The 144,179-nt window shown below is 33.6% G+C and overlaps 1 long non-coding RNA gene and 2 pseudogenes across 1 annotated transcript; 1 reads left to right on the top strand and 2 right to left on the bottom strand.

Moving 5' to 3' along the window:
* Positions 1-23,062: 23,062 nt before the first annotated feature.
* Positions 23,063-126,832, bottom strand: LOC141506657 (uncharacterized). The gene is made up of 3 exons (XR_012473957.1): positions 124,897-126,832; positions 107,324-107,459; positions 23,063-24,216 (listed from the first exon to the last, which is right to left on the bottom strand). It is a non-coding gene; the product is annotated as an uncharacterized LOC141506657 (long non-coding RNA).
* Positions 73,358-76,915, bottom strand: LOC141519585 (sorting nexin-7 pseudogene; annotated as a pseudogene).
* On the top strand, positions 94,591-95,750 carry LOC141507153 (actin-related protein 2/3 complex subunit 1A pseudogene; annotated as a pseudogene).
* Positions 126,833-144,179: the final 17,347 nt, after the last annotated feature.

Below are 144,179 nucleotides of genomic sequence, written 5' to 3'. Positions count from 1 at the left end.
GATGTGTTGGGCTTGCAGTTCTTTACAAATATAAAAAAAAATGTTTGAGGGAGCTAGTATAAGTTGAAATGTGAAGGATATCTTTTACAATCGTCTTAGGATGAAAGTAGAGTTTAACTCATTCTTTTTGAAACATCTTCATTAAAAATCGAGTTAAAATTCTAGTACCATAATACTTCTTCTCCTGTTTAGACTTACTGGTTATTAAGTTGAAGCATTTTAAATCTCATTATCTCTCTCTCTCTCTCTCTCTCTCTCTCTCTCTCTCTCTCTCTCTCTCTCATTTGCTCACATAGCCCAATACATACCATTCCTCATTTTGGAAAGAAAGAACAGTACTATGTACATATTGGTCTGCTTTTAATCTGTATTCATACTTTAGTCTTAGATTGCCATGGCTCTCTTACTATGCACATTCCTAGGGACTATGTTAATTCATTTAGGGAAAAAACTGACCTGTTCTTTTGTTTTCAAGAACAAAGTAGAGTTAGAATGGAAATTAAGTGCTTCAGTTCAGTATATTTTGTATGTCTTAAAGCAATACCTCATTACTCAATGGAATCTAAAGTGGATAGGGAGATTTTAAATTTGACCATATAAGCCACATAAACCTCTTATCTAGTCAAATGGAAGTTAAAATATTTGGGGATATCTTGGGTATAGGAGTGGGAGGCAACCGAGTCACTGAATTTCATTGTACAAGTATCTAGTCAGACTCTTAGAATGACTGGTTTAGTTGATTAAAATGTACAATTTTAATATGTAGCTATGATGAAAAATTTAGTAATCACAAAATAGTGACTTACTAACACATTGTAACAAGTATACAATTGGAGGATGAATGAGTTCAGTGATGGGGAGAGGGGGTGTTTATCCTTCTAAAGAAAGATCCCCCCATAAAAGAATTCCATGGTTGTGTTTTCTGTTTTGTTTTTTCCAAATAAGAAAGTTTTACTGAGGAATGATTTCTCCTTTCTTTGAGTCATGAAGACATTGAAGTGAAGTTACAAGAACCTTTTGCCAGACTTTTCTTAGCTAAGTGTTACCCATTCATGCAAAATATTTTCCACTGTTTGAAAAATGTTTGAACAAGTAAATGCAATGGGAAATAAATGTTGTTTGTTGAGCATCAGATCCTGTATATACAAGTTTCTTGGTATGTGATTAGGGTGTTTCTGTCTCCATGTGTACAGTCTGCATTTTGTTAAATGAATAATGCTTTTTTTCCCCTCTCAATGAAAGTGGTTTGTATGTTTGTTTCTTTGAAATATTCTAAAAAGCCAGAAAAGAGAATTATCACAAACTGAAATGCCTATGAAGTATAAAGTCTCCTTTTTTTAATTGTATGTAATTTGTTCTTTTGACTTGGATAAAAAGTTTATAATTAAAAAAATCATTTGGAAAAATTAGAAAAAGAAACTCAAGAGAAAGTTAACACCTTGGAAGAGAAAATTAACACCCCACAACAAGAAAACAAATCCTTGGGAAATGCAATTGGACAAATAAAAAAAATAATTCTCTCAAATCTTCAATTGGGAAAATGCAAAAAAAAAAAAAAAAAAGAAAATAGTTCTCTAAAAACTACACTTGGAAAATGAAAAACTTCAAAAGTAGGATTGATCAATTGGAAAAGGAGTTCCAAAAGGTAAATGAAGAAAATTCTTCTCTAAAAAAATAATGGAATCTGTGGAAACTAATGACTTCATGAGACAGTAAGAATATGTTAAACAAACCCCCAAAAATCTAAAAATACTTCACTGGGAAAAAAACTGACCTTGTTCATAGAATGAGGAGAGGCAACCCAAGAATCACTGGGCTTCCTGAAAACATTGAAGAGAAAAAAAAAGCCTGGACTTAATATTACAGGATTTAGTGATGGAAAACTGCCCTGATATCATGGAACCAGAGGGCAAAATGGTTATTGAAAGATTCCTCTGGAAAGGGATTCCAGAATGAAAATACCAAGGAATATTGTGGACAATTCCAGAACTATCAGATAAAAGAGAAAATCCTGCAAGCAGCCAGAAAGAAACAATTTAGATACCAAGGAGCCACAGTAAGGATTACACAGGACCTGGCTGCTTCAACATTAAGGGACTGAAGTGACTGGAATGAGATATTCTGAAGAGCAAGGGAGCTTGGAATGCAGTCAAGAATCCACTATCTGGCAAAGCTGAGCCTTCTCTACCAGGGGAAAAGATGGACATTTAATGGAATAGAAGACTTCCATTTCTTCCTGATGAAAAGATCAGAACTAAATAGAAAATTTGGACACCAAACAGAAGACTCAAGAGACACATGAAAAGGTAAAAAGAAAAGGGTAAAGAACAAAAACTGCTATCCAATAAGATGAAACTGGCTATATCTTCACTTGGGAGAAAGATTCTCAAAACTCTCAAGAACTGTAACTCTATTAGAGAGAATATATAGTCAGAAGTGATGGACACTCATGACTTATCTATGACTCTAATAGAATGACTTAAAAACAATATCTCCTTAAAAAGGGGTGACAGTAAAGAGATGAGAGGATGGAGGGATTGAATGGGCTGAATCACATTACATAAACAGGTACAAAGGACCTATTGCATAGAGGGGAAGAAAGAAGGAGGTAAGAACTGCCTGAATCTTACTCACTTCAGATTAGGCCTAAAGTTAACATACAATCACTCAGTTAAGTTGAGAAACTTATCTTACCTTTCAAGTATGAAAAGGGGAAAGGAGGGGGAGGAAAAGAGGAACTAACAGAAGTTAGAAGGGGCAAAGGGAAAGGGGAAAGAAAGGACAGAGGGGTTACATAAAAGGGGGCAAATATGCTGAAGGTGATGGTATTCAGAAACCAAAATACTGGGGAATATGGATAAAGTTAAAAAGGAGAAAAATGTAAATGGAGGGAAGATAGCATGGAGGGCAATAAAGAGCTAGTAATTATAACTTTGAATGTGAATGGGATGAACTCACCCATAAAATATAAGTGAATAGCAGATTGGATTAAAAAACAGAATTCTACAATATGTTAACCTACCAGAAAATCATTTGAAACAGAGAGAGATATACATACAGAGTAAAGGTAAAATATTAGAGCAAAATATATTTTGTTTCAGCTGAAGTAAAAAAGCAGGGGTAGCAATCCTTATCTCAGACAAATCAACTATAAAAATAGATCTCATTAAAAGACATAAGGAAGGAGACTATATCCTCCTAAAAGTTACCATAGATAATGAAGAAATTTTAATACTGAATTTGTATGCACCAAATTTTTAGAGAAGTTGAATGAGTTACAGGATGACATATAAAGCAAAACTCTACTGGTGGGAGACCTCAACCTCCTGCTCTCAGATTTAGATAAATCTAATCATAAACAAGAAGGAAGCTAAGGAGGTAAATAGAATGTTAGAAAACCTTGACATGAGCGACCTTTGGAGAAAGTTGAGAGGGGATAGAAAGGAATATCCTTTTTTTCTGCAGTACATGGCACTTACACAAAAACTGACCATGTACTAGGTCATAAAAACCAAATAATCAAATGCAGAAAGGCAGAAATAGTGACTACATCCTTCTCATATCATAATGCAATAAAAATCACATGCCATAGTGGACCAGGGAGAGATAGACCTAAAACTAATTGGAACCTAAATAACCCTATTTTTGAAGAATGAGTGGATCAAACAACAAGTTAGAGAAAGAATCAATGATTTCATCTTAGATAATGATAATAATGAAACAGCATACCAAAACTTATGGGATAGAGCCAAGGCAGTTGTCAGGAGGATATGTTATATCTTTAAATGCTTACATGAATAAATTGGAGAAAGAGAAAGTCAATGAACTAAACATGCAACTAAAAAAATTAGAGGAAGAACAATTTAACCCCCCCCATTAAGTACCAAATTAAAAATTCTAAGAATCAAAGGAGAAATTAACAAAATTGAAAGCAAGAAAACTATAGAATTAATAAATAAAACCAAGATTTTGTTTTATTAAAAATCCAACAAAAATGATAGACCTCTGGTTACTTGGATTAAGAAAATGAAAGTAGAAAACCAAATTAACAGCATCATAAATGAAAAGGCTGAACTCAAAACCAAAGAGGAAGAAATTAAAATAATAATGTGGAATTATTTGCCCAAATGTATGCTAATAAATTTGATAATCTAAGTGAAATAGATGAATATTTACAAAAATAAGAATTACCTGGCTTAAACAAAGAAGAAAATAAATATTTAAATAACCCTTTCACAGAAAAAGAAGTTCAACAAGCCAATATTGAATTCCATACGAAAAATCTCCAGATGGATTCACAAGTGAATTCTAGCAAACATTTAAGGAACAATGGGTTCCAATTCAACATAAACTTTTTAGCAAAATAGGTGAGGATGGAACTCTGCCTAACTCTTTCCATGACACCAATATGGTGCTGATACCTAAACCAGGAAGACTCAAAACACAGAAAGAGAATTATAGACCTATCTCTCTAATGAATATAGACACAAAAATCTTAAATAAAATCTTAGCAACGTGATTACAGCAAGTTATGACTAGGATAATACACTATGACCAAGCAAGATTTATCCCAGGAATGCAGGGTTGGTTCAATATTAGGAAAACTGTTAGTTTAATTGACTGTATCAATAACAAACCTATCAGAAATCATATGATTATATCAATAGATGCTGAAAAATGCCTTTGACAATATACAACACCCATTCCTACTAAAAACACTAGAGAGAATAGGAATAAATGGATTGTTACTTAGAATGATAAGTAGTATCTATCTGAAATCACCAACAAGCATTATATGCAATGGGAATAAACTAGAGGCATTCCCAATAAGAGCAGGGGTGAAACAAGGATGCCTGTTATCACCACTACTATTCAATATTGTGTTAGAAATGTTAGCTTCAGCAATATGAGAAGAAAAAGAACTTGAAGGAATTAGAATTGGGAAGGAAGAAACAAAACTTTCACTCTTTGCAGATGACATGATGGTCTACCTAGAGAATCCTAAAAAAAAATCATCTAAAAAAATACTAGAAACAATTATCAAAATTAGCAAAGTCACAAGATATAAAATAAACCCTCATAAATGCTCAGCATTTCTATATATTAATAGCCAGATATGACAGCAAGAGCTGGAAAGAGAAATCCCATTCAAAATAACTTCAGAAAATATAAAATATGTGGGAGTCTACCTGCCAAGCCAGACTCAGAAATTCTATGGACACAACTACAAAACACTTCTCTCACAAATAAAATCAGATTTAAAAAACTGGGCAAATATCAACTGCTTAGGTATAGGCCAAGTTAATATAATAAAAATGACAATTCTACCTAAATTAAACTACTTATTTAATGCTCTACCATTCAAAATCCCCAAAAACTGATTTAATGAGTTAGAAAAAAATTGTAAGTAATTTCATTTGGAAAAATAAAAAATCAAGAATTTCCAGGGATTTAATGAAAAAAAGTTCAAAAGAAGGTGGCCCAGCCCTACCAGATCTAGAATTATATTATAAAGCATCAGTCATCACAACTATCTGTTATTGGCTAAGAAATTCAGTGGTGGGTCAGTGGAATAGACTAGGTGCAATAGCAGGAAATAATTATAGTAATCTGCTGTTTGATAAACCCAAAGAGTCCAGCTTTTGGGATAAACTCTCTCTCTTTGATAAAAACTGTTGGGAAAATTGGAAGTTAGTATGGCAGAAACTTGGATTAGACAAACACCTGACACCTTATACCAAGATAAGATCAAAATTGATACAGGATTTAGACATAAACAAATATTATAAGCAAACTAAGAGATCAAGGACTACTTTACCAGTCAGATCTATGGAAAGGGAAGCAGTTTATGACCAAGGAAGTGATGGAGAGCATCATTAAAAACAAATTAGATAATTTTGATTACATTAAATTAAAAAACTTTTGCACAGACAAAACCAATGAAAACAAGATCAAAACAAATATAGTTATTTAGGAAACATTTTTTACAACTAATATTTCTGACAAAGGACTCATTTCTAAAATATACAGAGAACTTAGTCAATTTTTTAAAAAGGCAAGCTATTCCACGACTGACAAATGGTAAAAAGATATGCGGAGGCAATTTACAGATGAGGAAATAAAAGCTATCCATAGTCATATGAAACATTGTTCTAAATCATTACTTATTAGAGAAATACAAATTAAAGTATGTCTTAGGTACCACCTCATACCTCTCAGAATGGCCAATATGACCAGAAAGGACAATGAGTAATGTTGGAAGGATTAATGTTGGTGGATATGTGAGCTTATCCAACATTTCTGGAGAGCAATCTGGAATTACACCCAAAGGGCAATAAAAATGTGCATATCCTTTGATCAAACAATACCACTACTGGCTGTATACCCAGAAGAGGTCATGAAAAAGGGTAAAAATATCATTTGTACCAAAATATTCATAGCAGCTCTATTTGTGGTAGCAAAGAATTGGAAATTGAGTGAATGTCCATAAATTGGGGAATGGTGGAACAAATTATGGTATATGTATGTACAGAACACTATTGTTCTATTAGAAACTGGGAGGGATGGGAATTCAGAGAAGCCTGAAAGGATTTGCATGAGCTGATGTTGAGTGAGATGAGCAGAACCAGAAGAACATTGTACACCATAACAGCAATATGGGGTTGATGATCAAACTTAATGGACTTGCTCATTTCATAGGTACACCAATCAGGGACACTTTTGGAGTATCTGTGATGGAGAATACCATCTGTATCCAGAGACAGAGTAGAATTTGAACAAAACCCAAAGACTATTACCTTTAATTTTAAAAAAAGTTATCTTATGTAATTTTGCTATCCTTTATATTTTATTTTTTTCTTAAAGATATGTTTTCTCTCTCAACACATTCAATTTAGATCAATGTATAGCATGGAAACAAAAGACTAATGGACTGCCTCTGGGGAGGGGAGGGAAGTGAGATTTGGAGAAAATTGTAAAATTCAAAAATAAATAAATAAATTTATTTTAAGCATTAAAAAAAAGAATAGATCATTCCAGATTAAGATTTTTATTTTTTTTTGATGTGATAACTAAATTGATTAGACAGGGGACTGCTCTAAATATAGTTTACCTGGATTTCAGCAAACCTTATGATTAAGAATCACATATTGCCATAGGAAACATGAAACGTTCTGGGCTACACTATAGACTGATTAGATTCAGATTTTCTTCAATGGCTTAGCTCAAAAAGAAGATACTCATGGTTCAACATCATCTTGAAAAGAAGGTTCCAGAAATTGTCTGTCCCAAAGATCTGTGATTGTTCTCATAATTTGATATTTTAAATCAAATACTTGAATAAAGGTATAGATAAATTGCTTGTTAAATTTGTAGGTGATGGCAAATTGTATGTAGGTGAGAGATAGCCAATACACTAAGTCAGGATCTGAAAAGATCTCGACAGGCTAGAATACTGGACTTTAAATCTTAGGGGGATAAATGAAAGGTCTTATATTTTGGGGCAAGAAATCAACTTCATGAGTACAGGAGGAGCTATAGTAGACAATCTACATTGTTGTACATTGCTGAAATAGGTTGTGATAAAATTTTGGGTAGATGAAACTTCTAGCTGTCCACTGTATCTGGAATACTTGAGGGTCTAAAAGGTAATAGCATAGAAGAAGACTGAAAATACAGAATACACTCAGACTTTGAAAGTTTTGAAATCAGCTGTAATGAGGAATTCTCCAACTCAAGGCAAATTCAATTGAAGGGTTAATATAGTCAGTCAGGTATGGTAAGGGATGACTGCTCCAGGAGAGGAGTGTGATAGCAATGGGACTCTGAAGTTGGCACCTGGGCTAGACCAAGGAAGATAAGTGGCTATGCTCAGCAATGTCAGGCTAGCATATGCCTACAAGGCAGGCCAAGGTTTTTGATCATGAAGCTGAAATTGTTATACCTGATCATGAAAAGAATATTGGGGTAGTTTTTTAAAAATGTAGAAAGAGAGGGGAGAGAATGAATTGGAATGTAATCATTTGTAAATCTACTATATATTGCATTTTACAACAGCTTTTACTTGATTGAAGGAGGCTATGTATAAAAAAAGAACTCTTCAAAAAAAGACTGGGTGCTTAGTCTTAGTAATTGGTCTAACATAGGGGACCAGATGAGAATGTTGGGTTAGACTAGGTTGAATAATTACTCTGGTAGGAGATGGACTAACTTGCTACTGGGAGCAGGGCTTCTATGTCTCAGGAGTCCTGCAGACTGAAGGTAACATAATTCTATACAGAGGGTTATGAGTCTCCTGGCCTCAGAGGAGAGTAGGGAAACACCTTTGTCAAGGAACAACATGAGGGTGTGGGATGAGGCAAGGGGAAGGAATTGAATATCTATCAACTACCTAGTATGTGTCAGACACTCTATTACATATGTTTAAAAGATTAAACATTATGACATCTGATAATGGACTGTGTGTGTGTGTGTGTGTGTGTGTGTGTGTGTGTGGTGTCTGTGTGTATGTATGTATATGTGTGTGTGTGTGTGTGTGTGTGTGTGTGTGTGAATGGGGTGATGAGGTCAGAAGTAAGTTTTTAGATTTGTTTTCTGGAAATGCTCCCAATTATAGTACCTGGAAATAAATAAGAAGGCATAGATTAGTGGCATAGCAATCTCTCAATAGGATCAATAATTCAGTTGTGTGTATATATCCCTGTTAACCAAAGAATGATTGGAAAGTAGGACTCTTGTCCTCCTCCTTCCTGCACTCAACTCATCTCTAATACTATCCTTATAACTGTAGGTTTTTTGTAATATCTGATCTCTGTGTTTATACAGAAACCAGTTAAGGCAACACATACCATGTTAGCTTAATGGAACAGAAGACTGGTTCAGTCATTCAAAGTATAATGATGCTATTACTCTAGCAAACTGTTTCCTGAAGTTCTCATACAGCTACTCTTGAGCAAAATTTCTGTTCAGCTTTAGCTTAGAATGAAATTACGTGCACATTTTCAGAATCTTTACATTAACACTGAGAAAGTACCAATTTTCAGACTAAAAATATTAGACTTCTATTCCACGCAAACTTCAACTTAATGTCAATGAAGTGGGAATAGTTTACAGCTTTACAGTTTTCAAAAACCTAGAGTGGACTCTAGGGATAAGCTGGCCCACATAGGAGAATAGCTGTTCCAAAGTAATAAAAATGTAACATATTTAGATGGAGCTTTTTTCTCAATGACCACTAATACCTCTACTCAACTCCATTTTTCAGTACTTGAAGCTCTTCAGTTTCCTAGTTTAAAGCAAAATCTTTTCCCCCCACTTTCTTGGATTTAAAGCAACAGAATACATTTTTATAATACAAAATTAGATAATATTGATAATTTTTCATAATGGAAAATTTTTAAATAATGTTGACACTAGCTTGAAAAATAGTCAATAAATAAAAATGAGTCAGAAAAACAAAATTCTTCACCTATATTGGGTTATCACAATCAGGAAGGCAAAGCAATTAATCTGTGGGTTAAGAAACTAACAATTACTGTTATTTACTCTAAACAAAGTATTAGTTTCTCTCGCATTTTGAGGTTGTTTATGGACTGCACACACACACACACACACACAAACACACACAAAGAGAATCTAAGCAGTGTTATGTTGATTTCTTATAGAAATGCTAAGTGTTCTGGAAAGTTAGAAATAAGAAATCTCAATTAGGTTTCTTTGTGGCAGAGTTGAGCTGAGTAGGGGATTGTCTTTCCCTAGGTCTTTTTCTCTGTTTATTCCTGTTAATGCATCTAGGGACCTGAGTAAAGTACTATAATTGAACAATCGAGGTTCTTTAGGATCTTAGGTAGAAGTTGGACTATGGTGATAGCACCCAAGTTTAGCAATTCTCTGTTCTTAACATTTTCTAAGTTCTTCTTTAGTCATTCCAATATGTTTTCATTACCAGCCAAAGGATTCTGGCAATTAATAGTAGTGGGGCACTAAAGCACTACCAACCACTTGAGGATAACAACTAATTTAGATATATCTTAATGTAATTATTTTTTACCCTTATAGAATGGTAACAGAGAAGCTGCTTATTGTGTGTATTGAATTAAATTGAAAATACTTTATAGACAATTAAGAATGTGCAAAAAGAAAGCATTCACCTGAGTTTTCCCAGCACTGTTCTCCAAACAACTTTAAAATAATGCCTCAAATTGAATTTTGAAGTGTCAGAGTAAACAATAAATTAGAGTGAGACCTTCTTTCATTTAAAGAGAACTTAGGAGGTCAGAAAGAGAGATCTGGGGTGCAGAGGTGAAGGCTGATCCCAAACCCACATGGATGAAACACCAGTGGTGGGACCAGGTATTGGCAGCAGAAGCAGCAGTAACTTTGTTAGCTCTCAAGTCAGAGAGGAAAAAGGGGATTTGGCAATTGGTTTCAAAGAGATTATAAGGGACTCCAGTGCTAGCACTGAACTGAGGATAAAGAGACTTTTTGACAACTCCATTGCTTTTACCCACTTCTGGATCATAGTTAAAGGGAGGAAAAATTCAAGTATTGATCAAGAATGAGCAGTTGCTCTGAGGATCAGCATTGCTTTTGAACACAACAGATCAGGAACCCTGAGGGCTTCTATCCTTTTCAGTTTTAAGAAATCAGGGGTTCTAATGGGATGGAACTGGCTTTAACCCCATTTGGGAGAAAGACTCTAATAACTCTCAGGAATTTTGACTCTATTCGATAGAATATACAGAAATAGAAGGGTCAGACACTCAGAATTTTCTATGACTTAGAATGATCTAAAAAAAAACCCCACTACAAACACTACCGCCCTAAAAAGGGGGACAGGAAAGGGACGGGAGGAGGGAGGGGATTGAATGGGGTAAATCTCATTACACTAAGAGGTACAAAAAACCTATGGTAATAGTGGGGAAGAAGGGAGCAGAGGAGAAACACCTGAATCATCTTCTCATCAGACTTGGCTTAAAGTCAACCTACACATACTCAGTTAATTTATAAAACATCTAACCTTTCAAGTATTAAAAGGGGGAAAAGGGAGGGGGGGATGGAGAAAGGGAAAGGGAGTGGAGGAAATAAGGGGAAATAATAAAAAGAAGGGAAGGGAAAAGGGAAAAAGGGAAAGGGGAGGGTATGATATAGGAGAGCAAACACACTGAAGGGGTGGTTTTCAGAAACAAAAGATTGGGGAATATGGTTAAAAGGGGGGGAAAGGGGGAAAATACAAACAGAGGGAAGATAGCACGGAGGGCAATAACGAATTAGTAATCATAACCTTAAATGTGAATGGGATAAACTCTCCCTTAAAGTGTAAGCAAATAGCAGAGTAGATTAAACACCAGAATCCTACAATATGCTGCTTACAAGAAACTCATTTGAAGCAGAGAGATACATATAGAGTAAAGGTAAAAGGTTGGAGCAAAATATATTTTGCTTCAGCTGAAGTAAAAAAAGCAGGGGTAGCAATCCTTATCTCAGACAAAGCAGCAGCAAAAATAGATAGCATTAAAAGAGATAAGGAAGGAAACTCTATCCTCCTAAAAGGAACCATAGACAATAAAGTCATTTCAATATTGAATATATATGCACTCAGTGGGACAGCATCCAAATTCTTAGAGGAGAAGCTGAAAGAATTACAGGAAGATATGGATAGCAACACTCTACTAGTGGGAGACCTCAATCTCCTGCTAACAGATCTATTTAAATCAAATCATAAAACAAACAAGAAAGAAATTAGGGAGGTAAATATATTGTTAGAAAAATTAGATATGGTAGATTTATGGAGGAAACTGAATGGGGATAGAAAGGAATATACCTTTTTCTCTGCAGTACATGGAACTTATACAAAAACTGACCATGTCCTAGGACATAAAAACCTAATGATCAACTGCAGAAAGGCAGAAATAGTGAATACATCTTTCTCAGATCACAATGCAATAAAATTCATATGCAATACTGGGCCAAGGAGATATAGACCCAGAAAAAACTGGAAACTGAATAACCTCATTTTAAAAAATGAGTGGACCAAAAAACAAATTATAGAAAGAATAAACCATTTTATCTTAGATAATTATGATAATGAAACAACATACCAAAACCTATGGGATTCATTCAAAGCAACTCTCAGGGGATATATTATAGCTCTAAATGCTTATATGAATAAATTGGAGAAAGAGGAAATCAATGAACTAAACATGCAACTAAAAAAATTAGAGAAAGAATAAATCAAAAATCCCCAATTAAGTACTAAATTAGAAATTCTAAAAAGTAAAGGAGAAATTAATAAAATTGAAAGCAAAAAAACTATTGAATTAATAAATAAAACCAAAAGTTGGTATTATGAAAAAACCAATAAAATTGATAACCTCTGCTCAATTTAATTAAAAAAAAGAAGAAGAAAACCAAATAGCCAGTATCATAAATGAAAAAGATGAACTCACCACCACTGAGGAGGAAATTAAAGTAATAATTAGAAATTATTTTGCCCAACTCTATGCCAATAAATATGATAATCTAAGGGAAATGTATGAATATTTACAAAAATATAAGTTGCCCATGTTAAATGAAGAAGAGATTAAATACCTAAACAACCCTATCTCAGAAAAAGAAATTCAACAAGCCATTACTGAACTCCCTAAAAAAAAAATCTCCAGGGCCTGATGGATTCACAAGTGAATTCTACCAAACATTTAAGGAACAATTGGTTCCAATCCTATATAAACTCTTTGGAAAAATAGGGAAAGAGGGAACTCTGCCTAACTCTTTCTATGAAACCAATATGGTACTGTTACCTAAATCAGGAAAATTTAAAACAGAGAAAGAAAATTATAGACCTATCTCACTGATGAATATAGATGCAAAAATCCTAAATAAAATCTTAGCAAAACGATTACAACAAGTCATCACTAGGATAATACATTATGATCAAGTAGGATTTATTCCAGGAATGCAGGGTTGGTTCAATATTAGGAAAACTGTTAGTATACTCAATTATATCAACAACAAACCTATCAGAAATCATATGATCACATCAATAGATGCTGAAAAAGATTTTGACAAAATACAGCATTCATTCCTATTAAAAACACTAGAGAGTGTAAGAATAAATGGACTATTCCTTAAAATAATTAGCAGTATCTATCTGAAACCAACAACTAGCATTATACTCAATGGGGAGAGTCTAGAGGCATTTCCAGTAAGATCAGGGGTGAAACAAGGGTGCCCATTATCACCACTACTATTCAATATAGTATTAGAAAAGTTAGCATCAGCAATTAGAGAAGAAAAAGAAATTAAAGGAATTAGAATTGGGTAGGAAGAGACAAAACTCTCACTCTTTGCAGATGACATGATGATCTACCTAGAGAATCGCAAGAAATCATCTAAATAACTACTGGAAACAATTAGCAATTTTAGCAAAGTTGCAGGTTATAAAATATACCCTCATAAATCCTGAACTTTTCTATATATGTCTAGCAAGGAACAGCAGGAAGAGCTAGAAAGAGAAATCCCATTCAAAGTATCCTCAGACAATATAAAATATTTGGGAGTCTATTTGCCAAGACAGACTCAGAATCTTTTTGAAAACAATTATAAAACACTTCTCACACAAATTAAATTAGATTTAAATAACTGGGCAAATATCAACTGCTCATGGATAGGTAGAGCTGATATAATAAAAATGACAATTCTACCAAAACTAAACTATCTGTTTAGTGCCCTACCAATCAAAATTCCAAAAAATTACTTTAACGAGTAAGAAAAAATTGTAAGTAAATTCATATAGAGAAATAAAAAGTCAAGAATTGCTAGGAGCTTAATGAAAAAAAGTGCAAAAGAAGGTGGCTTAGACCTACCCGATCTAAAATTATATTATAAAGCATCAGTCATGAAAACTGGTATTGGCTAAGAAATAGAGTGGTGGACCAGTGGAATAGACTAGGTGTAAAAGCAGATGATTATAGTAATCTGCTGTTTGATAAACCCAAAGAGTCTGGCCATTGGGATAAAAACTCCCTCTTTGATAAAAATTGCTGGGAAAATTGGAAGTTAGTATGGAAGAAACTTAGATTAGACCAATACCTCATACCCTTTACCAAGATAAGATACAAAAGGTTACAGGACATAGACATAAAAAAAAATACTATAAGCAAATTTGAAGATCAAGGACTAGTCTACCTGTCAGATCTATGGAAAGGGGAACAGTTTATGACTAAGGAAGAGTTGGAGAATATTACCAAAAAACAATTAGATGATTTTGATTACATTAAATTAAAAAGCTTTTGCACAGATAAAACCAATGTAACCAAGATCAAAAGAAATGGTAAATTGGGAAACAATCTTTACAACTAAAGATTCTGACAAAGGACTCATTTCTAAAATATAAAGACAACTGAGTCATATTTTTAAAACAAAAAGCCATTCCCCAATTGACAAATGGTCAAAGGATATGCAAAGGCAATTTACAGATGAGGAGATCAAAGTAATCCATAGCTATATGAAAAAAAATGCTCTAAATCATTAATTATTAGAGAAACGCAAATTAAAGCTTCTCTGAGGTACCACCTCACACCTCTCAGATTGGCCAGTATGACCAGGAAGGATAATGATCATTGTTGGAAGGGATGTGGGAAATCTGGGACACTAATATACTGTTGGTGGAACTGTGAACTCATCCAACCCTTCTGGAGAGCTATTTGGAACTATGCCCAAAGGACAACAAAAATGTGCATACCCTTTGACCCAGCAATACCGCTATTGGGTCTATACCCTGAAGAGATGAGGAAAAAGGGTAAAAACATTACTTGTACAAAAATATTTATAGCAGCCCTGTTTGTGGTGGCAAAGAATTGGAAATCCAGTAAATGTCCTTCAATTGGGGAATGGCTTAGCAAACTGTGGTATATGTATGTCATGGAACACTATTGTTCTATTAGAAACCAGGAGGGACTGGATTTCAGGGAAACCTGGAGGGATTTGCATGAACTGATGCTGAGTGAGATGAGAACCAGAAAAACTCTATACACCCTAACAGCAACATGGGAGTGATGTTCAACCTTGAAGGACTTGCTCATTCCATCAGTGCAACAATTGGGAACAATTTTGGGCTGTCTGCAAAGGAGAGTACCATCTGTATCCAGATAAGGAGCTGTGGAGTTTGAACAAAGTGCAAGGACTATTCCCTTTAATTTAGAAAAAAACAGATAGCTTATTGTCTGATCTTTTTACCTCTTAGACTTCTCTTCTCTTTAATGATATGATTTCTCTCTCATCACACCCAATTTGGAACAAGCTACAACATGGAAACAAAGTAAAGACTGACAGAGTGCTTTCTGTGGGGGAGTGGGTGGAGGGAAGCAAGATTGGGGAAAAAATGTAAAATTCAGATAATATCTTTAATAAAAATAAATTAAAAAAAAGAAATTAGGGGTTGTGAGGAGCAATATTATTGCAACTTCCAGGGATTAGAGCCCTTCCTGGGTAAGGATCAGAGTACAGATAAGGAAAGCAATGAGCACGCTCTCCCCAGAGCACATCACCTTTGAAACACCAAAAACTTCAAAACACTCAAAATTATCTTTGAAAACAATAGTGCAAATTAACCTGAAACTTGAGAGAGTATCCCTTCTGCCTCCCAAGCCAGGAATAGAGGCCAACTTTAATATGAAGGTCAAAATTAAGAAATAGCATGTGAAAAAGGAGAAAGACAACAAAAAGAACAAAAACATGACCATAAAAACTCAAAAGAAGAGAATAAAATCCAAAGAAATATAGTCTAAATAAATATAAATTGCATACAAACCCAAAAAGAATTACTGAAAGAGCTTAAAAATGAAAGGGAAATGAGTTTAAAAATGTAGGTAAGAAAGAAAATTATGAAAAGACATTTAACAGTTTGGGAAAAGAGATGCCCCCCAAAATAATACTGGAGAACATAATACTTTAGAAAACAGATTCACCAAATGAATTAAAAAAAGACAGAGGTATAATTGACCAAATAAAAAAAAAAGAGGTTCAAAAGTCCCCTGAAGAAAACAATTCCTTAAAAATTAGAACTGTCTTAATGAAAGCTAATAATGCCTTGAGAAATCAAGGCACACTAACAAAATTCAAAAGAATGAACAAATAGATGAAAATGTGAAATATGTTATCAGAAAAAAAAGTGACTTGGGAAATAGCTTGAGGTAAGACAATTTAAGAAATCAGAATTAAAGAAAGAGCCTAGACACAACATTTTAAGAAATTGTCAAGGAAAATTGTTCTGTTATCTAAGATTCAGAGGGTAAAAAGAAATTGAATGAATCTACCAATTACCACTTGAAAGAGGTCCCAAAATGAAAACTCCCAGGTCAAAAATAGTCAGGATTAAATAAGATTTTTATAGCTTCCATATTAATGGAGCTAAGGACTTAGAATACAAAATTCTGAAAGACAGAAGATTTGGGATCACAAGCAAAAATCACTTACCTAGAAAAACTGAATGGAACTCATTAAGGCAAACAAAGGCCATTCAGTGAAATTAAATACTTTCAAGAATTCCTGGAGAAATTAGTAAAGATCAATAGAAAATTTGACTTTGAAATACAGGACTCGAGAGAAACATAAAATAATAAATAGAAAAAAGAAATAATAAGGGACTCAAGAAAGTATCACTTTTACCTTTCCATATGGGAAACTTAAAAGAACTATTATTAGGACAGTTTGGAGGATTCTACATAGAAAAAAGGGTATGAAAATGAGTTGATTATATCAGGAAGATATTAAAAAATGGAGAGATAAAAAAAGAAAGGGAGGCCCTAGGAGAAAGAGGAAGGATTTGAAGGAATGGGGGAAAATATCTCATATAAAAAAAGAAACTCAAGGAAGAGCTTTTACAGTGAAGGAATAAATGAGAGGTAACATTTGAACTTCAGTCACATATAAATTGGTTCAAAGAGGGGAAAATATATATTCCCACTCAATTAATAATAGAAAATTATCTTACCCAGTAGGGAAGTAGGAATGTAAGAGGATAATGAAAACAGAATAAGCAAAGGGAGGAAAGATAAAAGAAGGTAGTATTTAGAAGGAAAAAATGGATTCTAGAGGACAGTTTAAAAAGAGAGAGCATAGAAAAACAGAAGAAAATGAGACAGAGAAAAGTGCACAGTTAGCTATCATAACTATAAATGAGAATGGGATGAATTCAGTTATAAAATGGAAAAGCATAGCAGAATGGATGGATTAGAAACCAGAATATAAGTTGTTATTCACAAGAAACAGACTTGAAATAGAATTAAAATAAAGGGCTAGAGAGCAGAACCAGAAAAACATTGTACACCCTAACAGCAATATGGGGGTGATGGTCAACCTTGATGGACTTGTTCATTCCATCAATGCAACAATCCGGGACAATTTGGGCTCTCTGTGATGGAGAATGCTATTTGTATGCAGAGAAAGAGCTGTGGAGTTTGAACAAAGACCAAGTACTTTAATTTAGAAAGAAACCTGATATCTTATTAAGTAATCTTGCTATCTCTTATACTTTATTTTTCTTCCTTAAGGATATGATTTCTCTTGGAAATTAAAGCTTCTCTGAGGTATCACCTTACACCTCTCAGATTGGCCAGTATGACCAGGAAGGATAATGATCATTGTTGGAAGGGATGTGGGAAATCTGGGACACTATAACACTGTTGGTGGTGCTGTAAACTCATCCAACCCTTCTGGAGAGCTATTTGGAACTATGCCCAAAGGACAACAAAAATGTGCATACCCTTTGACCCAGCAATACCACTACTGGGTCTATACCCTGAAGAGATGAGGAAAAAGGGTAAAAACATCACTTGTACAAAAATATTTATAGCAGCCCTGTTTGTGGTGGCAAAGAATTGGAAATCCAGTAAATGTCCTTCAATTGGGGAGTGGCTTAGCAAACTGTGGTATATGTATGTCATGGAACACTATTGTTCTATTAGAAACCAGGAGGGACTGGATTTCAGAGAAACCTGGAGAGATTTGCATGAACTGATGCTGAGTGAAATGAGCAGAACCAGAAAAACACTGTACACCCTAACAGCAACATGGGAGTGATGTTCAACCTTGAAGGACTTGCTCATTCCATCAGTGCAACAATTGGGAACAATTTTGGGCTGTCTGCAAAGGAGAGTACCATCTGCATCCAGATAAGGAGCTGTGGAGTTTGAACAAAGTGCAAGGACTATTCCCTTTAATTTAGGGAAAAAAACCAGATAGCTTATTGTCTGATCTTGTTACCTCTTAGACTTCTCTTCTCTTTAATGATATGATTTCTCTCTCATCACACCCAATTTGGATCAAGGTACAACATGGAAACAAAGTAAAGACTGACAGAGTGCTTTCTGTGGGGGAGTGGGTGGAGGGAAGCAAGATTGGGGAAAAATGTAAAACTCAGATAATATCTTTAATAAAAATTTAAAAAAGGATATGATTTCTCTCTCATCACATTCAATTTGGATCAATGTATACCATGGAAACAATATAAAGACTGGCAAATTGCCTTGTGTGGGGAGTGGGGGGAGGGAAGCAAGATTGTGGGGGGGGATTACAAAACTCAAAATAAATAAAATCTTTAAAAGGAAAAAAAAAAGATTAAAAAAATAAAGAACCAGAGCAGAATCTATTATGCCTCAGATAAAGTGAAAAAGATGATCTTGGAGAGTGATCATGATCTCAGAAAAGCAAAACTAAAAACAAAGCTGATTAAAAGGAATAAACAGAGAAATGAAATCTTGCTAAAAGAAAACATAGACAATTAAATATTATTGAGTATAAAATGACCTAGGATCCAGATTCTTAAAGAAAATGAAAAGTTACAGAAGGAAATAGACAATCAGAATACATTAATGAGGGACCTCAACTTTCCCTTTCAGAGGTAGGTATATCTAAACACAAAATAAATAAGAAAAAAGTCAAGAAGTAGATATAAAATCTTAGAAAAGTTAGATATAATAGTCCTCTGGTGAAAACTAAATAGAAATAGAAGGAAGTATACCCTTTTTTCCTCAGTTGTAAATAACATCTTCACAAATGTTGACTAAATTTACCAAAAGCAAAAATATTAAATACATCATTTTCACACAATAATACATTTAAATCACATTTAATAAAGGACTTTGGAAGAATAGATTAAATTTGAAAGTAAATAATTCAATCATAAAGAATTAATGGTCAAAGAACTAATCATAGAAAAAAAATAATTTCATTAAATAGAATGACAACAATGAGGCAACATTCCAAAATCTGTGGTTTGAAGCCAAAGTAGTACTTAGAGGAAAATTTATATCTCCAAATGTGCATATGTCAATGAAGGAATGAAAGAGCACATCAATGACTTGGCTATGCAATTGTAAAAATTAGAATAAAAGTAACTAACAATTCCCAATTAAATATTGAAATAGAAATCCTGAAAAATCAAAGAAATTAATAAAAATGAGTTAAAATCAAAATAATGAGTTAATGAATACAACCAAGGAGTTGCTTTTACTCTAAAAACAAACAAACAATAAACTAGATAAACTATTAGTGATTTTAATTAGATAAAAAGAAAAAAGAAAATCAAATTGCTCATATCAAAAATAAAAAGGGTATATACAGCACTAATTAAAATTGTGAAATCAAAGTAAAAATTAGGAGTTAATTTGCCCAATTTATATGCTAGTAAAATTAATAATCTAGGTGAAATGAATAGATATTTTTATAAAAATATTGACTGCTTAGATTAACAATAAAACAAATACAATGCTCAAATAACTCACATCTGAGACAAAGATATTGGAAAAGTTGTCAATGATCTCTCTAAGAAAACTATCCCCAGGACCAGATGGATTAAATCTATGAAATATTTGAGGAATGATTAATCTCAAACTGTATGAACTATATGAAAAAATAGTTAAAGGAATCCAACCAAAGTTCTTTTACAACACATGTATAGTCTTGATATCTAAAATGGGTTCAGCAAAAAAAGTGAAAAAAACTATAGGCTAATTTCCTCAATGATATCAATGCAAAAATATTAAATAAAACAATAGGATTGTAGCACTATATCACAAAGATCAAACACCAAAAGTAGCCCTCATTGCAGATAATATAATATACTTAGAAAGCCCTAAAGAATCAATAAAATATTAGCTAGAACAACGAGCAACTTCAGTAAATTTGCAGAATATAAAATAAACTCACATAAATTGTCAGTATTTCTATATACTACTACAAAGCATAGCAGCAAGAGATTTAAAGAAATCCCACTTAAAGGAACTGTGGAAATCTTTCAATTCAAACCTAGAGATTTTATGTACACAATTGTAAAGCATGTTTCATATGAATACAATCAGATCTAAACAAAAGAAAAAATATTAATTATTCATAGGTAGGCCAAACCAATATAATAAAAATGATAATTTTATACAAGTTAATTTGTTTATTCAGTACCACAATCAAATTACCAAAAAATATTTTATAGGAGCAGCTAGGTGGCGTAATGGATAAAGCACCAGCCCTGCAGTCAGGGGTACCTGGGTTCAAACCCGGTCTCAGACATTTAATAATTACCTAGCTGTGTGGCCTTGGGCAAGCCACTTAACCCCATTGCCTTGCAAAAACCTAAAAAAAAAAAAAAAGATGATCAATTGTGATAGTCTTAACTAATCTGATTAAGACAATGATACAAGAATTCCAAAGGACCCATGATTATAAATGTTATACACTTCCAGAGAGAGAATTGAATACTGAATTTGGTTTTAGCATATTATTTTTTACTTTTTAAATTTTTTCCTTTTTTTTACAACATGACTAATATAGAAACTACATGACTTTATATAGAAAGCTGAAATCAAATTGCTTGCCTTTTTCAAAATGAATGATACAAGAAGAAGGGAGAAAATTTGGAACTCAAAATTTACAAAAAAATAATTGTTAAAAATATTTACATGTAATTGGTGAACATTTCACAAAATAAAAATAGAAATATAAAAAGGCTTATATTTTTTGCAATTGCAATTTCTTCTATTTGACACCAGACCTGGAGCTATGAAGACTAAGTTCAAATTGAACCTCAGATACTTACTAGCTCTATGTCCCTGAATAATTCATGTCACTTCCATTTCTTTAAGTTTCCTTATTTATAAAATGGGATAATTATAGCTACCTCCCAGATTTGCTGAGAGGATCAAATCAGATAATAATTGCAAAGAGCCTAGTATAGTAAATGTTATATGTGTTCAATCTTATTATTGTTAAAGATGTCTCATGTTTCTTTGTATTTTAATCTAAGTTGTCTGATAGTTTTGTCTTTGTCTTCTTCCTTTCTTCCCTCCTAATCTGTGTTTTGCATCATCCTTTCTGTTTCTGAGATCAGTTTTTTTTATTTACAGGTACCTCCCCCTTTGTAGTGATGAAATATACTTTTAAAGATAACATGCTACGTATCAACAGTATACATAAGTGACAAAAAATGAAATCACAGCCTCCTCTCATATAGTGGCAATTAAGCCACTAGGCACATGCAAATATTATGGTCTTGCAATGGTTAAGGAAACTCCTTGTGTAATAATTATGCTTTTTAAAAATAAAATGATGTTTATGCAAAATAAATTAAGGTAAATTGAAATAGGTTTAATGCCATGTCTGTCCAAAGCATAGGTATGCTTCTGAAGGGACAATGTGATGTATATTTGTATTATAATCTTCAACTTTCTTTTATGATTGATAATGTGGACTATGAATTTTTCCATGTGTTTTTCTAAATACCAAGGTACAAAAATAATGAGAACAAAAAAATGAAAGGAAACATTTGTTAAAACATTCAATAGAAAATAATGAGCTGTCTTCCACGAACTTTATTTCATATCCTTAGTCTCTGATGGATTGTATTTCAATGGATTACATGGTAATGCATGTTTGCCTAACAATATACTGCGTTGTTATGGGTGCTTTTAAGCATTTGTTTAAAAAAAAAAGGCAAGAAAATGAATTTTATTTATGCATTAAGGGTTTTGAAATGGTTATTTTCTCATTCGATGCTATTAAAAACATTCTTTGGTGCATGCTAGAGTTAAAAAATGAACTTCACATAATATTCAAATAATTTATCACCTGAGGAAGATGCTATTCACTATAAACAGTTGCCTCTCCCTTTTTCTGAATCTGTTAATAGTTTTTTAGCTTCTTTTAAACCCATTACCCCTGACCTACTGGGTTTCATATGGTGCTAGGTATACACATGATTTCTCACTAAATTCCTATTGGATAAGTACAATATATTATTTAATGCAAGTGGAATTTATGTTAAAGATAAGGTTAATATATGATTATATATAATATATAATAATAGAAAATCAAGTAATTTTATATAATACACCAAATGAGAAATTATAATCACCCAAATTTATGACTTATACACATATATATATGAAATAATTATTTGCTTTATAGTTGTAATTAACCCCTGTCCATGAGTTGTGTTTATCATCTTGATCAAATTATCCACCTTATTCTCCAGGTGTGGTCCTAAACAACTTCAGCTATCACTTCTTATTCTGAGGATATAGATTTGCTACAATTGAGAATTTGAAAAGTATGTATTGGAAATTTTGAAAACAATTCTATAAGAAGAATTTCAAAAAATTTTGGGAGAAATTATAATATCTCTAGGATGAGTGGGGAACTTTACTTTTACTTTAAAAGAAGTAACACTCCTACGGGTATTTTCATTCTTCTAAGTTTATTTACAAAATTCAGTCACATTATTTTATAGATATACCCCTATAAAATGTAAACTTTTGTTAAGTGTTCAGGGCATGGGGTTTTTGGAAGTGGTGAACACCTCACTATATTCTTAGTATGCCACAGTATACTGCACATAACTCAAAGCATTTCAAATTCTTATATGATGACAAAATATCTGTTACTAAAATCCTACTTAATTCCATTTTATTTGGCTAAGTAGAAGACAATATCATCTTGCAGTATTCCAGGGTATTTTTATGATAATCAATTCTCTTTTAATTTTTAAGAATAAATCTTTTAGAGACTTCTAGTTCAAACAAATTCAGAAACCTACAATATGTTGCTAGAAAGTAATGCTGTTCATCTAGTTATGTTTTATCTTGTTTCTCTTTTGTTAGCTAAATTTCATATTTCACTTTCAAAAATGAACTAATTGCAAAATTAAATAGTGGTTTCAACACATACTTGGGGATCATTTTATCCTTTGTATTTGTCCCCAGTACATGCATGCACTAGATAGTGTAATAGCAATAACTAATTTTTATGGTATTTGCTATATGCTCTGAACTATGCTATGTACTTTAGAATTATCCTATTTGATCCTCTCAATCACCCAGGAAAGTAGATGGTATTATTATTACCCTCATCTTAAAGATGAAGAAAAGTGATGTAAGCAGAGGTTTACATGACTTGTCCAGGCTCATACAGTTACTAAGTGTCTGAGACTGAATTTAAACCTAGGTCTTTCTAACTCTAGATTCACCACTGTATCCCCTACATCACCTAGTTGACCCAGTATCTGATAACTACTTCTTGTTTGATTCATTTGGTTTATTTATGGAATTTTTTTCATGAGTATTGATTTTTTTAAATGAGAAAATACATTTGAGAACATTTGAGAATTTTATATGAGAATACATATGGATTGAAATGATGTCAGAACTCCCAAATTCATCAAATTAGAAAAAAAATATACAAGCATGATGCAATAATGTAATATAAACAACTATGAAGATGTGGCACTTGGTGGAGATATCAATGGAAACATGTACAATGTTATTATTGAAAAATTTCCCTTTATATTTCTACACATCATTTTACTTGGGTTTCTTTACTCTAAAGGGAAAAAACCAATTCATGCTATGTTACAAACAATAGACTTAGAAAGAGCATGCTATAGGCTAGAGTGGTTTAAACCCAAGCTATGATGGAAAACAGCATATTATGTCATAATCAATAAAAAAAAGTTTATTAGTGTAAATGAGTTCAGAAGTGCAGTCAGAAATAATGGAGAAATTCAAAACTAGAATTTTCTTAGCATGGATAGGTTGGGCAAAAACTATGGAATGAGCAGTACAAGATACTGATAAATGAAAATTTATCTCACCTAAAAGTAAGACACCCACCAAACTAGTCATGCTTCCTTTTTGCTCATTTGTTGGCTTGGGCATTCAGATATTTTAGATACTGTAGGAAAAAGATAAAAGATTAAGATAAAAGATCATTCTCTTTTGCATTGCTTCTTTTTAAACTTTTAAATAATCAAGTCACGCCACTTTCATTACAATTTTATCTTGCAAATTAGAAGAGATAATTTGTAGGGTTCTTCTTACCAGAAGACAGCCTATTTAAATGGTCACTATAATTCCTTGAGTGGAGTTCCATGCACTGACTATTTTAGAGAGATATCGTCAGACATGACCCATGCACTATAGTTCTCAGGTAACATGTTAGACTAATGATCATGTAAGCCCCGAAACATTGAGAGAGAGAGAGAGAGAGAGAGAGAGAGAGAGAGAGAGAGTTATTTAGTGAAGTGACATAATTAATTTTATCTTGCAAATTAGAAGAGATAATTTGTAGGGTTCTTCTTACCAGAAGACAGCCTATTTAAATGGTCACTATAATTCCTTGAGTGGAGTTCCATGCACTGACTATTTTAGAGAGATATCGTCAGACATAACCCATGCACTATAGTTCTCAGGTAACATGTTAGACTAATGATCATGTAAGCCCCGAAACATTGAGAGAGAGAGAGAGAGAGAGAGAGAGAGAGAGAGAGAGAGAGAGAGAGAGTTATTTAGTGAAGTGACATAATTCACCGGAGCTATGTAGTTATTCAATACGATTATATTTAGAGACAGCTGTTCTCAGAAACCATCAGGCAGGATAAATTGGAAAGAATGTGTGGTCATGGGCTAGAAATAATGTATGATTGTGAGGCAAACAATTGATGATAGGGTCAAAGATGCCAAGAACACATGCTTTAAGGCAGAGGAGACAAGGGTTTTTGTCATTACAGAAAGGAGAGATAAGAAACCTGAAAGGATAGGTTTCATTCTGGGCAAGAAAACATTCTTGTAACCATTCTTGAGAGCAATCAAAATTGTTATGAGAAATGACTGTCGACCTAAACTGTCTCAAGGGTGTGATAACAATTTTGACTGCTAATAAGAAGTAGAATTCTGAGTAGAAAATTCTTTAGAATTATTTAGCACCAACAATGGATATTTGATATAACTTTCATTCTCCCTTTCATCAAAACCTCCTCTTTCCCCTTAGTTTAAATTTGTTCACCTTTTTTTCCCCCCATTTCCCTGTCTACCTATTGAGAATTTTTGTTGTCACCTTCATCACAGTGTCATAAAGGGTCAACTTTACCTGTTGAATGAAAGTCTAATTCTGTGATTGTGTTTTAAGGGAAAAAGGCTCCTCTGAGTAAAAACATTTTTTAACTATTCTGTGAGAAATTCTGAACCTAAGGATCATTAAAGTCAGAATATTCTGCTTTCTTGAAAGATTTGTGATTAACCAGAGTTATTTCTTACCTTGCAATATCTCAGCATAAAATTATGAGTTATTATATGCTGATTTTGATGAGGCACTTTTAGTTAGGTGGTATAATACATGTGGGGTTCTGTAAATCATGAAATACCTGGAGTCAGGAAGACATGAATTTAAATCCTCTGTTGGATTTTTAAAGGTTTTTCCTATATTTATAATATTTTTATAATAATCCCTTTTAGCATTTCGTGATCCTGGCTTCCACATGCTTCCTCAAACAAGAAATTCAATCTTTCCATTTCAAACATTTTCCTTGGTTATACCTGGAACACTCTTCTTTCTTATCTTCTTCATCTGATTTTCTTGATTTTCTTTAAGTCTCAGGTAAGTTGTTTTTTTTTTTTTAGGTTTTTGCAAGGCCAACGGGGTTAAGTGGCTTGCCCAAGGCCACGCAACTAGGTAATTATTAAGTGTCTGAGACCAGATTTGAACCCAGGTACTCCTGACTCCAGGGCCAGTGCTTTATCCATTACACCACCTAGCCGCCCCTCAGGTAAAGTTTTAATCTTCTGTAAGAAGTCTCTCACAGTCTACCTTAATTTCATGGACTTCCCTCCTTGAATATTTCTAGTTTATTCTATATCTATCTTGTTTGTATAGGGGCAGCTGCTTTATAGTGTAGTTGTCCCCAAAACTACCTGGTACTGGTTAAGAAATAAAGTAATGGATCAGTGGATTATGATAGGTTCAAAATAAACTGAAGTAAAAGACTACAGCAATTTACAATTTGACAAACCCAAAGACATCAGCTTCTGGGATAAGAACTCACAACTAGACAAAAATTGTTGGGAAAACTGGAAAATAGTATGGCAAAAACTAGGCATAGATCCACATCTCTTACTCTTTACCAAAATAAAAATCAAAATGGGTACAGAATTTAGACATAAAGAGCAATACCATAGATAAACTAATAGATCAAAAAAAATACTCTATCTGATCTTTGGAAAAGGAATGTATTTGTGACCAAACAAGAATTAGAGCATGCTATAAACTGCAAAATGAATGACTTTGACTATATTAAATTAAAAAGGTTTTACAATAATAAAATCATTGCTGTCAAAATTAGAAGGAAAGTAGAAAATTGGAAAACCATCTTCACAACCAAGAGTTCTGATAAAGGTCTCATTTCTGAAATATAAAGAGAATTTCATCAAATTTATAAGATGACAAGTCATTCCCCAATTGATAAATGGTCAAAGGATATGAACAGAGATTTCAAATGAAGAAATTAAATCTATATATAATCATATGAAAAAAATGTTCCAAATCACTATTGATTAGAGAAATGCAAATTAAAACAAAAATGAGGTATCATCTCACACCTATTAGATTAGCTCAGATAAGAAAAAAAGGGAAGATGATCAATGTTGAAGAGGTTATAGGAAGATTGGGACATTGATGCATTGCTGGTGGAGTTGTGAATGAATCCATCCTTATTTTGGAGAGCAATATGGAGCTATGCCCAAAGAGCAATAAAACTGTTCATTCCCTTTGACCCAGCAATTCAAATTCTAGATCTATATCCAAAAAAATTATAAAAAATGGGAAAAGTCCTACATGTTCCAAAATATTCACAGCAACTCTGTTTGTAGTGGTAAAGAATTGGAAATTGAGGGGATGCCCATCAATTGGGGAATGAATGGCTAAATGAGTTATGATACATGAACACTATGGAATACCATTGTTTTATAAGAAACCATAAATGATCAGACTCTAGAGAAGCATGGAATGGACTCTGATGCTGAGCAAAGGGAATAGAACCAAAAGAAGAATGTACACATCAATAACAACATTATGAGATGGCCAACCTTGAAGGAAGCAGCTCCTCTCAATAGTCCAGAGAGCTAGGACAACTGTATTTGACTGGGTATGGATTATGTTATCCCCAAGCAGAGGAAGAAAAACAAAACAAAACAAGAAGAAAAAAACCCAACCCTTCCAAATCTGATGAACACTCTATAAAAATTATGTCTTATGTATCTCTTTTCCTTAATCCTAATTCCTCATGCCCAAAATTACTAATTTATAAGCATGTTTAACAAAATATGTATGTAAAATGCTAACCTGACTATTCCTTGATGGGGGGGAGGTGGAGGGAAATTTTGTACTTTGAAAATACGCATGTGCTTATGGATGAAAATAAATAAATAAAATTTTAAAAATAACATGGAGAAAAAGATCTTTTGACTATTGTCTAGTTGCTAGAGAACATGGAACTGATTCCAGGTCCTTTTGAACCATATGCTCATATGCCAGAAGTCAAGATGATAGATGAATTACCTCAGGAGCCCTAGAATTGAATAAAAAGATTTAAGAGGGGGGCAGCTAGGTGGTGCAGTGGATAGAGCACCGACCCTGGAGTCAGGAGTACCTGAGTTCAAATCCAACCTCAGACGCTTAAGAATTACCTAGCTGTGTGGCTTTGGGCAAGCCACTTAACCCCACTGCCTTGCAAAAACCTAAAACAAAAAAGATTTAAGAAGACCATTTATAATACTTCCATGGGGGAATGTGGAAAACTTCAGGCTTGGTTGTGAGAGGGCAGGGAAAAAGGAAAAAAAGTTCCAGTATTCTTGGATTCCTCAAACTTGTTTCTTCCTGCCCCAAAGTACCACTGGCCAACATGTTCAGTTGCCCAATATTCAGTCTTTTCATATATGCCCTTTCACTTGCTACTTATTTCCAAATAAAGAACCAGCATACTAGAAATGTTTACTATTTACATTCCCAGAACTGTGAGGTCCTTGACAATAAGGTTTATATTTTTTAACTTTCTTTTGATCTCAGTGCTTAGTATAATACCTATAGTAGATGCTAGTAAATACTTGTTACATGATTGAAAGTTACTCATCCTTACTGTAGGGGAATCATTTAACCGCTTCAAGACTGAATTTTCTCATCTATTAAATAACCTAGGCACAGAATCATCATAAGAGAAAATGAAAAAAATATAGATAATGTTTTTTTTAAAACTTAAAAAGTTCTATGAATGGGAGTCATCATTTTTGGAATTATTATTGTTATTATGAACAACAAAAAATAATATTAATTTATTGCTATTCACTATCCTATATGGGAGAATAGGACCCTGAGGAAGTTGGATACAGAATGACTGTTTTGAAAGAGGTAGGAAACTGAGAAATTGAACATTCTGTTTCAGTGGTGAGGCAATCCAGTGATGGAGGGTACTAAGAAGTCTAGGAAAACCATGGGTATACACTGATGGGAAGTTTGAAGGGCATAAAAAGGCAATGTTTTACTTTACAATTTTGTCCAACATTATTGTTGATGCTATTTATATTTTCTGTGCTCCACAATGCTAGTAAATATGAAAGTATCACATACAAATAACATACACATATGTGTATGATACATCCACTTGTAAGAAAGAAGACTACCAAAATAATAAAGTAGTACTAAGATGTTTAATGAAGGTAAGGGAATTGTAATTTGGGGACAGCAAATAGTACCAGGATACTGGTGTACCAAAAAGGGGCAAAGGGGGTCAGGGTTAAATACATTTCAACCATTTCAACTAGGAAGGAGTCTTAGGGGAGGTATAGCTTCAAAAGTTGTTTGTAAATTATTTTGCATAACAACTGAAAATCTACAGAGAAGATCCTGGGAACTGAAGGTGGACGACATACAGAGAGACCACTGACACCTGGTTAGAACAGCAGACTCCAGTTCCAGGAGTAACAATAGGGAAACTGGTTTGGACATGGTCCAATCATGGGATCAGCTAGGATCAAAGTCAGGTAGCCCTTCTGATTTTTGTTTTCAATAATCTTATTTTAAAAACTTCTTTCAATAGTATTCAGGCAATTGATAGCTCTGGGATCAAGCAAGGTCAGCTGCATTCAACAGTATAAAGTGTAGAGAAATATATATAAAAATGTCATATATTATGTTTATATTTTAATATATATAAAATATATGTGTATATATATACATAAACACATATATAGACACATACATATACATACACACATGGACAAATACTCATATCTCTTTTTTTTTTTAGGTTTTTGCAAGTCAAATGGGGTTGCCTAAGGCCACACACTAGGGAATTATTAAGTGTCTGAGACCACATTTGAACTCAGGTACTCCTGACTCCAGGGCTGGTGCTCTATCCACTGACCCACCTAGCTGCCCCAAAATACTCATATCTTGCCCCTTCTATAGGACCTACTGGAAAAGGTTGCCAGGATACTCTTTAGACTAAATAAATTGCTGTTCATCTCTGGGCAGTCCAAAATAAACAATTCATTATTGGTATTTTGTTTTAGCTATGGATGGCTGGATTTTATACTACAAGTAAGAAGAAATTAATACAATTACATTTGTCTCTTATAATATGGCTTAGGAGAATTGTGGAGGTTTAAATTTCTTCAATAATAAAAGATACTATCTATTCTGGAGAATTATGATAACAAGAATCATGGGCTAGTGGAGAGAGTGTTAGATCCGGAGTAAAAAGTTCTGAAGTCATGACTTGCTACATATCATTTGTCCTTGGTATACTCATTTCACTCCTGTGGACCTGTTTCCTCATTTGTAAAATGTTAGACTATGTAAGCTTCAAAGTCATCCCTAGGTCTAAATTCTATGCTCCCTTGCTATTTATCTTCCTGAAGCAGAGGACTGAATTTTGAATGAGGCTACTCTGGGGTTATTTCTAGGAATTTTAACATGAGTAAAATTGATTAGTTATTTTCCCTACTTCCTACATTTGGTGCCAAAACCCCTTCCAAATGCATGATTATGGTGTAATTCAGAATCTATAAGAAGGAGGAGAAAAAGAAAAAGCTACCTCTAAGACATATATATATAAATGGCTGGAGACAGGACTGAGTCTTGTGATTTTCCAAATATATATCTGGATAAGGTGGAGCTATTTGTTCCAAGATGGTTTATTATATTTCTGCCTTTTTATAGTCAATGCTCTATCTCTTAAATGTATTATGGATGCCTCCCTTTTGTAGTGGGGAAGAGGCTCCATGGTGGTAAATGATGGTAAAGGAATATGGCATTTGTTCCATAACTTCCAGATATCCATCGAGTGATCTTTTAGAATCACAGTTTAAAGTACAAAGAAGTGGGGAGGGGAATAGGAACTGGTAAGAGTCTGAAAATGGCTGATTTTAGACTTGTTCTCATGTATAAGGGAGTGACTTTTTTAGGTTTTTGATGAGACTTTGGAGACCCTCTCCCCATTACAGATGGTTGTAATTTCACATATAAAAAAGCTCAAACAAATAAACAAAAAACAAATGTGTCAAAGTTTCTTCTCTTACTTTATCTAAGCCTTTTTCCTTTCATTAAATTACAGGTTCTTTGCCTATGGTTCCATGAATAAAATAAATTTTTCTTACGACTTGTTTGATAGGAAAAGAAAGACTTCTCATTATTTCCTGACTTTCACTTGGAGGACAGGTGATGTGGCTCTGTTTCTGTGTCAAAATCCCTTAAATATCATAGCATTGAAATTGATCAAAATGAATCTCATCCTGAAGGGATCAAATTATATTTGACATCATCATTATCATCATCATCATTATTATCACTTTGTGGAAGCATGTATTTGTTTATTGTATACACACACACACACACACACACACACACAGACACCTAGATTAGGCCCCAGAGTAGTAGTTCTTAACCTGGGATCCAAATATAAATTTGAGAGTCTGTGACTTTGAAAGAAAAAAAATTAAATTTGTATTTTCACTAATTTCTAAGTAAAATTTAGCAAGTAGTTACAATGTATGTAGCCAACAAAACTTATTCAGAATGGGGGTCCTCAGGTTTCATTATACTGCCAATGAAGTGTATGAAACAAAAAAGATTAAGCATTCCTACTCTAAAAGATTACAATAAGTACAATAACTAGGTTAACATGCATTGAAGGTCTTTAGTTCAGTATTGAACTGAGGTGTCATTCATCTATGAGATGGATCAGGAAGTAATTGCTCCAGACTAGAAAAGGCCATTAATAAAAGGAATAGAATAAATAATCCTTCAAGATCCCTTCTGTTTTAATTATTCTGTAAATGTCCACCTTGTCCTTTTCCATTTTCCATCCTTATTACTACACTCCCTGCTCATATTTCATTACTTTTGCATGTTTGGCCCCAAGCTTCACTGAGGAATTCAGCTGACTATCTCTATATATTGCTAGTTCATTAGTTGTGGAGATATATTTTAAAATAAGAAATAAATGAAAAGAATACACAAAGAGGAAAAGAAATAAAAAGGTAGTGATATTTTCTTTCAAATTATGCTAAAAGTATGACTTTGTATTCCTTGAAGGAGAAAAAATCAAACATGTGGGAGATATTTTGATAGACTATTTTAAACTATTCTTTTTCCTTTTCTAGTTAAATCATTTTTCAAAGATCTGTTATCCATTTTTTCCTTTTCTTTAAAGGGTTGAAATAGGAACATCCATTTGAATGTATTGTTTTTATTTTCCTTCTATTTTCATTATTTATGTGAACAATGCCCAAGGAGTTTTGATGGGTGAGTGCTTCATACATAAAAATGATTATTTCTCTTATTAAAGTAAAGCATAAACTTTTAAATTGCTCCAGTCTTAAGGCACATGAATTAAACTGGAAACAAAGGGAAGCTGATGTCAAATTTGGGAAGAAACGAAAATGTACTTCTCTATCAGAGTCTGCAGGGCTTAATTTAAATGAATGGTTGAAAGTCCATGCCTGGTTTTATTTTATTTCTTCTGCCTTCTCTAAGGCAAGTAATTAGTAACCATAGCCATATGCCTTTTATATACATGAAGAAATGGGATAATAAGGTTGTAGATCTATGCTTCTTAGGGGATTCATGCTATAATCACCTCAAAAGGCCCAGAGAAATAAATCAGAACATTACCTTGAATAATCTGTACCAAAAACCAGAGTGATTAAGATGATGATGTTTCCTTAAGGGATTTTCAGGTTCCCATGGGATTCACTGGATAAATTAATTTGCATTCCCCTTTCAGTCTCATATTCTGCCACCAAGAATGGGGTTGAACATAAAGTTTGGGGGCAATTAATCTGAAATGCTTAAGAATAGATGACTCTTGAACGTTAAAATTTGATGGAGAGTAAGTACATAGGAAACAAGTTTAGGCAAACATCTGGAAGTTATTTTTCCTTTGAAATTTATTTTCCTCCTTAATGAGGTTATAATAGGATAATGTGGGAAGAAGTAGAAGATGAGCAAAATTTATAATATTTAGATACACAAAAAGTGAAACTTTAGATCCCAGGTAATATTAAAATGTCTTATTTTTATCTTTATTTTTAAATGTAGACTTGTGGTTTCATTAGTGTGAGGTAACTCAAGGTGTGGAAACTTCCTTCACTCAGGTAGTTAACAGCTCATCTGGAATTTACAATCTTTGTGAAATTCCTAGGGGTACTGAAAAGTTAAATAACTTCTCTATGGTTACAAAACCAGTATGGATAAGAATTAAGATTTGAAGTGCTCCAGGTTGATTCTAAAGCAAATGCCCTAACAAAGTTTTTAAATATTCAATTAGTCAACATGATTTTCTTGTCCTTTTTTGGGGGGGGAGTGTTAAATTCCTGTTAGACTAGCTGCTCAGGAAGTGTTCGGTTCCTTCTGGCTAGCTTATCCTTACCCAGGTGAATGTTGTAGGGGCAGGAGACAAGCTGACAAATTCTCCAAGATCTTCAAGATCTCCTAGATCTCCATTTATTAAACCAAATACAAGTGCTTAAATAACCTCCCCAGTCCCTGGTCCATTCCCACTCCCATGGCACTCTACAAACAACTGGTAAATAATGCTTTGGGGCTAGAGGACACCAAGTGATGAAGTTTTACAGTACTCTCACATACAACAGTCCATTGGGGGGGGCGGGGGGGGGGTTATAAAGACTATTCTTTCAAGGATTATGACAAAGGTTCTAAATTCTCTGATAAAAAAACTGGCTATTTTTATTGTATTGTCTAAAAGAAGAAAAATCATGTTATGGTTACGTGTATAAGAAATGTAATAACTGTTATCATGGCTATGGGGAACTAATAATGATTGGCCTCAAAGAATCACCAGCTTGAGTGATGTCTTTGATATGCTCATATTTTAAGGGCCTTGCTCCTGGTTTCTGGGATACACTGGATAGCTGCAATTAGTTGGAATAATGACTACCAACAAATGTGAACCTGTGTTCTAAGATGACTCATCCAGGAAAAATGACTTTTCCCTTTCATATAAAGTTACAAACAGAACCTGGGATTCCTACTGATCAGTTACACTGATCATTAGAAAATTGTTATAATGATTAGCCCTCGCTGGTCATTTCAGAACAAGCACTACTTCAGTGCTTCTCTGCCTCAGAAAATAGATAGTTTATCAGGGCAGTCATTCAACACAGAGTTAAAGCCAAGAAATGCCCTATTATGAGTAGAATTTCTGTGTGAAATTAAGCTAGTTTTAGCCCAACTCATCAGTTTTGGTGTTACTGGACCAAAAGGCTGGTGTATCTCATTCTGTGGACTTCACCATCGTGCCTTGGCTTTCTTTTCCCTTGATCTTTATGGACTCCTTCACTCATTGATGAATTTTTGTCTGAAATTATATCTTGAAGAAACACTCAGACTAACCTTCTTTCCCCTCATTCCCAAATTTTGTCACCATGCCCCTGACTCTGTCTTCTGACTTTATGAGATCTTTCCTCCAAGGGTGAGTTCTATTTTAAGGAATGACTCAAACCAGTCATCATTAATTTTATAGACTTTTCCATCAAGCCTCAGTCCCCTTGCTTCTCTTCCTCTGTGTGTTTCCTTTCATTAATGACTTTTTACTAGAACTTCCCCCAGACCAACCATTATTTATTCTTCAGACTTTGCTATCTTGTGCATATATTTCTCCTCATTCTCCCTTCTCCCAGATTTTCAGTTTTAATTTTATAGATTATTTTCTCAGATTAAAATGTAAACTCTTGCAATCAAGGACAATGTTTATTGTTGCTTTTATTTGTAACCAGAGTGCTTAGCCTGGTTCCTCAAAAATACTAAGTGTTAAATAAATGTTTATTGGTTGACTGACTGATTGATTAGATTGACTGATTGATTATCCGAAATCCTTACCTTTCTAATTTTCCTATACTACTGAGGGTACCAGTAGCCTTCCAATCACTCAGGTTCAAAAGAGGAATCATCTTTGATTTCTCTCTTTCTGTCTCTATGTCTCTGTCTCCTTGTACCATCTCTTGTATTTGTCCTCTTCTTTCCTCTAACACTGTTACCATCCTGGTGCAGCCCTTCATCACCTCATACCTGACCTATGACAAGAGCCTCTGGTTGATCTCGTTAGCCCCAAGTCACTACCAATCTTAGCCTATCCTCATCTCAGCTGTTAAACTGATCTCTCTAAATGTATGTCTGACCATATAACTCCCATTTTTTATAAATACCTCTCTATCACCTTTAGTATTAAATACAAAACTCTCTGGTATTTAAAGCTCTTATAATCTGTCTCCTTATCTGTTCAGTCTTCTTATACCTAACTCTCCTTCATGGAGTCCTTGACCCAGGAAAACTGACCTGTTGTAACTTGAATAAAACACTCTTTTCCTAACTAAGGATTTTCACTGTTTGTCCCTGATGTCTTTAATATATTCCCTTCTTATTTCTACCTCTTGGTTTCTTGACTCCCTTCAGGTCCCAGCTAAGCTCCCACCATCAGCTAGAAGTATTTTCATTCCTTCTTGGTGAAAGTACCCCTTCTGTTGATAACTCAATGAATCACATTATATTATTGATAATATCATATATCATAACATATCATATCATATCTGTGTATTAAACTATTTTCTATTTATCTATGTAGTTTGAACATACTTGATTACATGTTATTTCCCTCATTAGACTGTCAGTTTTTTGAGAATAAGGAATATTTTTTGCCTCTCTTTTCACCTCTACCACTTAGCCCAAAGCTTAGCCCAAGTAGGCACTGTTATTGATTGACTAACTGAGCATGTTTATTAATATATGGAAGAATATGTAGGATAGGAGGAATAAAGTCTTCACTTTATAATTTACACTCATAGTGCTTGTTCACATTTATATTAATTGACTTTACCATAATATAGAAGCAAGAATTAGTTTTATGACTTCAATTTATTTTTAGTTGTCTTGATATTACTTTATTGAAACTTTCTAAAGCAATACTATTTACTTATTTTACTTAGATGAAACCAAATATTATGAAGAGGGTTAACTTTCTTAATAGGATCTCAACCCCTAGTTCTTGTATCTCAATTTCAAAGAAAATAATTCTAATTCTAACTCATTATCTGGTGTAATTCAATTCAATAGAAATTAATTGAAGGATGACAGCACACTGACTAGTGAACAAGCTGTTGAGAAACAAAACGACAAAAAAATGAAACATTTCCTGCTCTTACGAAGCTTGGACTTTGCTGGAGAGTAGTTCAACTTTCTGGTCCTAAAAAAAAAAGACCAGTTAAGAGTAGGATTTAAAATGAAAGTGCATAGAATAAACACTTAATATTTGCTCCTGCCATTGTGGTTCACTGATGTCCTTCTCTGAAAGTTGGATATCTGTTGTTTTGCAGAGGCTTAACTAAGGTATGAGAGGCTCATCATGAAATTGGCAATGTGCTGGTGAATGTTTTGGTTAAATCTCTTTTATAGAGGTTGTGCTCTCCAAATTAAAAGGAAATCTAAACCTGATGAAAACACAAATTCTCAAAGTGATTTATGAGAATGAATTATTAATGATGATGGTAATTTAGGTGTCACCGCTAAGCCACTTGAATTTTTGAGTGGAAATCTCATTATTCCAAAAGTATGTAACCATATAATAAAACATCTCAAAATATTTATGTTATTTTGGAATTCTATTCTTTGGAAGATCTATATAATGATCTAGCATTCTGAGGTAGGAAGTACTTCAACACCTTTCCTATTAATTATTTGATAATGACTTTTATTAAATTTTGAGATCTCAAGGACAAGGTATATATATCTTTAAGTACCTCATTCTTATCACTCTTGATTTCCTCTTTGGTTTTACCTAACCTTATTTGAAATGGGAACTGTAAGAGGCAAGTTTCCATTAATGTACAACACAATATAACTTTAATTAATGCTACATTATTCCCAGAACTACTCATATGATCATTTTTTGGAATAAAGCTATTTTGACACTTCAAAGATTATTAATAGTATTAAGTACATCTGTTGCATGTTTTGAGTTGTAGTGAGTTATTAAGGTGAAATTAAATTCCTGACCACTGAGATAGATTAAAAGAGAAATCTGATAAGAGAAGATGAAGCTAAAGCAGGGTATAGGAAAGCAATTATTTATGTTAAGAGCAGGTCTCGAATGATATTTACACAATCATTTTTTGTCTTCCCCTTACCACAATGTCTCTCAAGCATTGTTATAAGGATGGTTCTAAATATGGTCTAGTTATTTCTTTGACTTTAATAAACATTGACAATGGAATTAGAAATAAACACAGTGAAAATGAACTCAGACTGTATAATCTTGAGCAGATAAAAGCTTTCCCCACAAAACATCTAGAAGTGAACATTATAAAGCTCTACTACTATTTTTATCCAGGCTTTAGATTTCATAATTGACTTTTATTTAATTCTCTGTGTGTGATAATAAAGTCTATTGCCAACAATTGGATTACAGCATTATGTTGCCAAAAACCAAAGTTAAAATTAAAATAAAAAGAAAGGAAAGTAAAAAGGCATATAATGTGCTAGAACTATGTTTAATGTGCTACTTCCTCTCTAGCTGTTTAACTAGGGACCACAGCCTTGAGTTACTTTACTTCTTAAGATCTCAGAATCTGCATAAAGAACAGATTTTGCTTCTTTGAAATGGAAAAATAAATTACCTGATATCCTGACATCCTTATCCTAAACCCTGGGAATTAAGTTGATAGGTTGTTTAAAATGTTGATGCATTTATGCTCTATATTTGGATAAACTGGGAGTAAGAGCCAATTTTTACAGTTTTTAATCACAGAAAATGTAGAAATCGACTGTATTTCTTGGTGGTTCTCCCCTCACTTGTTTAAAATGAAGGCTTCACCTTAATTATTCTGCTTTCCACTCAGTGTTCTGTGCCCTTTCATCTTAGTGAATCCCAGGATCCCCACTAGACTGTCTCTGATGCTTCACACTTTTCCTTACAGTTTTGAACCAGAAATAGTGTACAGTATTCTAGATTTTTTTCTAGGTAAAAATCAAGGGTTTAATTAAATTACCATCTTAATGTATTTCTCTTTCCAGGAATGAAAGCCTTCATTCATTAATCTATGATCTCCTTAATAGTGGTATTTCAGTAAATGATGAGGATTTATATTGTTTGATTCTAATCCATACTACAGGAAATACACCCAATGGAATGAATATTGATTAATATATTCAAATTTTGTCAATACCAGTGGTGCACACTGACTACTACTACTACTACTACTACTCATATATTACCCTCATGATGTCTTTAAAAAACACTTCTCCAGTAGAGTTCCTTATTTACAATTCATTATAGATTTCTCAGATCTATATTGATCCTGTGAAAATTCATTTATCTAGAATTTAGCTAAAAGCATTTAATTATGTCAGCATAGCCATGATCTCATTAATGTGCATACTTCCTCTAAAGTACAAATAACAATTCTTTCATGATTTTTTTTATCCTGTATATCCTCTTCTGACTTATAAATCTTTCCCAAGTATTTTTGCCAATGTATTGGATATGTAGCCATCAAGTTGTCTGTCAGTCTTGCTTTTTTTTCTGATTTAATTATTGTTCCTACCATTTTTTTTTCTAATCACAAAGTGGAAAGAGTGACATATTTGGAGTTGTTTGACTTGTGTTCTTTTTTCTATAAAGATTTTATTAATTTTTGAGCTTTTTAAGTGTTACAATTTTTCCCTTATTCTTGCACCCCTCCCCAACCCCCATAGAAGGTAGTCTGTTAGTCTTTACATTGTTTCCATGGTATACATTGATCTAAGGTGAATGTGATGAGAGAGAAATCATATCCTTAAAGAAGAAATTAAGTATAAGAAATAGCAAAATTATATAATGAGATAAAGATTTTTTCCCAAAATTTGAAGGTAATAGTCTTTTTTCTTTGTTCAAATTCCACATTTCTTTCTCTGGATACAGATGGAATTCTCCATCGCAGATAGACCAAAATTATCCCTGATTGTTGCACTGATGGAATAAGCAAGTCCATCAAAGTTGATCATCATCCCCATATTGCTGTTAAGGTGTACAATGCTTTTCTGGTTCTGCTCATCTTGCTCAGCATCAGTTCATACAAATCCTTCCAGGCTTCTCTGAATTCCCATCCCTCTTGGTTTCTCATTGAACAATAATGTTCCATCACATACATATACCACAGTTTGTTAAGCCATTCCCCAATTGAAGGACATTCAAATGATTTCCAATTCTTTGCCACCACAAACAGGGCTGCTATGAATATTTTTGTAGAAGTGATGTTTTTACCCTTTTTCATAATCTCTTGAGGGTATAGACCCAGTAATGGTATTACTGGATCAAAGGGTATGCACATTTTTGTTGCCCTTTGGGCATAATTCCAAATTGCTCATCAGAAGGGTTGGATGAGTTCACAGCTCCACCAACAGTGTAATAGTGTCTCAGATTTCCCACATCCCTTCCAACATTGGTCATTGTCTTTTCTGGTCATATTGGCCACTCTGAGAGGTGTGAGGTGGTACCTCAGAGATACTTTAATTTGCATTTCTCTAATAAGTAGTGATTTAGAGCAATTTTTCATATGACTATGGATCGCTTTGATTTCCTCATCTATAAATTGCCTTTGCATATCCTTTGACCATTTATTGATTGGGGGAATGGCTTGTGTTTTTGAAAATTTGACTCAGTTTTCTGTATATTTTAGAAGTGAGTCCCTTGTCAGAAATACTAGTTGTAAAACTTGTTTCCCAATTTACTACATTTATTTTGATCTTGTACAGTGGTTTTGTCTGTGCAAAAGCTTTTTAATTTAATGTAAACAAAATTATTTAGTTTGTTTTTAATATATGTTCTCTATCTCTTCCTTGGTCATAAACTGCTTCCCTTTTCATAGATCTGAAAGGTATACTACTCCTTGATCATCTAGGTTGCTTATACTATTGTTTTTATGTCTAAATCCTGTATCCATTTGGATCTTGTCTTGGTATAGGGTGTGAGGTGTTGGTCTAATCCAAGTTTTTGCCATCCTGTCTTCCAATTTTCCCAACAGATTTTATCAAAGAGAGAATTTTTATCCCAATAGCTGGACTCTTTGGGTTCATCAAACAGCAGATTAAATATAATCATTTCCTGCTATTGTACCTAGTCTATTCCACTGATCCAATATCAGATAGTTTAGATGACTGATGCTTTATAATATAATTTTAGATCTGGTAATGCTAAACCATCTGTTTTTGCACTTTTTTTCATTGAATCCCTGGAAATTCTTGACTTTTTATTTCTCCATCTGAATTTACTTATGATTTTTCAAACTTTTTAAAGTAATTTTTTGGAATTTTGATTGGTAAGGCACTAAACAAGTAGTTTAGTTTTGGTAGAATTGTCATGTTTATTATAATAGCTCGACCTATCCATGAACAGTTGATCTTTGCTCAAGTATTTAAATCTGATTTAATTTGTGTGAGAAGAGTTTTGTGATTGTTTTCAAAAAGTTTTTGAGTCTGCCTTGGCATGTAGATTCCCAGGTATTTTATACTATTGGAGGTTACTTTGAATGGGATTTCTCTTTCTAGATCTTTCTGCTGTATCTTGATAATCATATATTGAAATGTTGAGGATTTATGAGGGTTTATTTTATATCCTGTGACTTTGCTACAGTTATTAATTGTTTATCGTAGCTTTTTAGATGATTTTTTTGGATTCTCTAGGTATACCATCATGTCATCTGCAAAGAGTGAGAGTTTTAGGGACAGCTAGGTGGCGCAGTGGATAAAGCACCGACCCTGGAGTCAGGAATACCTGAGTTCAAATCTGGTCTCAGTGGCCTTGGGCAAGCCACTTAACCCCATTTGCCTTGCAAAAAACCTAAAAAAAAAAGAGTGAGAGTTTTTGTCTCTTCCTTCCCAATTCTAATTCCTTCAATTTCTTTTTCTACTCTTATTGCTGAAGCTAACGTTTCTAATACAATATTGAATAGTAGTGGTGATAATGGGCATCCTTGTATCACCCCTGATCTTATTGGGAATGCTTCTAGCATATCCCTGGTGCATATAATGCTTGTTGATGGTTTCAGATAGAAACTGTTTATTACTGTAAGGAACAATCCATTTATTCCTACACACTCTAGTGTTTTTAGTAGGAATGGGTGCTGTATTTTGCCAAATGTTTTTTCAGCATCTATTGATATAATCACATGATTTCTGATATGTTTTTATTGATATAATTAATTATACTAACAGTTTTCCTAATATTGAACCAACCCCACATTCCCAGATTACTTGGTCTTAATGTATTGTGCTAGTGACAACTTGTTGTAATAGTTTTGCTAAGATTTTATTTAAGATTTTTGCATCTATATTCATCAGGGAAATAGGTCCATAATTTTCTTTTTCTGTTTTAACTCTTCCTAGTTTAGCAATCAGCACCATATTGGTGTCATAGAAAGAATTAGGTACCTAACCATCTTCACCTATTTTTCAAAAGACTTTATATAGAATTGGAAACAATTGTTTCTTAAATGTTTGATAGAATTCACTTGTGAATCCATCTGGTCCTTGAGATGTTTTCTTAGGGAGTTCAATAATGGCTTGTTGAATTTAATTTTCTGAGTTATTTAGCTGATTAATTTCCTCTTCTTTCAATCTGGTCAAATTATATTTTTGTAAATATTTGTCCATTTCACTTAAATGATCAAATTTAGTGGCATAAAGCTGGACAAAATAATTCCAAATTATTATTTTAATTTCCTCCTTATTGGTGGTGATTTCACCTTTTTCATTTATGACACTAGCAATTTGGTTTTCTTTTTTTTTAATCAAATTGACCAGAAGTTTATCAATTTTATTGGTTTTTTTCATGAAACCAACTATTGTTCTCATATATAAATTGAATAGTTTTCTTGCTTTCTATTTTATTAATTTCTCCTTTAATTTCTAGAATTTTTTAATTTGGTATTTAATTGGAAGTTTTTAATTTCTTCTTTCTCTATTTTTAGTTGCATATTTAGTTCATTGATTTCCTCTTTCTCTAATTTATTCCTGTAAATATATAAAGATATAATATATCCCTGGAGAGCTGCCTTGAGTGTATCCCATAGGTTTTGGTATGCTGTTTCATTATTGTCATTATCTAGGATGAAATAATTAATTCTTTCTATAATTTGGTGCTTGATCCACTCATTCTTTAAAATGAGGTTATTTAGTTTCCAATTAGTTCTGGGTCTATGTCTCCATGGTCCAATATTGCGTACAATTTTTATTTCATTATGATCTGAGAAAGATGTATTCACTATTTCTGTCTTTCTGCAATTAATCAATAGGTTTTTATGCCATAGTACATGGTCAATTTTTGTGTAAGTGCCAACTACTGTAGGAAAAAAAAGTATATTCCTTTCTATCCTCATTCAATTTCCTCCATAAGTTTATGATATCTAAGTTTTCTAACAAATCTTTACCTCCTTAACTTCCTTCTTGCTTATTTTAGGATTAGATTTATCTAAATCTGAGAGTGGGAGGTTGGGGTCTCCTGCTATTAGATTTTTGTTGTCTATGTCTTCCTTTCAACTTCTCCTCTGTGAATTTGTATACTATACCATTGGGTGCATACATATTTAGTATTGAAATTAATTTATGGTCTATGGTACCTTTTAGGAGGTTATAGTTTCCTTCCTTATCTCTTTTAATGCTATCTATTTTTGCAGCTGATTTGTCTGAGATAAGGATTGCAACCCCTGCTTTTTTCACTTCTACTGAAGGAAAATATATTTTGCTCCAAACTTTTACTTTTACTCTATATGTATTTCTCTGCTTCAAATGAGTTTCTTGTAAGCAGCATATTGTAGGATTCTGGTTTTTAATCCACTCTGCTATTCACTTATATTATAAGGGAGAATACATCCCATTCACATTTGAAGTTATAATTATGCATTCTTTATTGCCCTCCATGCTATCTTCTCTCTGTATTTCCCCCTTTTGCCCCTTATCCATATTCACCAGTATTTTGATTCTGAATACTGCCACCTTCAATGTGTTTGCCCTCCTATATCCATCCCTTCCCCTTTGTTTCCCCTTTTCCCTTTTGCCCTTCCTCCTTCACTTCCTTCTGTTAGTTCCTCTTTTTCTCCCCTTTATGATCCTCCCTTCCCCTTTCACCCTTTTAATACTTGAAAGGTAAGATAAGTTCCTTAATTTAACTGAGGATGTCTAAGTTAACCATAAGTCATGTCTGATGAGAAGAAGATTCAGGTGGTTCTAACCTCCTCCATTCTTTCCCTCTATTGCAATAAGGCTTTTGTATCTCTTAATGTAATGTGATTTACCCCATTTAATCTCCTTCATCCTCCCATCTCATTACTGTCCCCCTTTTTAAGGAGATATTGTTTTTAAATCATTCTATCTGAGTCACAGAAAAGTTATGAGTGTCCACCACTTCTGGCTAAGTATATTATCACTAATAGAGTTACACTTCTTGACAGTTATTAGAATCTTTCTCCCAGGTAAGAATATAGCCAGTTTCATCTTATTGGACAAGTCACGAGTGTCCATCACTTCTGGCTAAGCATATTCTCTCTAATAGAGTTACAATTCTCAAGAGTTATGAGAATCTTTCTCCCAAGTGGGGATATAGTCAATTTCATCTTATTGGATAGCAGTATTTTTTTAACCCCCCTCCCTTTTTTTTTTACTTTTTCATATGTCTCTTGAGCCTCCTCTTTGATGCCCAAATTTTCTATTTAGCTCTGGTCTTTTCATCAGGAAATGTTGGAAGTCTCTCAGTTCATTAAATGTCCATCTTTTCCCCAGGAAAAGAAGGCTCAGCTTTGCCAGATAGTGGATTTTTGGCTGCATTCCAAGCTCCCTTGCTCTTCAGAATATCTCATTGCACGACCTTTGATCCCTTAATATTGATGCGTAATCCTTACTGTGGCTCCTTGATATTTAAATTGTTTGTTTCTGGCTGCTTGCAGGATTTTCTCTTTTATCTGATAGCTCTGGAATTTGGCCAAGACATTTCTTGGTGTTTTCATTTTAGGATCTCTTTCTGGAGGGATTGATGTATTCTTTTGCCCCCAAGACATCAGGCCAGTTTACTATCACTAAATCCTGCAATATTCAGTCCAGGCTTTTTTTCTCTTCAGTGTTTTCAGGAAGTCTTATAATTCTCAGTTTGTTCCTTCTTGATTGCTTCTCGAGGTCAGTGATTTTGCTGATGAGGTATTTTACACTTTCTTCTATTTTTTTCAATCTTTTGGTTTTATTTAACAGAATCTTGTTGTCTCATGAAGTCATTAGTTTCCACAGGTTCCAATTTTTTTTAGAGAAGAATTTTCTTCATTTACCTTTTGAAACTCCTTTTCCAAGTGGTCACTTCAATTTTTGAAGGAATTTTCTATTTGCCCAAGTGTAGCTTTGAGAGAATTTCTTTTTTTATTTGCCCAATTGAGAATTTGAGAGATTTATTTTCTTTTTGCATTTGCCCAATTGAGGATCTGAAGGAATTATTCTCATTTTGTATTTGTCCAATTGTATTTTCCAATGTTTTGTTTTCTTGTTGCAAGATGTTAATTTTCTCTTGAGTTTTTTTAATCAGCTTTTCCAATTGACTTTTAAATTCCTTCCTGATTTCTTCAAGGAAGCCTTTCTGGGCTGGAGACCAATTCATATTTTCCTCAGAAGTGCTAGATCTCTCTGCATTAGAATCTGGTTCTTCTAAGTATTTCTTCATGGGCCCCCCTTTTTGCTTTTTTTTCCCTTCATTTTTCTAGGATCTTGTGTTGGAGGAGGGGCTACCTCTTGGAGTTTTGCTTTTGAAGCTCCTAGAGGCTTTGTTCACTTGGCTTAGTAATTCCAAAAGCTAGCCAGTAGGGGGTGCTGGTAGATTTCTCTGGAGTGATTGAAACCCTTTCCTCATCCTGGTGGGAGTGAGGAGGAGGTGAGGAGGGGCAGCAGGGTCTGAGTTGACCTTGAACAATGGGCTGGAAGCCAATCTCCCTTTCAGCTGAGTGAGCTCAGTAGTCCACACCTGTGCCTGAGGGGTGGGGGGAGGGGCTACATTTGTTCCTGGAAGAATGCTCCAAAAGTATGGAGCTCAGTCGCCCTACTGAGCTGGCAGATCTCCAGGTGTGCAGACCTCCCCAACCCTGGCCAAAGATTCTGCTACTAAGGTTGGCTTTTGACCCACCTCTCACAAAATCTCTGTGGCTAACACCTCTCACCAGTCTCTACAGCTAACACTAGTCCTCTGGCTCCCCCCCACTCCATCCCTGTACCTCTGGTCTCTGCTCCCAGTTCACCCACAATCCCCTGAGACAGACCTTGTTGGTAGGTGTTCTCCCAGCTTTTTCTGAGTGTTGTGGATGGAGTTTCTGTTAAGAGGTTTCATTGATGTTGTTTTTGAGGGGTCATAGGGAGCACTTAATGCAGTGCCTGTCTTCTCTCCACCATCCTGGTCAGAAGTCCTAGACTTGTATTCTAATACTTGACTCTTCCTGTTACTACCTGTATGCCCCATAAAGTATTTGGGATTCAGTTTCCCCATCTATAAAATAAGGTTAAATCCATGATCACCTGGTGGATATCTTTAAAGGTTTAAAGAGTCTTCTTATATGTAAATTATAATTGGTAATATGTTGTAATATATTTAGACTCACCATCCTTTGTGAGTCACCTATATCTTGGTTCTCTGGTGATTTGTATCCATACAGCATTAAAAATAGTCCCTCACTCCTAACCCAACATCAGAGAGCAGTTTTGGATCATTGAAAACTCTATACAATTTCCCAAAAGAAATTCTACCTAATTTCTTTTTATTTATTTTTGAGGTTAATTCTATTTTTTAAACTTCATACATTGTCTAAGATAGATATATTGGTGGTCCAAGTAAATAAGTTATCTATTTAACCAATTTAATGGACTACTTATCAAATCATTTTAATGGCCTATCACAAACTTCCTTTATCTATTTAACTTTTCTTGTATAGATTAAGCCATCATTTCTAAACATTTGTGGATCATTTTAAGGAATGCAATCTACATGATGTCACTGCAAACAGAAACATTTAACTGTATCTTGCTGTAGGGAGTTCTTTTTAAATTTGGACTCATTATATATGTTCAATGACAGTGACGAATATATGTCTCCTTGTTTTTTTTATTAATACAGATAGAATATAAAAGTAAGGTAATCTTCACTGCTATATCTTTCAATGAATCTTTTGTAATCTTAACATATACATGTAAGATACCTTGCTAGAGGATATTCCTCCAAAAGTAGCACTTTACTTTAACAACTCATATTCTTTTAAAAATGATCAAATAATAAATATTGGGAGATCTTGTATTCTCATCATCTTTCAGGGAAATGTATGACTTAAAATGTGTTCTGATGTAGAATGTTGTTTGTGAATGTTTGAGTGTTCTTTTCAGAGTTTCATAAATGATACCCCTCAAAACAAATATTGTCATGAAAATTTAAATACAAAAAATAAGAAAATTAGGTGGTAGTTATTATATCTTTTGAATATTTTCTTTTTAGTAGTAACTTTATCTTCCATATCCCGCAAACATTGTGTCCTCTCTTTTTACATGTTCAAATTTTGACATAGATCTTATGTGCTTGTGGGGATCTGTCACATGTCCAGACTCTAAGAAATGAAAACTTTTCATGCTGAGGAAGGTTTGGGAATTGATGCTGGGAGAATTATACTGACATGTAAAGGAGACAGATTGTGGAGCACATGTAGAATTCTATACCTGGTTCTAGTTGGTTAGCCATGTATTGAAGTAAAGGCTCTTTGGGTGGTTGTAGTGAAATTCAAAAAGACCTGTCAGCTTTTAGTTATAGTCTTTTTTGCCTCATTTGCTTCTGCAAGATCTTGCGAACTCCTCTGATCAAAGCCTCCAGTGAAGAAAGTGTGATATCCAGTCTTGGAAATTTTAAGTTTGGAAGAGCAAATCAGAGGAAATTAGGATTCTCATACAATGTAGTATTGATATCCCAGGGAACAAGAAATGATCTTTAGTAAAGAGCCTTCAGTGCTTCCACTCAGTAGGAAAATTCACTGGCAGCTGTGCCACATCTGGACACAGATGACCCTGGTGAAACAAATGTTATGTAGAATTGAACTTAATTTTGGGCTTAATTCTCTTCTTAAACTCCTGATTTCGTATTTCTGCTTTTGGACAATAGAACTCAAGTTACTATGTATTCCTATAATTGAATAAAAAGATATTTAAAGAAAGTTCTTGGAAGTTTTTGCCTTGGGGGACCAAATCTTGAAAACTCTTGATACATGGAATATACTGAAATGGCTTTGGAATTTTTCTCAAAATTGTACATATGCTTTGTTTGTCAATGGAGAGTAAGCTCTACTTCTAATCTATTCAGAATTATAGTAGAATTCTAAAAAATTAAATTGGGTAATAAATATGTATATGTTTTCATTGTCCATGCAGTGTGATCAGAGGAACACTTAAAATGGCAATCGTGAAGAGCTCTGGTGCCTCATATTTAAAATGAATTTAGAGAATTGATTTTGGAAATTTCATGACCTGAGGAGTGGATGAAGTAGCTGAGACTCCACAAGGAGAGAGAGGCCATCTTAGGGATCTGGACATGCTCCAGATTTACATTTCATGTGTATTGATGCAAATTTTCACCTTTTTCTTTGTTAGGTCCATTTTCAAATCTTTATTGGGGAAATTGGTAACTAAGATGTTACAATCCTGATATGGTGGATACATTCCCATTGATTTTTTTTTTAGGTTTTTGCAAGGCAAATGGGGTTAAGTGGCTTGCCCAAGGCCACACAGCTAGGGAATTATTAAGTGTCTGAGACCGGATTTGAATCCAGGTACTCCTGACTCCAAGGCCAGTGCTCTATCCATTGCCCCACCTATTCACCCCTACACTCTGATTGAAAAAAAAAATGTGTTAGTTAAATGCTAACTAGTTGGACCTGTTGTTGAAATCCAAGTCTTCATTTTAATCTTTCTAATTTGGTGCTCATTTCTTTCTTTGTTCTAACTAGTTGAAAAACAGACTGCCTAAGAGACTACTGATTTGGAAATTACTAGTACATCAGTAAATACTAATTTCTTGTCTCTTATTAACTTGTCTTTCTTAATCAGTTGCATAATTTGTGATGCTATATAGATCTTTCCACATTTAAATCTTTCTGATTTTCTTCTTTAGGGGAAAAAATATTCATAATATTTAAGCATAGTGCTTCTGTGTGGTCTAAATATCTTTGGCCTCTTTTCCCTCCCTAAACCTAACATTATTCCTATGTTTATTTTGGAATTGAAATATGCAAATATCAGTGTTGATGACTTACTTTAGTTTATCTTATCAAGTTCTGAAGTGAGTTTCTTAACTTCCTTATCATAAACAGAAAACTTTATGAGAATAGAGTTGAGTAGCCTCTCAGATTTTGTATTAAATATTCTACCTCTTTTTTGTCATGAATTGATGCATAAGTTGAAATTTTCTTCACATATCTTTTTTATACTTATTATGAAGACAGCAGGTGAGATCACTATGGGTCTCATGATGTTATTCTTAATGCTACCTTGGTCATCAGATGAAACTAACTCTGTCAACTTCTTTGTCTTATCAAGGAGAAACAATGAGCCATTATTCGTTTTTTTTTTTTTTTGCAATTTCATTACATTTTCTAATTTCATTTAAAGGGAAAGTACCAATCTTGATATGGTAGAAGGGCTAAGGATAGGTATTTGAACTATGATTTCAGCAGAACAGGGAATTTTCTATATGTACGTAGGTCAGTCTCATCTCTACACTGATTAGTTTTAGGAAATTTACTAGAATACTTAGAGGTTATGACTTGTCCAGTAGCACATGTTCAGGATGTGCTAGAGGCAGTGTCAGATCCCAGGTCTTCTTGGCTTAAAGATCAATTCTCTATCACTACCTCCAGTGTTTTCTCTAGTGGTATTCATCATTTGAACAAGGACCTTTTATTTTGAGCACCAAGAATTGAATTAATATTTGTAAATGTTTAAAAGCTTTGTCCTGGGGGCAGCTAGGCAGTGGATAGAGACCTGAAGTCAGGAGTACCTGAGTTCAAATGCTGCCTCAGATACTTAATAATTACCTAGCTGTGTGTCCTTGATCAAGACACTTAACTCCATTTGCCTTGCAAAAAGAAAAAAAAAACCTAAAAACTTTGCCCTTGATTTAAAGCCGAAAACTAGGAATTTCAAGTATGATGGAAGGCAAATATTTTACATGTGACAAATATTTTGGTGATTTGAGTACTTCAAATTCTTTAAATATTTCTTTTGTACCATGATGAACTTGCTCATTCCATCAGTGAAATAATTACAGACAATTTTAGGGGATTTGTGATGTAGAATACCATCTGTATTCAGAGAAGGAACTGTGGAGTTTAAATTAAGACCAAAGCTTATTAGTTTCAATTTTTAAAAGTTGTCTTATGTATTATGCAATTTTGCTATCTCTAATGTTTTCTTCCTTTTGGATCTGATTCATCTCTCACATCAAGTTCAATTTCAAGCTATGCTTATCATGGATGCAAATGTAAAGCCTACATCAGATTGCCTTCTGTTAGGAGAGGAGAGGGAAAGGAGGGAGCAAGAAAAATTGTAAAACTCAAAAACTTGCAAAAAAAAAAAAGATTGGTAGAAACTTCCACTGTTTGTAATTGGGGAACAAATAAAGTATTTATATAGTTAAAAAAGAGAAGTATTTCAAAGAAATGTTCCTCTTTTAAGTATTCCAAATATTTTTAAATCAATAAAATAAGTTAAAATTTAAAAAAAATAGAATTCTTTTGCAGGCAATTATGTCGATGCAAGGGACTAACTATTTTTAATACTGTTAAGTTTTTATGAAGTACTTAATTAGGTCAATAGATTCATCATATAAATCCTTAAAGTTCTTCTCATTTATTGCAATTTTCTCCCCTGCCCTTCCTGCCCTTTTTCAGTGTTCTTGCTGAAGTCACTTTTCTCTACTAAGTGATGTCCATGGTTTGTGTTTTTTTTAAAACCACAACATTGAACTACCTGATCTTCTCATTACAGAACAATTTTGCTTCATGTGAGTCCATCTCTGATTGGAATTACCTTTTTTAGCTGCATATTTTCACAAACTCTAAAATAAGAATACCACAATTATCTTTTTAGCAGTCACTTCACAGGCATCTGACAAAAGTCTAACTTTAATTGTGCAATGATAAGGCTGATCAGAAGAACTCTTGTTTTGTGACCAGACTTTTGTAGTTTGTTCAACTTGATTTTCAGTGCTGCTGTAAATTGATTTAAAGATCAAATGATTTGCAGGAAATTTTCATTAATTGTAATAATTTTGTGAAAATAGACTCCATCAATGTTAACATTTATTTCTAGATAACCACACATATTTCCCAGTTTGTGGTTGTGGGGATCTGTTACATGTCCAGACTCTAAGAAATGGAAACTTTTCATGCTGAGGATGGTTTGGGAATTGATTCTGGGAGAATTATACTGACATGTAAAGGAGACAGAGCATTGGATATGAAATCAAAGGACTTGGTCTCAAATGCTAGCAATAAACTGGACTAGTTACATGGCCTTGAAAAAACTACTTAACCTCTTTGGGGGCCAGTTTCTTTATCTTTTCTTTATTTGTAAAATGATAGGGTTGATCTAGTAAACATTTAAGGGTTTTTCTAGCTCTAAATCCTGAACATCTACATCATATTATTGATAGACCAATTACCATTTATTAAATTCTTACTATGTGTCAGAAATATGACCAAAGATAAAATGGGTTACTGATTATTTGAAATGGAAAAACTTCTGCACAGAAAACATTGGCACAACTAGGATAATAAGGGTAGTTGTTGATTGTGGGGAATATCTTTATATCAGATTTTTCTGACAAAAGTTTTGTATGCAAGATATATATACTACATAACTATAAAATACATATATATGAATTATACAACATGTGTCATATGATATATATCATGCTATATTAAATATGCATGTTATTACTATATTGTAGTATATAATAGCAAATATAATGTGATAACACATGATACTTATATATACTATACTATAAAACATATAATATATTAGTATCATTTAATGTCTTATGTGCTATGTATTTTATATTCAATGTGTTATATAATTTTACATTTATATTTAATGTGTTATATAATGAAAGTTTGCAATATTTATCAGAGTGTAAGTATATGCATAATATATCATAGTATGCTATTAATATTATATTATAGATGTATTATATACATATAGTATATATATGTACATATATAGGCATATAGTTTATATAGCTTGGATTAAGGTCATGTATGCGTAAATGTGTGTGCATATGTATGTATTGGGTTATATGTAAGAACTAATAACTATTTCTCAGTAGATAAATGGTCAAAAGATATGAAGAATTCTCAAAATAGAAATGCAAAGTATTCACAACAACATAAAATCCTCCAAAATATCAATAATGAAGTATTAATGAAGTGCTTTATTTCCTTCCTCTTTATTTATTGCTATTACCAGTATTTCCAGAATTATAGCAATCAATAGTGGGGGAAAATGGTTATCACGACTTCTTTCTTGCTATATAATCTCAACTAGACCCTCTTTGCAGTGAGGTAACCCTTTCATACTTCTTTAATTATGAGAAACACAAATAAAAACAATCTTGAGATTTCACCTCACAACCTGCAATTGGGGTAAAATGACAGAAAGTTGCAATAATCACTGTTGAAGTGATTTTTGGAAGATTGGCACATTAATGCTTTGCTAGTAGAGCTGTGAAATGGTAACAACCATCTTGGAAAGCAATTTGGAATTATGCAAATAAAGTGTCTAAAATGTCCATATCCTTTGAACCAGAGACTCCATTACTGATCAACGAGTCATCAATAAGCAAAACTTTCTCATATACCAAAATATTTATAGCAGCACTTTTGGTGATGCCTAAGAATTTGAAATAAAGTAGATACTCATCCTTTGAGGAATGGCTAAAAAAAAACTGTAATGAATAAAATGGCATCCTACTGCATTTTAAAAAAATGATAATTATGATGATGCATGTAAATCATGGAAAGATCTATCTATATGAACTGATATAGAGTGAAGGAATGAAGAGATATAAGAAGACACCTCTAGTCTACCCCTTTGCAAAGGTGGGAAGTCCACAGAGGTTACACAGTGCATATATTTTCAGACTTTGTCAATGTGATAATTGTGTTGAATTTTTCTCCTCTCCAAAAACAAATCTATGTATTATATTGAATGATTCTCAGGGAGGGTAAAGAGAGAGAAACATGTAATAATGTGCTGATGTAAAAACAGAAGAGATCAATAACAGTTATTTAAAAAAAATAAACCCTGATTTTCACAAGAGGATCTGAGTAAGATTTTGTACTTGCAGCAATGTCAGTATGTTTTTGACCTTAGCAAAGCAACTGAGAAACCACATTTTTCCAGTCGTGGATCAGAAATCTTATTTCCTGATAGGAGAGATGACAAAAAAGTTGCCCAGGAAAATTAAAATATAAACAAAGGAATACCACATGAAAAGCTTTCTGTTGTTATGAGAAATGAAATGCTGATTCTTAATGTTAGACTTTTCATTTGAATACTGAAAAGTGAAGTTCTCAATTTATGTAAATATTTTTATACCCATTCTCTCCTTAAATCCTTTCCACTTAATTGCTCAACCTATATTTTAATCTGACATAGAAGAAGTCTCTAAAAGAAATTGCTCAATTTTCAAAGCAACATGCATTACTATATAATTGAAACAGTTTCAAGTCCACTTTCAAACATTATGAAGAATGCATTTTCATTCTATTTATATTTCTTGCAGGGGCTGACATTCTCTTTAAGTGCTCCTTCCTCCCTTGACATATGGGGAGCACGTCTACATAAAATTTCATTGCACAATTCTTATAGATTAGCTAGAAGGAGTGGGAACAGCTTTTACACAAAATTAGTCCTCATCTGCTTTTGGCTATTCTAATGAAGCTTACATTCCAATGGCTGAAAAGAAAACTGACCCAGGGAAATATGGGGGCAGAATTCTCTCCTTAAAAGCAAAATCAAGGAGAGAAACAGAAGGAAGTCTTTTTTCTTCTCAGTATGCTTGCTATAGTGCTGCCACAAACTGATGAGATAGGAGGCTGACCCGAGTAGAAGATAAATCATTGTCATATTTATTCTTGCTATAATTAAAGGATTATTTTTCTGCCCTCAATGATCTTCTTTCTGAGGTGATTTAATTTTTCTACTCTTGGAATCATTTTAGAAGCATAAAGGCTCAAATACTGCCAGTTTCCACTCTGAAACCCAGGAGAAATAAAGTTCTAGTTTCTCAGTAACAAAATATAATTTTCTATTTACCTAATTAATTTTTAAAAATCACTCAGACAAATCATCAAAAAAATAACATTGCATCTTGTGATTTTCTGGTTTTATTTCCATGTTCAACAATTCTCTTCAGATTTGTAGTCCTCAGAACATTTTTTTTGATGGTAAGTACTTTTGAATTCCCTGAGAATTGTGATATAATAGCAAGAGAACTTGATCTACTGAGCTTGCCCAGTCCTAGCAATTGTATCTTATTCTTTGTAAGGGATTTTCTTGTTAAAAATACTGAAGTGGTTTGCCATTTCTTTTTCCAGCTCATTTTACAAATGAAAGATTGAGGTAAATAGTGTTAAGTGACTTGCCCAGGGTCATACAGTTAGTAAGTATCTGAGGTCAGATATATATATATATATATATATATACTCTTTTCCTGACTCCAGGACTGACATTCTATCCATCCACTCTACTACCTAACTACCCAAATTTAGAATAATTAGGTTTAAATCCTGGCTTAAATAATTATTCTGCTGTCTGTGTGACAGGGTAAACTCAGGGTAAGTGATTTAATCTCCTTAGGCTTCAGTTTCCTCATGTCTAAAATAAGGTATCTAGAATTGTTGGATTTTAGGGTTTTTTTTTTAATAGCTCTTATCCATGACTTTATTAAATCACTTCTGACATGGCTATTTCCAACCATTTGACTCTCAACTATTTGACATTTAAAGTCTTTCACTTCTAATTTGTTTCACATTAAAGCTTCATTTTGAGTTTCTAGACTGAGCAAGTTGGATATTTTCACTATAGGTCCATCTTTAAGTCTAGAGCTATGGGTTTCCTTTTGTTCTTCCCTGATTGCTAGAGTAACAAACATCTCATGAAACTCATCTGGAGACAAAATCCATTAGAAAATCACACATAGAAAGTTAAAGTTTAGAGAGAGTAGAAAATTATTGAGGGTAAGCAGGATCTATTTGCCAGACAAATGGCAGTTTGATCATGTAGGGGATGAGGATGAAGAGAAGAAGATATAAATTCTTCAGGTCTAGTAGAATCAGCAGTCAAGAAAACTTCATAATTCTGTCCAGGAAGCTAATTCATTTTTTTCACCTTTAGGATGCCCATGTTTAATATGTTTCCCTATTAGTCATATTGTGAAAGAGGAATTAGAACTAAGGGGGAAAAAAGAACTACGAGAAAGAAAGAAAAAACCATAAAAGAACTTTTTAAAAAATGAACATAGTTTGTATGCTTTGCTCTGCATTCAGAATCCAGTTTTTTCCTCTGGATTTAGGAGGTATTTTCCAAAACAGGTCTCTCAGGGTTGTCCTTGATCACTGAACTGCTGAGAGGAGCTACATCCATCATGGTTAATCATCTCGTAATATTGTTGTTAATGTGTACAATATTTTTTTGGTTCTGTTCACTTCATTCAGCCTCAGTTCATTCAAATCTTTCTAGGCTTTTCTGAAGTCTGACTGCTCATGAATTTTAACGACAGAACAATATTACTCTATAGTATTCATTTGTCATAAGTTGTCAGGAAGCTAATTCTTTTTTATTTTTTATTTTTAGGCTTTTGCAAGGCAAATGGGGTTAAGTGGATTGCTCAAGGCCACACAGCTAGGTAATTATTAAGTGTCTGAAACTGGATTTCAACCCAGGTACTTCTGACTCCAGGGCCGGTGTTTTATCCACTATGACACCTAGCTGCTCCTAAAGGAATGGCATTCTGGACTTTTTTTATTTTTTGCAAGGTAATGGGGTTAAGTGGCTTGCCCAAGGCCACACAGCTAGGTCTGAGGCCAGTTTTGAACTCAAGTACTCCTGACTCCAGGGCCAGTGCTCTATCCCCTGCACCACCTAGCTGCCCCTAGGAAGCTAATTCTTTAAATGAGTCAGGGAAGCAGACAAAATTATATTCAGTTTGGGGTAGAAGTGCTTTCTCCTGTAGTTACAGGAAGCCACTAGCAAGCCACTGATGCTTGTTCAGTGGCCACCCTCTAAGACTCAATTAGCTAGAAGGAGTGAGAACAGCTTTTACACAAAACTAGTCCTCATCTGCTTTTGGCTATTCAGGGATCAAAAGTTCCGGGGAGGGGGGGTACAGGTAGGTGGCGTAGTGGATAAAGCACCGACCTTGGAGTCAGGAGTCAGTAGTACCTGGGTTCAAATCCAGTTTCAGACACTTAATAATTACCTAGCTGTGTGGCCTTGGGCAATCCACTTAACCCCATTTGCCTTGCAAAAAATCCTAAAAAAAAAATTTCTGGTAAGGAGTTTAAATATTTTTTTAAACAAAACATACATTCCAACTAAGCTGTTCCATTTGTCCATTCCAGATATATTTCATCTCCCATTTTTAAACCCTCTCACCAACACCCATACTAGCAATTTTCTTTCTTTCCTTATCTCTCTTTATTGGAATTCCTAGCTCCCTCCAATCCTCAGCTTAAAGATAATGCCTATGGGTCTTTTCAGAATCCATAGTTGTTAGTACTCTCCCTTCCCAATTACTTTATATAGGTTTTCTTATTTGATCTATATTATTTCCCCTCAGTAGAGCATGCAAATTTCTTGAGGTCTATGATTGCCTCAGTTTTGATTATTTTATCCCCAGTGTTCCAGACATATTAGGTATTTAATGAAATATGTTTTTGAATGAAAGAATACATAGTCAATTAATTTAGTAAGTACTTTGCAGCTCCTTTAAAAGAATTATGTTCATTGATCTGAAGCAAGAGAGTTTACTAGCCACTTTTAAACCTTCTTCAAAATCTTTCTCTCCCCACCCTCCCCCTATCATTTAAGCTTCTATTCTTCATGAAATATCTCACTCTTTATTTCCTATCTTCTTTTCTATTATCCTGTAAATTCAACCTCTCCTTTTGCTTTTAGTTTGCTAACTCCTTAAACTCTTACAGTTGCCTACACTTTGACAGCTTTTCTGGGAAATGTTAATAATTAATCCTCCTGTTCTCTTATCTGGGCTTTCATAGTCATACCTAATTCTTTTTCTTGCTTTCCCACTTGCATCCTTGATCTCATCATCAGCAGTATCCTCTGTTCCTATTTTTATCCTTCTCATGATCTTATCTGTTCAAAATTTTCCATAATTAAGTTTTATTTCTCTGTTCACTACCTTGCTACTTAAGTAATTAACCCATTTTTACCATTCTTTCATGTACCCTGACTCACAAAAGTTGTTGGCTCAAATAGTTCCCTTGATCAGACTTTTGAAGACTCATCTAGCTAGTTCTTAATTATTGCTTTCCTGGTGTCTAACACAGATAGAAATCTGGATAAAAGCAATCTAACTGCAACTCAATAGGCAAGAGCAAGTGGGAGTTAATAAGACTGGATTTTGTAATTATTCATGGAAGAGGTCTCTGTCTTATCTATGGAGGGTGTTTCCTTTGATCTCCCTGAAGGCTGCCTTTCTTGGACTATGCTGTATTTTGCCTTACTATTTTTTATCTAGACTCAAATCTTCACAGAGATTACCTATAGGATTCTAGTGTGATTAATGGAATTATCTATTTAAAATACTCATTTGAGACTATTTATCAGGCAGACCATCCATTACTAAATACCTCTACTGAATAATTCTGACCAAAGAATTGTGAACAAATCCCATGGTGTAGCAGCAACAGGTCTGTTTTTGGATCTGATAAAACTAGGGTTCATATTCTATCTGACAAAATAGTTTTGTGACTTTACCAAAGTCACTAAACAACTTTGAAGTCTCAGTTTTCTCATGTATAAAGTGCAATAAAACTTTTGTTGCTTTCCTCACAGGGTCTGTTGTGAAAGACAACACTTGATAATGCATACTTTAGTTTTGAATAATAAAACATCTTAGTGAGGGGCTGGGTGGGGAAGGAGGAAGGGAGAGAATTTAGAACTCAAAAGTTTTAAGAACAAATGTTAAAAATAGTTTGACATGTAATTGAGGAAAACAAAATACTAAGTAAATGGATAAAGATAATCCATAACATGTTACATCACTTACAAATAGAAGCATTTTTTCAATATGAATTGTGTCCATGATCTAGGAGAAATGCATTATGAACTCCCTGGGATGGGGCTGAGGATTAGGGGGAGAATAAAACACTGAAAATAGCTGTATAAATCATCAGATGGAGCTTCAAGACCTGGGCTATTAGGTTTTTTTTTTTGTTGTTGTTGTTGTTCAGTCACTTACTTGGGTCTAACTCTTGGTGTCCCCCATTCAGGGTTTTCTTGGCAAAGATAATGGAATAGTTTGCCATTTCCTTCTTCAATTCATTTTACAGATGAGGAAACTAAGACAAACAGGATTAAGTGACTTGCCCAGGGTCATACAACTAGTAAGGATCTGAGGCAGAATTTGAACTTATATCTTCCTGACACCAGACCCAGAATGATATCCAATGAGTTACCAAGCTGTCCTACCAGTTTATGAAGTTGTGGTTTTTGTTTGTTTGCTTGTTTTAATTTTTGCAAGGCAATGGGGTTAAGTGGCTTGCCCAAGGCCACACGGCTAGGTGATTATTAAGTGTCTGAGGTCGGATTTGAACTCAGGTACTCCTGACTCTAGGGCCTGTGCTCTATCCACTGGGCTACCTAGCTGCCCCTGAAGTTTTTTTTTTAGACACCGAAGTAATATCCATTCCAATTTGAACTCTACTCGCTGTAAACCTTTCCCCCTTTTCCCCCTTTCCCTGGTCTCTAATCTAAGGATATGAATATTTCCAATAATTCACCAGTTATTAAATGACTTTAGCCTCAGGGCAACTAGAGCAGGCTCTGGAGTCAGGAGGAACTGAGTTCAAATCCGACCTCAGACACTTAATAATTACCTAGCTTTGTGACCTTAGGCAAGCCACTTAACCCCATTGCCTTGCAAAATCCCTCCCCCCCCATGACTTTAGCCTCTATTCCCTTTAGATTTTCAACTCTTTTCCATATGGTCCCGAGGAACATTCAATCACACACACACACACACACACACACACACACACATGTATATAACATGTATTCTTTACTTAAAAAAATAAAAATCTTAGGAAAAGGAGAAATCATCTCCTCCTTGCATAGCCAGCAAGCCAAGCAAACTCTCTCTGCTTCTTCAATAGCTGGATTGACCTTAGATGTTTAAAGCAGATGATTGGGGGAGTAGGACCACTAATTTTTCCCTTGAAATTTTAGTCAATAAGTATGAAAATTTGATGGATGCCTCCTACTTGATATCTTCATGGACAAATTTGCTTCCTTCTATTTATCTTCTCCCAGCATCAAAGCTCATCAAGCTGAAAAAATAACCCATTTGTTGGATACACTTCCACTTTGATTTTTTGGAAAACCTTCACATAGACTCCTCTGTGAAAGTGAGAAAAAGAATATATTTCCATTGGTAGAAAGAGAAAAACATTTAAAGCACTCTCTTTACATTAAAAAATGCCTTTCTTTCATATATTTTGAGACCACTCTCACTCCATTTACTATAAATCTCTGCCTCTATTCAGGTCCACACTTTCATTTCTTTGGCATTTTCAAATGAAAACAATCAAGGGAAAATGTAATATTGGCACAGCAAGGAATTATTTTAATAAGTGATATAACAGGGAAGTGATACAAAATGCACCTCAGACCTTGAATACTGCAAAAAGCCTACTGATGGGTTTGCCTGCCTCAAGTCTCTCTCCACTCCAATTCATTCTCCATTTAGCTACTAAAATGGTTTTCTTCAAATGCAAGTCTATTCATGTCACACACTTCTCATGCTTCCTACTAAAAAACTCCAGTGGCTTCTCATTGCCTCAGGAGCAAATACAAAATGCTCTATTTGTCATTCAGAACCCTATACAACTTAATAGCATCCTACCATTTTTAGCCTTCTCAAAACCTTACTGTTCCACATACATTTTTTGATAAAGCAATACTGGCTTGCATGTTCCATGAACAAGATACTCTGCCTCTCAACTCCTCTCATTTTCTCAGGGTATCTCCCAGGTCTGGAACACTCTTCCTCATTCTCACTGCTACTCACCTCCCTGACTTTTTTAAATTCCAAATTAAAAATCTATGTTCTACTGAAAACCTTCCTCAGCCCTTCTAAATTCTAGTCTTTCCCTCTGTTAATTATCTTTTTTTATCTTGTATATAAATTGAGATCTATGCATCTAACCATCCATCTATTTATCTAGATATATATCTCTACCTATATATATATATATATATATATATATATATATATATATATCAGAGAGAGAGTTTATATGAGATGCTGAGACATCTTCCTGGTTTTCAGACCACGCTAAGATACACACACACACACACACACACACACACACACACACAGCTCTCTCTCTCTCTCTCTCTCTCTCTCTCTATATATATATATATATATTTATTTATATGAATTATGTGTGCGTGCATTTATTTATTTACTATTTATTTACTATTTAAAGAATTGTAAGTGGACACAATCATTGGACATCGTGAACATTGGTCACACTGGATTCCTGAACACAAATCCAGGAGCTCATAATCTAAAAGAGAAATTTCTTTTTTGTTTGTTTTTTTTTTAGGTTTTTGCAAGGCAAATGGGGTTAAGTGGCTTGCCCAAGGCAACACAGCTAGTAATTATTAAATGTCTGAGACCAGATGTGAACCCAGGTACTCCTGATTCTAGGGCTGGTGCTTTATCCACTGCACCACCTAGCTGCCCCACTAAAAGAGAAATTTCTTAATGAAAGACTTTCATTTTTAAAATGTGTTCTTTAATTATAAAAAGACATCCTTATTTAATATATTGCTTACAGAAAAATATACAGATTACAGAATTCCAGAAAAAATAATGAAATAGGTAACTATTTAAAATGTGTTTTAAGTCATATTACAATGAAATTCAGAAGAATCATCTGAAGTTCATCAAGAGAGATAGTGCATTCTTAGCCACCTTCTCTAGTTGTGAAATTCAGCTTTCTTTTTTATTTCTTCTCTTTTCTAATATCTTATGAGATAAACTTGCTCCAAACAGCTACTATGGACTGTTCTATTGATTCCTTCTCTTAACACCCTCATCTTTGATGTTAACCTCTATTGCACAGTCATTTTTCCTTCTCAAGGAATTAGTACTCGTCTCACAATTTTTCTTTCCTCCTTCTTTTTCATGTGCTTGAGAACTTGAATATACATCCTGATGTCTTCTTAAAACACCTTGGCTTCCAAAATTTTTGATTTCTTCACCTCTTAAGACCAGAACCTTCACTTGACTTTAGTCACACAAGGATATAGCTAACCTATAATTCAGAAAGTTGAATTATCTATCAGACCATTATTTTCTATTTTTCCCCTCTTCCCACTCTTCATCATCACCACATTCTCCAGTTGTTTCCACTTCCCCATCTTTCTCAAACTATCCCTTCTGTACTGACTTTATACTGTTTCCTTAGAAATCTCTAAATATAGTTGAATAATTTACTTACTTTACTCTTCTTTGCAGCTGATTGGGTCTATAACAAATTTATTATGGATTCTCGACTAGGTTCTCTGTTGCATAACAATCTCTTTTTCTTTTTCCTAATCCTATTTCATATTCCTCACAAAGACTATTCCACACCTCCTTTTCTCTCTCCAAGCTATGTACAATAGACCATCCTCCACCCCTTTCAGCAAAGAACTTATTCAAATAATTCTTCATCAGGAAAACTAATGTCAACATTTATGAACTATAATTTCTCCCTAGTTTTATGCCTCAGATACCTTCATTATCATTTTGGAGGAAGTAGTGGTCCTTTTTTATAAGATTTCTTCTGTTTGTATGTATCTGATTGCAGTCCCTTCTATCTCCTCTGGTAACTTGCTCTTTGACTCAATTAATCTTCAATCTCTCTTTATCCTCTGGCTCCCACCTCATTGCCTTCAAAATGTCCAAATCTCCATGTTAAAAAAATCTTTACTTCACCATCATGTCATTCCCTTAAACTCTTGTCTGAAATCTTTTCTACCTTTCATTGTCAATCTCATAGATAAAGTTGTTATGGTTATTACCTCTTCTTCTTAACCATTTACTCTCATTTTAGCTCCTACTCATCTAGTTGGTGATTTCACTACTCCACTAAAACTTTTTTATCCAAGAATGCTAGTGACCACTTAGCTGATAATCTTTTTTTTTTCCAACTGAAGTCCTTTCTCATTTTTCTGCATCATCAGGTATTTTTGACTGTTTTCCTCTTCCTGGTTACTCTTTTTTCATTGTGTTTTCAAATCATATTTCTCTTCTAGATTTCCTATATAAAATATGGTTATACCAGAATTTTGTCCTAGACTAGCATCTCTTCTATTATTGTATTCTTTCTCTTAGTTTTTCCTCAGCTCCCTTATTTTCAATGATAATTCCTATGCAGATAATTCCTAAATCTTGATATATAGTTCTCATGTTTCTCCTGAGTTATAGTCTTACTTCACTAATTGCCACTTAGATATCTCCTCCTGAATATCTCATAGTCAATTGACATCTGTTGGGTCAAGGGAATCACAATCCTTTTAGTCACATGGGTTTACAACCTTGAAATGAGTCTCACCTTCACTTTCATTCATTTATTTTTTGTTACTCTACACAAATTCACTAGTGCCCTTTTGCCTTTAGGATAAAATAAAAATTTTTCTATTTACCTCTTAGCCCCCTTCTCAATATGGCTCTATCTAATATTTCTAGAATGGGATAGTTAGGTGAATAGTATATAGCATATAGCCATGTATCAGGAAGTTCTGAGTTCAAATTTGGTCTTGGGCAAGTCACTTAACCCTCTTTGCTTCAGTTTCTTCATCTGTAAAATGAGCTGGAGAAAGCAATGGCAAACCATTCCAGCATCTTTGCCAAGAAAACCCAGAGTAACAAAAAATTGGAACACAACTGAAATGACTAAACAAAAATAATATATTTCTAGAATAATTTAACATTACTATTCTGCATGCATCCTACTTTCCAGCCATGTAGGCCCACTTGTTCTTGCCCCAAATTGGAATTCTACTACTGAATATTAGCAGAGGTTGTCCCACCATCCTGGAAAGACCCTATCATGAATCACTCAGAGTCCAAGTACACAAATAGTCATTTTTCCTAAGAACCCATTCTAAGACTGTCAGTTTGAAGCAGATCCCAAGGTGATCAAAAAGAGTTCAGGAAAATAAAGTAAACAAAAGCTGCTGACAAAGACATAAAAAGCAGTCGGCAAGGACATTCTTTGGGGTCTCAGTAGCCCTCTGTGACATCCTAAAAACTGGTTTTATTCTCATTTATCTAAAGATCCTTCAACTAATCCTAGATTAAAATTCTTGGGGCAGAAATGTAGCACAAATTCTCTCACATATTTACCATGACTTCTGTTATTGCTATAGTTCTGAATGGCATTTGTGGTTGGTTGTGTGGGTGCATGTGTGTGGGTGTATGTGTGTGTGTGTGTGTGTGTGTGTGTGTGTGTGTGTGTGACATGGGGTAACTTGTGTCTAATCAATTCTACTAGTGTCCTGGATCACAATAGTATTTGAGTTTGTATCTTATGACAGACCAACTGTTACCTGTGAATCCTTATAGTACAGGCTGGATATATTCATTCTCAGAGAAGGTAATTTACCAGATAATATTGATTCTCTCCCCACTACAAACATGATTATCATTGTTCATTTAACAATGGATCATGTGACCGCATCATTAGAAAGCATACCCATTTCAAAAGAGTTACTACTATTTTGAGATACTCAAAGATTATATAGGAAAAAATGTCACAAGAGATCTATTTCAACAACTCTTTTCCTTGTTGGTGCCTTTATATTTGGCTCATTCTTTCTAAACATCTTCATATCATTCTTAAAACTGTAGCACAAATTTACAGTACTATGCAATTGCACCCATCAATGCAAATATGTTGTCTCTTGAAGAAAGAAAACTACAGATTCTGCCACTATCAATTCCCTAAAAAAAGTACAAGAAATGACTTAATTGTATTCATAATAAAAAATCAGGAAAGATATTTCATATAAGTTTCCCCAAAACTAAATTTAGGATAATACAGATTTAGATTGGGGGGGGGGGGAGTGAACTGTGAGGCATGGTTTGGTCAGCAGAGCAGAAATACTATTATCAAGACTGGACTTGGATGTCAGAAGTAACACTTGTTTTCATCAACCCTTTTGGCAATCTAGTGAAGCCTGTAGATCTCTTCTCAGAATATTGCTATTCATAAAACAAAAGTTTATAGGCTAGCAAAGGAATGCAATTACACTGAAATACAGTTATTAAAATACTAAAAAATAAATTCACAAACTTCATATTAAGAACCACTTGCAGGAAGGAAACAAGTATTTATCAAGTACTCAGTGCTAATGTCTGTTTGCCTCAGTTTCCTCATCTAAAAATGAAGTGGAGAAAGAAATGGTAAACCTCTCTAATATCTTTGCCAAAAAACCCCAGAGTTAAGAAGCATCAGATATAACTGAAAAAACTAGGAAACAACAATAATTGTTGTGCTAAATACTTTTCAAATGACACTGATTACTTTTGACAAATTTAGAAGGAAGATGCTATCATTATTATGTCCATTTTATAGTTGAGGAAACTAAATCAGACTGAGGTTGAGTGACTTAACCAGGTTCACATGGCCACTAAGTGTCTGAAGCTATATTTGAATTCAATTCTTCCTGACTCCAGGCACCTAGTTATTTCATTGGATTAGATGATCCCCAAAAGTCTCTTCCAGTTTTATGATTTTATGACTTAAAGCAAGTGACAGAAGATAGAAAGACAAGATGTACAAATTACAGGGAAGAATTTTTCATTTTAGCATTATGGTGACTAAGAGAGAATATTCAAAAATAAGAAAGTACGAGTGAAGGTTAAGCTAGAAGATTCAATCGTCTAGTAAGGGAGTGTTTTAAATCATTCTTTTTATTTTTCTAATGTGAAGTATTGAAGAAATAAATAATATGCTTTTGTAGAGGTATCCATGTTAAACAGGCTAATCAACATCAACACACACAGATGCACACACACACACACATATACACACACACACTTAAATGTTGATTGACTACAGGGGGTAACTTCATTATATGTTAAAGCTAATAATTGAAAATTTTACAATAACTGATAACCAATTCATGAAATTTGATGCCTAAGTTATATATTATTGTTAAGTATGAGTTCTGCATACTAGGCTGCATTCTAGACTCTTCCTCAAATAGAAAGGACAGAAGTGTGGATAAAGATCATGATGATCTATTTAAATGTAATGAATCTCAGAAAGGAACTAATAATGAAACTATTATCCAAATAATGCTCACATATATGAATTCTAGTTCCCTTTTCAATTTGGTTCTAAAATTCTTCAAATTTTTAAAGTACTTAACATGTTCAAACCATAGAAAACAAAGTGGAATAAATCTAGGGTTCTTTTGGAGACTTGAGAACTCATCTATTTCAACCACTTTATTTATTAGATTCAGAAATTGAGGCCCAGAGATGTTAGATAATTTGGCCAATATCAAAGAGGTAAGTTGAAGAAGTGGGGCTGGAAATCAGGGCTTATCACTCCAAATATACAAATGTGATACCATAAATTCTGTTTTCTTTTCATTACTGCCTGTGTGTGTGTATGCATGTAATTTAGTATGAAATTTTTTCAAAAAAACATATAATACAAATTAGATTATAATAGTTTGTGGACTGGAAGAATTTCAGCAGATGGAAAAAATATCTTGGGGTGCCCCTTAAATAATAGCATTCAGGTGGGGTAAAGCAAGACAAATTTGTCAGGCGGGAGGAAAGGGAGAACAAAGAAAGGGGAATGGTGGCTTCATAAGGTTACAAACTTAGGTGGAAGATGATTAGAGAGTTTTGAGTGACAAGCTGAGGAGCTTTGAAATTTAGTTCCTAAGTGGTGGGAAGTCTTCTCAGGGAATCAATTTTTATTTCATTATATCCTTAGGTGATTTTTTTCCCCACTATAATTGCAATTAATATGTTGAATAAATGAAGTTTACATCAATATGTCTAAAGATGATTCTATCATTGTTTTGCCATCTTAACCAATAGCAGCTCCTCCATACCTTAACACTTTTGTAAATTTGCATACCTTTCCAAATGCACTGTGTCAGATACCACCTTTTTCTGACTCTTTGAACTTAATCAGGTTGGTGCTCAGAAAATAGGCACATTCTGTTTTGGACATGTACTTCAATTTTTTTCAGTTGGTTATAATAACAGTTGCCATTAATATGACACTTCAAGGGTTGTGAAGAGCCTCATATACAATGTCTCATTTAGTCCTCACAATAATTCTGTTGGCATTAATTATTCTCATTTTACTGATGGAAAAACTGGAAGAGAGGTTGCCATGGTCACACAGCTTAGAAGTACCTCAAGTGGGATATGAAATAAAGTCTTCCTGACTCCAAGTTCAGTATGACATGCATTCTATTATATTAGGTATGGAAATCTGTGTCTTGATGGTGTAACTTTTGACTACCACTACTACTACTACTACTACTACTACTACTATGGTATTACCATTATAGTAGAACATTAAGGATAGAGCTAAGTATTTGTGATAAAAAGTTTACAGCATCTGATTTTGCTGGTGGTTGTTATCCTTTGTTATCAGAGAGAACTAAAATGACATCACTATGTCAAGTTAAATGTGTTTGACTGTGGTTGATCAGACCAAGATGAGCTCAGAATGCTTTACCACTGGTTGGCCAGAAATAGGGCATGTGAATATTTGGGATGGATTCTTTAAATCTGCCCATCTTGCATTCCTTTTGAGTTACATCAATTCTACTTAATCAACTCTTAAGAAAGAGAATATCCTTGTATTGTTCTTTCTGACCACTCTGTGGGTGCTTGCTTTGTGTAAGTTCTCCATAAAATGGTCTCCATAAAATGCATTTGGCATATGAACAACCTGGATTGGTAACTTAGTATTTGAGTGACCATAAGTAAGTAACTTGTCTTCTCTGATTATTATTTTACAAATTGGTATATTGAAGGAGTAGGCTTAAATGACTTCTAAGATTCCTTCCAAAGTAATACTATGGCAGTGTTTCTGGAGAGGTCCATAAAAGGAAATGGGAGAAAGTGTAGTTTTTTTGTGTTTGTTTTAATTTTCTCACAACACTTTCAAGGTTGTAGAAATTGGGCATGAGGAGACAGAGGCAAGTAACATTCTTCAAAATGTACCTGTTATTAAATCATTAGCAAAGTCAAGAAGATGAAAATATTGCTTATAACTCTGCAAACAGGTCATATTGCAGCAATTTACTAAATAATAATCCTGACACCTCACAGCATGAATGCCCAGGGATAAGCAGAAGCACTATAAGTTGTATTTTCTTAGGAAACTTGGAAAAAAAATCTCAGAGCAACTAAGAGCTGTATACAGTGGGAGATTTCTTTCACTCTTTTCACTCCTTTCACTTCTTTCACTGGGATAAATAGGATCGATCTGAATAATGTCTAAATTTTTGCCAGTTGCTTTTCTTTCTTCATACTTCATTAATTAATTAAAGTAAGATGATGAAGTCCTAGTTTTACATTCAAACAATGTTGTGAGGATTAAATACAAATTTATAAATACTATCTTCCAAGAGAGAATATTATATGGGGATCATCCTATCAAAAAATAGTAAACTATATCCGGATTTGTGTGCTATTGATTTTTAGATACCACAGAAAATTTCCTTCCCTTGTCTTGGTTTCTCTTATCTTGCTTTTCCTCCTTTGCCTTTCCTTTTCTCCCTTGCTCTATTTTCTCAATTCTTTTTTACTTATTCCTCCCTTTCTTCTTCTTCTCTCCCTCCCTCCCTCCCTCCCTCCCTTCCTTCCTTCCAACATTCCTTCCTTCCTTCCTTCCTTCCTTCCTTCCTTCCTTCCTTCCTTCCTTCCTTCCTTCCTTCCTTCCTTCCTTCCTTCCTTCCTTCCTTCCTTCCCCCCCTCTTTCCTTTCTTCTTGTAAGATAAAACCATCATTAGAAAATATATTAGTTTTTACATAGGGTAAAAAAAGGAATCATTTGTTTTTCCTTTTACTGATTATGTTAGCCTAATCAACACTTAATAATTAGTATTCATTTTTTTTTAGATAAGAGGATCAGTTATTTAATTTTGCCTTTAAGGGGTCTGGTCTTGTTTTGGCATAAACCTCTGGTTCACAACTATCTTTATTTTCTGAGAGTAGAGAGAGAGAGAGAATTTATATTAGTTTCTCTAGTACTTATTCTAGAGGCTGTCAAAATGAATATTTTAAATTGTTTGCTTCTATAGCATTTATGTCATTAACCTCTGTACAAATGTATGAAATCAGCCACAGATAGGTCAATCTCATTAGGCCATGAGACAATTATAGCACAAAGTACATCCCAGTAATTATCACATTACCTCCTATTATTATATTTTAATCGTCATAACCTTTTAAATACGGATGTTAAGCTGTTAATACTGCTTTCCCATCTTGAGCAGATTGATGCTTATCCAGTGTAAATTTATTTACTTTTTGGGGAGAGGGTCATTACTTGAGAACTGCCTATGCATATTCCTAGACCATTTACCAATTAGGGAGGGCAACTAAATGGGATAGAGGAATAGAGTACTGGCTTTGGAGTCAGGACAAGAATTTGAATCTGACCTCAGAAACTTGACATCTATTAGCTATGTGATTTTAGTCAAATTATTTAACTCTGATTGCCTAGCATCCAGGGTCTTCTCCAGTCATTCTGATTCATATCTGGTCACTGGATCCAGAGGACTCTGGAAGAGAAAGTGAGGTTGGTGACTTAGCACAGCATCCCCTCACTCAAATACAGTTTATGTACTTGTCATGACATCAGTTCCCTGATGTTGTGGCCTTCTTTGAGAACAGAAGACAAAAAAATGGAATTTCTCTTTTGCTGATGGGCTTTGTTGGCTATATATATATGTATATATATATATATATATATATATATATATATATATATATATGAAAGTGCTGATGATTCATGTGAGTTTACTTTATATCCTGAAACTTTGCTAAAGACACTAATAGTTTCAAGAAGTTTTTTAGTTGAATTTCTAAGATTCTTTAAGAATGCCATCCTATCATCTGCAAAGAGTGGGAGTTTTGTTTCTTCATTGTCTAATCTTATTCCTTCAATTTCTTTTTCTCACTGGTAGAATTAACATTTCTAATACAATATTGAATAATAGTAGTGATAATGGGTATATTTCACCTCTGATCACAATAGGAATGCTTCTAGTTTATTTTCATTGCATATAATGCTTGTTGATGGCTTATGTTAAAGAAAACTCCATTTATTCCTTTGCTTTCTAGTGTTTTTTAATAGGAATAGGTGCTATGTTTCATCAATAATTTTTTTCACACTATTGAAATAATCATATGAAAGCTGTTAGTTTTGCTATTGATATGTTCAATTATGTTGTTTTTCCTAATATTGAACCATCCCTGCATTTCAGGTACAAATCCTACTTGATCATAGTGTGTTATACAAGTGATAACTTACTGTAATCACTTTGCTAATATTTTATTTAAAAATTTTGCATCAAAATTTATTAGGGAAATTGGTCTATAATTTTGTTCTCTGTTTTGACTCTTCCTGGTTTGGGTATCAGCTCCATACTGGTATCATAGAAAGAATTTGGCAGAACTCCTTCTTCACCTATTTTTCCAAATAGTTTACGTAGAATTAGAATTAATTACTTTTTAAATGTTTGGTAAAATTCACTTGTGAATCCATCTGACCCTGGAAATATTTTCTTAGGCTTCTTCAATTTCTTTTTTCTGAAATGGGGTAATTCAAGTATTTAATTTACTCTTCTATTAATCTGGGAAATTGATATATTTGTAAATAGTCATGCATTTCACATAGATGATCAAATTGACTTATAGCTGGCCAAAATAGCTCTGAATTAATACATTAATTTTTTTTCTCATTTGTGGTGAATTTACCTTTTTTAAAAAATTTTTGTTACTGATAATTTGGTTTGATTTTTTAAATCAAATTAAGCAAAGATTTATCTTTTTAATTTTTTTCATAAAACCAAACTGTTTTGTTTATTAGTTCAATAGTTTTCCAACTTTCAATTTTATTAATTTCTCCTTTGATTTCCAGAATTTCTAATTTGATATTTAATTGGGCATTTTTAATTTGTCCTTTTTATAGTTTTTTTTTTAGTTTCCCAATTCATTAATCTCCTCTTTATCTATTTTATTCATGTAAGCATTTAGAGATATAAAAATTTCCCTAATAACTGCTTAGGTCATATTCCAAAAGTTTTGGTATGTAGTCTTCTTATTGATATTGTTTTGGATGAAATTATTATTTCGATGATTTGTTGTTTGGTCCATTCATTCTTTATAATTTGAATATTTAGTTTCCAGTAAATTTTTAGTCTGTCTTTCCATTCAACTTGACTTCTTTAGAGACCCAAAGTTTAACACAAAATTTTCCCCTTAAACTTTACTGACCTCTTTTTCAAATAGGCACAATCATTTGTTTTGTAGCCAAGTTGAAATTATCAAAGATTTACTAATCAAATAATACTCCATCATGGAAGTGATAAATTTTGACTCATAGATAAATTGTAATTAATAAAATAAAAGCAGAATTTGGAAAACCTCAGGAAAATAAAGAGGGCTTTAAATCCTGAGATTTTTAAGTTAGGGTTTGAAAATTTGTTTTAAAAAAATTGTTCCATATAATTGATTTCCTTTGTCATTTTATGTGCTTTACTTTATGTTTATAAAATTTATTATGTGAAGAGATGAGCTTTACCAGATTGTCAAAAGGGTCTATGTCACTTTCTCTCTCTCTCTCTCTCTCTCTCTCTCTCTCTCTCTCTCTCACACACACACACACACACACACACACACAAATCTTTTCAATTCTTTGCTTGTACAGAATTTATGCCACTAACCTCTTGTACAAATATATGAAATCAGCCACAGATAGGCCAGTCTCATTTTTAAGCCATAGGACAATTATAGTACAAAGTACAACCCAATAATTATCACATTAGCTCCTATTATTATATTTCAATCATCATAACCTTTTAAATACCAGTGTTAAGCTGTTAATACTGCTTTTCTCATCTTGAGCAAATTGATGCTTATTCATTGTAAATTTGACTATAAGTTTGTAATGAGTTACAAACTAAAAAGTCAGTATATGAGTGGATTCTATATGCATCTTTAAGAACTGCTTTCCCTCTGATTTGAATGCATTTGTTTTTGAAACATTTCATTAACAGTTGTCATGATTATTTTGTGCTCCTAAAATTTGGCTTTAATTCATTAATGTGGGTGCTCTAGACATTTTTCCACTCTGAATTCTCCAATCACTGAAAGCCTCATGCAGAGCAATCTTTATGAGACATTCATTCCATGGCAGAGGTTCTTATCTTGTGTGTTTGTGTTTGTGTTTGTGTTTCTGTGTGTGTGTGTGTGTGTGTGTGTGTGTGTGTAAAAGAAATAGATGCAAGGCATCTATTAGGTAGTAGGACTGAAGAACTAACCAGTAAAAAAGAAGTTAGCTTAGTGCTTGAGAGTCTATGAAGTAAAGTGTGGGAGTCAAATGGTATTGAGATACCTATTTGAAGTAAATTAAAAACTCCAAATGAATTTTGGAAAGAGCTAGAGTTTCCAAGAAATGAGATAATTTATTTCCATCATGGAGCACAGTCTAAGCAAAGAGTTGGATACAAATCTAAAAAATGTTTGATGAATCGAACAGAAGGTTATATTGTGATTTGAGTGCAAACATATTATTGCCTTAAGAGTGAGGAATGGCTTCCAAGATCATGCCTCAAGATCATTTATAATGAATTTTTCCCCCTAAAATGACATTCCATAACTTTGGGCTTCTACCAATGGGAAATTACTTGAATTTGGAAACCTTTTTATTTATGAAACATTTTAGGATTATAGGAGTAATTTGAAGGGAGACTGATAATATTTTTAACAAATAAAGATTGCTATGAAACTTTCAAAAATAAATAAGAAGGGCAATGTTTAATTAAAAAAATACAGACTGTATAATGGCTAATCCACAATTTAATATCCAGTCCCCTTTATGTCATTATATGTATTTGTCAATTTTCATATTCATTGGTGATATTAAGTTCATAATAATTTATAAGAAAAGAAAAAATAATCTTGGAGGCCTTGATACTTAAAGTGCAAAATATAAATGATTTCTATATTTTCTACATAATAGTATCTTGTACTTCCTTAGTACTTCATGGATTACAGAGTGTTTTTTAAAAATTTCTTATCTCATAAGAGTCACACAAGTCAACTAGTCATGTCAACTAGTATTTATTAAGTCTCTATGATATGTTAGGGACTGTGTGCAATGATGTAGATATGAATTTTAAAATAAAATTTACCTTCCTTTCAAATCTTTCAATCGAATGGAGGAGACAACAGTAAACAAATATATATATAATATGTATATATATATATATATGTATATATATATATATACATATATATATATATATATATATATATATATATATATATATATATATATAGTGCAGGATAAAATGGAGAGAATCTCAGAAGGAAGAAATGAACAGCAAGGCAGTACATAGAAAAGTTTCTTGGAGAAGGTGGAGTTTTAGCCAAGACTATCAGAAAGCTAAGGAAGGTAGAAGATAGATATGAGGAAGGAAGGCATTCCAGGCACTGGAGATAGTTTATGCAAAAGCATAGATTTGGGATGAAATATTTTGGGCAAAGAAAGAAAATCAATGTCACTAAATTTTAGAGTCCCTAGAAGAGAGAAAACTGTTAGAATTCTCAAAGGGTAAAAGGGGATCATGTTAAAATTAAAAAACCAGAATATTTTGTAGGGAAGAAAATTATTATTACAATTTTAGATAATGAAACTGAACTGGGGTCATGTGTCTAAGAAATTAGGACTAATGTGTACATTGAGCCTCTCTAGACTAATTCACGGATGACAGATTCACAACTAAGAGGAATTAGGAAATTTTTTGGAAGATGAACAGCTAACTTTTTAAAATTTACAGTCACTGGGGAAAATGTTATCCTTGGTGGCACTCCAAGTGAAGTACTGGGATGGATGGATCCATGAGTTTAGTACAGAAAATTTGTTATTTTGCCAAAGTCAAGAAGCATTTATTAACTGCTTATTATATATCAGGTGCTGTGATAAGCTCTGGGAACACAAATGAAAACAAAAAGACAGTCCCTACCTTCTAGGAGGTTACCTTCTAATATGGTAATGGAGGAAGCTATCAAAAGGAAGCTCAAAAGTTTTGGGAGAAGTTGATGTGATAGATTATAGAGAAAGAAGTCTTGCTAAATAACTCTAACTTTTGGTTTTCTTTCTTTTACTGATTTTCTCTTATAATGATTATGCATGAGTCAGCTGTCCAAGGTTCAATAAACTTGAGAGTTAAGGGTAAATTACATAAACTTTCATGAATGACAGAAAGCATTGAACTTGCTGGTCAAAATGTCAGTTAACTAAATAAAACATGACAATCAAAATACATATATAGAAAGAGGGGGTAAAAGGTCAAACTCATAGAATTGTAACATAATTTTCTTAATAAAATTGTATATGATTAAGGATGAACTTTTATGGTGTGTAACTTCATTTTTTTTTACTGAGAGGTAGTACGTCACTGAAAGTTTATGAAAATAAAGAACTTGAGACTTCAAAAAAGTAATAATAACCATAATGGAACCTTTATTTTCCAAATTATTAATAATTTGACTGTTGATTCTTCTTGATTAAGTTAAATAGCATATACTTGTACTTGTCTTTGAAGATCAGGTGGCAAACTATCTTTTTTTTTTTTAGGTTTCTTTGCAAGACAAATGGAGTTAAGTGGCTTTCCCAAGGCCACACAGCTAGGTAATTATTAAGTGTCTGAGGGCAGATTTGAACTCAGGTACTCCTGACTCCAGGGCTGGTGCTCTATTCACTTCACTACCTAGCTGCCCAGAAACTATCTTTTTATTTTTATTTTTTTGCAAGGCAAATGGGGTTAAGTGGCTTGCCCAAGGCCACACAGCTAGGTAATTATTAAGCTGAGACTGGATATTAACCCAGGTACTCCTGACTCCAGGGCCAGTGCCTTATCCTATCTTTTTATTGTTGAACTAAATTTTTTTTTAATTATTCAACTAAATGTAAAGGTTTTTTTCAACATTCATTTTTTTTTAGATTTTTTTGCAAGGTAAATGGGGTTAAGTGGTTTGCCCAAGGCAACACGGCTAGGTAATTATTAAGTGTCTCAGGCGGCATTTGAACTCAGGTATTCCTGACTCCAGGGCTGGTGCTCTATCCACTGGGCCACCTAGTCACCCCAACATTCATTTTTGGTTAGATTTTGAATTCCACATCTTTTTCCTTCCCTACCCTCCCTCTTCCTCCTTGTCAGTGAGTAATCTGACATGGGTTATATATGCATAACTATGTTAAACATATCTCCATATTAGTAATTTTGTGAAGAAGAATTAGAACAAAAAGGAAAAAGAACCCATGAAAAGGGAAAAAAAGTAAAGCATAAAACAAATTTTAAAATTTGAAATTAGTATATTTTGGTCTGCATTCTGAATCCATATTTTTTTTACTCTGGATATGGATGGTATTTTCCATCACATGTCCCTTAGAATTGTCTTTGATCATTGTATTGATGAGAAGACCTAAGTCTATCATAGTTAATCATTATATAATGTTGCTGTTAATGTGTACAATGGTCTTCTGGTTATGTTCACTTCACTCAGTATAAATCCAGGTCATAAAAGTCTTTCCAGGCTTTTCTGAAATTACGTCCTTCATGATTTCTTACAGAACAATAGTATACCATCACATTTATATACCACAAGTTGTTCAGTCATTCCCCTATTAATAGGTACTTCCTCAATTTCCAATCCTTTGCCACCACAAAAAGAGCTGCAATGAATATACTTGTACATGAGGGTCTTTTCTCCTTTTTCATGATCTCTTTGGAATCTACACCTAGTAGTAGTATTGCTGGATCAAAGGGTATGCACAATTTTATTGTTCTTTGGATGTAGTTCCAAATCGTTCTCCAGAATGATCAGATCAATTTACAACTCCTCCAATAGTCCAATAGTGTCTAAGTTTTCCTACATCCCCTATAACACTGATAATTTTTCTTTTTTGTCTTATTGACCAATCTAATAGATGAGAGGTGGTACCTCAGAGTGGATTTAATTTGCATTTCTCTAATCAATAATAATTTAGAGCATTTTTATATAACTTTGACCATTTATCAAATGGGAAATGGCTTGTATTAATATAAATTTGACTAAGTTCTCTATGTATTTTAGAAAGAGTCCTTAAGCAGAAATGCTAACTATAAAAATTATTTTCCAACTTTCTGCATTTCTTTTAATCTTGGTTGCATTGGTTTTATTTGTGCAAAACCTTTTAAATTTAATTTAAACAAAATTATTCATTTTGCATTTCATAATGTTCGCTATCTCTTGTTTGATCATAAACTTCTCCTCTTTCCATAGATTTGACAGATAAACTATTCCTTGTTCTCCTAATTGGCTTATGATATCACCTTTTATGTATAAATCCTGTACTCATTTTGACCTTATCTTGATATAGGGTGCAAGATGTTAGTTTATTCTAGTTTCTGCCATACTATCTTTCATTTTTCTTGGCAGTTTTTGTCAGTGAGTTCTTATCCAGACGCTTGAGTCTTTTGCTTTATCAAACAGTAGATTTCAAATCATTTGCTACTGTTTCTTTTGTACTCTATTGCACTGATCTACCACTCTATTTCTTAACCAATACCAAACAGTTTTGATTGATACTTAATAACAGGCTGTCCAACCTTACTTTTAAATGTTGTATTGAAACAATAGACAATATAGTGAGAGCTCTGCGATATCTCACCTTCCTTTATCAAAGCATTTAGTAAACCCATAGGTGGGCTGCATAGAACTGCAATGTGGACCACACGTGACTGGCAGGCTGCATTTTGGACAATCCTGTTTTATACTATAATTTTAGATCTGTTATGGCTAAGCTCTCTTCCAAGGCATTTTTTCATTAATTCCTTTAATTGAATAACAGTTTCTAAATGCACAAAATATATGATGTTATAAAGGAAATCAATTGCATTGAAAGCTAGATGTCAAAATTTAACAGAAATAAAGTAATAGTCACAGACTCTTGATAAGAATTCCTAGTAGAGAGACATTATTCTTCCATAATTATTTTTTGTTTCTGTATTATTTTTAGTACTAAAATAAAAGGCAAACTCAGGCAAACTTGCTATTAATATTACACTGTAAAAACATATTTATGTACAACTTTAAGCAATGTCTTGGAAAGATAAATATTGGTCTTTCAGCAGCCTTGCAACACTTGTCAGTGCAACTGACCACAGCTTTCCGGGAGTCAACCAGATCATCCTCTTCAGATGCTGACCACAGGAGCAGATTGATCTATATTCCTTCATTTCCTCAAAATACTTTTTTTTCTTCTTCCTTATAAATTACATGAGATATTTTGTCTATTAAGTTTATATCTCCTGGTTAAATGTTCCCAAATAATCATTCATGTCATTGGACTCATCTGGGCCATTGTTAACTCCTCTCTCTGAGGACTCCACAGCTCTGACCCTCTGCCTCATCCTACTAAGCATCCCAGGATCTTATTTCTTGCATGAAAAAGTTTCAGTAACTAAGAAAAACTTTGAAGTCTTCATTAAAAGTTAAAGTTAGGTGATCAGCAATTCTATTGAAGAATTTATTCAGTGACTTTCTTTCAGTCTCAATGAAGTCATCATTAAACTATTTCACCATGCCTTTCATTTGAATTTTTCTGACAAATGAGGAATAATGAGGGTGGGATGTGTTTCTTCAAGTTTTCCCTTTAATCAAAGGGAAACTTGATAACATCTTTGAACTTCAAATTCACTAAAGTCAAATTTACTCCTGAGATGTCTTAGTTGTAACTCTGTAAGTGATAAAAGTTTCAATTGTTGTTATGTGGCTTTCAGGATCATCAACTGTAATGAAAAAGTCTGTCAAGTCCATCTTCAAACATGCATTTGTTTATCATGGATAAAGGGGATGCTGGCATCAAAGAACTAAAAAGAGTTCATGTTCATTAGGGAGGCATCCTTGCTGATGACTTCCAGGTCAATCTCTTTATCCTCATCTAGGTCCTGCATGTGGAACTGCAGTAGGATTGCAATCCCATGGTCACTGCTGCCTCGGTTTGCCCTGATGCTCCTACTCTCTCACTCCAGATGTCCTAGGGAAAAGGCTGCCATAAGCAACTCTTGATGACCATCCCAACCTTCAGCAAATTATCTTAATAAACTGCCTAAGAATTTGTGATGCTACCCTTATAGATTTTCTGGGGATTTTTGACCCAGAAAATAATTATAGTAAACAATGACTCCAGAAGAATTAAGTGGCAAACCTTCATTCTTGTCTATATTGGTCTGAATTCCTTTAATATGAATAAGTTAATAGAATTTATACTCAGGGAACCTGAGAGATCATAGGATGACAAAAATCTAGAGTTGGAAGGAACTTTAGAGGTCATAAAATCATAAATTCCAATGCTTTCATTTAATAGATAAGGAAACTGATAGTGATACTTGGAGTATTAAACAGAGTCAAGATTGGAAGACAGGTGAAATAAAGTTCAGTGCCTAAATTAACTTTGAGTGAACTAATAATAATAATAGAATACTTAAACCAGAAAACCAATAATTGATATTCTAGCAAAGTTAACCATATGAACTCTTGTAGAATTTTCCATTATCCAGTCCCAATAACCAACATGAATAGTATTAGTTCTGCATGGAGCTAAGAATGCTATGAAAGGGGCAGCTAGGTGGCGCAGTGGATAGAGCACCAGCCTTGGAGTCAGGAGTACCTGGGTTCAAATCTGGTCTCAGACACTTAATAATTACTTAGCTGTGTGGCCTTGGGCAAGCCACTTAACCCCATTTGCCTTGCAAAAACTAAAAAAAAAAAGAATGCTATGAAAGGAGACATTAGTCTCTGAAAAAATAAAGAAAACCAAGGTTATATAAGTGAGGAAACACCTTACCAGCCTAGAACATTCAAAAAAGTACAAAATAAAGCTGTTTGATTTCTAATCTACATTTCACCTAGATTAGACACACTATTTCCAGTTACCTATAAACTATATTATCACAGAATCTCTGATGAATTGTAAAGCAAAAGAAGAAATGAATCAGCAATCAATCAAGTTTTTTGAAAGAAAATTACCATTATTGTGGACATTTTTTCACAGTTATCATCCTCGAGGAGAATTCTCAAGTCACAAAAGTCCTTTAAAAGAACAGTTTTTATCAGTAGTGTAGGGTTGGCAGAATCTGGAGTTTGTGGGAGGAATGTTTGATCATGAATCAAAGAGAGTAATTAATTTGTGGGAAATTATTTAGGATATTTATGCAGTAACAGAAATGATTCTTGTTTGAAAAGCAATCAGGACAGACAAAGCAGTAGGATTGTAGTTTGATAAATATTCTAGTGAGCATGTTCAAAATAAAATGTAATTTGCCGAAGGATATACTAAATTCAATTCATTTTTTTAAGTCACCATCATATTTTGTATACTATGGCATTGGAGATATGAAGATAAAATAATCTGGACTTAACCCTCAATAGGTTTATAATCTAGTAAGAAAATAATAATATATAAATAATAATGCAATAATTTAGGATATAAGATCACAAATTGAAGGAACCTTGAAAGTCATCTAATTTAACCAATCTCATTTTATAGAAAAGAAATGGAGATCCATGGAAATTAAGAGATTACGTAAACTAGGAGAGAACTTTGTAAAATTTTGCCTGCAAAAGAATTCATATGGGAAAGTTTTTCCCCCATTGGAATTTTTAGTAGGTGATTAGCCAAACAAATAGCTTGATGGCTTGGAAATGTTGATGCCTTCTATAGAGCACAAATGAAAAAAGCACATGTAGACATGTCCCAATCACCAAAGACCAACTTTAGTTTTGATTTGTTCAGTTTTGTGTTGATTATCCCTTTTCAGATCATTATCAATCCTATTTTCATTTATAGCTTGAGTAGAGACATATTACAATCTTGATCGCATAAAAATGATGAGAAGTAATCTCTGGAAGAAAAACAAAATCTACATTCTAAAAAACCTGAAAATTGGTATTATTGCTATGCATATTATCAACAATAACAGCACAAAGAGAAAATAGAAGAGTAGCAAAAAAGGTATTAAGTAATAAATTTTAATTATTGAATTTTACTTCATAGACTTATAAATGATTAAGAATACAGTAGATTCAGGGTAGGGGGAAATTAGATAAAAAGACAAGAAGAAAGATTGAACTTATTTTTCTAGGTCCAGATGACAGAATTAGAAGCAATGAGAGGAATTTACAGCTAATTCTAAAGAATCTCAATATGAGGAGCTACTTCATAATAAGTAGAGCCATCTAGGAATGGCAATGGTGAATAGTAAGACAAAAAATTAGTTCCTGTCCCTGGACATCTTAAAAGCTTGAAGTGAAGCCTTGACTTTCCTGAACCTTGGAGATGGGTTATAATTTGGGTACATATTGACCTTAAAAATCTCAAAGTTCTCTTGTTCCTGTAAGTACTCCTGCCTTCAGGTATTAATCCTCTGTTTGGAGATTGAACCCACTACATTTAACAACTCAGTCACACAAATTCAGAACAATATGTTAAATATTAATCACTGTGCTAAGTGAACACAAGCACTAGGGAATATTCTATGTACTTGTTTATGGATACATATTTATTTATGGTTAAGTCATTTACTTGACTAAAGTCTTAAATGATGTGTTATGATGAAATTTCAAAGACTACAACAGGAGAGTGCAAAGTCTACCAAATTTTATGATGGTAGAAAGGCTTTAGATGGGATTTGGTGACTGCTATGAGGTTATCAGTGCCAAGGTTTGGTGGTTTGTAACTTCAAGGATCTCTTTCAGATCTCTGATATAGTGAAACTCACACAACTGGGGAGAGGCTCAAAAGGCACTATGATACACAAATATCATTCTCCAAACCTTTTTGGGTTTTTTTTGTTCAAGACCTCAGACAAGCTGCAGCACAAGCTTCTATAGGAGCACTTAACACAATGACTTTACAGGAGAATAATCATCTGGGATTACAACAGACCTATAACCATGTCCCTCTCTTAAGAAAAACTCTTACTTGGTTTTCTTGCTCTCTTTCTTTCTAATACACAATGGTCTACCATTATAATATTAAAAAGCCTACATGGTTGTCCATGGTTTTTCTCTATGCTGCCTATGAGGTTCCTCATAGAGGTATTTTTCCTTCTTAAAATCACTGGTAATGTCTTATTTTGGCAATGTCTCCCATAGTCAATAATAATTTGTATCATCAATCCACCAAGACATGTCTTAGCTCATTACTTTCCTTGATAATAGCAGTTAGTAATTTCCATCTTGTCATTGAATCTTTCATTGCTCCTAATAGTTGATGGGGTGATGGCAAACTGACACAAATTGAATAGGAATGAGAGTGATAGAATAACACACTTCTTCCTGCCTAGCTTTACAATATATAAAGGTTCCCCTATGGGTCATGGTATTGAAGAGGTAATTTTGCCAAGCACTATAAAACCTTCTTGAATTTACATGGATTATACAGAGGGAGATAGTTCTTTGCTCACTTAAAGGGGTATAGCCACTCCCCTCATTCCAAATTTATGCCTTTCAGGTGGTTTCTAATGACCATTACAATATGGTAGCCTTGGAGATTGGAACTGAAGAGATCCATGAATAAGAGCAAATGACTTAGTTTGACCAGAAATGGTTGGCAGGTGTTCAGGAGTGTTTTCTTGGGCATTGTTTCTCTTCTCTCTTATCCTTGCTGACAGAAAATAGGAAAACAGTCCCTGAGTTCTAGCAAATACTTAGGAGATGAATGAATATTCAAGTTGGTCAGTTGTGAGATACTTATAGAAGATCAGCTTTCAAAAATAGCAAAGAAAATAGATAGTAGAGAGGAAGGAAGAAAGGAGATTTGAAATGATCCATATTTTAAATAATGACAGCATGAGCTAATATAATTTAACAAATTTAATGAAGTTAATAATTTAAGCATAAACTATATGCAAGACACTGTGCTAAGCACTAGGGATGTGAAAACCAAAATAAAACAATTCCTGTCCTGAGCTGATACTATTCTACAACATTAATGATAATAATAACAACATCATAACTAAAGTCTAAAGTTTGCAAACACTTCATCTTCATTAACTCATTGAGCCTTAAAACAACATTATGCATTATATGTTACAGGTATTATTAGTCTAACTTAACAAATGAAGAGACTTTGACCCAGAGAGATTAAATGACTATTTTGAGGTCACACAGTTAGTGAGTATAAGTGACAGGATTTGATTCAAAGTTCTATACTATAAATACTATTCCATAGATGAATGTGGAATTTATGAAGAAGGAATCTGAATTACTGATTAATAATGTATGTATTTGATGCTGGAAGATGAGCAAGAGAGTTCAAAAATAATTTCAGAAAAATGAACCAATATCACTGTCAAAGCTTGTATATACAAACTTTAAAGAGAAATACATTTTAAAAATCTTAAAAGAAAGACAGGTCATTATCAAAGAGTTATAACTAAATTCTGTAGCCTATTGAATAGTTGAATTGATTGAATAATTATTGCTGACACAACTATTTGCAATGCAAACAATTTAATAGGATTACCTAAAATACCCAATTTACTCTAAGAGAGTAATTCTCTCAAAGGTAAGAATGCCTACATCTGAACAATCTTTTAAGATATTGCTACATAGGCTGTTCTCAGATGACCTGCACTTTCATTTTTTCCCCATTCTGCCAGCTTCAAAGAATAAGGATGTAGGATACATATGTAAAGCTCATTTTTTCCTCTTTTAATCATATACTTTAAAAAATTCAGTTTAGAGCTCATAAAATTCTTAAATAAGGTTTAAAAAAGTATTTTTTTTCTCCTTGACATTTTTTCCCTCTCCTAGAGAGAGAATGCAAATATTTTTTGGCTAAAACACGATGCTCATGCCCTTCTTAACTGGTTCTCAGTTTCAAATGGAAGGCATGGAAGTCACTCAGAATTGGTGGACAGCAGCAAACACCTTTGACCAAATGTTCCTTCTGCTCTGAATGTAAACCCACTTATCTTCAAAAGGAACATGCAAAGGAAGCTAAGGAATATCATTACTATTTGGCATTCATGGAACACAGAAATGTCAATGCTTTCTTAGTTATTTATTCTCTACCACATGTCTGCAAAGGAGGATAGCTGTGATCATCCCCAGTTTGAAGATGAAGATATAGACAGAGGGGCAGCATGACTTTCTCAAAGTCAAATAATGTCAAAGGCAACAGCAGACACAGAATTTAGAATTCTGTAATCCAAGACTGTGTCTTGAATTTTTAAGGTATGTTATATCTGCTGACATATATATATATATATATATATATATATATATATATATGTATACATATATTCCAAATTTAGCAAACCCTTATCCAGTATCTAGTGTAGTGCCTTGAAATCTAGCATGCTGCCTTATACACTCTGGATGCTTATTGAATTGAATGTAATTGAAGTGATATCAAAGATATTTGGTCCTAAAGACTGTAAATTTTCAATAAGAAAAGATCATAAATTTCTATGTCATTTAATTCACTCTGTATCTGAATAGATATCCTTTCAGCAATATCCCTCCCAATAGTCCTTCAGGCTCTACTTGAAGTAACCCTTTAATAGGGGAATTAGTTCAGTTCATTCTACTTTGGTATAACCTTAATTGTTTTTAAAACTTTTCTTACATCAAGCTAAAAGCCTCTTATCAGCAATGACTACTTTTTTTAAATTTTGTCCTTTACAATCAAGGAAATTTAGTTTAATGCCTCTTCCATATGATAATACCTCAAATACCTGAAGTGATGTTCTTTCTTCAAATTGTCTCTTTTCCAGATTAAACAAAGCAAAAATCTTTAAGCGATCCTTTTATTTAATGTTTTTTATGACCTTTCTACCCCAGATGGACCCTATTTGAAGCATAGTACAAATAGAATTTTCACTTCTTTCATTCTAGGCAAAATGCCTGTTAATGGAGCTTAAGATTTCATTTTTGTTTTATTTGTCCAATGGATTGCTTACAGAATATCTGGAGGGCATGAGGTGGTTGTGGTTATAAACCTTTACAAAGTACTTGATTTAAAAAAAAAAAACAACACAAAATTCTAGGGATTCCTCTTGTTTATCAAAATGGTCACTTTCCAAGGTGAAAAGTTGATAATACCAACAAGAATACAATTAATGTTCAAGTTGAGCCCACAAAACATTTTATTAAGCATTTACTATGTATGTGCCAGACACTAAGCTAAAAACTAGGAATACAAATATAAGTAGAAAAAAGGTAGTTTTTGCCCTTAAGCTAACATTCAAAAGAGAAAGACAACACATTAAAAGAAGCTGGAAAGGGTGCAATTTTCCATTGAAACATGATAAAGTTTGGAGAGTCAGGAATGAGCCTAGATAGGAATGAAGCTATATTTTTCTATTGATGATTTTGTACTCTGAATATTCCCCTGCCATTACCAGAACCATTTTTTTGGGTTTCAGAAAATTGTCCATTTCATCATGAAATTGAGTGATATCAGAGAAAAAAAAAAGTAGCGAGATCATTTCACTTAAGGTATGTATTTTGCTCAGGATTCCTTTTTAACAACAAAGTTTTATTGGTAATAGAATCATAGTTGTGTAAAGCATTTTTTATGCACAATGACACACTCACTTAAGATACAGATAATAATGACATATCTTAAAAAGTGAAAGAGCTATGATTTCATTAGTATAGCCTCCAGATTAAAAAAAATACTCTTTGACCTTTCATAACTTATTTTTTCCAACTCCCACTCCTTTCTTATCTTCTAACTTAAATCTCCCCAGTGAAGGCACTCATTTAAAGTTTAAATCAATCCTGTAACCTATTGCCTACAAACTACTATTATAAATACTAATTTTTAAGGTTTTATTTCAGTTTTTTTTTTGCAAGGCAGTGGAGTTAAGTCACTTGTTCAAGGTCTCACAGACAGATAATTATTAAGTGCTTGAGGTCAAATTTGAACTGAAGTCTTCCTGACTCCAGGGTCAGTTCTCTATCCACTGTACCACCTAGCTACCCTATTTCGAGACTATTTGATATTGATTAAAACTCAATAATAGTAACAGCATTTAAAAAAATTATTTAAAAAAATGTTGATAGAAGTTTGTTTAGCCTTGGGTGGGAACTCCTCAAAAAAAATCAAAGTTTCAAAAATGAATTTTCCCCCCAAATGCAAGTTCTTTAAAATTTTTATGAGATATTTAATATCTTTTCCCTGAAAGTGTTTTAGAAAGGCACAACCTTTTTACTATTAAATCACACATTATTTTCCCTGTGTATTGTAAAATAAATAAAATGTGGACATTTAAAGTTACTAAATAAGAATTTTCTGATACTAAGCCCTTGATTATTGTTCTTTGGACTTTATTTTTTTGACTGGTCACTTTTTTAGTATGCCAGTTAAGTACTAGTATGGATTGTATTATGAAAGTGGAACACTTGTACTTTTGGCTTACAAATTTGGTTTTATTTAATAAAGATTCCCAGGAAGAATCAAGGCAATAGGATTTAGGAAAGAAAATTTGACATTAAAGTGAGGTCATTTTCCTTATTGCCTGTTGACCAAAATCAGAAAAAAATGCATTTATAGGAGAATATTGATCACAGACACGTGGAACTTATAAAAGAGTAAAGCAGATTAAAAGTTACATATAAATCCTAAGCAATGTCTGATGTGGCCTAGAGAAGATTTATAGCACAATATAGAAGAATCAAAATCAGTAATGGTTATAGCATAAAACTTAGAAAGATTTCTGAAAACAACAAATAAGATTTTTGTTTGCTTGGATTTTTCTGAATATAAATCTTATTTTCTGAATCCAAACCAGAAATGAGGAAATAAAATGATACATTATATAGGAATCTATCATACCCTATAGTAAATTAGGAGGGGAAGGAGATAAGAAAAAGGGGACTTGATAGAAGGGAGGACACACTGGGGGAGGCAGAAATCAGAAGCAAAACACTTTTGAGGAGGAACAAAGTGAAAGGAGAAAGAATAGAATATACAGGATGGAGGGGAATAGGATGGAGGAAATACAATTAGCAATTAGAACTGTGAGAAGAATTTTGAAATAAGTTTCTCTAATACAGGCCTCATTTCTCTAATGTGTAGAGAAATGATCAAAATTATAAAAATAGGAGCCATTCACCAACTGATAAATTATCAAGAGATATGAACACTTTTTATTTGATGCACTCAAAACTATCTAAAGTTATATGAGAAGATTCTCTAAATAGCTATTGATTAGAGGAATGCAGATTGAAACAATTATTAGGTACTACCTCATATCTATAAAATTGGTTAATAGGACAGAAAAGGAGAAAGACAAACATTTGAGAGGGTAAGGGGAGAAAACTCCATTGTTGATGGAGTTGTGAACTGCTTCAACCTTTCTTTAGAGCAATTTGAAACTATACCCAAAGGACTATGAAACTATGTATATTTTTGTTAAAGCAGTAACATTACTAGATATGTACTCAAGAAGAGAGAACAAACAAAAAAGGAAAAGGATCTATATGTATGGAAATATTTATGGCAACTCTGTTCTGGTGATAGGGAGTTGGAAATGAGTATACCCATCAATTTAGAATGACTGACCATATTTTGTTATATCATTGTGGTGGAATACAATTGTGCTACAAGAAATGATGAGCAGGATGCTCTCAAAAACGACATAGAAAGTTTTACATGAGCTGATGAAAAAAGTGAAATGTACTGTGAAGAAAATAACAGCCACATTGTAAAAATATCCAACTGTGAATGATTTAGCTAATTTCAGTATTATAATGATATAAGACAACTCTGAAGGTCTTGCCATTAAATATACTAGCCATTCTTAGACAAAGTTGATGGTATCTTAATACAGATTGAAGTAGTTTTTTAAACTTTATTTTTCTTGACTTTTTTTGTTTTTGATCTGTTTTCTTTCAAAACATGATTAATATGGAAATATGTTTTGCATAACTACAAATGTATAATGAATTGAATGAATTGAATTGCTAGCCTTTCCAATGTGGGGTTGGGGAGAGAAGAAGGGAGAGAATTTGGAACTCAAATTTTTAAAAACTGTTTTTACTTGCAATAAGGAAAAATAAAATACTAAAAAAAAAATGTTATCTAAGTCATCAGGTGATGTCATTCAGGGAGCTTTTAGCTTAGAAAAGTTTAGATATTTGAGCTCTGAATAGATAAAGAGGTCTATGTGATCTGACTCAGGGGAATCCAAAAATCAAAAAGGAAGCTGTGCTTTGACTGTCAATGTTAATATCATGATCACATAGATCAGACAATAGGAACGGATAAATCCAAGGGCAATCAATTAGCAGCAGCATAAAGATTGAAAATAGTTCATTTGTCTTTTTTGTTCAATTCAGTTTGGGAATCTTTCCCTCTTTAATATTTATTCATGGAGATAGGGACAATAACTATAATTTTATTGGTATAAAGAGTTTATACAGGAAGAATCTCCCTCTGTCAACATAGATGAAGATTTTCTGCACACTTTATAATCTTAGTTGCCTTGAGAGTACTAACAGGTAAAGAAATTTTTATTGAGTCATACAGAGTATTTGTGAGAAATTCATGAGAACACAGATTTTTCTGATACCTAGGTTAGTCTTTGGTCTAATATACCATGCATGATGCCTCTCTCTCCTCTCTCTCTCTCTCTCTCTCACACACACACACACACACACACACACAAAGACACATAGATTCATTTAGTCTCATTTATATTTATAAAGCCTACAATTTCAAGCCAGTAGCTTTAATAGGAGGAATAACAGTTTCATAGGATTACTCTCTTGATCATGCCAGCAGTTCTCATCATGACTTCTGTCCTTGTTCGGAAAATTAGATTACTGTTCACTGTTTTCATCCTATGCTAGGTTGTCCTTGGCCTTATGATTGTGACATACAGGTTATAAGAGTACTCTTTATGGAAAACAATTGTATATGGCATTCTAAAATGCTTTAAGGTTTCCAAAACACTTCTTACACATTATTAATTATTTTCTTGACAGCAGTCTTATGAAGTAGATAATTGGATATATCGATATCTCAATATTACAGAAGAGGTAACTGAAACAGACATATTGCATAACTTTTTGAAGGTTACATAATTAGCAACTATCAGAGAGACTGGTGGTTATTCCTGGTCTTTTTGATCCAAATCTAGAACTCTATCTAATATGTGTGTGTGTGTGTGTGTGTGTGTGTGTGTGTGTATATAGATATATATAGATATATAGATATATAGATATATAGGTATATAGATATACTGACACTAAAGGAAAAGTGATAAAGTAGAATCATTGATTAAAAAAAAATAACAAGGTAAGATTTATCCCCATTATTGAATTGGCAAGCATTCTAGTATCTTCTATGAGTCAGATGCTATAGACAATATAAAGAAGTATATTACATGAATTTTACTTTCAAGAAGCTTATAATCAGCTTTGGAAGATGAGACATATAGTCTTTTGGCTAATACAGAAGCCCAAATAATATATCATTAAGTACCGAATTCTGTGGTAGCATCTATAAATATTATGAGCATTTAAGCAGAGAGCAAGGTAAACTGGAATAACCATGGAAATTTTCCAAGAGAAGGGGTAAAGCTAATGTTTAGAATTGAAAATAATGTATGAGAGAAAGGGACAACTTTGGTTTGCGCCTGGGCAAGTTGAAGGTCAGTGACCAGACTTTTTCCTTGGCTATCCATCATTCAATAAAATCTCGTTAATCCAAAACTCTTTAGGAGGGAATATGCTTCAGTGGAGAAAGTGATGGATTTGGAGTTTAAAAATTTATATATTTTTAAACCCCAGATCTTTGATTTACTATTTGTACATCTTTGGACAAATCCCTTGACCTCTCTAAACCTCATTTTCTTCTAGTGTAATATTAGAGAGAGGGTTGGTTAGGTGACTTTCGAAGGTCTTATCCACATCTAAATCCTATGAGTCTTTTCAAAGGAAATAGAAGTTAAGGTGGATCCTAAAGGATTAATCTTCAATTACTGAGGAAAAGAAAAGAAAACCTCTGGTCAATTTCATTACTATCTAAACTCTTTAATAATATTAAGAATTTTTTTATAGGGTGAAAAACATATCTCATATTATTTGCAAGAGAAATCTTAAAGCCAATTTGCTTTATAGCCACTGTAGAACTTCATATATCATTGTTTTTAATAGAAAAAGAAATCATTATTGACATCAATATCCCTTGAACTGTACTATCATCAGAAGACTATGAAATAGAGTTATTTATAGAGGCATCAGTACTGTTCACATTTTTCCAAATATGGTCTTGTGGTCTGAAGCAGGCAATGTTTTATCAGCTGAGATTTTTTTTTGTTTGTTCTGTTGTTTTTTAGTTGTTCCCAACTCTATGTAGCCCCATTTGGAGTTTTCTTGGCAAAGGTGGTATCCCATTTCCTTCTACAGCTCATTTTATTAATGAAGAACTGAGGCAAACAGTTGCCTGGGGTTATACAGCTAGTAAATGTCTGGTACAAGATTTGAACTCAGGAAGATGAGTTTTTCTGACTCCATGTCCAGCATTCTTTTCACTATACTGGTCCTAATTTTCTTTTCCTTTTTTTTTATTATGAACTCAAACTTCTCAATCTTCCCAAAGGTATTATATAACTGTTAATTTTTAAAATATAACTCATCATAATAATCATCATTAAAGAAAATTCATAGTCACAAAACAGCCATTATCATTGTCTCCCTCTCAATCTACATTTTCACTGAAAACATGGGAGTCTATCATCTAAAGGAAAGAAAACAGTGAAGCAAATAAACAGTTAAAGGTAAATTTAATCTAAAAAGAATAATTTCTTAAATAAACTAGATTCACTTTTCTGTTTCCTTCAATTTTTCCCCTTTGCCATAGGCAAACTTTTGCTTTCATCAAATGCATTTCAAACATTTAAGTCCATCCCCAATACCCAGTTCCTCTCTTCTTTATTTTTATTTTTATTTTTATTCTTTTGCAAAGCAATGGGTTGAGTGGCTTACCCAAGGCCACACAGCTAGATAATTATTAAGTGTCTGAGGCCGGATTTGAACTCAGTTACTCCTGACTCCAGGACTGGTGCTCTAGCCACTGCACCACCTAGCTGCCCCTGTTGCTCTTTTCTTTGAAGAGCTTCAAACTTCTTGGGGCTCCAGCTGCATGTAGCTCCCAATTTTGTCTTCCAATCCCTCCTGCTATTTGGGGCAAAACAAACTTCCATCAATCCCTTTCCATTAAAGCGTTACACAATTATCAGTAGTAACTTTAGGACCAAATTATGGGCAGAGTCTGTTGTATTACTCATCTTTGTACTTTCTGGAAGCTTCCTGCTAAGTTTTCTTGCTACATCTTCATGTGAGACCATAGATTAAAGAGTGGGACCTGGAGTTCATTTAGTTCAACTTTAATATTTTACAGATGGTAAAATTTTATGCTATTAATTGTTATAAATTAAAGAAAGAAAAACCTGCTAGAGTGAGAGAAAATTGTAGATTTTATTCACAAATCCTGTAGGATATGGGTACCTCACCTAGCGTGAAGCATGAGGTAACATTTGAACATCAGATAATTTATAGTCTTCAGAAACTTTCCCCTCCCTCTTGGCTTTCCATAGGCTCTCAGAGTCTGAGCTACAATCTAAGAGGTCTGTGCATCCCATGACATGCCACTAATATGATCCTGCCCCCCAATCATAAGATACATGATATGCTGATGAACCCCAATCATCACAGGGGGTGTGTGGAATAATATTCAATTACATAATTGCACAAACTCTGTTGCATTAGGTCAATCTATGTCACTCTTGACTGGTTGAGAACTGGGTTCTTCTAATCTTGGGTTTGTCATCTCTGGAATGGGATTAGGAAAACTCTCCCAGTTTTGTGATTGGCTGGGGCCATTCCCCATTTGTAATGGATTTCCTAGGGACCCCCTCCATCCTGTGAAGACCAACAACACCCTACAATCGTCATATTAATTACATATTGCACATATGGTATATTCCCATATGGGTCACACAAACACTGAAGTTAAAGACTTTATGTGTTCTCCTGTTTCAGGACTATTATACCTATGGTCATATACAATTAAAAGTATTACATAATTATAGGATTAAGATCTGGAAGGGACCTTAGAAATCATTTATAACAATGCCCTCCTTAGTGAAGTCCAGAAGGCTTGTGACTCACCTAAAATCGTAGCAGAGCAAAGTTTTGAGCCCATGCTCTCGGTTTCTAAATCTTGTACTTTACAGAATTTATTTCTTGGGATTCCATTTTTTAATGGAAATTATGAAATTGAAATTGTATTTGTATCCTGAAGATGAAAGTTTAGATTGCATTTTAAAAAATAAACTAAGTAGGTTAAGCTTTCTAAGTCTCTGCAATTTCCAAATACAGCATAAAGATTGGTGCTATTGTATTCCGAACCTTTGTGTTCCTTCATGTAACTAAGCAGAAATGTTAATAAATGCAATTTAAGCATTTATAATTTCCATTACAAAGCACTATTTTATTTAAGTAATTGAATTTATTTTTAAAGGTACCAACAGGAAAGGGGTAAAGGCAGCTAAGTTATAACTTTGAACGGCAATTCTTAATATGGAGCAAAAAATGAAATAAACATGACAAATACTAAAAATTGAAAATACTTAAAGTGTTTAGGTACACTTAGAAAAGTTTTGTCTTTGGAATTACTTTTTGAATTTAATTTCTTCCTCTTTCCCAGCATCTGCCTTTTAAAAAGAATGCAGATGAAATTTGGTTAAAGCTTTTATTAAGAATAACATTGAGGTGAAGAGAAATTCTAACCAGACAGCTGTAAGTCTGACTTAACTGTGAGAAAGAAGATATGAGAAATGCCACCAATCTTGTCTTGATAATAAGGCATACACTGGATGATTGTATGCAGGTATATGAATTTATGTCTTTAAAAGTAAACCTTTTTACAGCATCACCCAATTGAGCTACTCAATTCTTGTTATTCTCTTGGATTCAGCTACCAGTAAAAGTGGAAGCACAGGGCTTTAGGAAAACATTACAGGGATGACTCTAGTTAAAATCAATCCCAATACAGAGAAAAATCTGTACTGGAGTTATCCAAAAAATAATTAGTCACTTCATAAATGCTAAAGTAATTATGATCTGGTGATAGTAGGTATTGGATTTGTGATCATGAGACTTGAGTTTAAGTCCTTGTTGAGCCAAATAATTGCTGTGTGACTTCTGCCCAGTCATTTAACCTCTTTGAACCTCAGTCCCACACCTGCAAAATACAGAAAATACAAACTACCTCTCAGTGTTGTTCTAATGAAAGCACTCTACAAACCTTGAGTTCTATGTAATATGAGTTGTTATTATACATAAAATTCTCTTCCCATAAAAGATTATCAAATACTGGATTTCTTGAAATACTGCAGAAGCAGTTTATATATCCCTAGTGTATAATTATAATGGGTTAAAATTGTTAGTATATGATTTCAGATTTATATTTTGTGTCTTTAGAGTACTAGTCACATTCTACATAAACATCAACATAAAATTGGTGACCATATTGCATGTGTGATCTCATCATGTTTGCCAAAGGGTTGTGGATGATTATTCAAAAAACAAACATTTTACACCATTCTCAAAATAGTGTGAGAGATGCTATGGAAGATATAAAGATAAAATATGGTGCCTGACATCAAGGCATTTATGATTCCTTTAGGAAGTAAGTGGCTTCAAGGAGAAATATTTTGGTCAGCTCTTCAGGGAATCATCTAAGATCCTAGAACTTTAGCGTTGAAAAGTTAACATAATATAAAAAGTTAACGTAAATATAAAAGTTAAAAAAATAACTTCTAAACCCTCAAGGCATCAAAATTACAGTACTACAGAACTGTTGTGATGGAAAAATATCTCAGCAGTATCACTGTGGCTCCCAAGGCACTCCTATATTAACATATCCCAAGAGTGGTCATTGAGCTTTTTCTTCATGGAATTCTCCCTCCAGGGAGAGGGAATTCATTATGCATGAAAATTACATATTCCACTATGAGGCAGCTCCAATTTCTATGCATTTTAAAAATGACAATAAGTCTAAATTGACTCCTTTTAAATTGTCACCAGTTGCTCCTAATGCTGCCTTCAGTAGTAAAACAAATGAAGTTTAATTATGCTACCACAATTTTCATTCTTTTCTTTTGGTTTTTCTGTCATGTCTGACTCTGTGACATCATTTGTGATTTTCTTACCAGAGATAATAGAATAGTTTGACATTTCCTTCTCTAGCTTATTTTTTTTTTAATAAGATAACCCTCAAATAGTTGAAGATAATAATAATGCTCCACTGGCATCTAGGTGGCACATTGGATAGAATTTTAGGTCAGGAGTTAGGAAGACTCATCTTTCTCAGTTCAAATATGCCCTCTGACATTTACTAGGTCTGTGAACTTGGGAAAGTTTTTTAACCCTGTTTGCTCCAGTTTCCCTAATAAAATGAACTGGAGAAAGAAATGGCAGACCACGTTTGTATTTTTTTTTTAGGTTTTTTTTTTTTTGCAAGGCAAATGGGGTTGAGTGGCTTGCCCAAAGCCACACAGCTAGGTAATTATTAAGTGTCTGAGACCGGATTTGAACCCAGGTACTCCTGATTCCAGGGCAGGTGCTTTATCCACTGTACCACCTAGCTGCCCCTCACATTTGTATTTTGCCAAGAAATCCAAAAATGGCATCACATGGAGTCAGATATGATTGAAAATGAGTAAATAACAAAGCATAAACCATTTTCCTCTTATAGTTTCTCAAGCTTAAATCTATCTTCAGTTCCTTCAACTGATTTGTGTCTGATATAAAATCAGGAGCCTTTAAAATACTTTTTTGCTCCTCTTTAGCTTATCTCCAGAATAATATCTTTTTAAAATTTTGGCATTGAGAAGAGCACAAAGTTTTCCTTATATGTTTTGACCTATGCAAAGTATAGAGGGAATATCCATTCTTTATCTCTGGAAGTTATACCAAGTTATGCAAAACAAAGTTACATTAATTTTTTTTGACAGCTACATTATGCTGATGACAGATTATTTTTTGGTTCACTGAAACTCCCACATCATTTTCAAGTAAACCACTATCTATTTAGATATTTAGAGATATGTTTATAACTCTCCATCTTCTCACTTGAATGTTGATTTTTTTGAACCCTAATATAAAGACTTTACATTTATTCCTATTAAAGTTTATCTAGGGCAGCTAAGACTTGATTTCAAATGTGATTTCAGACACTAATTACCTAACTATGTGACCTTGGGCAATTCACTTATCCCCATTGCCCTTGCAAAAACAAAACCAAAACCCAAATTATCTTAATGAATTCAAACTTAAGTTTTTGGATCTTAACAGTCATCTGACATGTTAGCTATTCATACCAGTCAAGTAAACATTTGATGAGTGTTCCATATATTTAGCAACCTCTCAATTATTGAAACAGATATCAAGCAACATAAGAACAAGTACAAATGCTTGAAACTTTTCCCCCACTATGTGTCCCAAAGTTGACCTAAATAATTAATGGCTACTCTTTGAGCCCAAACTTTCAAGCAGTTTCATATTTGTGCCATAATATTTTTTTAGCTCACATATCTTCCTTATTTATATGATAATAAGGCTCTTGATCAAATAATTTACTAAAATCTAAGGAAATCATATATTACAATACTCTTCTTATCTTTTTGCTAGTTATAGAATCCTATCCAAAACAAACAAAACAGAAGACCCTTTTCTTGGTGATGTGCTGGCTCCTAATATGTCTACTTCCCCCCCTCTATGTATTCACTAAATATCTCTTTAATAATTCAACTCACTTTAGAATTTTCCTAGGAATCAAAGAAATGACTACTGTCCTATTTGTAGACTGTTTTATTTTCTTTTTTAAAAATTTATGACATCTGCCCTCTGGTCCTGTGGTAACACTTACATTTTGTAGTTTTTCTCATGTATGAGCTAGAGTGGTTCAGCAATCACAATGAACAATACTTTTATTACTTAAAAATGTACTCATATAGACCATGTGACTTGAGTGCATCCAAGACTGTTAGACATTTTTAGATATGGGACATTGGAATTTAATTTGTGATTTCATAGAGGACGTCTTGTTGGGGAAAATGCCTCTTTTAATGCAGTTTGATACTCTCTCTACGATTAAGTGTTGCCTAGAGAACAGAGAAGTTACATGACTTGCCCAGGGTCATATAGCTATTATATGTCAAAGGAAGGATGATATACCTTCTTATCTTCTGTATCTACTCCTTGTTAAACAGTTTTGATCAGTCAGTACTACTAAAGGGATCAGAAATATCTGTGGTTGTTTCTGGAGAGCAATTTGGAACTATGCCCAAAGGGCAACAAAAATGTGCATACACTTTGATTCAGCAATACCACTACTGGGTCTATACCCTGAAGAGATGATGGAAAAGAGTAAAAGCATCACTTGTACAAAAATATTCATAGCAGCCCTGTTTGTGGTGGCAAAGAATTGGAAATCAAGTTAATGTCCTTCAATTGGGGAATGGCTTAGCAAACTGTGGTGTATGTATGTCATGGAATGCTATTGTTCTATTAGAAACTGGGAGGGAGGGGTATTCAGGGAAGCCTGAGTGAGATGAGCAGAACCAGAAAAACACTGTATACCATAACAGCAACAAAAACTATGAAAGTACAGGAATGAGGAAATAGATGATTTCAAAAAAAATGGACTTATATGAACTGATACAAAGGAAAGTAATTACAAGCAGAATTTTTTCTATAATATCTTTGTGAATATCAAAAAGTGAACATTTGAAGGACTTTTACAACCTGATAAAGAATGAAATGAGCAGAACCAAGAGAACAACTTATATAGTAACAACAATGTAAAAGCAAACAATTTTGAAATTTCTAAGAACTTTGTTCAATACACTGACTATACACTGACTATTCATGATTCCAGAAGACTGACAATGAAGCATACTATCTATTAAAGAGCTGTTACAGAATTAGGGTGCAGAATGAGACATATATGCTTTTACATACAGGCATTGAGGCAATTGTTTTACCTGACTAAACATACTTGTTAGAAGTAATTTGTTGCCTGGAGTTTCTTCATGTCATCTGACCAGAGTCCATCCACTCCAGGACCCAACTCAGATTATTGTTTTTTTTTTAAAACACTAAAAATAATATCATTACATCAGTTTTTACTAGAGCTCTCCACTATGCTTGGAACACAGACCATTCTCTAATGATTACCTTTAGCCCTAATAATCATGAATTCCATATATTCAAGAAGAATGGGAGCCGATGATTGAAAGCCCATGAACCAAAGGAACACAATGGATTCTTTGTAGGTATTAACTGAATTCCCAAGAAAGATCAAATTATAATTTGTGATGAAGACCATAATTCCCTTGTCTATAATGAGTGATGACCTCTGGAAACCAAATCGGTTGATCCTGAGATTAATCATGTAGTCACCTTTGTGAAATGATCTCCTAGAGAATAAGTTTGCTGTGGATAGATGAGCTCAACTGATTTCCATATGCTACTTTGTGTATGAAAATGACTGGTGAGCAACCACATAAAAAAGCACATAAAAATTTTGTTCTTAGCAAGGACTTGTATCTCAAAAATGTTTTGCTAGCTGCTAGACCTTTTGACATCAAATGAGGAGTTTTGTTGTGCCTATTAAAGAAGTTGATGAAAAGTCAACGAGTACCCCATGGGGTACCAAGATAGCTTTTGGTCAACTATTGTCAGAATTTGGTGGTACCAGAAGTGGGTATCATGGGGTTAATTTTTCTATCAGTGAGAACCACCTCACTAGGGTAAGCCTTGATAAGTACTATATCAGTTTCTGAAGGCTCCAAAAACATGATTTCATAATTGAAAACAGTGCCTTTCACTCTTCAATTTGTCTCTGAGAAAAACATAGTGACTTCTGGTCATGGCTGCTGTCCAACTATGTTTAATTTTAATGATCATGGTTCTTTGACCTTCATTTCCAAATCAACCATTTATTCTCCAAATCAGCCAGCACAATATCTCTGCCATGAAATGCTTCAGAAACATGGACAAGAGAGCCACGACTGAGGATTGCAGCACTGCTCCAGACATGCTAAATCAAAACAGTATCATCCAAGTGTTTATTTATGAAGTGGACTAGCAAGACTTCCCCAAATTCTAGACTACTGGACTTGATGGAGCAATGACAATTTGGGATTTCAAGACTTTAGAGCCATCAATTCAGGGGTTATATATCATGTGAAACTTTATTTCTGTTGTCTATCATGACTGACACTTATCAGAAAATATCTCTTACAGATATTCCTTCTTTTTTATTTTAACATAATTGGTGCAAGAATTAGTTTTTAATAAAAAATCAGTAGTGATGTCTTTTTGACTAGTTATTCCATCTTGTCCAAAGCTGCTTTCTTATAATTTATCATGGGCTGTAGCCATGCTAAATTAAAGGGAGACTTTATATAAATGACCTACTAGAAAAATTGTAAAAAATTCAGGAATTTTTTTTTTTATAATAGAGTAGAAGTTGGAAAGAGAAAATAGATTTTTGTTACTATGAAAAGTCAGGAGTACCTGCAGATGTGAAATGTTGCATGTACTTTTAGTTGAAGTCATTGTGCTGTAGGAGAATTTATTAGTTTCCTGTGAAGAACTCATGATTCTGAACTTGGAGTTCTGTTATAAAAGAAAACAAATTTATTAAAAAGTTACCACAGCACAAAAGATAGAAAGGGAGAGATAAATAAGATTTCCTCAAAGGTCATATGATTTGGGGCACAGCAGTTTTACCAGGCAGGCCAGAGGCTGGTTTAACTTGTGCATTAGGAGGTTAGAGAATATAAAATTAAGAGAGTTAAAATTCTTTAAACATGATTTTGGTGCAGCAGCTTTACCAGGAAGGCTAGTGGCTGATTAACTAGAGCATTAGAAATCAGAGAGTGGGATACTTTCTAGTTCCTCCTTAAGTACCCTTGCCTTGGGATCCATGGGAGGGATGGTATTTGGGGAGTCTTGTAGTGGAGAGATTACAATAGGAGGTGTGGCTGTAGGATAAGCCCCTACTTGGTTTAACATGGCATATTATCCAGTGTGTAATCTAGCATCTAACTTGACCTTTTGGTAAACTCATGGCGAGGATCAAAGTAAAAGTCAAGTGCAGAAAAAGATTGAAAAATTTCTTTGCAATTGCAGTATTCCTTTATGCTCATAATTCCCTGCATCAATTGTTTTATTACTTTTTCATTGTTTCAAGTTGTTATAAGAAACATTCCACAAGGTGTGAATAATCTATAAATTTAAAAATAATTTAATTTAATAAGTAATTTTAAAATAAAACATATTAACAAAACAATTATTTTTCAAATATATGACATGAACATAAATTCAATATTAATTTAGTGCTTGCCATTTGGAAATTCTTGAACTATGTGCAGAAGAAAATGAAAGGTTTAGATAACACTTCATCAATTACTTTTAAATAATGATGTTACTACATATGGATCAATTAGAAAACAATACAAGCCACAGTGTATCATAGAGACACCAAATACTAGGGAAGGCCAAGAAAATGAATGTAAAAGAGAAGTATGGGGTCAGTTTTAGAAGGGAATATATTCAAGTTAGGGAGAAAGAAGAAGAAAAGGCTATATTAGAATTTTTCCAGAAATCAATCAAGTTCATCAGTCATTTTTTAAAAATCAGAATAACATTCATACTTCTTCAGTTTCTGAGTCTCTCATTTGCCATTAACTTTCTTTTTATAACAACAGCAACAGGCACAAAAACGATCAAGATTAAACACCATCATCAAAAATAAATTTTTATATAACATTTTAAAGTTTTTAGAAGGCTTTTCAATATTATTTCATTTGATCTCAAAGCAAAGTAGGAGGCAAGTGCTATTTATTTACTCAATTTATAGTGGAAAAATTGAGATTAGGAGAGGCTGTATGCAGTTTTCTGGACACAGACTGTATGTACCTGAGGCTGTATTTGAATTCTGGTTTTCCTACACAAATTTTAGTGAATCTTTTTTGCTGTCATGTCACATCTATTGTCTAATTATACTCTTCCCTCTTCACTTCCTAGTGAGTCATTTCATTTAACAATTAAAAAATAAAGAAAAAAGTAATTTTAGCAATACCAGATAACACACTGAACCTATCTATCAATAGAAATGCACTATTTTATCTTCCCTTTTGTAACAGTCCTTATGATTTTTGAAAGCCACCTATTCAATAATTTGCTAATTATTTCATGACCCTGGGTTTTAGTTTATCTTGTCCAATAAAATTGCATTCATTAATGACAGCTATTCTTTTATCATCTTGTCATTTTTTAAGTTTTGGGTAATAAATAATAGAATAATAAAAGGTGTTAGATTGACAGATGTCAAGTTGTTATTCTTTTATTCCCCATTAAAATAAGAATTAGGTTATTGAGATATTCTATAAAAAATAACTTTGAAGCTCCCCCCCAAAATTTGTTTCTATAAAACCTGATATCAATTAGAAAAACAGGAATTAAGAACATCTGAAAAAATATTTGTTCTCTCTATTCTAGGCAAAAGATCATTGTATTTAGAAGAGAAAACTAAAACATTGACATGTTGGAATGTGTTTAGAAAATGCAAATAGAATAGAGACATAATTGAAGACCATGACATATGAGGGTCTGGATGTAGTACATGAATTTTTTTTATTAATCCACGATGAAACTCTTTGAGGACTTGAATAGTTTCCATGAAAAAGAAAAGTTTAATTCTGTTTGGCTCAAGAAGGAAGAACTAGGAATGATAGAAGAAGATAATATTTATGTATAGGTTAGAGTGAATGATCTTTGTGGTTCTTTCCTCAAAGATTGTGTTATTTTATGGAAAAAAATGTGCAAGACTTATCTGGCAGGGTCAATGAGTCATTGAATTTTAGATTAAATAATCATACCTCCAATTATTCATGTATGAGATATCAGTCTGATTTAGTGTCATAGTAGTAGTAGTAATGATAAGAATGCAAATGTAAGAGATCTTTCTAGTAAAATTCATAAGTTTAATTGACACATTTGCTAGATGAGATTAAGGAATAGAAAAAATAAATATGATGGGCAATCAGATTTAGAGACAAAAACAATAGATTGAATCAAAATTCATTCCTCTTATTTATTAGCCAGCTGACATTCTGAAAATTCTATAAAAACTTTGAGTTATTACTCTTCCCTTCAAGGATTTTGCCTGCTTCAACTATAAATTCTATTTGAGTAACTTCAAAGTTTATTATTCTGGACTTCCAATCTAATATTTGTAATGACTTCACAGTAGTGATCCTGTTTAGGAAATAGGTAATTGCTTTCTAGTAGTAGATGGTGCATACAGTTTTGTACATGGTGAGTTTGAGTTGTAAGACATCCTAGGATAGCTACTGTGAAGTCATCACAAATTTTAGACTGGAAATGCAGAATTATAAATTTTGAAATTACCCAAGTTGAAATGATAGTTGAAGGCAACAAACTCCATGAAGGAAAGTTTTTGGAGAAAAAGACAGAAAGGCAAAGTCTGGTTCTAGGGATATGTTTGATAAGTAATAGGTAGTTGATAGAGAGAAAAGAAGAGAAGGAGGTAGTTGGAAGACACTCTGTTATTGTACAGTAGATTCAGAGTTGGAAGACTTAGAAGGTGATCTAGTCATTTTACAAATGAAAAAAATAACTAAAACTGAGGGAAGTGAAGGGATTTATTAGCCTAAGTCACTTAGAGGGCATAGATAGTAAGCATCGGAGGTACGATTTAGACTAAGATCCTATGATTTCAAATATAGATCTTTTTCTACTATACTTGGTGCCACAGAAAACAAAGTGATGGGAAGAATTTCAATAAAGAATGATTATTCAACAACGTTAGCTGTTAAAGAAGAGAAAAGAATTAGAATTGAGAAAAGATTCATGAATTTGGAAAGATCATTCATAAATTCAAAGAATGGGTCCAGTAGTGTGGAACTATGTAGCAAGATTGCTTCTGGCACTAACTACCTCTGTGACCTTGAGCAAACTATTCAATCTTTGTGGGCTTTAGTTTACTCATCTGTAAAATGAGGTTTATGGGCCAGTTCTAGATCTATGATACTATGATGGAGACCTCTTTCTTCATAATATCCAACTCATGACAAGTCAATCCATATGTAATATTCATGCAATAAATATTTGTACAAATTCTTGAACTATGTGCTAGGGAATTACATAATTATCATTAAAGACAATATTTACTTCTAACTTCAATTTTGTAACCTTGAACAAGTCACTTCCTCTGACTAGACATCTATTTACTTTTCTATAAAATGAAGTAGACTAAAAGTTATTAAAGTGGTCTTACTTACAAAATGCTAATTTTCTGTGGCATATCAGTATCAACCTTTCTAGTCTAGCCTATTCTCTCTTCCATATTCCTATATTAAAAATTAAAACTAAAAATTACAAAATGGACATAGAAAATAAACAGAATAAATGTGGTTAAAAGTTTTTTTTTTAACTGAATTCATTTTGAGCTAGTTTTTTAAGCCCAAATAATTCCATTGAATACTTCTTAGGATGGGTAACTGGAAACTTCATCCAATTACTATCTTTTCTTCCCTCCTTTCCTCTCTTTACAATCAAAACAAACAAATAAAAAATGAGCAGAAAGAAATGAGGAAACACCTAAACAAAGCTGCAACATGAAGGTGTTCAAAGCCTATGGAGAAATAAAATTACTACACTAAATTTTGGCAGCAGTTCATTTTCTTTGACAAAGAGGAAATGTAATTGAGAAGCTATTGTTCAAGGCACTAGTTATATATTTAAGAGTCTTTAAAGAATATGAATAAAGCAAAATGAAAATTCCATTATGTCTTTATTTAAAAATTATGTTCAGAATCTATTTAAATACCTTCTTTAATACCTGAACCTTTTGTTGTGAAATTAGCCAATATAAGGCACCATTTGTTTTGAACTTAAGCAGGAAAAGATCATGAATTTGTAAATTAAGTCTTTTTTAAATGAACTTATTGAGACTTTGGTAACAGAATTCCTACCCTCATTGATTCATACTGATGAGGTATTATGAATATTTGTCAAAAGAGAAAAATGTTTTGAGTGTACAAATTTCACATGAGGTATGATGAACTTGCCAAATGTGTCTCTATTAAGAAACATGGTGATGTTTTTCTCCCTTAAGGTTTCTTTCTTTACCCTGACATTAAAATCCTGTAGTCCTTAATGTTGGTATGGGCTGTGTTCCAGCCATTGACTTTTAATTTAAGTAAGTTGTTTGGAGCTTTGAAAACATTTTCCATCGAAATTAATGCTTCACGTGGTGGTTAGTTTTCCAAGTCTACTTAATCATAATGTAACTGAAATATGATATAAATAGTTTTATAAAGTCTACTCACTAGGGAGAACAACATTTCTAAGATAAAGGGGGATAGTCCAACAACATTACCTTTGGTGTGCAAGGGTAGTATGATGGAGGCAGAGATATCTGTCAGTTATTACTTTCTTTCTATTCTCTTACCTGCCAGAAATTGGGAAGCTGAACTTTCTCCTTGCCAAGACAGTAGGAATGATTCCCTCTTAATCTAGTAGATGATAATAATCAGAAAGAGCAGTGGTGTCAAACTCAAATAGAGACAGAATTTACTAAATTTTATATAAGGAAAAGTATAAGAGCTCCATATTGATTTAGAAAATCACATTAGCATTATGTAGTATTTTTATTTTTTAAAATAAATGTTTGGTCTGTACTCAACAGTGTTGTTGAATTATGCAAATGAAACCAGCTGACTGAATGTTTGACACCTTTGTGGGAGAGCTTAAAGAGAAGACTTGGATCAGAAAGACAGGCAAAATCCTATCTTTTACATATTGGCTATGGTCTTCTCAATGATGCAAAAAAAATCTCCAAGACTGTAAATACAACTCCTCAGTTGGGGCTTTTTACACCAGGAGAAATCATAAATCTAGCTTTTGAAAAAAAAAGTCATCAAAGTACTAAGAATCAGCAAATTTTCTATGTTGATTCTTTTCTCTCCTTTAAAGTAAAATACTTTAGCTAGAATTTTAAACTCACAAGGGATCTTAAAGAGAGACTAATTTTATTTGATTGAGGACACTGCATATAAATGAACAAGAATTTATTGAGTGCCTACTATATACCAGACTATACTAGGGATTAAGGAAAGGAATACAAAAAAATGATAAAAAGATCTATCAATAATCTCAAGGGGTTTACATGTTTTATGCATATCTTTAACTCTTATCTTATTCACTCATCTTTTTTTCTCATAAAGGGTTGCTTGAAATAAAAAAAGGACAATGAAAGATAGGAATGAATAGTTTATGAGACAATTTGAAAACCATCATAAAAACGCAAAGTATATCATTTAAGTTTTAGCAAAGTACTGGGAATAGAACCTGAAAAGACACATCTCTTATCATAGTACAATGGGAAAATAAAAGCTTCACCTTGATTGTGGGAACTATGATAAGAGATGTGTCAGAAACCTTCTTCTTTTATTGGAGGACATTATAAACTTGCATCAAAATAAGACAGTAATGTATACAACAGAGACTCTCAAAATGTGATCCAGGGATCTCTGGGCATCTTAAAGAGCATTTTAGGAGATCAATGGGGTAAAAAATGTTAATATTTTTTATTAATTAATTAATAATTTCTTATGTAGAAATATATATATTTATATAGAAACAAAAGATTTTTTTGAGTCTTCAGTGATATTAAAGAATATTAAGGCATTCAAGGATGAATGGAGGCAGCTAGGTATACAGTAAATTGAATGTCAGGCCTGAAGTCAAGAAGAGATCTTCCTGAGTTCAAATATGGTCTCAGGTACCTACTGACTGTGTGACCCTAGGCAAGTCATTTAAGTCTATTTACTCAGTTTCCTCATCTGTAAAGAGAGCTAGAGAAGCAACAGTAAACCATATAGTATCTTTGCTGAAAAAAACCCTAAACGAAGTCACAAAAGTTGAACAATCATGTTCAATTTTTCATTTTTCATTTTCATTTTCATTTTTCAATCATGAAAAATAACAAACAACAAATTGAAAAAGTCTGTAAATTACTGGCATAGAGAAATAGAAAGAAGTAAAGTTGATTTAAAGAACTTTCACAATTTTCAATGGCTAGATGTCTAGTGAGATAGAAAGTATTTTCTCAGGAGTTGGAACTGTAGACAATCACACACAAAAAAATAGAACCCAATGTGTTACATGGGAACTAATCCGAGGTATGTGGAAGAGGCTCAAAGTCAGAAACTTGCATTGAAGAAGGAGAATAGCAATCATAATACCTAAATACAAACACAGAGTAAAGCAGAACTAGGAGATGATACGTTAAATAAAATTGCATTCTAAGCTGGTATAATTAATCAAAAAACAGGAATCAAGCTTCTTCTCCTACTGAATCCCATATTGTCTTTGAACCAATGCATTCAGACCAGGTTCTTTTCTGGAGAGCACTAATATTCAAAGAGAGGGATTAAGTTCCTCTTTTCAAACTTCCTGTTTCTTTTTACCTCACCCTAAAACAGGAGGAAGAATATCTCCAAACTTAGATTTGAGTCAAATAGAAAGCAAAATGTAGGTCAGATATAAGACTGTTATTTATTTCCTTTACACAGCATAAATGCTAGCTCAAAAAAATTTTTCTAAGCTGATTAATAAAATTTAAGCAAACTAATTTATAATAACTATAAAACTTTCCAGTAGTTTGATACTTAACCCAAAAAGTATGAAATATTCTCTAGGATTGTCAGGCACCTCAACTTGTACTGCCTTCTTCAAGATCCATGTGTTCTGGCAAACTAAGCCAGGGATAGTACCTTTTTGGTGGTTATCTTTTCTTTGTAGGAATTATCTCTCATAGTGAAGCCAGCACTGATGGAAGAATTACACAACTCTTAAACTCTCAGCTCCACAAGTTTGCCTCCAAAGTTGCAAACATCTATCTTGGGATCACAATTTGATCCAGTATATTAGTGAAAAAAATCTCAAAGTAAAGAAGCAAGGCAGGGTATTGATTCAGGCAGAAGAGGGGTCCACTAGCAAGGAATACCTCACCATTTCTCCTAGGGTGAGGGAGACTATTGCCCTCCAATTCCTTCATGGGGTAGGTCAGATGGTCTTATAGGCTATATATTTTAGAAGAAAGGAGAGAGAGAGAGAGTGTTCTCACTGCCTTGTAGGCGGGTCTGAAAACCAAGTTTTCCTGCCTGACAATGTCTTCCCCTTTGTTATACATATGTCATGAACTGTCAAACATTTTATACTAAGAAGACAAAAGCAATCATCTACCAAAAGTGTGTGACTTGAGTTAACCTTAATAAAACTATTTTCTTAACTTATTTTCCATCATACTTAAAATTCCTAACATTAGCAGCACCACAATAGTCATGGCTTATTATGTTACCTTGGAGGGAATTACTGTACTCATGATTTTTTTTTACCAGAAATTCATTTGCCTAATTAACTTATTGTTCTTTTGCTTTCCCCAATATTAAAACAAAAGAGCCTGTGGTATGGAAGAGAAAAAAGAAATATGTGTCAGAAGAATGACATTCTGATGAGGAAGAAGGGTGCATCCTACATTCAGATTTCAGACATGAGGATTTAAATCTTGGTTCTGCCACTGATTACCAATTTGACAATTTACTTAACGATAAAATAAAAGATAAAGAGGAGAGTCCAGGAAAAAAAAAACCCAACTTCTTAGGGGCAGTGAGACAGTCTTGGGGACAAAGTGCTAGAAGTTTGGAAGACTTGAATGTCTAAGGTCCTATTTCAGTTATAGATCTATTTCCAAGACTGATAAGGAACTTTAATAATGGGACCTGAGAAAAGAGGAAATTGAAATAAACTTTTTTTTAATATAGGTTTCTTCCTGTCTTTTTTTTTTTTTTTTTTAGGTTTTTTGTAAGGCAGATGGGGTTAAGTGGCTTGCCTAAGGCCACACAGCTAGGTAATTATTAAGTGTCTGAGACCGGATTTGAACCCAAGTACTCCTGACTCCAGGGCTGGCTTTATCCACTATGCCACCTAGCTGCCTCTTCTTCCGTTCTAAAGGACATTTCCCCTAAGGTGGAAGGCACAGTTAACTACAACAAGACAGGAAACAAGGAATTAGAGAAGATTTTTACAATTTTCGGAAGGATCATTAGTTCATAGATCTAGAGTTGAAAGATCCTTAGAGGGTAAGGAAATAGAGATTGAGAGAGATTGACTTGTCACAAAGAATATGACAAATAAAACACATATCTGAGGTAGCATTTCAAATCAGACTTTCCTGATATCAACACCAGTGATCATTAATAACAACAACAATGATAGTAACTCCTAGCATTTATAGAGTACTTTAAGATTTGTGACAAAGTTTACAAATATCTGACTTGATCTTAATAATGATGATGATGGGGCAGCTAGGTAGTACAGTTCATAGAGCACCAGCCCTGGAGTCAGGGCTACCTGGGTTCAAATGAGACCTCAGACACTTAATGGTTACCTAGTTGTTTGGCCTTGGGAAAGCTATTTAACCCCACTGCCTTGCAAAAATTAAATAAAGGATTAAATAAAGGAAATAATGAAAATAAGGGAGGGGATGAAATTTTGCAGGGCTTCCAACCATTTCCCAATTTTTCCAGGTCATAAAAATAATGATGATGATGTTTGTCCTTCATTCTCAAAGAAGACTAACAGGAAGGTGATGCCATGACAAGCAAGTGAATTGGATTTGAGTGACGGGTGTTCTGTACCAAGTCACCAGTCTCACTGTCTCTTCAAAAGCCAATGGCCAGATATGAGTCAGGATGATTGGAGATGCTCCTGGATGTGAATCAGTCAGTACTTGCTCAAGGTCACACATAGCTTATAAGTGTAAAATGTTGGAGGTTGAATTTGAACTCTGTCCATTGTACTCTCTAGATACCCTTCTTAATGATATATCTGAGAAGTAAAGCCTTATATTTTCCTCATTTTAATAGATAAGAAAACTGAGACAAACAGAAGTTAAATGATTTTCCCAGGGTCATACAATTAGTGAGTTTCTGAGGAAGAATTTGAATTCAAGTCTTCCAAACTTCTAGCACTTTGTCCCCAAGACTGTCTCACTGCTCCAAGAAGTTGTTGTTTTTTTTTCCTGGGCTCTCCTCTTTATTTGGAAACCAGAAAACAAGGAAGAAATCTTAATCCAATACAATCTAATAAACATTTCTGAAAGACCTACTATTTGCCAAACACTAATATTTTCATTGGGATACAATTAATAAAATGAAAGATAACCCCTGCCCTCAAGGAATTCACAGAGGACAACAAACAGAAGGAGTTTGGAAAGGTGGATTAGTAAAGGAAGGAAACCCAGGATAATAATTGTGGGTGTGATCTGGCATCTTGCTAAAAGGAGGTGAAACTTGAGACAATAGTAGGTATAGGGTGGGGCAATAAAAATTCAGTTTCTGCTCTCCATAAAGTAAGGCATTGGGAGGAATTTAGTACTTAATCCTTCAGCCCTCCACTCAAGAGGGGAGGTCAATCTAGGTTTGAATTAGCAGCATGGTGATGAAGTTAGAGATGATTAATTTTGGAAAGAGCATATTTTCCTTGGATTTGAAATCTGGTAGATTTCAAAAAAGAACAAAAGTAAAAAAGACTAAGAAAAAGGCTTTCAGATTTACATAATTATAGAAAGTTGTAAATACTAATTGTATAGGTAGATGTAGTGGCAGGAAATATACAATGAGGAAATCCATCTTGGAGATTGGTGCAGAAATCATTGCAGGGTTGTCTTACAAAAATGTAACAGAGATGGTGAAGGTAATCAAAATAATGGGGGGGGGGGATCACAGATAATGGTAATATTCCCAAAAGGCAATAGAAAGGACTTCTCTATGCCTTCTTTTTCTTCTTTACAAAATATTTATGAAAATGTTCTGCATACATATTGTGGATGTGAAAAAATAAGGAAACTAGCAACTTTGCAAAAATAATTTCCTACAGCAGACTATATTTCTGAAATGTACAGAGAATGTAGGATCCCACTGCATTCACTATTTTTAAAATATTTTCTATCCTAGTCCACCTCCAAAGATAAACAAACAAAAGTAAAGCTCAGTAGAATCAATTGACCTTAAAGACAGTGGTCCAACAAGCAGTCTCTCATACCTGAGTTAAGACCATGAAAACTTCCATAGTTAAATATAGCCACAAAATTAACTCTTCTGAATTACTCTCTAATTGTAATTTCCAGGTGTAAAACAAGAAGTATCTTCATTACATATGTTTGCAACTGTGATGAAAGATGTCTAATATCACCCCAGAGAAAAGATGATTTTTTTTCCTGTAGGTGGGTGGGTGAGATCCTCTAGATATCCTTATTTGTGAATAAATTTTTTGTTTGACTTGAACCTCAGCACATTTAAGGGTTTCCTTAATAAGACCCACAATTGCTGGGTTTGGTGGTGTATGCTTGCAATTTCTATTTTTGGGAGAAGTTGATGATTGTTTAGGATCAGGAGTTCTGAGTTGCAATGGGCTAAGTTAGTCAGGAGTCCATATCACATCTGATACTGATATTCTGAGTTCCCAGGAGTAAGGGGGTCACAAGCTTTCATAAAGAGAGACAAAATGGCCCTGGTGAAAAATGATGCTGTCAAAGCTTCCATGCTGCTATGGTGGTCAGGACTGAGCCTTTGAGGGGCCACTGCACTTTTAGCCATGATGAAATAGGAAGACCTACTCTGAAAAAAAAATTCAAAAGATCCATAACTAAAGAAAAGGACTCACCTTAACTTTTCGTGTAGTAGAAAAATGGATGGAAACATGGTTATTTTCCAGATTATAACATGCTGTTTGATGAACAGCAATGGAGTTCATGTAGCAGTGCAATTTATTTGCAACAGGCCATACAAGTGCATTGGACCTATGATTAAATAAAGGAAAGAATGAAAATAAGGGAGGGATGAAATTTTACAGTGCTTCCAACCATTTCCCAATTTTTCCAGGTCATAAACCATATATTTAACAGAAATTGTTACTAATAATACTATGTGTCTGAGAACCTTGAAATGTCAAAGACTCTGAAGGAACATTTCAGGTAACTCAAAGAACAATGGAAATATGTATGATGGGTGCAAGAAAGCTATAACATTCTCAGTGATGAGTTATGTGCAAGAATTGTCCTAGAGTCATGCATAGTAGTGCATATCTGTAATTTCAGTTACTTTAAATGCTGATTATGGTGAATCTTTTGAGTTTCAAAACTATGAACTATAATGGGCTAAGTCAATTAAGTTCAGCCTTGTTTTGGTGAGCCCCCAAGAACAGAGGACCCAATGAGGGCTGAAGTAGCCCAGAGTTGAAGTAGAACAGATCAAAATACTCATATTGGTTATCAATGAGACAGGACAACCAGACTATTAAATACACAAATGAATAAATGAATGAATGAAAAAATAAATAAAAAGCAAATTAATAGATAGATTATAAATAGATAAATGAATAAATAAAGTTGTCATCCAGGGAATGGGTTATCAGAGAAACTGAAGGAATGCTCATCTATTGAGAATGAGCTTTAATAGATTGATGGCTTTTGTGATAAAATAATTTCCATATTATAATGGAGAGAGGAATGAACAAGGTCACAAAACCTAAGACTGACTCTAGATCTGTCTTTGGCCAACTGCTTAACTTTGCTGAACCTTAAAGGGACAAAGAATTGATAATTTATTATCTAAATAACTGAATAGGGAATCCAAGTGATTGAATTCATAGATAACTTCAAATGTAAATTCTTTCATTATGCCATGAATTGTGTTGCTTGCAGTGCAAGTTTCCTTTCATCATATTTGACCCCAGCTGTGCTTCACATTTTTGCTTTTTTAAGTGTTTTTATTTATATCTTTTTTTCATATATACCACATTAGGGACAAATGAGAGTACAAATATGGTGACTCTATAGTCATAAATGAACAAAAGAATTTGTCATTGGATTACTGTCTCATGTTTGAGCTTTCAATAATTAAGCTAACATTTCTAGGGTATTTAAAAACTCTTTGGTTCTTTGTCCCTTTTGCCCTAGTGTCTATCACTTGGAAATTGTTATTTTTATAAGTGGGAGGGAATCCTATAGAATGAATGCCAATCTATATGTAAAAAAAATTCATTGTCATGACCATAGAATTGATCAACTACTAGAGACAAGTTTCTCAGTAGATAGCTAAACTAGTCCTTGAGATAGCCAGAGTTTTAGTTACATCTTTTCCGGACTGCCACATCCAGCCAGAATTTTCACTTTGCTGCTCTAACTTTCAAAATAATAGTTACCACTATGAGACACTGAGACATGAGAATAAAACTTTGTGGAGCATTAAAGGGTTAAGAAATTTTAAATAATTATTCAAATTTATTCATAGCAGCCCTGTTTGTGGTGGCAAAGAATTGGAAATCAAGTAAATGTCCTTCAACTGGGGAATGGCTTAGCAAGCTGTCATATATGTATGTCATGGAACACTATTGTTCCATTAGAAACCAGGTGGGATGGGAATTCAGGGAAGCCTGGAGGGATTTGCATGAATTGATGCTGAGTGAGATGAGCAGAACCAGAAAAACACTATACAGCTAACAGCAACATGGGGTTGATGGTCAACCTTGATGGACTTGCTCATTCCATCAGTGCAATAATCAGGGACAATTTGGGGCTCTCTGCAATGGAGAATACCATCTGTATCCAGAGAAAGAATTGTGGAGTCTGAACAAAGACCAAGGACTATTACCTTTAATTTAGGGAAAAAAACCTGATATCTTATTGTCTGGTCTTGCTATCTCTTATACTTTATGTTTCTTCTTTAAGGATATGATTTCTCTCTCATCACATTCAATTTGGATCAATGTATATCATGGAAACAATGTAAAGACTGATAAATTGCCTTCTGTGGGGGGTGAGGGGAGGGAAAAAAGATCAGGGGAAAAACTGTAAAACTCAAAATAAATAAAATCTTTATATAAAAAATAATTATTCAAATTTGAATCACAACAACTGTTGCCCAAAGTTCCCAAGTCCAAGAGATAAAAAATCTGAATAGTTTAAAAATATGTAGGAGTTTATTTTTCCAGGCATAACACTTGCTTAAAGGCCAAATACATTGTTTGGCATGGTTTGAACTCTCTCAAAGGAAATGTCCAGTATCTTAGTGATCAGGCTTGGGAGAAAAGTGATAAATTGACATTAATTTTTATTTGTTCAGGTCAAGTCATTTTTTTGGTGGATCAGAATCAGCCAAACTTTGTGACACTTTAAAAGTTTATCAGCCTTTTAAATAATACATGTATGCCCATGATGATGCATATGCTCTAGATACTTATTAATTCTTGTCAGATAATGACTAATAAATAAGCACATTATTGTTTGTTCTGAATTGGTTGTCTATCTATTCTACTTACTAAACATTCATTAATTTTATTTTTTCCTGTATAGACTTGACTTAAATCTGCAAGATTTTTTTCCTTTTTAAGAGATTTACTATACAACATTATGGTAAATAGGGTCAGAACACTACTTGTTTTGTTTTTTTTTGAAACATAGGGTCTACTAATATTAGTTCAAAAACTGAAGGGAAGATACTATGGGGAAATGAGGCTAGAGTAGGTCAGTTGGAAATATTTCTTTAGCTCAAGAAAAGATTTAAGAATTTTACATGATATAAGAAAAAAGAAATCAAATAACAAAACTTGTATTAGATTTTTCCCTTTATTTTTCTGATATATATTAGTCTAAACACCAGGAAGAAATATTTGTTTGGAACAGAAAAACACAAGGAAGAGAGTCTCCTAATGCAGTTTTGATTCCTATATAAATTCTTGCCAAAGTTTAGAAGAATCAAGACATGTAGGAATGAAGTTTTATTTTTGTAAGTTGTGTGCCTTGTGCCCAGAAATAATGTATTAATCCCCTCACAAAATGTATAGAAACACACATATACTCTAAGTGTAAAGCATGCATATATTATATATATTTTAAAGTATTATATATATTAAAATCTCAGATTTTTCTCACTGAAAAGCATTATATAAATATTAACTTCTTACTAAATATGTGTCCAAACAAAGCTTATCTGAACAAGTAGTTTCAATGTTGTAAAATTCATTGCAAATCCTAAAGCGCAATATAATGGTGCTATTCACTGGGCTAGTCCATGGGGGGTACAAATATAGAAATGAGACAGGAATTTAGGTACTCTTTCATGTTCCTTTTACCCCACATATATGTCTATCACTCTTGTAAATAGAATATTATTGTAGGTACTGGGGAAGATAAGCTAACTAAAACATATCCTCTCCCTCAATATAGTTTATAGTCTGTATGCAACATTAAAAATAGTGTTAACATCAATCAAATATCCCAGAACACAATTATGTGCTCATTTTGTAGAGGTGAATCCTGGTTGCTTCTGCCCACACTTGTACTAGAAATATGAAGGTATTTAGACAACTTCTTTGTTGAATAACAATAAATATACATATGAGTATATATGTATATATTTCTTATAAATATTTTTCAAATATTCTCATTTGATCCTCACAACAACCCTGGAAGATAGGTGCTGATATCAGCCTCATTTTTATAGTTGAGAAAATGAACTTGTCCATTAACTTAAGTGACATGTCCACGCTCACACAGCTAGTAAGTATCTGAGGCCACATGTGAACTCAGGTCTTCTTAACTCCATGCTCAATACTCTCTATACACTGAACCACCTTAGTGTTTCTGAGCAAAATTCCATCTAAGACTCAGAGTAGAGGCAAAGAGGTGCAGTTACAAAGGATTGAAACTCTTGAGAGTTTTCATATTGAGATGTATCTTTGTAATGCATGTGTCTGACTCTCAATTCTCTTGACATGATATACAGAAACACCCAAAGAATATTTATTATTTAGCTACCTTTACTTGTCTGTGGTCAGGGCCTGTGCTGGGAATCTAGAAGCTATATACAAAATATAACAAAGAAAGAACTCAGTGATGATGTACTATAGATTCATCTTGAAGGTTGTGCACTTGAATTTTTCATTCTGAATTCAGTTTTCTAACGGGCACATGGTAACAGACAACAGGACTTTTGTAACCCTTCCTTCATTTTTCAAGAACTAATAAGGTAGCTTGGGGTGGGTGGGGGGAGGGGAGTTCACTCTTTTGCCAGTGAAGTTTTTAAGATGAAAGAGTATGGGACCTTGCTGCCATACAAAGTTTAGAGGAGCTGAGACATGAATTTGAATGGGGAGACTCTTTGAATGAGATTGCACATTCACCAAAGATAGATAGGAAACTAGCAACAAGACAGCAGAGTAAAAAATTGTGATTTAGATCTGGGTAAAGCAAGGTGTATGTTCACCAGTTAGAAGCTCAAGGTCCCAGAGAATAACTATGGTAGTTTAGGACAAGACATAGCCTCTACTCTCATGGGAACATGACACTATATATTACTACCCCTCAACCTTTTTCCTATTTCTGTAACTAAGGGAGTAGGAGGCTTCAATTGCCAAAGAAAGAAATTAAAAAATGGAAGTGATGGGGCGGCTAGGTGTTGTAGTGGATACCGGCTTTGGAGTTAGGAGTACCTGAGTTCAAATCTGACCTCAGACACTTAATAATTACCTAGCTGTGTGACCTTGGACAAGACACTTAACCCCATTTGTCTTGCAAAAACCTAAAAAAAAAATGGAAGTGATAGAGGCAGAACTGGAAAGGGTAAATGCTATAGGGATTTTTCATGGTAGAAAGGGAAGAAAAGAATATTTTGGAGATTGGAATCAAGATCTGTTTTGGTCCTACAGTTGTTTTTCTATAGGGAGAGTGGAATAGTGATAGAATTGATTTGATTCTTATTCTTAAACTGGATCTGGATTAAGGAGTGGATCTAAGGGAGGGGTTGAGGTAGAAAAGAAGCTAATGCAATGGCTAGAAAGTTGATGGAACTGTAAAGATAGTTGGGGAGTAAGAAGTGAAGTGAATGATGATTGGAATATGCCTGAATTAGTGGACTGGATGAATATGATGAGTAAGTTACCAATGGGGATTAGAGTGGGACATGGTCAGAGATGCAATTCCAATGATTAAGGGATTAAAACTTTCAAGCTAAGATTTCCTAATGAGACTCAGAAGAACTAATGAGGTGGAGGGAAGAGAAGGAGGAGATGGAAGAGGAAGAAGAGAAAAAGGAGAAAGAATAGAAGGAGGAAGAGGAATAGAAGAGGAGGATGAAAGTAAAAGAGAAAAAGGCCAAATTGAGAGAGAGAGAGAGAGAGAGAGAGAGAGAGAGAGAGAGAGAGAGAGAAAACCAGGCAGAGAGAGACAGAAATAGTGGCACTTTTTTCAAACAGAAAAATTTTTGGAGAAGTTCCAGATTCTTAGCACTAATACTACTATTTGTATGACCATGAATATATACTGTGTTCCTCATCTGTAAAATGGTGATAATTAAACTTTCTAAGTGAGGTCAGGGATATTTGTATTTCTTCCTTCATTTTCTATTTTCGTAAATAGGGAAAATAAAGTGTCTACCCCCAAAGACTGGTAACGAAGAGATTACAGTGCAAATGAATTATTTAGGGCAAGTAATAATTTTGATATAATTTCATTTTGTGATTACAATGATACTGAAAGAGTCCTCCTTACTTTATGCTGAATCAGAATGTTTGACTATGAACAGGTGAAAATGGATTGCATTACTTTCCTCATGTGGAGGCTAAGAATCCACCTACGAGGAACATTACGGAAAGGAGTATTACATTCCAGTTCAGAGAAAGTTTGAATTAGAAGGTCTTTGGTATCTCTTTAAAGTTTGAGAGTCTATGATACTATGACCAGACATTATTATGAAAGCCAACAGTATGTCCAGTAGAAGTGAGATATGGAAGAAATGGAAAGGAGAATTCTCTGTGGAGAATTTCAGAGCTCAGAACTTTAGAGATAGAACAGTTCCTATTGATGGTGAGGCTTAAGATGTGACTTCCATCTACTCCAGATGATTAACATATGGTTCAGACTGAAGTCATGAAAGATTAAAAAAATTGAGAAATAATAAAGTTAGGCATTGTATAAGCAAATATTTTCTGATAGATGTAGAGTGAGATTGAATGGATTAAATTATAAAATTTCTTTGGATGATGGCAAGGAATAGAGTAGGAAGAACAACAGAAATGGAAATGGAGAAGTGAAATGATTTTGTATAGGAAAAATGTTTCAGAAATGATGGACAAAGACTTTGATAGACTAATGTCATTGTATATTTTTGACAAATCAAATATGCTCACTAATGCTACACTGAAATTTTTTTAAACTTTGGACTTTCTTCAGTTTTCACAGCTAGTTGCATTTGATGCTCTTTAAATAACCTTTTAAGTGAAGAAGTGAATTCTTTAAATTTCTTACCTGTTGTCTGAAGCAATGCATTTATTTGTCCTAAACTTACTTTTTTTTCAAGTTTTAAGTGACTTTCTACAAGTTCTCATATTCTAGAATTGATAAACAAGTCTCTGTTCATGCTATTTATCAAATTCTTTGTGATTTGAAGACTTATAGTATATCACCACTCAATCATTTTCTAATCAAGTACCATTAATATTTTCTCTTTCTTCACATCTTCAGTCTCCAATATTTCAATAGCTTCTCTTTTTCTGAACCTTCTTGTTACAATGCAGGCCATCCATCAACCTCATTGTTATAATTTCTTTACTTTAAATTTAGCTAGTTGTACAATGATTTCTTCATATTAGAGTAGAAGAAATTTAAAAACAATAGTTCTTACCCTAATCCCTTCAAACTAATATGATAATTATAGTTCATAACAGCATTTGGCCACATTCCAAATGCTCTTTGCTTTCTTTTCCATTTTATTCACTTGAAAAATATCTTTTGGGTTCATTTTGGAATATTGGTAAAATCCAGAGATGTAGTATAGTATAATGAATGATACATGACTTAAGAAGTCTCCCCTTTGACAAATATACACTATGTCACAGGCAAGTCACTTGAGTTCTCATTGCCTCAAATGCAATTGTAACTCTATCAGTTAAAGTCAAGTTACCATTTTGCACTATGGAAGTTCTTTACACTGATGAAATCATAGGTCTGAATAACAAGTATAATAAGAAGAAAAAATGTGGGATCAGTTCCTGGGAGGGAAGATATTTCTATGTTTGTACTTTTTAAGTTGTCCCATTTGTTTAAGAAATAAGTTCTTTAAAGAATATATTTTCAGGGAGGCTAGATTGCTCAATGGATAGAGCACTGGCCCTGGAGTCAGGAGTACCTGAGTTCAAATCCAGCCTCAGACACTTAATAATTATCTAGCTGTGTGGCCTTGAGCAAGCTACTTACTTAAACTCCATTTGCCTTGCAAAAACCTTAAAAAAAAAGGAATATGTTTTCAGTCCAACACACACACACACACACACACACACACACACACACACACACACACGGAGATATGGGTAATTATCATTTAGCAACAGAAGATTGACCATGAGTTTATCAAGAACTCTAAGTGTTATGTTCAGGCAAATTCTGTCTCAACTAATGATGATACTATAAACATCACTTCATTTGCAGTTTCTTACTCTTATTCACACTGAACAGATTGCATTATTTTGTCATATCAAATTACCTATTGAGATATACATAAAACTTTTCCCAGTTTAGAAGAAAAATTTGAAAATCAGGAAAGATATCATTCAAAATAACATTTCTTCTGATACCTATACTCAGTGGTATCAAACATGAGTCCAACCCATGTCTATGAAAGACACTTTAAAAATTATATCTTAGTTACTGCAAGGCAAATGAGAGGTATATGAAAGACCAAAAACTCCCAAAAAAAGAAAATAAAATAGGCTAAATTTAAAGGATGGTACTTAAATCTAAAAAAGAAATATTATTAATAGTGACATCTTCAGTGGATATTCCAGATGGGTCTAGGATTTACTTAAGTTTTCATACCTGGATTTTAAGTACCAATAGATATAAAGCAGTTTAAAAGCAAAATGGCCAATTTACCCAAACTGAGAAATGTTTTAATTAATTGAAGATATTTCATCTAGAAAAGAATGGAACTAATCTACTTTGAAACAAAATGAGAACATAATTTGGATCAGAAATGAATGGGTGGGAAAGTAGCCTAATTCTTCATTTAGGACAGTGCTTAGCACAATTGCTGTTCAAAACACATTGAATAGCATAGCAAGTATTATGATATATTATGAGTAGCTATGCTAAACATAAAAGTCATAAGAGATGAGAATTCATATTCTGTTATAAATTCTATATCTATAATTACTAATTCTACTACAATTCTTCATAATGATAAGAGAAAATATTAGGAAAGTTTCTTAGTACAAGGGAAAGGAGAATGGACTAGAGGCCTGAATTATAATGCTGGTTTAGCTAGCTAACATTTATCTGGCACTTTAAATATTTGAAAAGTGCTTTATATGAGTTATCTTATTTGAAACTCTTAACAACATCATCATGAGATAGGAGCTAGACATGCAATTATCCTTTGTTAAATGAGGATATTTGACTTATCCAAAATTATATAACTAGTAAGTATCTGAAGTAGTATTTGACCCATAGCAGGTCTACCTTGATGTTTCAATATTTTCTCCTATTAAATGCCCCAAAGGGATATTGTTAGAACTAGAAGTAAACAATGAAAAAAGTTTTCTTGTAAACTGTGTTTAAGTTATCTATAAAAAAGAATTCAAACTGACAAAAAATATTCAGTGATCTTTATTAGCTAAGGTTAAATAGCTTCTACATGGCTATTCAGAGATCCATTTTGACAATAAAGGTATTTTAGTTTTCAAAATGAATTTACCAAAGACAGAGCAGGTAGAATGTCCTTCATTATTCTAAAAACTCACACAAATATTTACTTTTGTCTTTCATTTCTAGATTCTCAAAGTCTGAAGTAGCCTAAATTGTCATTGAGTTTCTTTCAAGTTCAAAAAAATTTTGTTTTTATATTTGATTCTGTAAGTAGATTCTCCCAGAACCCATTACTTCTTGTTTCTAACTGAACTTTGTAAGAAATATTTGTTTGAATTGGTACATTAGATCATAATTAGAGATCTTGAGATGCTAAGAAAGTCTCCAAATGAGCCCTTCTCAAAACTCAGGAATAGGTTAGACCCAGAGAGGATCTTGTTCAATATAATAATTACCTATTAGAGAAAAATATTAAAACTCAAAAAGAAGTTGTCTATTTAGTTTCAGTTATTCCATTTTATAGGGCAACTAGGTAATGCAATGCATATAATGTCAGAGCTAGATTCAGGAAAACTGATCTTCCTGAGTTCAAAGACACTAACTGTTTGACCCTGAGCAAGTCACTTAACCTTTGTGATCTCAATTTCCTTACGTGTAAAAGGAGAATAAAATGAAAAGCTACTACAGTATGTTTGCTAAGAAAATACAAATCTCACTTTATAGATTAGAAAACTGAGAATCAGAGAAGTGAAATTACTTGATCATTTTCATTCAACTTTCTAGTAGTAGTAGGCTTTTGCTATATGAGCTATTGTGGTGTGGAGCTCATTCTGGGATCTTGAAATCTGTTAGTGGAATGTCTGCTTTGATAGAAACTAATAAGCTGGAAAGATTTTGAGTGTAGGCTTAGGGATGGTTCTTAAATTTTTGTTAACTGAAAACTTTGTTGAATTCAAAGAAGCTCTTCAACAGAAGGCTGACCTTTATGTAAGATAATATTTTGACCCTTGACATTCAATTAGATGATAATAATCCATGACCATGGAGGTAAAAAGAAATTCATTCAATCAGTATTCTTACCATATTAATGAATTTATGAATATTTGAAGTAACTAGATTATAACACACTCATTTTCACCAGGTATTTATGAATGTATGTGAGAGTATTGATAATATAACTATTATCAATAGAATGATTCAATCAATATAATTTTAAAAAAGAAATATGAAAAAAAGTTTTTATGTGCCCTTCACCTACACTATACATATTTATAGATATTGATTCAGTAACCAGTAATGATAGGAATTCAAATATAAACCTCTAAATTTGAGCTAAGGACAATCTATAAAAAGAACAATTAAAAAGACTCATAATTAAGTATGTTATAAATAAAAAAAATCAAGTTAACCTTTTACTTATTCAGACAAAGAGAAAACAAAACTTTTAAGAAGAGGTGTCAAGCTTCATGAAATGACAGGTAAAGGAAACTAGGCAACTAAATCCTTACTATGGCTCAGTGACATAAATTCTCTTAGGTACCAGCATATTCTACTAAGAACCTAGATGGTGTAGTGCACTTTAGAGCACTAGACATGTACTTGGGAAAATTGAGTTAAAATCTGGTCTCAGCAAGTCACTTAACCTCTGTCTGCCTATTTCCTAGTCTGCAAACTGGGAATGATAATAACACTTCTCTCTCAGGATGGTTAAAAGGACCCAAGAAGTTAACATTTGTAAAGTATTTGCAAACCTTAATTTTTATGCAATTTCTTCTTCTTATTATTATTATTTCTACTTTATACTATGATACATCCTATGAATATGACAACATATTCAATATTGATAAAAAGCACTAAACAATTTTTTACCCATTTGGTTATAATATGGTAAGTACTCATTAATTAATTAATTTTTAACAAGTATTTTAAGGTTTTATTATTTTTTTATTGATCACATTTCTCCTTAGATGTGCAACAGATGCATCAAGCATTTAGCAAACTAGATTGGCTTGTCAAAATTATATTTTTGTGCTATTAAATCAGATTTCCTTGTTATATTTAGATTTGATTACTCTCCAGATTCATTAAAGATGCACTATTTGACTTTGACTTTTGGGACAATCTAATGAAATAATTATTTTGGTCCTTTCTTTCCCAAGTAGAAAAAAATGTATTCTCTTCAAACATGTCCCCCTCTTTTCATCTTGCTATGATTTTCATGGGACACCATTAGCATATTTTGAGAATCATACTACAGGGAACAGCCAGTATCATCCTCTGTACTGGACAATACAAAAGAAGATATCATAGAGGTCAGGTGGAAGGAAATAGTCATGAAAGAAAAGTAATTTTTTCCCTAGTAGTCACAATACTCCATTCAAGGCCATACTTAGCAGTTTTATGTAGTTGCCTTACTTGTAGAAGTTGAGAGAACCTGACTTAAAGGATCATAAAGTCTGGGGTTTTATGGTGATTGATAGAATAAAATAGGACTGCTAATTCAGGTTGTGCAATGTGGCATAACTCCAAAAGAGCAGGCTGAGGGGCGGGTTGCAGTACAGTTGCTGGGCAATAAGCCAGTTCACAGCATCATTGTAATTGCAGATGAAATAATAATTATTTGAGATAGCTTGCTAATCAGTGAAACCATGGAAGAGGCTGCTGACAAGCACTATCGAGGTAATTAAGGTGAAGCATTGAATTTGCATAAATTTACACTTTGATCATTGTTCACGAGATACCCTCTCTAGAAATAGACTTGGCTGGTTTCAAGATGAGCACTAAATCAAAGTGGAGAGAAGAAATAACTGCAAAACATCAATAATGCTTACAAAATACAGATCCACCTCACGCAGGCAATTATCGAAAGAATCTGTTGTTCTTAATCAGAAGATCATGCTCAACTTATTTTCACTTCGTAAATATTATTAATTAACATATGCCATCTGCATCTGTGCATCTTTAATTAAATGCTAAAATGCTTTTAAGGTAGAAACTCTGAAAACATAATGTTTTATGTTGCTTGAATACCTTCCTTCTGAATTCTCACAGCAGCAAGGTTACTTGGTACGGTTATCTTGATGACCAAATAAACTTCATATCTCTATTGTCATTTTGAGCTTCTATAATTGTACAGGGTACCCATAGTCAGAAATAAGAAGTTACATGCTTTGGTCAGGAGACAAAACTGTTTACTATGAGAAGTTATAATTCTAGCAGAGTAGCCATTCTCATTTCTCTGACCTCTCATCCCTGTGAGTAAAGAATATTTAATTCCTAACACCTCTAGGTAACAAACTTGACTCCTTACTGAAACATTTATAAGTTTTCTGATAAAGTGATCCTAGCTTCCAAAAGCATTCAATACAATGGACCAATCAAATTATAATTAAGTCTTTAAAAGATCAGTTTCTCTTTTTCACCCTACCTTTCCATTCATATGCAGCAGCAATATAGTAAAAATTTGGGTAGGTTGTATTTTTTCCCTTATTCCCCAACATTAAGCTATTTGATCTGTTCCTGCACTTTCTCTTCTTTACACAGAAGGCTCTAGCAGAAACTTTTTATTTTGGAGAACAGAAGCAGCAATCAAGAGGGCGTGGATCTAAATGGATATGAAACTCAGGAGTCTAGGTGTATTGGTGAAACGAAGAAAAAAAGATCACCTTTTTCTGAAAGATCCACACACATATATAGAGAGAGAATTATTGGGTAGGAGCCTATAATACTTTTGCAGAGAAAATTCTAGCAATTGGGTGGCAATTTTACTAGGCAGCTTTGAAGAAAGGAAAAGACTCTGTATAAAGTATTCCTCCTTGAATAGAAATTCCTCTCTACAATTTGTGGTATAGAGGGATACTAACAAAGAGGCTGCTACATTTGTGATAACTGTCTTTGTATGGGGTGATTGTGCCTAGGTGATTTTATTCTATTGCATATTATCCGCAGAACAAACTTACAATGTCTTTTTCTAAGGAGATACATTCAAGACTACAGGATAGTTCTGAAAAAAGAAATGGAAGGCTTAATTGTCTGGGTTATCATGGGTTCTACTTTGGTGGCATCGAATCCTCCCTGAGGAGAACAACAGTCTTTGGGAACCCTTTAACCTGGCAGATAAACCCGTTGCTCTCCCCAGTAGTATCATCTTTACAGTCTTCAAGAGCTTTGAAGAAAAACCGCCTTCACACAGAAATACATGATGTTATGCTAGGGTAATTTCAGTAAAGAGGTTTGGGAATTGGTCACCAGGGTAAGTGAAACACAGAAGAAAATTCTAAAAATATAAGCCCTTTGAACATGAAACAGAGAAGCTGCCCAGAAAGCAATCTGATATGTTTGACTGCAATTTCCATTTCTGCTTCAGCACACTTCCTTAGATAAAATTATAGGAGACATTCATTTCCTATCTAAGCAGTCTCTGGAGACTGTCTCACAGAAACTGTAGTTCCTGATTCTTGTAATTTTTTTTTACTTGGTTTACTTGGAGGGGGCATCATGAGAAACGTTTTTCATGTGGGCATTTGTGAGCACAGTTCATGGCACTTAACCTTGCCTGTGTCTACATTAGCCAACAGGCAACCATCCAGGACCTCACCGTTATTGACTTCACAAGTCGCTTAATCTCCCCAGGCCCCAGTTTCCTTATTTGTAAAATAAGCTATTTGGATTAGATGGATTCTGCAGTCATGTATAACTCTATTGCTAAGATGTATTGAGCATTGAACATTTCTTGTTCAATGCCTTAGAGAAAACTGATCATTAGCATTCAATTCTGTTTGTTATCTTTTCAAAGTAAGGTGGTCAGGATACTACTTAAAACATAAATTTTTAAATTGGGATGGTGATAGTGAAAATAGATGAAAAACCAATTATCTTTAAATAGTATCTATTCTAACTGAATTGAATAATTCTGTGTGTAATGGTGGAGGCAGCTAGGTGGTGCAATGAATAGAGTTTTGGAACTTGAATCAGATAGACCTGAGTTTACATTTGGCCTCATACACTAACTAGTGGTGTGATCCTGGTCAAATCACTGTACATCTGTTGACTTCAGTTTCCTTAGCAGGAACTTGAGAAGGAAACTGCAAATCATTCCAGTGTTTTTGCCAAGATATCCCAGATGGGGCCACAAGGGGTTGGATACAGATTAAACAGTAGCAAAAGCTTATGTTAAAATAGGACAACCTTGACCAAAAAAGTTAGGGATAACTAAAATGACCGAACAATAGTAGACATATGTCACCATAAGAAGATCATTTGGGTTGATAGGAGATATGGATTGCAGCTTTGGATCTGATACTGAATGGTTATGTAAAGTTGGGGAAGTCACTTAAACATTTTAGACTCAGTTTTTTTTTATCTTTTAGTAGTTTACAGGATGGACTGGTGAGATGGAAGTAAGATTGGGGAAGAAAGAAGGGAAAGGACATTGTTGTAATAGTCTAGATGATGAAGACTGAGATGATCGTGATGACATCAGAAATGCAAAGCATAGGATAAAAATATCTTATGAAGGCAGATTCTATATTTGGAGAGTGTGAGAAATTGAAGTTTGAGGACTGTTATATGTATGAACAAGAAAAAGACACTATCTGGTTTCCAAAATGGGACCATGGCTTTTGGGGGAACCATGACCTGACCCAGATAGATATAGGATCAATCAGTAAGTGGGTAAGAAGACTCTCATTCTCTCTTTCACAACCAATCATGGAATTTGTCTCCATTAGTACTAAACCTGCCCTGAGTCTTCAATACTTTTTCACTCTATGCTTTCCCTCAGTCCTTCAGTGCAGCTACAACCTAAACTAAGGGCTATCTATAGTGGCTTAACAAAAGCCTCTGGAAATATTCTTCCTCCTTTCTCTCTTTTCTGATCCATGAGCAGAGTCCTATCTATTCAATTTTCACTTTGAGTGAAAATTTTGAGTCCTATGGGATGAACAGTATACACTGTTGCATCATCTTTTCCTCCAGTCCTCCCTCTCCACAATCTTCCCAATTTCCAATAATTTCCAAATCACTCTTTAAGGTGAAATTCTTCTAATTGTCCAGATTTTCACAAGATCAGTGACTGCTTAGTTTACCTCATTTCAAATCCACATATACAATAATTTCTCAAATCTTCTCAATTCAATCTTCCCATCTTTTATATCAACTTCCTTTTCTAGGTGGAACAGTGGACAGAGTGCTGACCTGAAGTCATCAAAGATGTGATTTCAATTCTGGCTTCAGACACTTATTGGCTGTATGACCCTGACCAAGTCATTCAACCACTGTTGACCTCAGTTTCCTCAACTATAAGATGGAGATAATAATACTTACTTCACATGGTTATTATGCGACTCAAATGAAGATCAAAAATGATATTTGTAAAGTGCTTTGTAAAGTCAGTCTCCCCATGATGAAACAGTATAGTTGATTTTTGGAACCCAAATGCAGAATTGTACATTTATTCCTATTCAAAAGGTATTTTTTCATATCGACTTTCATTCAGAATGTTCACTTTCCCTTTTAGTTTAGTCTCTTCTGGAAATTTGACATAAATATTGTAAAACAGTATATGAAACCTAGTAGACATTTAATAAATACTTCTTCTCTTTCCTCCTCTACTCATATAGCCACCACCTCAATTCAGTCCCCTTTCATATCTTGCCTGAACTATTGCAAAAGCTTGCTAAGACCTTTTATCACTCTAATCCATATTCCATATAGATGCCAAAATTATTTTCTCTAGATTTTGGTCTGACCACATTGCACCCCCCCTCCCCATACATAATTCAAAACTGTTGAGATTCCTATTGACTCTATTATATAATGTAACATCAACTTTATCTTATTCTCTTAACATTTCTATTTTGTGTAACTTTATGATGTACATAATCCTTAGAAGCTATCAGTCTCAGTTTCCATATCTACAAAATAGAAATAATAATAATAGTACCACTTCATAGGGTTATATATGCTACATTGCATATTAGCTAAAAATAGAGCAAGTTATACCCAGTCGGAATACATCTTCAATTTTTAAAAAAATTATGATGTTGACAAATCAAAATCATTTTAAAACTACTGGTTCGTCTAGATGATAATATAGTTTAAATGATTTGGAAGTGACTGAATGACTATAGTAGTCATTGATGGGTCATTATCACTAAGGGGACTGAAATGAATTTATTTTTACCCTGTGATTTTCGGCATATTTATTAATGACTTTTGTAAAGTCACAGAAGATATACATGTCAAATTTTCAATGAAATTAAACTAATAGGGATAACTCTAACATATTGGATGAGTATCAAGGTTGAAAAATATTTGGACAGTTCATAATCAGTACAAACTGATGCAAAATGAAATTGAATAAGGATAATTCAAAAATCAACTATACTAATTTATCATAGTCAAGGCAGAAATAGATAATAGTTTTGAAAAAAAGGGAGGAGTTTAATGGACCTCAAAATTCATGTGTTAATATCATGCCTTAACAAACTAAAAAAAAAAAGCAAAAGTAGTGGTATGGTAAATTCAGTTAAGAAAGGCATATAGTATAGAAGAGATGATGTGATTTTTCTTTTATATTCTGTCCTGAACAGGTCAAAACTGGAATATTTTCTTCAATCCTGGCTATTTTAGTCAAACTACAGTATACCTGAAAAGAGTGATTAGAATGGTCAAGGACTGAAGAATATCCCACAGAAGGATTATTTGAAGAAAATATAGTTATTTAGCATAGAAAAGAGATACTTAAAGAAAATATATTACTCATTCTTCATTTTGGAATATGTGATTTCAATTCTGGCTTCAGACACTTATTAGCTGTATGACCCTGACCAAGTCATTCAACCATTGTTGACCTCAGTTTCCTCAACTATAAGATGGGGATACTAATACCTACCTCACATGGTTATTATGAAACTCCAATGACATCACAGAGTGATGTCTTGACTTGCCTTGGTGGGTTTAAGTGAAGCAGAGTTGCACAAAATCTTTGGCTTCACTCTCTCTCTTCCAGTCTTTGAAGTTCATTGACAAGATAAAAATCAAGGCGACTGGTGATGGTCCAGGATGCAATGGATGACCTCAACATCTTTGATGTCTGACCAAACTCTAAGTGCTCCACAGCTCTTGCTCCATCCAACTTCCTGACTATTGGACAAATTGCTCTTCACATGCTTGGGATAGGCATCCCCTTAACTCATTGATTTATTAGAGGCTTCTACGTTACACTCAACTTGGTTTAACCGATCTGCTGAGATGCTTTCATCTCGGTGTGGCTACTGTACATATTACAGGTTCAGGTACTGAAGGTAGAAGATGAACAAGACTGAAAAGGATTCAGTAAGTCCTCACATCAAAGGTTCTGATCAACTCTGATCAGAACCTTCCATATACCCTTAAAGGAAACATAGTAGGGGTTTCAGGTACTTGAGGAATTTGTCTGTGAATAAAAAGGATTATATTTGTTCTATTTATCTACAGATGGCAGTATCAAGAGCAATGCACTGAAGCATTTGAAATATGGATTCAAACTTGATTTCAGGAAAAATACTTTTTAAGGAAAATTTCCTTTGAAAAAGCTAAGAACAATATAATTGGTTACCTCAGGACATTGTAGATTCTTGTTTAGATAGAAAGTCTTAGAGCAAAATTTGAGTGATCACTTGTCAATGATATTATAGGTGAGATTCTTTCTCAATATCTTCCAAATAGCCTTGTAAATTCCTTTTAATTCTCCAAATCAGTGATTCTATAATGAACTGAGAGACAAAGAGGTTAAATGAGACTCTATGACTTTGAATCTGGTTAAATAAATTATGGTTTCATTGGCAGAATTCAGGAAATATTTAAGATAAAGGATTAGGGTGGCATAAGAGATGATGAATTCAAATTTTAAACATGATAGAAGAAGAATATTGTACACTATACAACTAATGTAAAAAAAGCATATAATAATCAATATAGAATCTTCATGGGGACCTAGAAGTAAAACAAAAAACAAAAAAAATGATATTTGAGGATTTGGGTGGGAGATAGGGGGAAGAATGGCTCTTAATTATTGCATTGATTTTTTCAGTGTAGAAAATTCCCAGTGAGGAAACTTCCTTTAACAATGCAGATCGATAATTCTTCTCCTGCTTAGTCTTATAAAGTTGGCCATTTAGAAGAACTGATGATGAATCACACATCTAGTATGTATCAGAGACACCAAGTTCTTCTTTAATCGAAGACCAGCTACATGTCTACTCTCCTAAACTACCTATCAATGATCTTTTGAATACTGAAATTAATTTAAATGACAATAATTGCTAATTCAACTCAGTTGCCTAATTTTAGGTGTCTAGTAAAACATTTAATTTTAAAAATTGAGTTCAAGACAACGGAGCAGGAAAGCATTCAGGCCTAGAGATTTTAATGAATAGCTAATATTCTAGCCTTTGACCTAACAAACAAAAATAATGGCAAATTTAATGAAAATAACAGGAATGAAATAAGTGACAAATGAAATAAAAATTAACGGAAACCTTAGGAGGAAACTAATACTCCATTTTAGGATTTGTGGTGGTAGAATAATTAGAGTGGTCATGAATTAATTGGAGAGTTCAAACAATTTGAAGGTACCAAGAAATAGGAGTGAGAGCTAATTCATTGAATAATAGAGTTGTTCTCTAAAAAGGTCTTAGTAGATGAATGATTAGAATAATTTAATAAAAGAGACTGTTAATAGGGATAAATGTAAATTCTGACATGAGTTCAAAAAGTCAACAGCTCAAGTATGGGAAAGTGAACTGTGAATAGACTACAATGCATATTTTAAAAATAGATCTGTAGATTTAAAGATTTAAAAAAATAGATTTAACTTAATTTGAGTCAATTATATGACAGCAACAAAACACCAATGCAAGCTGTTTTTATTAAGAGGGATAAAGTTCAAACCATGGGAGGTGTTAATCCTATTGTATACTCTTGATTAGACTACATATGAGTAGAAAGAATATTGACAATTTAGAGAAATCCAGAGACCAGGTGACCAGGATGGGTTAAAGAGAATTGAAAATGTTGCTGCTATGTTTTCTTGCCCTTCTTCAAGAGTGGGAAATGGAGGATGGAATTGGGTTTCCCTTTGAATAGAGAATGCCCTGTAAGGAAAGTCCTTCCATCAACGAAGAGTGGAAACTATTCTTCAACATGAGTTTGCCTTCGTGTTATTTACATACATACATACTTACATACACATAAATGTATATATTTAATATATAAGCATATATGTAATAAATAATAATAACTAAGATTTATATCCAGGTACTTTGCTCAGTATTTATAATTGTAGGAGGCAGGAGATATTATTATCTCCATTTTGCAGAAGAGAAAACTAAAATAGAAGCAGGTTAAGTGACTTGTTTAGAGTCATACTAATAATTTCTGTATGAAGATGGACTTGATCTCTGGTCTTCCTGACTCTAGGCCTTGTGCTTTAGTCACTTTGCCATATAGGGGCTTTTATGTATATATTTCCATCTCTGCCTCTGTCTTTGTTTCTATATATTTATCCTCATCTCTCTCTATTTATGCATGGATATATATGCAATATACATATGTGTATATTTTATATATATATATATATATATATATATATATATATATATATATATATACACATATATATGTATATAACCTTCAAGGTCCCTTCTAGCTCTTAAACTTCTATGTTTGTGTTATGTTGTATTTTATCCAATAAGAAGTATTTTTTTTTGATATCTAATTACATGCTCTACACAAATCTAAGCACTTAGGGTAAATCTAAGTTAAAAACCATCTCTTTTTTTTTTTTAGGTTTTTGCAAGGCAAATGGAGTTAAGTGGCTTTGCCCAAGGCCACACAGCTAGGTAATTATGAAGTGTCTGAGACCGGATTTCAACTCAGGTACTCCTGACTTCAGGGCCAGTGATTTATCCACTGTGCCACCTAGCCGCCCCCAAAAACCATCACTAACAATGTATAGCTTAGCATCTTTTTCAGAAGACAAGTTTTAGAGAAATAAACAAAAATATTTTATTTATATATGCAACTGAAACTTGAATGTAGCTAATATGTGCCATATGAATCAGAAAAGGGTTATAGGTTTTGAGAGTTAGTAGATAGTTTAGAAATTTTCTAGTCCACTGGCCCCAATGCTCCCTTCTTTTTGACCCCTAAAATTTGATGATTAATAAGGTCCAAAGAAGAGAGTTAATTTGTCTAAGGCACATTAGTGACAGAGCTAGGTTTTGTACTAAGATACTTGTGGATTCTCTAGATTTTAGATTTAGGAGGGCTGAAATAAGGAGGATCAGCCTCATATGGAGAAAGAATTGATGTGATGAATCAACAATACATCCTGAGGGAGAGGTGGGGAACTGTTATTTGCTGTGCAGATCAAATCACTTTGAGAAACATCTGTCCTCAACCCAGGAACCCAAGATCCCCTGGAATAGCATCCTCCTTCATCCCATTAACCTTCTTTCTGACTCAGGATCCACAGCCGTTACTGAAGAGGGAAACTTCTACAGAGAAATGACCCTTCCAACTCTCCCTACCACCAAATAGCACCAATTGCCAATTAATTGTTAAACAATTGCCACTAATGAGCAGGGAAGTCCAAGAGATCTGAGTATACCAATGTCCCTCAGATCATCATCCCTGCATACTGCCTGCTTCCAACAGGCAACATCTAGGAATGCATCCTTTATGAAGATAGGTCCTAATGGCTATTTTTGTGGCAAAAAAATGGATTGTTCCTCCATCATCAGCAACCACTGCTACAAAAGAACTGGAAAAGAAAATTTTCACTAACATAATCCTTGGTAGTTCCAAATAGTTAGAACTAACATTTAGTTTTATAAATATTAATGACATTAAAGAAGATGCATTATAATCTGCTTTTCTCCCATACCTAAGAATCACTGGGAATTTCCATCTAACTTGAAGCTAAAATATCATATACACACACATACATATAAAATCCACAGATATGAACATAGTAAATATTTACGCATAGCAAATGCTGTTATGTTTCATTCATTCATTCAGGTTTTGAAAAATAAGTAAAATTTGGACTTGCAGAAAAAGAAAGTTGCATTGAAAATGTAATACAGGGGCAGCTGGTGGCACAGTGAATAGAGCACTGGCCTTGGAGTCAGGAGTTCCTGGGTTCAAATCCGACCTCAGACACTTAATAATTACCTAGCTGTGTGGCCTTGGGCAAGCCACTTAACCCCATTGCCTTGAAAATTCTAAAAAAAAAAAAAGAAGAAAATGTAATACAACATGAGAATGAGAATGAATTTGAGAATAAACATGGTATGTGCTCTAGATAGACTAAAGAATATAGTCTGCTGCTTTAGAAGGATGATGTTTGAGATTAGTAGGGTTTTAGTTTGGATACATGGAGTGGAACCAGATTTTTCAGGTGGAAGGTCCTTAATGTCACCTTGAGGAATTTAAACTTGATACAATATAAAGCCAAACAAATACACTGAATTTATTTTGACTGGGATTAGATTATTCTCTAATAAAGTTTCCAAAAATGCTGGTTTTAGTTATTTCACTAATAAAAATGTATGAGCCCCCTGACTAACTGGATCAAACATATTTTCTACCCTCAGCCTTTCAGGTCTTCCTACATCACTATGTACAGTAACATTAGGCAACATATATGCATATATTCAGTACCTTATTTATGAAATACATCTTGATGTTCTATTGATTTGAATGACCATCCTCTAAAAACTGTAGTTAACATGTGTATGGAACAAGAAATACTAGCCAGACCTATTTTAAAGTGACAAAACTATCCTTTATTGTGCACAGAGTGGGATAACATACTGGCAAAGTACTGGAAGCATTATATGTATTTTACAAAGGAAACAAAGCAAAACAAACATTATATTATATATAAACCCAATTCATATTTTTAAAACTCAGAATATCAACAAAGAACTTTAGGAGGCAGGTAAAAATATTGATGAAATCATAGGCCTCCTTTATCCTATTCCATGTTTTGATAAGTAGAATGGATGATTTAAATGTCACTGTACTACATTTATTTGCTGAGTATATTGCAATAATCAAAAATATCTTAGTTTCAATTCCAAGAATGTATTTGAGTATATGGCAATTATCATATATGTTACTTTCATTTCCAATAATACAATTTTGATTCACAAATAGCATTTCTGTTTGATATAAACTTTGCAAATAAAATTAACTTATGTTTTTATTTCCTTAACACCTAACATAGTGTCTGACACATAGTAGGTGCTTAAAAAGTTCTTGTTAATTATTCATTACTAATTTATTTTATGCTCAGACTTATGAGAAGAGTGAACTAAAACCAGGCATTCCATTTTGGCAATCCTAGAAGACATTGATGTGTGAGATTAAGTGATGAAATATACCTATATATACCCAAAAATTTTGGAATAAATTTGTTATTTCTTTGCATTGTCCAGAAAAATTTAGATAGTAAGGTACCAGTCTTAACATAGAAGAAAACTTCCATATCAAAAAACAAATTAATCTTCATTTACTTCACTTCTGAAATATTACTACCCCAGATAGAAATATCAAATTAAGACTCTAAGAAAATATTTTTAGTTTTTGTGAACTCCAATTCCAAGCTACGCAGTCCATTTTAACTTCTTAAGGAACTATTGAGGAACTTGGACTAAGAGTTCCCAGTTATCCCAAAACCTGAATTTTAGAGGAAAGATTTAACTTGCTTGTCCAGGTCTAGAACAGGTATTATTTCTGCTATAATGCTAATGTTTGTATTGCACCACAAGAGGTATTCATTAGAGAAGAGGAGGCTCTGACACTGGGCTCTGAGTCTCCAGTATAAATGCTATCTCTACAGTAATTTATGAGTTAAATTTAGAATATATTACTCCTGGGGACCATGTAAATTCTGAAGATTTAACTGGAAAGTCATAATAACTTTTAGGAAAATGGTATGATACATGAAAGTTTTCTCAGAAATTTACACCATTGTCTTTTTTCAGAACAAAGTAGTGCTTTAGAGAAAGTAATCCTTTATAAGTTAAAGTTCATATGAACTGCTGTAGCCATGCTGCATAGAAGAGAAACACAGTGGTTGCATTACCTTAGGAAAATAAGAAGGACATCCCTAAAAGAACATTAATTTATCTTTCTATTTTTCTTTAAAGTTTAAAAAATTACTCCCCTTTCCCTTCAATACTGAGATAACTAATGGAATCTAGACTCAAAGATGTAGAGCTGGTGGGATCTTAAAGGTCACTGAGTTCCATCCCTTCATTTTACAAATGAGGAAATGGAGACTGAGAAAGGTTAAGTGACTTGTCTAAGATTACCTAGTTAGTCAGTTTTTGAGGCAGGATTTGAATTTAGTTCTTCTTGATTCTGAGATTGGCACTCTGTCTATTACCACATTCAAATACCCTATTGGGAGTATTATTTCCATTGAGGAAAAAACTGAAGCTCAAGAGGTGAACTCATTTTGCCAGATCACAGAGACAAGACTCAAATTCTAGTTTTGTGACTCTAGATATTTTCCATACTGCCTTAATACATCTTAACATACTACATATGTTATTTTGACTATCAGTTTATTTTCTACTTCTACTTGTTTGACAGGGTATTATGTGATCCTGCTTACCTTATTAAGCCTTATTAACCCAGTTTGAATGCATCAAGTAATTAGATAGCTCTGTAGTTTATTTTTCTACTCAATTTCAAGTAGTAGGACAGCTAGGTGTTCATTGTGGCCAGGTGGCACAGTAAATAGAATACTGGGCCTGGAGGCAGGAATACTCATCTTCTTGAGTCAGAAACTAGTCTCAGATATTTACTAACTTTGTGGTGCTGGGGTAAGCAACGTAAACCTTTTTGCCTCAGTTTTCTTATCTATAAAAATGAGAAGGAAGTCATAAAACACTCTGGTACCTTTTGCCAAGAAAACTCCAATAGGTGTCAAAAAAGAGGATTAAGTTACTTGCCCCAGCATCACAAAGTTAGTAAATATCCTTTTTCTGTCCTTGATGTCATATTCCTTATTTTCTAATGATCCTCAAAATAAGAATTTCTTTTTTTACTTAACTAAGAAACTTTTGATATCTGAAACTGCTTTGAAATGTTGATGAATTCCATTCATATAAATATATGCAATGAATAAAATAAATATTCTTTGGCCCATGCTATAGCTAAGGCCTAGTGACTATTTTTTTGTTAATTCTAAAAAGATTCATAACTATTCAAAACATTTTGCCTAGGTTCTCTAATTTAAAAATGGTCAAAGCATATGACCTTGTATTTATATAGGAAGATATCCAAGCTATCAATCTCCATAAGAAAAATATTTTCAAATAACTAAAAATCAGAAAAAAATGTGACTCAGCAACTCTGAACTTCTTCCTCACATCCATCAGTTTGGCAAAATTGACAAAAAAAGGGAAAATAACAAATGTTAGAATGGCTGTGGGAAAACAGGTACATTAATATACTATTGGTGGAGCTACGAATTTGTCCAAACATTAAGAAAATAAACTTGAAAATATGCCCCTTAATTATTAAATTTTTTACCCAGCATATATATATATATATATATGTATATATATATACATATATATATATATATGTAAACCTCAAAGTAATTAAAGAAAGAGGAAAAGGAACTATATGTGGGAAAAAAGTCAGAGATTTTAGTGGTGGTTAAGAGCTAGAAAATAAGGGGAATCCTCTTTCAATTATAAAGTGACTAAGTAAATTATGGTATGCTAAAATTTAGTGGACTATTATATTTTAAGAAACAAGTAGAATGATGTCAGAAAAACCTTAAAAATGCTTATATGAACTGATAGAAAGTGACCAGAATCAAGAAAATACACAGTACCAGCAACATTGTTAGATGGAGAAATGAATGACTTAGCTATTCTCAGCAATACAATGATCCAAGACAATCCCAAAGAATTAATGATGAAGCATGCACTTTTGGAAAAAGAATTGATATTGTTTGAATACAGATTGAAGAATACTATTCTTCACTTTCTTTCATTCTTTTTCTTTTATTTGAGTCATGTAAAAATATATACACAAATGTCTACATAAATGTAAAATTTTCTTTTATTTGAGTTTTGTTAAAATATATACATAAATATCTACATGATTGCATATGTCTAACTTTTATCTAATAACTTACTGTCTCAGGATGCAAAGGATAGAATTTGGAACTTAAATTTTTTTTAAAAAACCATTGTTAAGAAAATTTTCTTTTATTTGAGTTTTGTTAAAATATATACATAAATATCTACATGACTGCATATGTCTAACTTTTATCTAATAACTTACTGTCTCAGGATGCAAAGGATAGAATTTGGAACTTAAATTTTTTTTAAAAAACCATTGTTAAGAAATTGTTTTTAACATGCATTTAGAGGAAAATAAATTATAAAAAATGAATAAATTGGATAAATCATGTCCAGTGTCTATGATAGACAGATGGAAAACTATCAGTTTGGTCCATCAACAAAGGACAGTGATGAAATGTATTAGGTCATGATTGAGCAGACATATAACTGAAGATAGTGTATTTAACTGTTTTGGAGGAATATGATATTGCTTTTAATGACAACAACCTTCTCATATTTTTTTTTTTTTTTAGTTTTTGTAAGGCAAATGGGGTTAAGTGGCTTGCCCAAGGCCACACAGCTAGGTAATTATTATTAAGTGTCTGAGGCTGGATTTGATCTCAGGTACTCCTGACTCCAGGGCTGGTACTCTATCCACTGTGCCACCTAGCTGCCCCTTCCTTCTCATATTTTTAAGATCAATAGTTACCTACTACTGCTATGTTGGTTTGAACCATGGAATGCTATAATATATGAAGATTTAAAATTGAAGGACATCTGAAGAGCAATGGGGAAAATATGGTGGAAGTGATTAGGATTTAGCACATTGCTAAATCCAAATTGAGAAAAAGATTAAGCATAAAAGATACCAGAGAATTGTAGGGTCAGAAAAGAAAGCGGCCTGGTCATATATTAACTGATCCATTTAAGTGTCACCCAGAAATTAGACGGAGTTTCAGATATTCCAGGTACCAAGAATACTTCCCTACTTCATTTCAAACTCCTGGTTTCCCTGAGTAAACACAATATCTGGCATGTTGTAAGCTTATAATCTGAATTTTCATTCAAATGGCTTTGGGTCTATATTAGCTCGGAGACATGGGATACTACAGAATCTCTGACACTAGTCAGATTCTAAGAATTCTGAGCTAGGAAAGTTGGAAATAAAGGAAGTCAGTAATTCCAACTGGATTTATATTTTTCTTTCATTTATGATTTGTCAGGACTCTTGGTTCTCTTACTCAGCCTTACTGCTCCTTATCAGTGATAGAAAATGGCCTTTTTTGTTTGTTTTTTCCTCTAAATTTGCTTTGTTAGGACTTTCAATTTCTTCTTCAGAACTCAGTTTTACAAAGATCTTCTGTAACTGTCATCCTGCAGATATTCTATGATAGATTAAAACTAGTACTAGGAAATATATTGAAGATTGAAACACACTGCCTTTAAAATTCTGTTTCTTTTGTGCCCAATCTAATTTAATATTGCTAGACAGGTAATTTCCTCTATAGCATTTCTCATAGCTCAATAATTATATCACAAATTATAATTGTGTAGCTTATAATAGCTTGCCATTATACATTTTGGAAACTATCACATACTGAAAAATCTACCTGTAAGTATACCCACATATATTATATATACACACATGTTGTATTGTTCTCCTGTTGTAGGGTACTTCAGAGATATAAGGAATTACAGAACATTTTGCAAATACAAATGCTTATTGATTAATAGCATACCAATGACAAAATTGAGACAAATTCCACAAATATCAAAAAACCAGTGTTTAGAAATCTGGTAAATCCAAGACTGAAAATTAAGCAAATTTGGTATCCCATTTAGCATTATTCATAATGATAATAATAATAGTTAAAAAATTATATAGTACTTATAAGTTAAATTTTTTATTTGAATTCACTATCATCTCTGTTTCACACATGGGGAAACTGATGCTCTGGGAGGTTAATGACTTGCTGAATGTCACAGAGCTAGGGTCTGAGGCTAATTTGAAATCTGATCTTTCTGACTCTAAGCCTAGTGATTCTATCAACTGTACCAAAAAATAAGCATTTATAAGGTGCTGGGTGCTAAGGACACAATTATCATAAACAAAGTCCCTTTTCACAAGTCACTAATGTCATCTGCCTCCTATTAATAAGCGTGAAGAATATCTTAAATATTGTGGTCAATGTAATATTATCTAATATCAAAGGAATATGATCAAACATGACAGACATTTATAACCAGATTAAAAAAATACTGTACAGCATGTTCTAGGGCACAAAATAAATGTCAATTTATGTTCCCCACACCTCCTGTTGCCTCATTTCACCAATATAAATTAAAATGTTTGTCATTTGGGGAACATTTAAGTGACCTTTTGTAGCTGTTCTTTCCTGGGACTTGGTTGCTAAGTTATCCTCCCAACAGAGGAAATTTGCCTCCTGTGCTGATGGCACATGTTTTCCGTGGGTCTCAAGTTGTGTTACTGCAATGTCTTGGATCCAATGATCAGAAAAGGGACTGCTTCTCCCCTCCTCTGTTAATTTAGTCAGACATATCATAAAGTACTGTGATTCATTGAGCTGGCAAAAACCAAATCAGGACAGCTTGCTAAAAGCTGTCATTTAAAGTTAAAAACACATAGCAGTTTTCAATTTCCAAAAAACCTTGTTTTCCTGTTAAGTTTGAAATTCCTTTGCTTCAAGATAAGTAACTAGATAAATCAGGTGGTAAAGATATCCTGAAAGTTTCCAGGGTACCAGGTTAAATATCATTACTTAAATCACTTATATTCAATTCATTTCATTTCAATTCAGCTTCAATTTAATTCAGCAAACATTTTTCAAGGCCTTGATACGTATAATGTGTTAGCTAAAAATAAAAATATATGTGTGCATGCATATATATATATATATATAAATATATAATATAATATATATGTCTAAATTATGCTTAACATACTAGGAAGATGACTGCCAAACACTTAATAAAGGAAGAGGAAAGAGAAGGATGGGGACAGTGGGTGCTTTTGAAAGATCCCTGGACTTTGAGTCAGAACCTTGTGAATCAGTCTCAGTTCTTCTACTGACTAGATTTGTGACTGAGTACATCACTTATCCTAAGGGTTTGTAGGATTTAGAGACTGGAAAGGCCTTAGAAATAATCCATTATGGATTTATTTGGCAAAATTTTTTATGTTTCTCTCTGTCATTTTCTCCCTGTAGAAGGTGAGGACTACTACTTTGCTTTTATTTAGTATCTGTAGGGTCTGGCACAAAGTTGATTCTCAATAAGTGCTTATAACTTGAATTAAGTTAAATCTGGTCGAACCCTCCATGAAGTGGCTTTTCCAAATCTCATGCCATAATGTAAATGAAGACAGGAGCAGAGATGTATATATGAAAAGATTCAGGTTCATAGAACCTAAGGTTTTTGAATCGTAGAGCAGAGTTCATCTTAGTCTGTAAAGTGGAACATTATGTTGCCCACATCATGGGTGAGGAAAATGTTTTGCAAACTTTAAAGTATTTTATTGATAGAGTATTTTTTTTAGGTTTTTTTTTTCAAGGCAAATGGGATTAAGTGGCTTGCCCAAGGCCACACAGCTAGGTAATTATTAAGTGTCTGAGACTGGATTTGAACCCAGGTACTCCTGACTCCAGGGCCTGTGCTTTATCCACTGTGCCACCTAGTTGCCCCGATAAAGTATTTTTAATATAAAATTGTTCAGATTAGATTTCCAAGAGGAAAGTAGTACACAGAGAATATTAGAGGAAGAGAAGGGAGACAGAGAAAGTGGGAAGATGAGTTGGTAGAATAGGGAGAGAAATCAGAAGATGTAGGTTCAAATACTAGCTTTGTTGTTTACTAATTGAATAACATTGGGGAAATCTGTAAAATTATGTGTGTGTGTGTGTGTGTGTGTGTGTGTGTGTGTGTGTGTGTGTGTATGTGTGTATAAGCCCATAGTTCTAAAGGGTTCTGCCTAGACTGAGAAGAATAATGGAGATTTAAACTTTTTTTTTTAAATTTGTCTTCTATTTAGAGAGGAAAATGATCAATTTTTAAAAATGATGTTTTGGATGGTTTACATTATTAACTGAGGCATGGCTCCATAGCTCAATCAATTTGGGGGCAAATGAGGCATTCACAAATCCCTGAATGACTCTGAAAAGGAGGTTTACTTTGTACTCACAGAGCAAAGATACTCAAAAAAACAAATAGTGGCACTTAGGTTAATTGAAAACAGCCCCAGCCTTCTCCATATGTAAACACATCTGTTAGTCAAGACAAGATATGGTGAAGGACCTAGTAACTCCTGAGTTGTATTATATTTGAGGGGCTTGGATTCTATGTAGTTGGAATTGTTTATGCAGTTAGATGTTCAACAAACTGTGTGAGGGAAGCTAGGCACCATCAGGTCCCTAGGGCCAGCTTTGTCTTCTTTAAGGTAAAGCCTCCCCATGTTGCATATGGGAGGAAAGAAGCTGTATCAGAGAAACACTGGTTCTACCACAATTATATTTATGATAGATAGCCTGTGAATTTTGTTTCCAGGATGAGAGAGATTTTAAATGTTTTGGAGTTTAGAATTCCAATGATTCTATGATTCTGTAATCTGTAGAATGCAAATTGGGGAAGTTGCCTGGAATTTTGAAATAATTTAGAACAAGAATCACAAACAAAAATAATGAAAAGAAATTTGGCCAATAAGAGCAAAGAACTGTGATAGGAGTCAAGGAATACTATAACATGAATTATATACAGAATAGAACCAGCAAGAAGATTTAGAGAATGATGTTCCAGAAGTACTCATCAAGGGTTATTATGAATATAATATTTTAGACTGCAGAGTTGAGGGCTGGACAAACAGTGGTGGTGAAAGTGCCAAAGATAACATTGTGACAGTTAAGACAAATGATGATCAGAATTTGGGAGTTTTCTATAGAGGAGGAGTTTGGAAGTACTTTCGATCTTGAAAGAAGGAGAGGGAAAGAAAGAGGAATTACACTTGTAAGCAAATCATGTAGATAGGAATAAATTATTTGTATCAAGTTTAAGCAAAATAAGTAAAGGGGGGGGGTTTGAATAGATCATTTCCCAAGAATAGTCAATCTGCTAAAAAGTACCTCATCACAACTCAGAACAAATGTAGAAGAGCCTAATGACATGAGGCTGTCCCAATACACATCAATAAAATCCATTCTGCTGCCCATGTTGGAATTACCAACAGTGCAATTCTTCAATAAGAGTTTGACATAGTCTATAGACTTGTTATTGCTGAATCATGTCTGACACTTTTACCCTATTTGGGGTTTTCTTAGCAAGGATAATGGAGTGGTCTGCCATTTTCTTCTCCAACTCATTTTACAGCTGAGGAAACTAAACCCAATAGGATTAAATGACTTGCTCAAGATCACAGCCAGTATCTGAGGTCAGATTTGAACTCAGGAATGTGAGTCTTCCTGATTCCCAACTGGGAGTACTATCTACTGGTCACCTAGCTACAAAAAATAAAATAACAGTGTTGGTAATGAAACTATTATTAAATCAAGCAAAAGTAGTAGTCAGAATTCTGAAATAAGAGAGGTTTCCAACTGTACTTACTTGTCATTATTTCTGGATAAATTTCTTCATACAATGTGATATGTGATACCCAATTGGCATAATTGATCAATCACTAACAGGTTACTTTGATGGTTTTAAAGTTCCTGAAAAAAATGCAGTTAATACAGTGTTTTCCACTCACTAAGATTCTCTCTCTCTAAAGTAATGGCTTATTATTGATCAGTATTTTGTAAGTAACATGTAATATATAGCTTTGTCCTCTCTTCTTTTAAAATTTTTTATTATTTTATCATAATTTATTAATCTTAACAAAGAACCTACTATTATACAAAGAACAAAATAGGATGACAGGACATGAAACTGTGAATCTATTATATTCAGGTTTTTTAAAAAAGCAAATATTAAACTTAATAGCATTAGTACTGCTGCACTAGCTAGTTCTCCCTTCTTAACTTCCTTCTGGTCTCTTTAGTGTAGCTTTAAAATGTTTTATTGATCTTTTTTAGTTTTTTTCACATCTCTATTACTAGTGATCAATATAATGCATACATACCTGCATACATACACACACATAGATAAGATTGCTGGTCATTTTTGGAGAAGAATTTGGAATTGTGTCCAAAAAGTTATAAAGCTTTTTGTATATACTCTTTGACTTGGCAATATTGTTACCAGGTTTTTTCCCCCTAAAGTGATCAGGGATAAAAGAAAATAAACTGTATGTTCCAAAATATTTATAGCAACTTTCTTTGTGTTGGCAAAGAATTGGAAATGGAGTTGTTGCCTATCACATGGGGAATGGCTAAATAAGTTGTGTGCTGAAAGAAATGATGAGCATATGGATTTTAAGAAAACACATGGAGGTGCAGCTAGATGGTGCAGTGGATAGAGTACCATCCTCAGAGTCAAGAGGACCTGAGTTCAAATTCAGAATAAGACACTAATTACCTAGCTACATAATATTGGGCAAGTTACTTAATCCCATTGTCTTAAATAAATGAAATTAAAAAAATTGAAAGACTTGCATAATACCCTTTGATCTAGCAATACTACTACTAGGTCTATACCCTGAAGAGATCATGAAAAAAGGGTAAAAACATCACTTGTACAAAAACATTCATAGCAGCTCTGTTTGTGGTGGAAAGGAATTGGAAATTGAGTGAATGTCCATCAATTGGGGAATGGCTGAACAAATTGTGGTATATGTATGTTATGGAATTCTATTGTTCTATTAGAAACCAGGAGGGGATAGAAATTCAGAAAATCCTGAAGGGATTTGCTTGAACTGATGCTGAGCGAGATGAGCAGAACCAGAAGAACATTGTATACCCTAACAGCAACATGAGGGCGATGATCAACCTTAATGGACTTGCTCATTCCATCAGTGCAACAATCAGGGACAATTTGGGGCTATCTGTGATGGAGAATACCATCTATATCCAGAGAAAGAATTGTGGAGTTCGAACAAAGAATAAAGACTATTATTTTACTTAAAAAAACCCACTTTATCTTATTATGTAATCTTGCTATCTCCAATATTTTATTTTTTTTCCTTAAGGATAGGTTTTTGGAAACAATGTAAAGAGTCAAAGACTGCCTTCTGTGGGATGGGGAGGGAAGTAAGATTTGGGGAAAAATTGTAAAATTTAAAAATAAAAAAGTTTATTTTAAACATTAAAAAATAAAATAAGATGAGATAAAAAAGAAAGACTTGCATGAAATAATGAAGAGTAAAATGAGTAGAATCAAGAGTACATTTTATATATTAAAAACAAAATTCTTTGAAGAATGCCTATGATCAACTAAGTTGTTTTAAGTATTATATTCAAATCAATTACTACTATTATTATGAAGATTTTATCCACCTCCACAGAAAGAACTGATAAACAGAAGTGTCTGTATGTGTGTGTGTGTGTGTGTGTGTGTGTGTGTGTGTGTGTGTGTGTGAGAGAGAGAGAGAGAGAGAGAGAGACAGAGAGAGACAGAGAGAAATGGTAGTCTTCTCTAGTGCATTGTGGGGAGGGAGGGAGAAAATTTGGTACTTAAAATTTTATAAAAAGTTAAATTAAATTCAGAAAAGATTGCTGGCTATTTTACACATGTACAATCCAGAGCCAAATCATTTGCAATTTAAATTGCACATTTGCAGACAATTACATATCGACCTTGATCTTCTTATCCTCTTCCTCTAATCAACTCTGATAATAGTTCTCCCATCAGCTTGGAATTAGGCAGAAATTCTTATAAAACTCCAGGAGATCTTACTACACGGAGAGAAATACCTTCTTTTTAAGTATAGAATAGGTTATAAAAGAATTCAAGGTATGGGTTATAATAACTCAGATTTCCTGTAGTATTTGGTAACCTATGACTATGGAGAGGAATTATCTTAGTTTGGAGACATGATCTTATTGTCCTTCAAAAATCTTGAGGATTTTGGTAGTATAGCTGTAAGTTTGATGATTATCAGTCCTCCACCATTCTTCAGGTTCAGTATTCAGTACTTGTCCTCAGTATTAAACAGTTTATATCTTTACAGCAGGAGTTCACATTATCATGGATGGTTGTTTGCTCATTCATTAACATAGGCATACACACTCAGAGGAGCATGGTAATAAGAGGGGTTCAAACCACATGAGAATGAACATGTCAAGGAATACTGATGGAATGATTTAGTTGAGATCACTCTGCAGCCAAGCTATATCTGTTCAGGAGCTTTCTTTTAAATTTTTAAGTGAGACAATCTAATTAGTGAGAATTATGCAAATTGATATTGTGGTTTGAGAGTAGTTTGGGTAAGACTCCCTAGGGCCACTGAACTCTCTGCATTCAATTCTCTGTCCCAATCCTTGTTCTATCTTAAATAAAGAGCAGTCAGAGACAGTCCTACATTTCAAGGAGAGAAAAGTCCTGCTTCTGAGTATATTGCCTTTGACATTATTTAAAGTTATTTTAAAATAATTCTTAAAATATTAAAATAAAATACCCTATCCAAAGTCCCATGTGCAGAACATAGTTTAGATGAATCTTATTTTAATATAGATCAGAAGTAATATATTTACTTAAACTATTGTTTATGTAACTTTATCTACTTGTATAACCCTCAGGTAAGTGGATGAAACTCTCTCAATCTCTGTCATCCAAAGTTCAGGTGACCTGAATTTGATTATTAACAAACAGTTCTGTTTATTGAATGAATTGATTACCATCTGATTATTATAATGCCCACAGAATTATCTGATTTATATCACAGACACACAGAAGATCAGAGAATCAAAGAAATGCAGGCAGGCAGGCAGGCAGGCAGGCAGGCAGGCAGGCAGGCAGGCAGGCAGGCAGGCAGGCAGGCAGGCAGGCAGGCAGGCAGGCAGGCAGGCAGGCAGGCAGGAAGGAAGGAAGGATTAAGTAGGGCTAGTTAGATAGTTCAGTAGCTAGAATATTGGCCTTGGAGTCCGGAGGATTTGAGTTCAAATCCAGTCTCAGAGGCTTGACACAATACCTGTGTGATCCTGGGCAAGTCACTTAATCTTGAATCAAATAAATGAATGGATGACTAAATAAATAAACAAACAAATAAATAAATAAATAAATGAAGGAAAGGAACTTTTCCTATGCATTTATTATGTGATAGGTCCCATACTCAGTTCTACAGATGTAAAAACAAGCAAAAACAAAGGCATTCTTAGTCAACAACAGAGAAGTCATGGTTTTGAACCAGAAAGACAGACATGATTGGGAGGAGAATGAATGAAAGAATTCTAGAAACCATCTTGCCCAACCATCTCATTTTACAGGTGAAGGAACAGAGTACCAATGGAGGGAAAAGACTTCCCTAAGGGCATCGGAGAACAACAAGAAATTGAACTCAAGTCATCTGACTCTAAATCCGGTGCTTCTTGCACTGTCTCCCCATTTATAAAATATAATACACTAGTAGACCATATGTACATGCATATATTTACAGATGTTCATATACATGCCATATGTAAAGGTATGTGCATTTGATTATGTAGATGTATGTTATATATGTATCTATATATATATGTATAAATGTTTTAAGTATAAAAATGAGAAATTATCTCTTTATGTGCTCAATGAAAAGCTGAATAAGGAGAGATACTTATAAAAGTAGGAACACTGAATTTGCTCTGCTTGCTGGTAAAATCTAAGTTATGTCACCTGTGTCAGAAGCATGAAATAGTACAAAACGGAGAATGAATAGGTGAAGGATGTTAATAATAAAAAGGATTTGTAAGTAAGTAAAAGGGAAGAAGAAGGCAGCAGGGAGCACAATTTGCAACTTCACATTATTCAGAGAAAAGATTGAATACAGAAATGAAATTAAACAGACAACAAGTATCCTGGATGGGGGAGGAAAAGGTAGATAAAAGGATGAGGACTAAATGAAATGGATTAGTGACACAGAAGTCGATTGCTATAGAAAAACAACTAGTCAGGCAACAATATTTATTGAGATCCTACTGTGTGCAGGTCACAAAACTGGGCTCTGTGAAGAAATATAGGAAAAACATAAGGCTTATATCCTGGTTATGGAAAGGGGTGAACATCAAGGAAAGAAAAGGGAGGAGAACTAGAGACATAAAGAATATTAGTACATTATGTGAACATTAATTTCAAAGTACTTAATTTTAGCATAAATGTTTTATATTTGTAACAGAAAAAGCATCATTAAAAAGCAATTAAGGTTCACATAGTGTTTCATTTATGGGTATAAAAAGAATGCTACATATTTAATGGGAATGAGATAATTGTCCCACTAGTGATTATGGAATATATATGAATCCAAAGTTGTTTTCAAGTTCAAATTTTTCTTTTTTCTTAAATTAAAATTGAGTTATTTGTCTTTTTATATATATAATGAAATTCTTATTTCCTATAGTTTCAATCAGTTAAAGTTAAAGTTAGCTTTCAAATATTAAAAGGGGAAAAGAGGAAGGAGGGGATGGGAGAGGGAGAAAAAGGGGAACTAAGAGAAGGAAGGGAGGGAAGAAGGGGGGAAAAGGGAAAGGGGAGAATATAAATTGTATCCTGGTTCTGGAAAGGGGTGAACATCAAGAGAAGAAAAGGGAGGAGAAATGTACATCAACTTTCTACAACCTATCACCTATAACCTAGGTGATTTTTTTCCTCATTTATTTTTCTATTCTATAAAATAAAATTTTTAATAGTTGTTAAATTTCTTGTTAAAATATAATAATGTAAAAGTCACTTTTAAACATTAACCATTTGAATTGGGGGAGGATAATATACTTCAGTTCATGATGTGTTGACCAATCTTTCATTAGAGCGTTAGTATCACAGAATCTTAGATTTAGAGCAGAAAACTTTGAAACCATGGAGCCCAATCAATTTATTTTTGAAGAATCTGTGACACAGAGTACTTAAGTGACTTGTCTGTGGTCTAAGAGCTAGATAATGTCAGAATTTGAATCTATATATTCATGACTTGATGCCTGTTCACAACCAGATTAGAGTTTGAAAGAATCTTAGAAATCATCTAACTCTCCTTTCCTTATCTGATCTTCCCCCCATTCATTTTTGCAGATGAGAAAACCTACATGAAGTCAATTGGTCTGCCCTTAGGAAAGTGAAATTTTGAATATTGTGCTTTGTCTCTGAACAATAGTCCTTGTTTTCCTGTCCTATGCTCCCCCCCCCACATTTTGGGAGATTACTACAAGGCCAGTGATACTGGATCAAAGAACGTACTAAATTATTCTAAAGATAAAGATTCTATTGGAGTCTATAAACCCCATAGACAGTACAATTTACTAAGTTATATACCAAATGTTCTTTTGTTAGGATGACCTCAGAGAATATTGAATGAATTTCTCTCCATAAAAAGTGTCCTCAAGGATGGTTAATTCCCCAGGAAGGCCCAGAAAAGCTTTGTTAATCATATTTGACATGAAACATAGGATTTCTAATTGAGTATTTCCATTACTTCTATTTTATGGATAAATGAATTATGAGTCACAGTTTGAGATATCTGGGCCACCATCCTTAGAAAATAGAGGAAGATTAAGGCTGATACAGAGTGGATATTCTGAGTTGATGGAAAAAAAAATCAATTGTTCCAAGAGAAAATTGCAAGTGTTCTATAGGTAGATTTTTGAGTTACCCTTTTATATGTATAGGATATGGGAAAGAG

This window comes from Macrotis lagotis, chromosome 1 (assembly GCF_037893015.1).
Source record: "Macrotis lagotis isolate mMagLag1 chromosome 1, bilby.v1.9.chrom.fasta, whole genome shotgun sequence".
In the NCBI taxonomy this organism is placed as follows: Eukaryota; Metazoa; Chordata; class Mammalia; order Peramelemorphia; family Peramelidae; genus Macrotis; species Macrotis lagotis.
Note: the sequence above shows the minus strand (reverse complement) of the source record. Positions and strands in the feature narration are given on the sequence as shown.